This window comes from Nyctibius grandis, chromosome 6, assembly GCF_013368605.1.
Source record: "Nyctibius grandis isolate bNycGra1 chromosome 6, bNycGra1.pri, whole genome shotgun sequence".
NCBI classification, from domain to species: domain Eukaryota; kingdom Metazoa; phylum Chordata; class Aves; order Nyctibiiformes; family Nyctibiidae; genus Nyctibius; species Nyctibius grandis.
Window position 1 is genome coordinate 20,358,172 of NC_090663.1, and position 144,179 is coordinate 20,502,350.

The window sequence follows — 144,179 nt, forward strand, 5'->3', positions numbered from 1 at the left end:
TTTCTCTGGCTACCCGCTCTGCCTCCTGTCTGCATGTCACGGTGAAGTGCTGCACGGGGACGTCCCGAGCAGCTGGAGCTCGGGAGGTAACCCTGATCGCACCAGCTCACTGCAGCCGTGCCCGCGCATCCTGCTGCCAAGATACCGTGACCTGTTTCTCAAAGTGGAGCACCACACTAACAGTCTTCCAGTACTTGATAGAGCCTGTTTATACCTAATAATATAGTAGAGATGTACTCTGATCCTTACGTTTTAGGAAGGCTCTAGGTACAGATGCTCAATCTATCTTTTCCATAGTACTAGCCAATATCCTCTGCTGGTGTATTGTGAAATAGATCCAGTGACTTAATTTAATTCTCTCTTTACACCACACCGATGCAGGCTTTTTTTTCCCTTCAGCTTCCCTATAATCCCCTGCTTAGCAGTTCTGCAGCTCCCTTCACCCCTCACTGAGCTCGCTCTTCTGCTCACACAGCCCGTCCAGCTATCGCCCTCTCCTCCCTGTGCTACACTGCAGACCTTGATATTCTCAAATCACCTCTTTGCTAGAGCTTCACCACTCATACCATTGGCAAAATAGTTTACTCTGTTTTGTGCAAGTGCAGCTTATCCCAGTAGCGACACGTTTAAATCCCAGGACAGCTAAACCCTTCAATACTGTGGTCATGTGTGACATGTAACTAGATAGATGTATTACCCAGCAAGCATTTCTCCTGCTCCAGGATTCAGAGAGGAAAGCTTTTGCCAGCTTCCAGCATCATTGCTGTTCTTCTTCATCACCATCTTTTTTCCCCTTCTCTTTTTTAGCAGCGTCCATTTGTTCCCTGTACCACTATTTTCACCATCACTCTGCCAGTTGTGGTAGTTACTAGCTTCTTAATAAAAGAGAAGAGCTGCAAATTAGGGCTGCCATCTGGCTTTTATTATAAAAGAATGAGGCTTTTCCTATCCCTTATTTTTCTTGCTGAATTGCTGAAAGAAAGAAACAATATGGTTTGGGGTTTTTTTTGTCGCAAAGTCCCAGAAAGGGCCACCCCACTTCACAGCTGAAAGAAATTATTTAGTCTCCATGCTAAATCAGTCTTCGACTTCTCCTGAGCAGAGACAGCCAATTGTGCCTAATTGTGTGTGGTAGTTCGACGATATGGACTACTGTTCATTGGGGATTGAGCTGCTTATTTTAGTTAGGACCACAAATTGAACTCAAACCAAGGTCCCGAAGAATAAAGCATGCTCTTTTATACATTAAGTCATTCCTCCTTTCTTACTTGGCCCATGAAATGAATCAGGGAAAGATTATTTTCTGAGTAAATTGGTAGTAAAAACCCTGGTGCAGACAGTTCCATGATTTGATTGCTGCCTGACTTCCACTTATCGAATATCACATCAAGCAGTGGTTCAAGGGTTTCATATGACAGCTTTAAAACCCACAAAGTTTTCAAAGGTACTTACTTCATTGTGATCAGGTCACAGATCTAAATGTCAGTACTGTATGCCCGATTTGCACATTTCAAAACGATTTAGTAATTTTTTCATTTTATCTGCATGCATGAAGTGATTTGGAATACAGAAACAATTTGGAATCATATTTAGTTTGTAACAGTTCAATTAACTTAAGTGCTGAAACATGCTTCTTTCTTAGTAAGTAGTTTAATTGGTTACTATTGCAAGAACAGGTTTTGAAAGAATGCCTAAAAGGCCAGGGGCAAACTAAAGCCCACTCTAGAGAATCCATGCTCCTGCATAGGCATGTGTGCAAAAGAAATAGCAAACAGCCTTTGGGGTCACAGTGTAGTGTATGATTGCCAGTGGGAAAAGGACACGTAGCCTGAGCATGAAATGGACTGCGCAGCAACTGTTTTTCTCTGATATAGTTACTAGTATAACCTCCAGTTCCCTTTGGCTAATTTTATTACTGTTCAATAAGCAAGAAAGGCAGAGCACAATAAGGTTAGAAAATCTTAATGGTTCGTTATCTATGTGTATATATATTTAAATGTACTTGATCTGAGTGGCAAGTACAAAGATAATGTAAAATAATACAGGAGTGTGATTTATAGGATGTTAACATGTGCCAATGGTAGAAAGTGTTTGCCTAATCAGTTTAAGGAAACATCTGCTTTTCTTTTGAAAGTCTGACTTTTATTTTGCTAGAGCCAGAAATCTATTTGTTTTTTAAGGATTTGCACTTTGAAGCTTTTTTGCTTAGGTTTAAAAATAAAAAGGACATGTCTCTTCAGAGATAGTAAATCATCATGTACATTAATTCTGTTCTGTCACAGATGAATGAGGGAAAAAATTGCATGGATTCTCGCACCTCTATATGATTGCAAAGAAGTGCCTGGGATTTTGGTGAGATTTTAAAATTTTATTAAGCTTTCTTTTGCAAGTCTGCATCATAGCCCAGTGCAATGAAAAAAATAAAGCCCATGCTGGATCCTGGGCTGAAGAGAGGACTTGGGACTGCATTTATGTATTTCAAACTCTTTCAGCCACAAGATCTTTTGCTGCAGTAATCCAGCTGCAATATGCTCAGAGCACTGACTCTGCGTCTACATGGCTGAATGCTGAAGGTACAAGGAAGAAGTGATGTCCTTCCTCTCTGAGATACTGGGAAGGAAATTTGAGGAGAAAGAGTATTGCCTTCACTGGGTCTCTACTTATAAAAAATAAACTTCCTTTTCTTCTTTAAGAACGTGCAAGCTATTGAGTGTAATTTATTCAGCACATAGAGGGCTCATACACATGTGTTCTTCACTTCAGGTGATGACAAACACACCTACTGCTAGGGTGTGAAGGCCTGAGATGTGGTACACCCCAAGAGCGGGTCTCATTACATCTGATCTCATCCATTCAAATTTTAGGTCTCTAAATCAGTCTCTGTGCTTCTTATATAGTTAATGAAGAGAAATCAGCACCTCAAGGGGCAACCATTCCCTCCTAACCACTGTACAAGCTGCATGGGTTACAAGGGTCGGGAAATGGCACAAGAAGTCCACTGACTGGGGGCAAGTCTAGGTACCCAACTAGGCTAAATCTTGTACAGCTAAGGACAGGTGAAATAAAGCCACTGTACAGGCTATACACTCTGGAAGTGTGTTGCCATCCATTCCTTCAAATGAGAAAGTATATTTTGATTAAAAAGGAACCAATATTGTTACCATAATCAAAAGTTCTGTATACCCTACGCTTTCAGATAGTATGTTAATAGATGACAATGATAGGCAATATATAATAATAAATGATGCAGGGTAAACTCAGATTTCTAGAAAATAAGCTTGGAAAAATCAGGATTATATCATATACATCCTTAATTCACTGCCAAGACCAATAAATTTGATATATGGGTATTACAGTTGCTTAATTTAAGAAACTGAATTAAGCAACTTCATTGTGAATAGGTATTAGCTGTAGGTTGCATTTTGATGAACTTAACTGTAATAGCAGCAACATAATTTTAAATATTGCTTTAGAGATTATTTAACTTCTCATTCATTAAAGAAAAATATTTCATTGAGATAATAGCTGATTTTCAATTTGTCTTCACCAGATTTCCAGTTTTACCACATCAAGCACTCAAAAAAAATAGAGGAAAAAAACTGGTCTTTTACATTAAAGTTTCCATTTTTTTTTACTGGGAAGAGGCAGATTCAAGAAATCAGTTGATGATTGCCTTTAGGCGTCCATTTTGACCATGAGACAGAGCGAAGTGGGACTTGTGGTAACTGGTGCTGCGGGGCTGGGGAGGAGCAGAGCCCTACGGGTCCATCAGCGATGGCGGGGGCTTCTCTTGGGGAGACGTTTGCATAACTGTCAACACAGATATACCCAAATGCACAAGCTCACAGTGGAATTTTTTACCTGTTGGTGGTATAAGCCTTAAGGTACAAAACGAATCCAGGAGTCTGATCCAGGAGAAGAGACCTAAGTTGGAGCAGATTGTGAAATCTGCCCATTCTTCAGAAGAAATAACCCCACCTGCTTCATCAGGGGCTGTGTTAAAAGAGGGTTCAAATGAGGAGCATTAGGTGAGAGCAGCAAAGTGCCTGTAGGCAGATCTAGGCCAATACCAGGGTGAATAAGAAGCTCTTAGGATCCCAAAGATGGAGATTGTTGTCATACGGGAAACAGCAGAAACAAGGAGAAAGTGAGGGAGAAACAAGCAGAGGGAGCAGTGCAGGGTTTTTGAGCCTGTGGTCCAGGAACCCCTCGGGGTACTTTGAACGGATCTATGAAGGACAATTAAGGAAAGTAAGTACACATGTACTGGGTTAAGCTTAATGACAGAGGTGTCCACACCTCCTCTGGAAAATGCTTAGGGAGTGAAAGGTGGCAAAAGCTGACAAAGCTGGTTTTAGTGACCTGTGTTCTCAGCAGCCTGTTTTCCCCCATAACTGAACCCAAGTTTCGATTGTGCTCCTTGGCCTAATATTTGGCCTTTGTTTGCTTATGTAAATCAGGATATTTAGTGCAAATTAACATTATTGAAAAACAATTGCCATCCAAATTAGCATTCTGCCTTCCATTTTATACCAAACCTGCTGGGCTTTTTTAGATAAACCCTGAATCAACTTAGCTGTATCATTTATGACTAAATGGATTCATTTTTTGGCAAAGTAGCCCTGTTTCTCCAATAGCATAATGCCCATAGCAATTAATATCTATCAGACCATCCTCAAGGGTCAGCTGGGGTTGTTCCTGTGAAAGTTATTATGCAGCTCCTTCCAGAATATGTTCTCCCTGTTCAAGCTGGGAATATTTTCAGTGTACAGATATACACACATATGCACACATATGCATGTGTTTAAATATACATATGCTTATATATATATACACCACTAGTATATACCACGAGACACCAGTAATTTTATTTTTAATTACTTTGTTAATTGCTTCCATTTGGATATCTGCATCTTATCTACATATTGTTGGAAGGGAGCACAGCATAATAAGGAGAAGTGCAAAGAGAGGGAAAGTAAAATAATGTGTGGCTGTGAAAGGATGCCAAAAATTAATCCACAAGAGGTTTTTAATTTCAGATGTCCGAATGGGCTGGCTGGAGGTTCTACTCTGTCCCATTACGTGATTGCTACAAAGTTCAACGAGGAGGCAGGAAAAGCCCTTTGTTACATATGCCCTAGGAAAATAGGTAAAAAAAATATATATATAAATTATATATTTTCAAAGTAATATGATGAAAATGATGATATTGTAACTCTGAAGACTTCTGATGAACATTTAATCCTCAAAGAGCACTTAATTCACAAAGGAACATCTCTCTAGCAAAGTAACTCAAAGCCTGGAGAAACAATATGAGCATTTGTAAAGACTTTGTCGTATCATCAGAGAGGTCTAAATATGAAGACTGTAAAGCATGAACATCTTTGGAATGAACTTGTCTTTGGTATCTCAGATAAAGCACTTTCCCAGAGCCTGTTTTTTCCAGTGATTTCATCAAGGAAGTGATTTCAAAGGAAAGCTAGTGCAGTGCTGAGTGGTAAAAACACAAGGAAGAGATTGTAAAGCCATTGAAGGGTGCAGCAGGGGTATCTTCAAATCTTTAAATACTTTTTCCCTTAATAATAGACATATTCAGTAGAACTGAACAATTATTTCCCTTTACAGATCTGAATAGAAAGATTTCTTAAATGGGAGTAGATAGATCTTATTAAAAAAATAGGTTAGTGCCACGTGTTGTAAATACCAAGTCCAATATAATCAAAAGACATTATATTTGCTACTCTACCCCTGAAGAGCCATGGCAGTAACACTCAAAAATAGAGTGGGATTTTTGAATGCTGAGCCTGTATATGACACAGGGGAAAACTCAGACTTTAGAGTAACTGTTGGCGTGGGTGTCCTGGGCACTCCTGCAGAAGCCAGCGTGCTCCCATCATTTTCTGCAAAGCCGTAGCAATTTGGGGTGATCTCGGAAGGCTGTGCTGAGAAGCCACCTGGTGTTGTTGCATCTAACATGCTATGGAAAAGTACCAAAGTGTGCTATAATAAATAAATAAACAAACAAATAAATGTGTTCTTAAATATAGGAGCTGGAACAAATCCTTACAGTGTCATCACTGTGAACGGAATGTGTTGAAGGAGGCTGTTTCCTGGTTTATGTCCAGGGATTGGAAATGTCATTTAAAATACTGCAGCCGGCTATGAATTTAATCATAGAACGAATGTATGGAAACAGGGAAAAAAAAATCAAACCCCTGTTCAGTTGCCAGATATGGCCCTGTATAAATGGAGGAAGGGGTTCATAGGAGTTTATTAGCTAAAAGTATCTATTACCAGGTCACACGTCTTGGACTGGCTGATGCATCATCCCAGATCTAAGGAAATGACAATTCCCTTCAAGCTGCAGTGGTCCCTGATGGCACCTGCACAGTGCCAAGCCTGGGACGCTTTCGATCCCCAGGCCAGTTTCCACTCCCGGGAAGAAGCCAAGGTGATGTGGAAGCACTTTGGGCCCTACAGTCCTGGGCACACAGGGTACCTGCAGAGTATTTTCAATAGATGCTAGTTCAGTGTAAGTGAAAAACAGGTACTGCTGCTTTCCATCTTTTAACTTTCGTGGACTTATTGGGTTAAACTCAGAGGGTCTGAGTCTGCCCATTACCAACAGCTTATAGAGCACACAAATCTGTTTCTAAATAACAGCTTAAAGAACACTTATTTCTTTTTTAGGCAGCCCTGAATTCAGTTACTGTGACTGTAAATATATAGAAAACAGGTTTCAGATGAATGATTAGAAACGCTCAAGTTACCACGAGTTAAGCAGGCACTTCTTACCTCCTGAGCAGTTTACAGACAACGCTGTGAATGACCAACAGAGCAGAAGGCATCCCCTTAGACTCCTTTCGTGATGGTGACCCAGGCAGGAAGGCTCTTTGCAATAGCATCAGCCGGGGTGCAAGTGGAATCAGAGCTTCTTGCTGCCCTGCTGCCCTCTTCCACAACATAAGGATGTAGATGCAGCCTACAGCCTTGTTTGGAGAGAAAATTATTATTGGAGTTTACATTTTATTGTAACAGATGAGTTTCTCAGTGACAAATCCCAGATAAGGAGTCTACATGCACATACATATTTTATATATTGGGGTATTGATATATCAATATGCAGATATATAGAAACATAGAATCATACAATCACTTTGATTGGAAAGGACCTTTAAGATCATCAGGTCCAACCATAAACCTCACACTGCCAAGTCCACCACTAAACCACATCCCTAAGGACCACATCTACACGTCTTTTAAATACCTCCAGGGATGGTGACATGCATATATGCAGGTATGTGCATATGTTGGCTGAAGAACACGCATGCCAGCAGGCTACTGAAGATTAAACATACCTTAAAAGGTTAAATATTAAACAAGTCTTACAGTTCTGGTAAAGGAACCAAAGATCTGTATAACTTTCATTTTGACCAAAGGAATAGTTTCCCTGGCATTACCTGAACCTGTGTGAGAAAAATGGAGAAAAAAAATATTGCATAATGTTTCTATCTGCACACAAGAAATAAATAGTTCCAAGGGCCAGATACTGCCCTCGGCAGTATAAAGTAATAAAGGCAGACATAACCAGGAGAAAGAGAAAACATTTCCTGTTCATCCAAGAAGAGCCACTCTAATAGGACTTGACAATCTACTTTCCCATATTCAGAGGTACTTGAATTGACAATATTAGCCCTGGAGCAAAGGACATAAACTCTGGAGCTGAGCATACCACCACTTCACTGTGTTCTCATTATCATCAAAAGCTATGACTGATTCTTCTAGAGATTCACAACTAACCAGCATAATATCAAACCGATGTCCATGCTCTCTATTACTCTGGATTTTGCACAGATCTTCAGATTGTTGTGCTGTCCAGTTGAACCTGTTTTTCTTTTTCTCTATCATCTTTAACATTTTGGAGTGCTGAACATCTTCATTTCGTGTCATGTAGAACTATACCATGCACATTGTGGCGCAGAAAAAAACAATCCTAAATTTAAACACAAATAATGAAATCCCATAATTAACTTTTCTATTAGAGAGTGAGAATAGCATCTGTGTGTTAGATGCAACAAACACAAATAAGTCAGAATAATCTCCAGTCTCATATTAAGATGCGAATCATCTATTTATTACTTTGAGTATAAATGTTCCATTGCTATTTACACAATGATTAAGAGTAGTTTTCAGAAAATAAATCTGTTTCTTAATAGTGCAAAGAATAAGAAGGATGGAGAATAAATGGGAGTTTAAGGGGATGCTAAAGTTCTCCCATGAGCTTGGATGAGATTTATGTGCAATGTGAATAAAAAATGTATATGACAGCGCAGGATTCACTTTGTTATTGGTTCCTATTCCATTTGTCTAGCCTAACTGTATTCTTTGCCTCCCAGACATATAGTGAATCTGGCATTGTTGAGCAAGCAAGGGAATAAACTGCCAGTTAGCAGCTATTCGTGGCAGCTTAACCTCATCCAATCTCATCAGACCCAACATTGTAGAGCAAGACCACTGCCATGAGATTCGGAGTAAAAGCATAAATAGCTACCTGCAAAGCTGCTTCTGCTAGGAAGAGGCTTCTAGGAGGCTCACTACAGAGCAGTCTTGCTATTGCTATGCCTTTTCCGTTGTTAAATGAATACATATGTTCTTCAATTATATATCAGCTTTCATAAAATGTCAACAGTTTAGTAACAGCACAAGCAAGAGCTGGTGGGATTGTGATACATGTCTGATAAGCCTCTCTGTGCAGCTTCAGAGCTATGAAGATTCATGCTCGGTGCTTCATGTCCATTCCCTGTCCACTCTCATTACGGTTTCCACAAAAATCTCACTACAGCTGCCCAGCTGTAAATATGCAAAGGTCCGAATCTGAAACTACTGACACCTTATTAGTTAGATGGACAACATCTGGGTGGCTAGGAAATAATACCAGCACTATTGATCATCAAAGCGGAGGATACCACTGGGTTTTTTTTTTCTCCTCATTTCCTGAGGGGATGAGACTCAGGCACTTCTACCTCCTGCCCGTGTTGTTTCCACCACGCTCCCATTGCCTGCATAGTCCTCCTGCCTCTGTTGTTTCCTCCTGGCTCCCGTTCCCCAGTAACTTCTGACCATGTTGGTCCATTTCAGCAGAATTTGGTAGCAGGGTAGAAGCCTTCAGCATACTGCAATCTAGCATACCACGTTTTATTTCATGAAACCAGGGGGAGAGGCGGAGGCAGAGACACTCTGTTATCTCTGCTGCAGAGGGAAAGGCTGCAGAGCCGCCTCGGCGAGATTATTACAAATCAGAGAATCCGCACGGGAGAGTGCTGCAGTAAATCAGCCCGCGCATGATCTACCGCTCGAGGAACTATTTGTGGAAGAAAAATTATATTTGTTAGCTGCAGAATTACACCAGCTGTTGGCTCAGTGTACGACAGCCGTTACACAAACGGCATCCTCCCCACGGTGCTATGGCCACCCTCCTGCTGGGGTGCCGGCGTGCTCCGCCGGGCCCCTGGCACCCCACAACATGTCTCATGGTCGCCTTGTGCTCACTGAAAGGGCACATAGCACTCTGTCGTGATTTGCATAACTGTCATGTATCGGAGGGCAGAGCGGTGGCTGAAGCCATGACATTGCTAGTGGGCAAAGCTGAGGGCTGTGACAAATGCCAGGAGAAATATCTGCCATCTTGGTTGTAGCACAGTGCCATTTGCTGGTTGCACCCCCAACAACCTTCTCTAGGTCTATATAAATACATACTACTCTCTAGATGCATTAGAGATTGATGATGATCTGGTCATAGGAGGCAGTTTATTCATTGCTGCTTACCTGGAGTAGAAACACATACCATGTAAGCAAAGTCCACCTCCTTTAGAGGAAAACAGTAAGTTTTACATCAAGTCATGCTGATGTATAAACAATACTGTAACATGTTGTCCTTAGTGAGACAACAATGGACAAAATGAGCAGCTTGACTAAAAGATGCCAAGGAGTTCCTGAATGCTGAGACACACCACAGTAGCGTAGGAGTGTCCAGTGTGGTTCTCAAACCACACACCTCCATACCCGTTCAAATGCGGCTGCTGTGTCCAAACCATCCTACCTGACCAGAGCAGGACAGTGCTTTTGTGGGGCTGCTGGGCAATCCAGGTCACTGCATAAGTAGAGAAGGTGCCTCGGGCTGCTGCAGCCAGCTTTCTCGTGTTGTTCTGGGATACAGATGTGCATCCAGCCCTTCCCGTCCTCTCCAGACAAGAGAAGGCCCATCACCTACCAAGCCCCATGACACATCTCTAACAGCTCAAACTTCTGCAGCTTGATCAAAGAGCTTGACCAACAGGGCCTTAGTGGCACACAGACAACTTCAAAATAGCATACAGATCCTGCCTGGAAAGACAAATGCCTCCTGCTGAGACCAGGCAGGACTAGACATCACTGCTCTGCCATTGGTTCTGCCAGCAGTGGTCCCAGCAACCCTGTGACAGCCCTGGCCAAGCACTTCTTGTTTTCCAGAGAGCAGGAGTCGAGAACCACCAGACCCTTTTCCCCGTCTGGTTCAGAAAAGCTGTGGCTCTAGGTTTTAGAGAGGTACTTCTGAATGCCCTTCTTCCTTTGACCACACAATGAAGTACAATATATTGCAAAACGTGTATCCTCTGCTCACCCTTCCCGGGTCAGACGGCTATGAGCATATGTGGGTATGCTCAGCCCATACTGCAAGTGAACCCCTCAACTTGCAGTGAGGAATTGCATCCAAGCTTCTCAACAAGAGTTTGGACAGGCGTCAGCAAAGCATCCCACTCAAAGGCAGTGGGAGCCGAGTCCCTCACAGAGTTTGCCAGCAGGCTGTCACGGGGCAATTCCATGAAGCCATGGCTGGAGGTTCCTGAAGAAGCCATCACACTGTTTTCACTCAAAATGTCAGCATTGCAGAAGGAGCAATGGCAGCACTGCAGGAATGCAGTGGAGTTTTGTACCCTCTGGCAAACAGGATACGTAAATAGATGGGTTTCTATCTAAATTCCATTGTGTGCAGATTTGTACCAAGGAATTGTTGTGATGTGCATCATTATGTCTCATTATGTGATTGCAAGTAACCTTTTGTGTAGCAGACACAATCCACGTAACACACTGTGTGACCAGTTTACAAAACCAGGCTCCTTCAGAAGGGCGAGTAATTAATCATTATTCAGCAACGGCACTCACCACTCTACTACCTGCTGGCAGGAGTGTATAACCGAGGGCATGCCGAGCTACCACAATACATTATTCATGCAACAAAAAACTACAGTTAGCTGTGGTATTGCTGCAATAAATGGTTAAAAAAAGCAAGCACTCAGTTAGTTTTCAAGTGTGTGGCTGTTTTTTTTTTTTCTTCATAAATTTACTGCCAACACATTGCATGAATAAGCATAGGCCCGAGTTGCAAATGCAGTAGGAAAGAATTAGTATAAGGCACCAATGTGCGTTTTTCATAATGCCAAAGCCAATAATCCAAGGACAACGAGAGGATCTCTCAAATGCCTTGCCTTGAAGGTATAGCACAGTAACTTTACAGCTGTAATAATTTTATTACTTCATCAAGCACTAATTTAATAGAGAATGGAATGCACATTGTCAAAAATAAATTGTAGCAAATATTTTATTTGATTGAGTCCTAATAGTAATTTACATATTATGCTCTTTAGGACATGGTTTTCTTCATACTTAGCTTTGGCTTTCATTTACACTACATCTGGCTGACAATCTATCATGACGCAAATAAGGCACATGAGATTATTTACATTTGATCACTCTCCACTATTTACACAAGCCGGGGTTAATGCAAAAGTCTGACGAGGGTTGGAGTTTCGTCACTGATTTTGGAAAGGCTGGAATTGTACCTGTTTTCTGTCCAGCTGCCTTTGTCACAGAGCAGCTCAGTTCCTCTCTACTAGCAAATAGCAGAAGAAAATAGTCAGTATGCAAGTGCAAACCCTTCTATCATCATGTAGTTCACCATGCATGCATTCCAAAAAGGTACTTTTCATCTCAGATCTCACTGTTTACCACAGCTGTGTGTATAACTTTTCCAACTGAAGCCATTAGCAAATTTTATTTTTAATTGTTTTCCTTCTTACGGGCATTTTTTGTCCCCCCATTAATTCCATTCGAGTTTGCAAGAGCTTAATTCACCAGGTCCAGTCAGGTCATTAAGGTTATAGTTTTTTTTTTATAAAAGAGAATCAGAAATGCCTTTGTAAAACTATGATTTCAGAAGCATGTTGGAAGGAAGCTGCAATAGTTCAAAGGAACCTCAAAAGCTAAACATGTTTTGAGGAATATGTTTCCAGCTGCAGAATAAATATTTGTAACTTCACCAAAATTTGTCACTGAAAAAAACCAACCTTTCATTTTGGTTTGGGTTCACAGACTGCTAAGATTTTGGGTTGAGGTGGTTTGACTAAAAAAGCATCAGCCGAGGAATGAACACTGATCAAGTGCAACACTTACGATTTATATATGTATTCCATCCAGCTGCAGTTTCCATAATTGTATTGCACAGACACCGGCCATTCAGCAGAGCTCATCGTGTAGCAAAAGATGAGTTGGCTTTCTCCTTTTTTTCAGCAGAGTGGTGTAAGGAGAGCACAGCGGCAGGAAGCACAGAGGATAGATTCCCTTCCTCTCATGGAGGATTTCATTTACTTCTTTGCTGAGAAGACTAGTCTCCTTTGTCCCAAAGTATTAACAAATATATCAGCTGCCAATGAAGACAGGCTGCCCTATGTCTATCATCAATAGAATCTATATAGAATCTTTTCCCTTAGGGATTAATTCAACTTTTGATTCAATCTTTCTGAGCTTTAAATTATGATGTTACAAACCTCCAAGGAACTACCGTACTATTTGTGACCTTCTTTATTACTTTCTGCTGTTTGATAAAGTAGAGAAAATTGATTTATAGTCTAGTTTGCTTGTGAACATGGAATATCAATGGTGAGAGTGTGATTCGCAGAAAAGCAGGGGAAGTTGGCATTGATTAAAGTTTAATATAGCAGTTTATTAATTAATGGTGAAGGACAATAGAATAACTGCACGTTAATCTTGAATGAGATTCTGGAAGTGTAATGTGAAATAACACCAACGAACCAAGGCATCTTGCAAGGGTTGGATTTAAAAGTTTTCAAAACATTTTCCACGAGGAGGAATTTTGTCCATCGCTTCCACTTCTCTTCCCTAAACCTCTCCCTCTTCCCCATATGACCTGATGGGTGTTTTTGTGTTTTCTGTAAGCATTAAAGGTTAAAGGTAGTAGGCAAGGCCAAAGTTTTCCAAATGGAGCCTAAAATTAGGTGTTGGTGTCTGTATTTGGATTCTTAGGCCCCAATCCAGGAGTCTATTTTTATTCAAAGTAGCCGAGCACTTGACTTCAATGGATCTAAAAACCACTCGCGCTTAAGTGCTTTGCTGAATCAGGAGGGACTTAAGCACAAATGTAAATGCTGTGCTGAATTGGGGCTCTAAATATGTGGCTTGATTTTAAAAGTGCTGAGAGCCGGGAGGTCTAATTGAAGTCAATGGGAGCTGCAAGATGCTCAGCGTTTCTGAAAATCAGGCCATGCGTTGAGGCACCTGAATCTGATTTCAGGTGCTCAGCTTGCAGCATTCACCATGGGAGAAAATGGTAACCCAGGAGAATATGCAATGGAAGGGGCGATTTCTTAATAAACGAGATCTTGATTTTATGCAATAAACCTTAATAACATAAAATGAGAGGACGGGAGGCAAAAAGCAATACTTTCCTGGAAATCTAATAGAGCACTTTTTTGTAAGCATCAAAGAGCTATGCAAAAATATGAAATGAATAAACAAATCAAATTAAAAAGCCTAGTTAACTGCAGAAATATTGGGCTAAATTCATGCCTTGTGGAACAGCAGCAACACTGATGAAGTACTTCAGGGACAGATTTGGCCCACTACATTTTGAGCATTTATTTGATCAGGAGCAGTGAGTCAACAACACAAATCCCACGCAGCAAAGAGCTTTGCTCTACCACCATGGCGAGCACCACGCACATCATTTTGGAGTAGTAAATGGTAAAAATGCAAAAACTAAATATTTTTGCAAGTAAAAAAACCATCCTGATAGAGCATAAAATAAACAGCGATGTTACGAACAGAGATGAGGTGGAGGCTAGTCATCTTGATAAAGGCAATTTTTTCAAGGGAATTCAGTAGTCCTCTCTACCAAAAGACCACAACCAGCCTGCCCACCAGCTGCATAGGCTGCCCTGCACTGCTCCTCGCATCATGCCTCTGGTACCTTCTGAGGCACACATCAAGGCAAGACGACTCACTCATACAGTGTTGTGCTGTTAACCCCCAGAGAAGGCTGCTGACAGAATGGGATAGGCCTACAGTGGTACGTTGGCTACCCGTGAATGACCCCTGGGCAAGCCAAAGAAAAGCAATTCCTTCTCCTTTTTATGTGCATGCAGAGGGTTGTGAATACCCTTTGCCATACCCTTTGCAGCAGTCTAGCTGCTGCCTACCCAGTGACAATGCTGGTGTGGAAGCTCACCATGCTGCACCTGGTACTGTCCAGGAAGGATGTAGAAAACCCATGCTTGGCCAGCCACCTACCTGTCTGATCTTCCCAGCCTGTCTGCTGAGACAGAGCCTGGTGAAGGACTCTCATGATGGTGCTTTTTCCTAGTACAGGTTATTTATCATTTCAGGATGGACGATACCAACCACTTTGGATTTGTTAGTCCCTACTACCTTCACAACTTTGATCCAAGCATGGCCACACAGAAAAGCCCTAACGTTCCCCACCCCCTCCTAACTCGAGCCAGCAACTCTTAAAACTCCACTGAGCATTTTTCAAAAGTCTTCCTACAAGGTTTATGTCTGCCCTTCAACAGCCTTGGGTACTCACAGCAGAAAGGGAAGATAGCACCTTTCTGCCATTAAATATATTAATACTAGTGGTTCTGTCCCCTGCCCAAAGTGCAGCGACGCAGGCGTGATCTGGACCACTATGTGAAATCAATTACAACCATTAGAGTAATAGAAAACCCAGTACAGGACCAGCTGGGGGGTAAAATCCTGTCACTTGTGATAAAAAAGAGAAACAGAAATGGATTTGAAACATTCGTTTCCCTTTATTTGCTCAGTGAGGCTGACGTGTACTGCACATTAAAAAAAAAAAAAAATCACAGGAATTTTCATACAATGAATTAAACCACAAAAGTACATGTAGAATTGGCAGGTGGAAAATAGCCCAGCTTGAGCTTAACTAGTATTTCTCTTTCCCTGTTCAGCATAGTCGAATCAATAGCTTTACACATTCACCTACTGTACAAATCTTACAGGAGCTCCATCAGGTCAGTGGTTCACATTATTGAAAATGTCTGTCACAGAGGTACAAATTTAGAATCATCATGTTATATTACATGGCTATTCTAGGTCACTTATAGATCAGATCTTATACTACAGTGAGTGAAGTTCTCATTACAGCCATCAAAAAGGACACATAATCATCACCTACTGTAAGCTTACACCTAAAGGGATGAGAATAAGGTGTGTTTGCTTTTTTTTTTCAACTGACCCAAGTATTACACCCCAGAGGCACAAACTTTCCTCTCAGTGCTGCTCTTGGTGATGGCAGCCCAACGGCTTTTCAGAGTAGTTTAGCACAGGTATTTTTCTTCAGTTTTAGGCTCCCTCTGTTTGGATTTGGATCATTTTACGTTCCGTAGGAATTTGTTACAGCTCTAGGAAAGACCATAGTTTCTAAGTACCAGTTCTGTTACCTGGATTGCGGATGTGGTACTTACCACAGCATGAAAGCAACAGTACAATCTTCATCTAAAAGACACACAGAGCTATGCTGTAATTTGCCTCTGGTGACAATGTGGTACATGTGCTAATTTGAAATATTCTTGGGGGAGAAAAAAAGAAAAGGAAACACTGAGTTCATATTTTCACGGGTTACCTACTACAGTGTCTACAAAGGATACAAATAGCTTTATTCAGCAATCCTAGCTCTATTAATTTCATATGTAATTTGTAAATCCACAGAGGAAAGCCATCTTCAAGATGAGAATGTTTGCCAGGCCAGTGAAAAAAAAAAAACCTGACTCATGTCATTATGCCTGCTTGGTGAAAAATAAATAATCCCCCCCGCCAAACCCCACACCAATTTATTCATGTCAGCAATCTAGGGCAAAAGAGAATGTATTTAAAATTTAATCAAAGAAATTTAAAGGCAAAATAGGTAATGCATCTGGTCCTTGAACACATAATATGATATACTAAATATTGATTTCTTAAAAATAATTTATTGCTTTTAATATTTTTCTTTACAACAGAAGATACTCAAAATCCAGAAAGGAAAATTGTAAACTTTTAGTTTGGCATTCACACAAAGTTAAAATACCTGCATTTTTAACCTACAGAGCAACGACAAGAATTATGCAGATTAAAGAATGTTACAGTCGTAACACAGAACCTCTGAAAAAGTTATTTTCTTTTTTTTTTTTATTGCTATCTATCTACTAAGAAATAAGAAGCCAAAAAATCAAGCAAGCATCCGACAGGACAGACAGTGGAATCTCTCAGAACACAATATGCTGGTGATAAAATGAATGCAGCCATCAAAATCAACTGCACTGGGTGGGGGTGGAATCGGTCTTCTACGACTGGGCGTGGGAAAGGAGATTAAATAGTTAGGTGTGCCATACCTTTAAGAGGAGTCATGAATGCCAAACAGAAATAGAATACCAAATCTATACATTCGCAAGCAAATTCCAAACTTTGCTGATTCAGTCTAGAGACTCTGAGTTCAGATGAAATTCTGATGCTCAGAATAGCCATAGTTTACTCCTGTGTTTTTTTCTTTCCTGAAGTTTCTATTTAATTTAACAGAAGCAATGTCATCAGCAACAATGTCATGGGCACATCTGAGGCCATGCTAGTGCACAGTAAAAAAAGAGAAAAAAAAAAAACAAACAACCCACTGCTTCTGCAAAAGCTGCATTTCCAAATGAAGCACTTACTCCGAACTGACAACCATCATGCATCCTAGGTATAAAATTTCCACTGGCCTTTTTATTGTTTTAGTCATCTCATAATTTATAATAAATAGGATAATTGTAACTGATAAATATGTCTCTTTAGTAAACAAAGGAATGAAGGATCGGTATTTATACAGGATGCATAACTGTAAAAAATATAGATAAATACCATCATTAAACTCTGCCAATGAAAAGATTACTGGCTTCAAGAACAGTGTTTAGACAGAGAATTACTGTAAAAATCATACTGTACTTAGTACCTTGCGTATTTTTATCAAATTAAAAACACAAAACAAAATAGCATTTTAAAAAGATTTTTGACCTCTAGTTCCAAAACTACTGTTGATACATAAAATAAAAACATTTCTTAATGATTACCCATTTGAGAGACTTTACATAAAATTATGATATCTCCTAGAAAAATTTAGATGAGAAAAATTTCATTCCCCTAACAAATTCAGTGTATAAAACCGCAAAAGAAAATCAAGCAATGAGAAAACCGTGGAAAAATACTGCAGAAGTGGTTAATACCTTTTGGGCTAGGATAATTCTTGACAAAACTCTTATATAAGCTCACCAAAGAAGGGATGAATGTGTGTAAAGCGTTTCTGCACCCAGACACATGCGCGCCCATGTATACACACGCACACCCTCACCCACACGCTTTTCTCTTTTTTTTTACAATCAAATATATATAAGCGTAACTTCAGCTTTCTACATATTTTAGTGTACAATAATTGTTTCACCTCATATAATTACATTTGAGTATTCTTGATTAAGAAAAATTCAGCAGTTTTTGTAAAGAAGGCTGCATTTACAGTGCATAGCTGTAACAAAAAAGAACATCGTCATACAGTATGTACATAAATAAAAATACTCCATTTAACATTTGTAAATACTCAACTACTTTAGAGAATGTAGCAAATAAACTATCTGTGCACACACCCAGATAGTTATATCCAACTCTCATTAATAATGTAACACCACGTCCGCTCATTAGAATAAATCGCTGAACAAGCTGCACATTTGACCATTAACAAGGCTTTGAAAACTTTGCAGTGGAAGATCAACGTAGTAGACATTTACATGGTGTCAGAATTAAAAGATGAAACTTCAAAATGTTAGGGAAGCTTGAGCCTTTCATTTTCTCTTTTGCAAGGACTAAAAAAAATCCACAAAAAAAAAAAAAAAAAGAAAACTCTTAAAACAAAGCTAAAACAGATTGTAGGCTTCTGGGACCTGTGGTTTCTTCTGGATTGTCATTGTTATCACTGTGTTGTGAGAAGAAGCTTCATTTAAAAAAAAAATAATAATGCAGTGTCTGATTCCCAGACATCAGCAGCCATAGTTCTCAAATTCATTTTTTTTTTGTTTGTTTTTGTTCTTTTTTTGTTAAAATGCAATATGTACAGGTTTTGCAGTTCATCATTGTATGTGTATCTCTGTGGAACTGCTGCCATGTCTTGTGGTTCGCATTGAACTCGCAAGGAACGCCCAGCTCCCCCGCCATTGATCACCTGTGAAAGCAAAGCTGACACCCATGGCCACGTGTGTGCTTTTACTGGACAGCCATCCTGCCTCTCCACTCGTCGAGCAGCTGTGTTCATGTAAACCATGGTTTTGAACAGAGCATGTAAAGTAGGAGAAATTCCTAAGTATGACTTTTTAATTGTCCATTATTGAAGGACGTGATGTCCGTGAGGTATTCGCCATCCCTCCATTTTCCTCAGGTGTGATGCATGTTACCTACGCAGGCTCCGCTGTGCCTCTTTAAGTAAACTATCAAAATCCATGGAGTCATACTTGCTTTTAGTGGAAGCAGGATCAAAATCATCTGAGTTTGAATCTGAAACCCAAAGGATGCAAGTTTAGATAAGAGGCAAGAACCACTAGCGAGTACTTATTTCTCTATACAACCATATGAACAAGACACTGCAGAAACAATCCGCTTACATACAACCACAACTTTATGGGCTGATAAAAGCCCAGCAACGGTCATCAGAGAAGTTTTAGGTATGGACATAGCTTCCTGGTAAGAAGCAGGACTTAACAAAAGCAGTACATGTTGTCAGCAGTGGGGGAGAACCATAAATTGCATGTACATATAGAGCAGGTAAACTCAAAACAGTTTCTCCAAGGACTTGAGCACCCACACGCTGCTACGTATAGGTCTCAAAGTAGTCCAGATAACCTTGACAGATGCCTTACCCACAACTCCACCATTGTTTTGCAACTCTTGTTTTGCAACATGCAATATACAAGAGTTACTTCTCCTGAGAAAGGTAACAGGGGGATGGTTCTGCAGAAAGCCAGGGCAGCCTGCGGGTAGCGTGCAGGGGACACTGCTGCTTCTGCCTGCCCTGCCTCAGGGTCTTGTACAAGCCACTACACCTCCCTGAATCTCTGATTTTGCTTCAAGACTGATTTTTTGGGGGTTTGCTTGTTTCAAGTGCAAGCAATTCAGGGCAGGGCCTCTGCACCACCATACAAGCAATCTCCAGTGGGCTCCTCAGCTCTTTGCAGCATACGTGATAAGTCATAGAAGCAATAACGGTCCAGCTCCCGTGACCTGCGCCAGCTTTGCTAGTTGCTCAGACACAGACATCAGTCTGTTCCTGGCGCAGAGGAGGGATTGTACGTTTGTGGCCATACAGCTCCAGTACGGCAATTATCGATGTGGCTGCAAGCACTGCATTCCCTTTTGGAGTCATCCCTGATTAACACTGATTCTCCCCAGTTCCTGTGTCACAGCTCCTTTATGAGAGTGCCCTTTTCTTGCCATTTCTTGTGTTGAATTAATCAGAACTCCCCATCTACCACTACAAGACACACTGTGCATTAAATGTTCATTACAAGTTTTGTTAAGACAATATCTTCTCACAGAGGAGAGGTGTTAAACTTCTGACTACTATTTCCAAGTGTTTTCTTTCTTCTGTACTCAACCCAAGGCTGATTAATTCTCTCTGTCCTTGTACTAGCTCATGAATTTTAAAGTTCATCCTGCCATTTCCTTATGTAGCTCTATCAGATACTCTGCAAAATACAGGGAATGCAGTCTGAAGCACAGAAGCTCAAGCTGTCAGCAGCAAAGTGAAAATACTCTGCTCAGAGATACTCTGGGAATTCCACTCAGTATGGAGAGACCTGCCAGGGAATACTCCCAGTGATGAATAATGTTCAAGAGGGTTCCCTTCAGACAACTTATTTTAAACCCCAGATCTTCTGAGATACAGAGACGACCCTGGCTTCCACTGCTGAAGATAAGTCAAATCAAGCCAAGACTTCAATCTGTTTTATTGTTTTTATCACCCTACATTTTGACAAATGCCGTGCTACCTTTTATATTTTCAACATCAACCCTATATCTCTTCAGCAGTCAATTGCCTTTTCTTAGCTTTACATTATCTGTTTAGCCACTGAAGTGAATTACAGCATATTCATTGTGAACAATGCGTATCATCTTTATAATTTATTCTGCAAAGACATCAATTGGTTAGAAAAAACAGATCTGTATTCACTTCCTGCATTGTACAAAGCCAAGGGCAGCACATACAAGATTTCATTAGCACTGTGTTACAGGGTTATGAGAGATTTTAATGACTGTGGTCATTTATTCATAAAACCCCACAATATCTGATTAATACAGATTCAATGGCAAAATGTCCCTTGCTATGTTATTCACAAAGAGTATCTCCCATACGTTTAGTCTATTTATACAGGTATTAGGAAAGGTTTAACATTAAATGAATACTTTATATTTTAAAAGGTAATTAAATAAGAGGTGAGTTTATAATACATTATAATATTAGAGAGGATGTTTTGGTAGTCTGCATGGTCTCTTTATGCATATACTTAACATCAGTATTCCTGCTGTAAGACTTTGAACATCTCCAAACACCCCTGGCAAGGGGAAGCATCACACCCTGACCCAGAGCACAGGACAGAACCATACATTTTTGCCCAGACAGGACTAGGACAGACCCAGATGTCTTACGGGAGCCAGTATGCACACTTGGGACTGGAGTTATGACAGCATACTGGAGTCTGGAGACTGGTATGCATACTGCCCCGCATCAGTGGGACAGCAAACACCAAGAGATTTGCTAAACTGTCCACAGGCTGGAGCCTCTTACATCATGACTGGAAGTACCTGCAAGGATACACCTTCATACATAGATGCTTATGCACGATTTAAGAACCACCAGTTGAGCTCCATGGCCTTTGCTACACTAAGGGTCAGATTTGGTCACATGCCTTTCTAGCTTTCAAACCCGAGAAACTATGAATTGTATTTAAGGAGTGTCTCTGGCAAGTTCTACACATCTACAGCACAACTCATGACAAAGTAAGAGGCATAATGAATTTTTGGGGGTGAGGCATCTACTTTGTTTATCACTCATATAAATAAATCAGGTATTAGAACCAAGCAGTCATAGCATAGCAATGAATAGTAAAGCGTGCAGGAGGTTTCTGTGGTGCTATCATTTCAATATGGAAATGTATTATTGAATATCGGGCACTTATTTTTGATAATGATGGAAATGGGCTTTGAAAGAATTTTCACAGTCTGAAATATCTGAAAAAAAACCAGCTCAGATTAGAGCTCAGATCAGTAGAGCTTTAAACTTCTTGCAGCAAGAGAAAACCACTTCCTTTAACTTCCTCCAATAATTTAAATAATACAAGCAGCAAACAAAAAAGAGGCAAACCCTAAATTCTCTTGAGTTACAAGGTTCCACTTATGTACTTTAACTCACATAGAGCAAAATACCTACCTAGGTCTGCATAGTTAGACTTGCAAAATTGCTTGCGTCCACAGAAGTACAGCTCAAAGTCAGGTTCATTTGACCTGCGTAAAGTGTATCCATTTTCAAGAGCAGCAAAGGCGTCACAAGTATAGCGGTAGGTGATGAAACCATAGCTGTCTCTGCAATTGAAAAATACAGTTGTGAACAAAAGCTGAAAAGCGTTAAGGCACATTAGTGTAACCCCTTCCTGAAAGCAAGAACTTGCAGGAGATCGAGCAGTGGAAATGCCAGAAGTAGTGCATCCATTTATCAGCATGATTGTCCTGTCATGCAGCTAAATACTTATTTCTGGGACAGGAAATCTCAACTAGCAAGATTAATAAATAAGGATGAAAGAAAATAAATAAGGTTTTGAACTCAGTACGTCATCTGTCACAGCACTTACACTGGTAACTCCCATACCAGTAATCTTACTGCCATAATTTTTTACATATGGCAGCTCCCAAACAAGAAGTAGTGTCAAAAGTTCTTACCCATCATCCTGCAAATTTACTGTGCACTCCTCAATTTCACCAAAAACTTCAAACCGGTCCCTCAGTTCTGTTCGGGTTGTGTCAGGTCTGATTTTACCCAGATAAATCACACGACGTTCTTCCTGTTGAGAAACAGCAACAGGGAAAGCATATTTTTAACAAATGTGTAATAGAGACGAATCTATACATATATGCATGCAAATACACACACACGGATGTGCAGAGGACACATAATTATAGTAATCGTCTCTGGTGGAAGACCTACTGCATCTTGCTAACAAGTGAAATAGTTCTCTCCTGGAAAGCATCTAAGGTATTTAAACGACACTACATTTGTCAGGTGATGTGTTCCTGGAAGGTTTCACTGCTTGTTGCCACCATCCTGCTATACACTGACAGACAGTTCCCTTTGTATCCTACTGCACCTTTTTCCATTCCACCCTTTCTACCACTTCCCCTCCAAGACTGAACTCTTCCAAACCAGGAGCTCCCTTTCTCTTGCCATCTATACAATACTGGGCAAAACCCATCTCAGTTGTGGAGTAGTATAAAGTGACACAATAATTGCATGAATGTACCATAGACATAACAAAATGTAACATAACAAAACATAACATTATAAACTCAGATGACTCAACAGCAGATTAATCCTGCAATCAGCTGTTCCACCATAATCCATACCTTAAAACAGAGGGAAAACTTAGGGTCCAGAAGATGACTTCTATTAAAATAAATATTTCTGGGGGGAAGGCAGGACAATAACATATATCGTGTGGTCACCACTACCTTTTGGTTTCTTTGGAAAACAAACCTGACTGAAGTCCCTGACTTTTACAGGCTAGGGTGTCATTTGCCATGTTCCTTTGACACTTGGAGCAAAGCATCAAAGAGACTTTTAAAACAATGGAGTCACGGTCATATCCCTCCTTCCCAAGTGGAAATGCTCAGCAGAACAACAGAAGGAGTAGGAAACCCTGGGAGAGTCACTTTATTAATTTTTGGATGAACACTTTACTGAGGATAGAGCCATTCAGTGAGCTGCAAGCAAAGTAGAAGGCAAAAAGAGATCTTCAAAAGACTGACCTTAAGGTAATCAGGGCAAAGAACCACCAGCCACACATGGCTTGGGTGCTCAGCCTTCTTGTCTCAGACTGCGTCTGGCCTGAAGAACCCTGGCACTATCAGCTCTACACAACCACACATTTGTCCTATAAACTGAACCACCACCACTACCACATTCTCAACTGGTGTAAATCTGTCAGCCAGTGGAGCAATGTCAGTTTAAACCATCAGCTTTGGCACCTGACACTTGCGCAGAATTTAGGCACCGAATGCCGAAGGAGCTATACTGACTGCTAAGAATTCGTGACTATCGTAACCTGGAGGTGCCTAAAGGCTAATGGCACCTCAACTGTGCGACGCAAAAGGCTCTAGGGACCTAAATATAGACTTGCATTCCTGCTCAGAAACATCCTAGCCTGAAGAGACAGGTAGCTTACAGTGTTACAATTCAGATATAGCATGAAATGTATCTTTTCCATGAGTCCCCACAGAGGCATAAGGCACTAGTCATTCTTGGACCATGGACGATAGGATTAAGATCAGACCAAAACACATGAGAAACAGAAATGATCCTGATGCCTCCTCTTTATTTGTTTGAGCACTCATTTGAGATAAAGGGACTATCAGAACTCTCAGTTATAGGGCCCCAAAATCTTGGCTCCCTGTTCTCAGGAGGGCACTCTGCTCCCAGGAACTGTTTAATGCAAAATAAATAAACAATTCCTGCAGCAGGAAGCTGAAACTAATATATCTGCCTCCCAACAGAAACTCCTTCTCACTAGCACACTCAGTCAACTATTTTTGCTTACTCTTTTCCTGGCCTCACAAATCTCAGGCTCAGATCCAGTTAATCTAAGCTCCTGAGAAATGAAAGTGAGTTTAAAGCTCCAGAAAACAGAGATCCAAGAATCAAACACTCCCACCCAAAATCCCTACCCACTAAGGCATGGCACAAGAAGTGATCACTGGAACCACCTGGGTCCTTTATAGCTCCCTGGTCAGCCCAGTTGAGTCCCTGGTTGCTCTACCAAAGTATGTGTATGCTCTCCTTAATCAATGGGATCAGGCAAGTATCTCATTCAGACACTTGAAACTGTTGCCACTTATGATTATATAAGGAACCATGGTGACTGCCTTGGTAGTCCTCTCTAACCCTGCTGGGACAGACACTTTCATGTTTAAATATTATGCCTTCTAAAGTGTGTGGTCCAAAAGCTGCCCTTGTTCTCTGCCATAGCAGTGCAGTTTGGAGAAGTCAGCATGACTAAAAGAAGGACAAGTGTTCTCATGGATGGCCATAAATTTAGGAAGAGGGGTACTTTACAGACAGCTGCTGCTTTTTATCTCTGTCTCTACTGTGTCCCTGTCCAGAGCCCTGACCCTCCTGACAGAGGAGTCTGTGTAGGGCTTCTGCAAACTAGGGACTGTAGAGCACAAGCGACAGAAATCTGCATTTCTTCCATTTTCCCCATTCTAATTCTGCTTACTTTCAGAATGGTTGGGTGCCATAAAATTCAAAACCAGGAAAATCTGCATATGCACAGTAATTACTTTTTCAGACTGTTTTACAAAATCAAGGATTTAACCGCACTGAAACACTTGATAAGAAACAATTCCATTGATACTTGCTATTGAACCTAAATGACTGACCAGATGGAGCAGAACATAACATAGCAGACTGTCTAATATACTTTAGCTGAGATAATACATCTCTACTGAAAAAACATGTTTCACTCACTGACATGGAGATTGTTATATTACAGTGTGACGGAAATAACTATTGCACACTCTTCCCTACGTCTGTGTGCATGTCTGTGCAATTTTTCCTTCTTCTATCCCTCTAATAACCTTTATATCTCTAATATCCCTTTAAGACAACTGTAATAAAACAAAACTGAACAATTAAAAAAAAAAGCCTGTTAAACTATCATTAAGGGAATAAGTTAAATCTGCAAAATTAAGGAAATTCAAATTTAAAGCTGAAATGCACCATATGTCCTCCAGTGTGCGCACATGAGGAGATATGTGTTCGAGTATTTTTTTTAAGCAGAGTGCCATGATGGTATAAGATACTGGAGAATACAGGATTCATACAGCGTTGTCTTTGTCTCGGTTAACTTTGGTTTATTTAAAGCAACTATGAAGAATGTATTTGTATTCACAGAGACACCTGCCTTTTATTCCCATTAATAATAAGAGCTGTAAGAGCTATACAAGCCTAACAAGATTACAACAAACCTCTAAATGTTAAAGACCTTTATTTTATAATAAGTTACATGCGTAAGTCCATATGTGCATATTAAGTATGCTTTTTACTGCACTTGTTAGAGGAGATGATATATGACTTGGAAACCTAGTGAATGGTGGAGAAAAGCTTTTGTTTTCAATTTAATGTGGGCAGAGGGAACCTGCAGGAAACTCCAGAAGACACTGTACATATTTCCCTTCCAAAAGTGCAGACCATTTATTTTGTTTCATAAGCTTTAAGCATAGTTCATTGCCTTTCCAGGTAAAAAAAATTAAGAAAGAAGAGTCCAGCCAACTCCCTCAGGCCCAACATGCCTGTCTTCTTTTAGTTTATCTACAGCACCTTCTTCATAAACTTGCTCTTTCCTCCTTGCAGTAAAAACATATGAATAGGCAGATGCGGCAGAAAAAATCTCAGATTGAAAAGCAGTATTTCAAGTCTCACATAAAAATACTAAAGCATTAGAATGCCAAAACTTGAGAAAATAGGACCAGGATATAGCTTACACATCTAAGAGTCAATAAAGGGACCACTCATCCTGCAAAACATTCACTGATGCTACGGATCTTTTTGTCTTGCAAAGGTTTCCTCCAAAACTTTATTTTGTTTTCCCTTCCTCATTCTTAATCCTTTATTTCAAAAGGAACTAAAGCACACACCATTAGATGTATTGGTTTTCACACTTTTTTTGTACTAGGCTTCTTCACGCAACACTTGTTTGCTTTGCCTGCCCGTGGTGCTGCTAAGCAGGGTCTGTGGGAACTGAAGGCAGCTGCTCAAGAGGTAACACCACATAGTGCTGCTGTTCCCATTTTTCCCTACCGCTTTTTGTCTGCACATCTGTGGTGCTTACCTAGTTCTCCAAGAACCAGGTAATGCTTTATGTGAAGTTGAGAGAAGAAATCCAGAGGCATTTTAAAGCTGGGGTCTGCCATGGGCTTGTCAAAGGCTCTGCTGCTTCCTCCAGCACAGGCAGCTGGCTGGGTGCAAGCCACGTGCCTGTGTTGCCTTCCACGCCAAGTGACTTCTCTCCTCTTCCAGTAGAAAGCCATGAAGACTTTTATCCTTAGAGCTGGAGGCCAAATACCATTTCAAAAGTGCAATGGCAATGGCTGGACAGAGTTTAAAAAATAGAAATGCTATGGACGGAAAAAGCCATTAAAGCTTAAGATTCTGATCTAATAATAAGAAGAAAAATGTTCTTTAGATTCTGTATTAAAGAAGAATAAGTATGACCTGCGGGCAAATATGAATGGCAAAAGGAAGAATCATGAGAACTGGTAAAAAAAAAAAAGAACATTGCAAAAAATTGTCAAGTGCTGCTGTGTGGCTGAGGACTGAAACAGTTCAGCCACACTCCATGGTGACTGACAGAAAAATAACGATGGAGCAGCAAACCTCAAGATTTAGATAATCCATTTGATACATTTTCAGCAACTCATATAGCAAAGTTAGAGTGCCTGGGATCAAGGCCATCAAGATGAGCAACGAGAGAAAAATCCAAACTAAATATACAATGTACATTGGATCCTTCATTAGTGGAAATGCACTCCATTATAGGCTGACTCTGGTTTTAGACTTTAGAGAAGCCAAGCACTCATTTATGAAACCACCTTTCTCCTGCCTTCCTGTTGTAGAGCAATTTATTTTCTTTGAAACCGTGTGTTTCTTTCCGCTGCAGTGGCCTCACAGTGCATTTATCTTTACATCTGTAAGTTCTCTGGCACAGGGACTCTTGATACTGGCCTCATGGAGGCTGTCAGCACTTAGAAATGAAAAGTAGTAGTGTTAATAGTAATTTTCTACTCAGGTATAAAAGCTGATTTTGTTATACCTCCTGGCAGCAGCCAGTGCACGCAGTAAACGAGCTGCAGGGAGGATGTGACCGTAAGTCCGTATCATGGCCAGAGCAACAGAGTAGTAGAAATCCAGAACACAAGTCGGCTCATTAGACAGTTTAACCTCCCAGCCCTGGTGCACCATGTCAATGGGGAACCACAAACTGGTGACTCCAGAACTGAAATGTGCTAACTGTATTTCTGATGCCCCCTTGGAAAGTATACCATGCCTTGGAAAGTATTTGCTGCATGGTCTAATGAGCTGCTGGAGTAAAAGCCCACATAACTCAGAAATTTCCGAGGGTGTATCAGAATAAAAAAGGGGTCCTCAGTCTTTTTGGCAAATCGCTGTGATCTGCCTTGGTTTGGGGTTGGATCCCAGTTTCTACAAAGCCTGAAGTAGTCTGTCCTGTCTACAGCTGCTCCTCAAGTTTCTTGATGAATGTGTCTCCACTATGATCTGGTTAGCATTATAAAGTTAAGTCAGTCTTGGTGGCAGACCATCCTTATGTTCAATGAGGACCCATTTTAAAACAAAATGGGGATCCAGTGAAACAAATCAAGTCAAAACCAAACTAAACTATGCTAACATTTGCTCAGTTAGCAAAGACATCACAACCAAAAGTAAAAATCAATGAATAAATGAATGACAAAAATATTTTTCTTACTCTCTAAGTGGAAAATATCTTGTGGGCTCAGCCCGTATTTTTCAAGTGTGATGGCTCAAAATTGAGACCCCAGTCCACAAAAAAGGCACTGAATCTCCAGTAACTGGAGAGGGGAAAAGAAGAAAAGGAAGAGGAGAAGAATAGCATGGTACCTTTTGTAGTCAAGACACCTGTATATAGCTCTAAGTCTAGATAGGAATCCAGGTAGCCATGCAGGGCAATGACAGCCCAGGCTTCTAGCTGATCTGAAGCTACTGCATCGAAGGTGGTGTGCACAAGACTGAAGGGGCAGCCATTTAAACACGCCTCTGCCACACAGCATGAGCACAGGCTTCTAAAACAAGCCTCAGCATTCTGCCAATATGCCTTCATGTCTGCCAAAATACAAGCTGCCTGCACAATCAGAGGGCATTGCTGCACATATGGTTTTGACAGATTAAAATATGTGAAATTTTTTCTCATGTCTTTTTCCTAGGTTTCCCACTCTTGTTGTCACATAGAGACTAATTACAGAATCACAGAATCACAGAATGTTAGGGATTGGAAGGGACCTCGAAAGATCATCTAGTCCAATCCCCCTGCCGGGGCAGGATTGCCTAGACCATATCACACAGGAACGCGTCCAGGCGGGTTTTGAATGTCTCCAGAGAAGGAGACTCCACAACCTCTCTGGGCAGCCTGTTCCAGTGTTCAGTCACCCTCACCGTAAAGAAGTTTTTCCTCATATTTAAGTGGAACCATGTTCCAGCTTGCACCCATTGCCCCTTGTCCTGTCAAGGGATGTCACTGAGAAGAGCCTGGCTCCATCCTCTTGACACTTGCCCTTTACATATTTATAAACATTAATGAGGTCACCCCTTCAGTCTCCTCCAAGCTAAAGAGACCCAGCTCCCTCAGCCTCTCCTCATAAGGGAGATGTTCCACCCCCTTAATCATCTTCGTGGCTCTGCGCTGGACTCTCTCTAGCAGTTCCCTGTCCTTCTTGAACTGAGGGGCCCAGAACTGGACACAATACTCCAGATGCGGCCTCACCAGGGCAGAGTAGAGGGGGAGGAGAACCTCTCTCGACCTGCTGACCACACCCCTTCTAATACAGCCCAGGATGCCATTGGCCTTCTTGGCCACAAGGGCACACTGCTGGCTCATGGTCATCCTGTTGTCCACTAGGACCCCCAGGTCCCTTTCCCCTACGCTGCTCTCCAACAGCTCTGCCCCCAACTTGTACTGGTACATGGGGTTGTTCTTGCCCAGATGCAGGACTCTACACTTGCCCTTGTTATATTTCATTAAATTTCTTCCCGCCCAACTCTCCAGCCTGTCTAGGTCTCTCTGAATGGCTGCGCAGCCTTCCGTTGTGTCAGCCACTCCTCCCAGTTTTGTGTCATCAGCGAACTTGCTGACAGTGCACTCTATTCCCTCATCCAAGTCATTAATGAATATATTGAATAGAACTCGTCCCAGTACCAACCCTTGAGGGACTCCGCTAGACACAGACCTCCAACTGGACTCTGACCCATTGACCACCACTCTCTGGCTTCTTTCCTTCAGCCAGTTCACAATCCACCTCACTACCCGATCATCCAGACCACACTTCCCCAGTTTTGCTGCGAGGATGCTGTGGGAGACCGTGTCAAACGCTTTACTGAAATCAAGATAGACCACATCCACAGCTTTACCATCATCTATCCACCGGGTAACATCCTCATAAAAGGCTATCAAGTTGGTTGAGCATGACTTCCCGTTGGTGAAGCCATGCTGAGTGCCCCTAATGATCCCCCTATCCTTGATGTGCCTAGAGACAGCACCAAGAACAAGTTGTTCCATCACCTTTCCGGGGATGGAGGTGAGGCTGACCAGTCTATAGTTACCCGGGTCCTCCTTCTTGCCCTTTTTGAATTCAATATCAATTCTAGATATTGAACCAATAACACCTCGTGGCTTTTAGCTCAGTCATAACTTCTGTTCCCTTTCCACTGTGCATCCTTTCTACAACTAACAGCTGAGATCATAGCACAGTGCTTCTCATGAAGAAAAGCCACCTGCCCTGTGTAACACCCGAGGCATTAGTATTGCCCAATCTTTGGGCCACTCTTTTAGCAGTATCTGGAGGTATGTGGCCATGAATCAGTTCTGGCAGCACGAGAATGGGCTAGAAAGAAAATAAAAGATTCCCCAATGCAGAGATCAAAGAAATCGAAATTTATGAGACTGTAGAAAGAGTTTAAGGAAAGAGGAGATTCTTGTGGCTAAACAATAAATGAGTTGAGTCCCTCAAGAAAGGAAAGAGTAACATAGAAAAGACCCATAAGTCAAAAGGAGCAAGAAAAAGAGCAGAGAATGCTAGAAATAATGCACATTTTATTGCTGACTTCATGGGATCAGGGCTTCCCTTTCTCTGCTGTCCCCTAACCCTACTTATTTGCATAGGGAATAAACTGCCATCATTCAATACAGATTTTTAAAGTAAAAGTGCTGATAGACTTTGGATAAAGGAGTTAATAGGATTTCATCTACATCTCCTGCAGCTCTTACACAGGTGACTGGATTTTAAGTTTTTCCCATGTTCTGTTTATTGATAATTATTTTTTAGTTCTGATTTATGTATGTTTATTAATAAATAATTTCATTAATGAAGTTAATTATGACAATGCTCCCTTTAGGAAGAAAATAAATTCAACCTTGGTTTTGAAACGTCTAAAAGTTTTAACATAGGAAGTTACGATGCAGCATATCTGGAGGTTTTTAAGTTTCTTTTCTTTCCTTTTTCCTTTTCTCTTGATTAGCTACTTGCCAAATATTTGTTTCTTTTAAACTAAATCAAATTTTCTACCTCCTCAGCAGGATTCATATTTATTTATACCAGTAAAGTACAGTAATTGAGAAGTAGCAAGATACACCTATGACAGAGGTCTACTTGAATCTCTAATTTGTAGTCAGATCTAAGAGAACAGCCAGTGTAAGTTACGATTGCTGGGAGGCAGTGTTCATCTCTAAGCAGATGGAAGCCAGATATTTTAAAACTAACTGCAACAATTGACTTAAATATAGCCCTGTCTGAAGCCAAGCAAAATCATTCCATTGCCTTCACTGAGTCTCAGATCAGCACAGCAGAGCATGCTACAGCTCTAAATCTCATACTTTACAAAATACACCTATTAGCCACACTTTGTAGATAGGGCACCTGAAGCAGAGAAAAGTGAAATGATTTGATGAAGCTCACTAAGAACATCAGTAGCAGAGACAAAAAAATCAGAAAATAAAGGTCTATTCCCTCCCAGAACTTCTCGTTCCTGGAGACTACACCAGCCTCTGTCAGTCTCCACACACTCCCAGTTCCGTAGGTGTAAGTATTAGGAGAAATGCTGCCGAGTGTGTGACAAATCACCTTTTACTAAAAAGTCCACTAACGGCACTGGATAAAAGACCTATTCATTTTGGTGAGCACGGGACAGAGCACTAAGGGAAAATCTGAGAACGAAGATGAAGTGTCCCAGTCTGCACCAGTTCATGCAAGAGCCAGAGCAGCGCCAGAACAGCAGCGAAGGTACAAATGAATGGAAAGAGCAGAATACAGAAAACCAAGGGGAAAATGTTCAGGTGAGCCACCAAATGGGCTTAGCAACTACAAGAGGAGTCCAGATTTACAGCAGCTCCCAATTTAATTTATCAAAACCATCACGCAGTTGCCAACGGGGAACGAAAAAGGGGCAAAAGCCATCTGTCCGTTTAATAGCCATTCTTCTGTCCTACTGCTACAACAGCCAAGAGAGTTCCTCATCCCCGCATGGGTATTTATTTCCTTCGCCTCAGGTATTTCAGTTGTTTCACACAGAACACTGATGAACAAAATAATTAAATAATACCTATTCATTATGAAAGGGCCAGTGTTAAGTGACATTTTTAAATTGCATCATGTCTTCAGACTATTTATTTTGCTAAAAATAACTTAAAAATTAACCGAGTCATAGACAGGAAAAAAAAATTAAACTCTGCGCCCAGACAATTACAGTGACTATGAAAGTCCAGTGATTGGTATGTAAGCTGACTCCTTATATTACTTATGTAAAAAAAACAGAAATGTAGAAAATAGACATTGATTACTGGCACTCTGGTAGGTGATATATAGTATAAAATGCAAGTTCACTGACAGATCTGTGTAAGAAATAGACTGGTTCACTTTTAATTGTCTGTTGTCTGGAATGAAACCTTTTTCTAGTAAGCCTGTTGTATCTGTTGACTGTGAAGAACTTGGAGAGCTGCAATTTATAGAACCTGAAAAATATAGTATAGTAACATCAAAACACAAATTGTTATAAAAACAGTTATTTCCCTAAAATTTGAAATACTAAGAAATACAGGTAAGCAGAATTTTGTATTTTGTTTTTTCTTTTATAAAAAAGAAAGAAAATAAAGTCTGAGTTCTAGCTTTAGAAATCTATGAAAAGAAACAGAAATCTATTTCAAAATGAAAGTTATCTTCATAGTGCTTACAATTGCTTTCTGCCTCTGTCTCTCCCTTTGTTTGGCCCTTTCAGATTCCCGTTTTTCATACTCTTTGCGGTATTCTTCCCTCTTCAGCCTTTCATGCTGATATTCCTCATAGCTGTCATATCTAGGAAACATAACTTAGTCATTAAATCAAGCACCTGCATTTGTGAATGTAATATTAGTGATATAATTTCTGGAATGCTTCATTAGCTCTTGAGAATCAGCTGCAAAGCAAATCAAATGCACGCAAAATGCACTACCTGGGTCTGCGACTGTACGGCGATCTGGATCGCGATCTTGCACGTAAGGGAGAACTTCTGTATGCTCGGTGTCTACAGTGGCTGGACTCATAATAGCAACAAGATCTGCAAGGAGAAACACATTCACCTCTGTCATTCAGTTTGAATCTATTGACATCATTTTCTACCTGTTCCCTGAACTTACAATTTCTTCTAAGCTACCAGTGAGATTTTCCAATGACAGTTTGTGATCTCCTAGTCAACTAAGGGGCCTCAAGTGATTTCCCCCCCCGCCCTTTTGTAATGTTCCTTATTGAGGCTAACACAGAGCAGAGAGTCAGCCACTGTCAACTTCATCTGATAGCGACTGCAGCTAGACTGGCACCGGGCAGCTCGCAGATAATGGGAAAGGTTAGCTGTGTACATCTCTCACCAGTTGCTCTGCTGCTGACCTGACTGGCTCCACTCAGAAAGTGTAAACTAAGCAAATTTAAAGGATAATGGCAACAAGTGTTTCTGTAGCAACCCCGTAACCTTCAGAGTTAATCAGCTCAGGAGCAAGAGAACGAGTTGCACTGTACTGAGTTATTTCTTGGGGTTTTTTCTTTCTTTCCTTTACATTGCTTTATATTTTTGCTGTTCTCCTTCTTAACTACGATGACAATACATTAATTTGCTGTACCCTACCTTGAAGAGGATCTACTACAGGGCGACCTTGATCTCGATCGGGAATATGGAGAACGGGAACAAGACCTGCGTTGAGGAAAGGACCTTGATCTAGAGCGTGTCCTTTGGGATCTTTGAGAAAATAAGGATTTGGGTGGAGACACTGAATCTCTGCATGGAGAGTTAAAAGAAGAGCAAGAAGGCGATACATCAAATAATGAATAGGCTTGTGTCCCATCCCAAGGGTAGCATAGTTTATCACTTTCATCTTCACTGTCATCAAAGAGACCATCCATTGCTAGTCCTGAATTTATAAACATAGGTAGTTTGGAGAATTGTTCATTACTGTAATCACTGTCCCTTAGTTCTCTGGTCTTATCTGCTTCTTCATCAAAAACAGCTTGGCTGGGGTGACCAAAATGCTTATTCAGTTCAGCCCGAATTTCCTGGTCTTGGAGCTGTTTTCTGTTATTGCCGTGGGATCCCTGCTTACTTGTCTGTAAAGTCTCTTTCTTGAAATACTGGTCTTGTTCTAAAGAAGAACAAATCTGACACTGCCACCCAGGTGAAGAATCTTTAAATTCTAGTTGTCTGGAGTCCTGAAGTTCCTGGGATATTTTAATGTGTATTTCCGATTTTGAATTCACAGATTGACAGTAGTCATGGTCACCAAACAGCCGCAAACTGGGCCGTTTTGTCTTTCTCTCCTCATGTCCACTGGACAGTCCTGTAGTCTTGCTAAGCTGTGCATACAGCTCAGACTGTTCTGGACCCTTCTTGATTGGGTTATTTCCTTGAGAACCAGAAGACTCACTATAGCGGGGCTTTTTTGCAGGTGGTACAACAGTCTTGCATGATGACTTCGGCTTAGGTGAAGTTCTAAAAGGATTATCCTGGTTGGCTTTATGAGGAGGGGTCGTAGGTGGAGTTAGGCCTAAGGGGAAAAAAAGGAGGAAGAGACTATTTTTAAGCACACATACAATGTTTATAAAGGCAGCTCATGTGCTTCTTTAAAACAGATACAAAGCAAGACCCATTCTAGATCACTTTAATTTAACACTACTAATACTGAGAATGAGAGTATTTAGGGTATGAGACACCAAAGGTCTGGTAACAACAATAGCAATAGTATTAATGCATTGCCATTACTCTTCAGCATCATTTCAGCCCCTCCCCTCCCTCCATGACATCCACCTCTCCCTCTGTACATTTTGATAGAAAAGATCAAGAGATAAAAACCAAAAGACTTCTTTGTTAAAAATCAAAAAGATTTTTATATAAATTCAAAAGTCTGGCACTGTCAAAAACCTAAAGAAATTAGCAGACAAAAACCTGAATAAAGGCAACCCCGAGAAAAATAAATGAGTGCTACCAAAGGAACCTTGGTAGAACACAGAACGTGAATCACAGAATCACAGAATGTTAGGGATTAGAAGGGACCTCGAAAGAACATCTAGTCCAATCCCCCTGCCGGAGCAGGATTACCTAGATCATGTCACACAGGAACGCGTCCAGGCGGGTTTTGAATGTCTCCAGAGAAGGAGACTCCACAACCTCTCTGGGCAGCCCGTTCCAGTGTTCAGTTACCCTCACTGTAAAGAAGTTTTTCCTCATATTTATGTGGAACGTCCTGTGTTCCAGCTTGCACCCATTGCCCCTTGTCCTGTCAAGGGATGTCACTGAGAAGAGCCTGGCTCCATCCTCATGACACTTGCCCTTTACATATTTATAAACATTAATGAGGTCACCCCTCAGTCTCCTCCAAGCTAAAGAGACCCAGCTCCCTCAGCCTCTCCTCATAAGGGAGATGTTCCACCCCCTTAATCATCTTCGTGGCTTTGCGCTGGACTCTCTCTAGCAGTTCCCTGTCCTTCTTGAACTGAGGGGCCCAAAACTGGACACAATATTCCAGATGCGGCCTCACCAGGGCAGAGTAGAGGAGGAGGAGAACCTCTCTTGACCTACTAATGCAAGGAAGTACAGTAACTCTACAACTCGACTGCAATGACTCTTTGTGTCCACAGTTCATTAACTTAGTAAACCATTGCTAATGTATGTAAAGTACATTCTTGTAAGCATAACTAATACATTTTGCCGGAAATGTGGTTCTGCAACTGAAACCCAAGTGAACAATAGGACAACTGCAACTGTAATGAACCACTGCATTTAGAACTAAATATCAGTGAGAGTCATGAAGTAGGGAGTCAAAATGAAACACAGGAGTATTCAAAGACTAAAGATACCACTAACTACCAGGGTTGTTCACATAACTGTAATAGATTATATCACTATGGTGAGACAAAATTGCAGGAAAGACTACAGCCGATTCCACTAAAACCTGAGAACCGAAGCAGCATCTTCCAGTTATTTTTATAAGGGTAGAATATATCTCTCAATATTTCTGTAGAAATCACAGAATTTCTTCAGTCTTTACAACAGGATAACCCAGGACACCAGGGCAGAGTAACGGCAAACTGCGGCCACTGTTCTGGAAAGAACTACTCTTCAAGAAGGTACTTATTAACGTTATCTTTGAAAAATGTGCTTCTGTCCAATTGACCCTAGAGTAATTTAGAAGTATATATGATTAAAATTTAACAAATTAGACCGAGATTAGGGAGTTCTCCTAGATAATCCAGACCATCCTTAAGCGCTCCAGAGGCTGATGCTGCCCAAGACTACTTCTAACCCAAGCAATGAGCTTTCCATTACTTCCTTAGCAAGTATGAAAAGAGAGGGCAGACGCACTTACAGGAAATATGTATTTCAAACCTTGCTATAGAGTTTTGTTTTGTATTTTTAACCATGCAACAGAGCTCAGCAGATCAATGCAAATGGAACATGTTTTATAATGTTTTGCTGTAAAGAAGGAAAAGCGTCCATCAATGCACAGTGCTCCCTAAGGAGCATAAATGGAGACTGGGAGTCCCATTGCATTAGCTGCAATGAATTTGTTCCAGAAAAAAACAGAAGACAGGAGTAGCAAGGCATGAATACTTGATGTGAGAGAGAAGCTGGATTTTGTCTGAACGTTTGGAAAAAATGCTTATGAGCTACCCGTGGCTATGTGAAGACTTTGCCTAATGCCACAAAAGTCAGGGAAACTGAGGCAAAAATAATGACACCTAAAACTCTAGTTACCTCACATTTGAATTTAATAGTGAAAAAGTTTTGTACAAAGTCAGCACTGTTGAACTTATTTCCTTTAATTTGAGTCCTCAATTTTTTCTTCCTTCCCAAAAATTCACTTGAGTCAGCAGTATGTATTTCACACCTTATCCACCTCCTCACTAACAATTATTCTTGACTACCAAATGAATTTTTGGTAAAATGAAGACAACAGTCCTTTTCAAATTTCTGCAGTAATAATTTCCGGGTTAAAACTTCAGGCTTCAGGTTCAACAAAAAGTTCAGTAAGCAAAGTTCCCTCAATGAAAAATTTAGAACTGTCACTTTTACTCATAAAATTATGCAGCCCATGAGAAGCTCTGGGGTTCGTTACTGATGTTTTGGATGTAGTTTTAAAGAAAGAATGAAGCAGAAATACAACCACTCCACAATGAATATGCATATTTAAGAATTTCAGGCACAGAAACCCCAGAGATACTCCAATATTCAAAATAAAATATTGTTTCCATTTCCACTTCTTTAAAGCTAGCCCCAGCAGGAAGCAAGCTAAACACAGAGCACAATGATTTCCAGAAGCCCGATAAGGAGTCCAACAATCTTAAGCGGAGAGAAAAAAAAACCCTACCAAACCCTCGCAAAAGTACAGACTGAGCTAAATTTACTGGCGCTTCTCTTACTGGCAGAACTGTGCAGGGGACAGCCTAAGAAAGGGCTTCCTCATGGCATTTTGGCTTTTTTCCTGGTTTTCAGCAGAAGCAGGAAGTGCACAGGCAAGTAGAAACAGATAAAACTTGGAATACGTTCATTTAACTTCTGAACAAACCTCCATCGGGGGATGGAGGAGGGAGTGAAGTTTTGAATTCATGTCACCGCTATGGAGCCCGCCTTCAGCGTGGCCCATGACCAATCTCCAAACCATGAACTTTGAGAAAACCAGTTGCCTGCACATTTGCTCATCTTCACACTAATCCCTGGTAATCTTCACCGAGGGCCATGATCCCACATCAACAGCGTTACAATATTCTATAACCGCTGGATTATTTCATACGTGCCGATTTCTCCGCCAATGTGTATGTTTTAGCGTTGACAGTACAAGGTATATTCTGTGCTCTCTCTTGAACTTAGCAGGTTTTGACAGATTTATGGAAGGACAGATGGCCATTACGGGCTGAAGGCTGACAAGAGGCAGTTCAGAGCATTGTTAACACACTTGCACAAACTCTCAGCAGTGCAGCGCTGTGCCGAATGTAATTCAGACTATAGCTTTTTTATTGCTGCCTATTTTCTTTTGTCAAAAGAGCCTGCTGTGCACAGCAACAAATGGCTGCCATTACCCAGGATGTAATGGGTGTCAGACAAATCACGTAACACAAACAATCAAGAGTATGTAGGTCATATTTCAACAGAGCACAACCTTAGCAATATTTATGATTACTGCATTGAAATGTGCTCTATAATAAACAAGTACCTCTACATCACTCACACTTATGTACTTCTGCACAGCAAATCTGTTAGAAGTGGTACATGCTCTACAATCATCCCCCTTAAACAGCCTTTTTTCTTTTTAAAGTAAAAGGCAAGTATTTTTTCATGACATGCTATAAAAGCATTTTCTTTGCAGGGACTTTTCTTTAATTGAATGGCTTCAGCAAATGGTATGTTTGCACTTTGCCTTGCTCTGTCTACATACCACGAACTCACTCAGTGATCTTGTGCTTGAAAATAGTGTATATCAATTTGCCAGCACTGCTGCCGAAGCAGCACCGTCCTCCCCTGTTGTGTCTGTGCAACAAAAGGTGTTTGCATGTGTGCCGAGTCTGCACCTTAGCCAAGCGACTTCTTTCAAGAAAGTCTCTGGGAGAGTGAAACTACTCTTCCTACATTCCAAAACTCAGCTAAAAAGCCCCTTAGTAACTCATTTACCTCAGCTAGGTTGATAAGCAGAAATTAGGGGAGTACCTTTGCATAAAACTTGACATCTTGACTTTTTACGACTGATTTGCAATGCTGTTTTACATAGACACCAATCTTTCTAAAACTCTGCTGTAACCGTTAGCATTTAAATGTTTGATGATGTTTGTTGTGCTTTGAAGGGGCTGAGAATTAGTGTCTTTTGGGGAACACAGCCCTGGAACCTTTCCACATGTGCACTGGGCTTTTGAGAGGGATTGAAAATGAATTCTTTTATACCTTTTAAGTTTGAAAATGGATTGTCAAGGGAAACATTACTTAAGGCCACTTAAAACACTGAACAGAAGATAACAGCTCAATTCAGTAAAAGAATCAGAATAGCTTTTGTGTGGCACAAGATTGCAGAAACCAGGAAAATATAATAAAATTAAATAGCTATCATATAATAAAAAACTACATGCTTGTTGAGTATTCAGTTTAATCCTGTTGTCAGTGCTGCAGAGAAGAAATACAGATGCCTGAAAATATCAAATAATTTACTAGATTTTATTCCCTCTGGACAAGTCTCTGCATCTCACATCTCATTTTATCAGAAATCATTCTGAGGTCAACCTAGTTCTTATATGATAGATTTTAAGTATTTGTTCTGACAGCTAAGAAGTAACACAGACCTAGAGGTGGGCAAATAGCAGGGTATAAGTATCCTCAAGGATGGTCATGAATTCCAAATCACTATTCAAGCTGATTGTGTTCATACAGCCTTTTCTGTCATCTTTTTGGAGAAATCAAATTTTGCACCCAAGAAAGACCAATGAGGAGTTTTATGCTCAGGTAAATTACAGGGATCTGTGTGCAAATGAGACTTTTCACCAAGTCACCTGTTGTAGATAAGAGGGTGGAAACAGCCTTCCAGTTACTGATTGAGCCTTAAGTGTGTAAACTCACTTCATGCACTTACATGTGAGTATTTAGGAGTGAAGGTTTAAAAAGACACTGAGAGAACAGAGATGAATTTCAAACATTTAGGAGTGACGCCATCTAACCTCTGGCATTTGCAAGTACAGCAGAAAGCCTAAGACAATCACTGAGGAGCCCTCGACCACCAACAGCAACACAGCCACCTTCATAGGGTGATTCACCCTCCTAGTCCCAGTGCTTGCAGGTGCCCCTCAACCTGACTGGTGACAAAAGAGGAAAGAGGTCTTCCAGTGACACAGAAACGTCCCATGTTCCTGGAAGACATTAGAGAGGTTCAAGCCCATGGCCTCTTAGCAAGGCGCTGGAGAAACAGCTAGCTGTGGAAACAAAGGGAGAAGGACCTCTTGTGAGCCTCTTAATCAGAATGAGACTTGCCTTACACAGAAATTTCATCCACTACATTATGATCACCTAGGACTCCCTCCATATCATGATGTTCTGGTCCATTTTCCTTAGAATAGCACTAGAAATCAGCTGCAGGAGTTGGGATTTTAGATAGCAAGCGACTTATTCTTCTATCATACCCCACTTATTTAAAGTGCATTCAAAGAATTCTTATGTGTGGCTTGAAAAATCTTTAAAAAAAAATTTGTTCCTTGTAATTTGACAAATCAATGTTTTGACAGTTTTAGGGAAGACAAAGTTACATTTATGACTACTAACAAATCCGTTGTAAAGTAAGATATGGCATCGGCAAGAGAACGGTTTCAGTTTGACTTTAGATACATGAATCCAAAATGTGCGTGTGACGAAGATTGATGGCTCATGTGGGAAATGCCTTTATTTATTTATTTTTCTACTCCATAGTTTATTCTTCAGTGAGGGAACCAACGTTGTTTTCAGCAGAGAGATCAAGGGAGATGCTATTTATATTAAAATACTTTGTGCTTCGATAGTGCGAGCAGCACTGCTAATGGTCTTTTCAATTCAGCAGTAAGATCAAGGCAACTCCTATTTAAATTATAATAAATAGTGCTTGTACAGTGCAAGCTGCCCTATATAAGGACAATGAGCAATGCGGTTATCTGGATATAATTTGGAGTTGCCAGGGTCTCACTGACGAACTCCAAGGTATTATTAATCACCACTGCCACTATTTTTTTTCCTTATTTTCTTTTGTTTTTTCTTTTTTAACTGAAGTGGGTCCCAATTCTGCCATGATTTACCTACATATGCTGTAAGTTCTTCAGTTCTTGAGGTTGTTCCTGTTATGTACTTGTCTGCTTCCAGCACAAGCAGACTCATGACAAAAGACTACTGCAATACAAAGGAGTTAAAAAGTAAGACACACCCAACCACTCGTATTTTTATAGATTTATATACATACATGAATATAAAAATAAAATCTACGTGTATGCAAAGTCAGAGATTAATACTGCTACCAAGTGATGAAATACAATCTCCTGAAGTCTCCTCACCAGGCATTGTGAAGACCAGAGCAAGTGCAACATGAAGTCCAAGAGTCACCATCATGGTGGTAACACTGCCCCAACTCGCTGGCCACACATACTCCATCAACTCTTATTCTTCCTGATCATCATTGGTTTATTTTCTAGCTAGACTCTATTTACTTCTACAGGGAAAAAAAAGATAATGTTTTCATAATACAACATTCCTGTTCACACATTCATCCAGTTGTGCTGTTTCACAGCTTCTGATCCATTTTTTAATGCACTAGTTCTTCTGGTATGGAGGCAATACTAGAGGACTATCCACAGGTCAGACCGACTCCCCATTTCTGTCTAGTCAGCTGATGAGAAGGCTACAATAACAGTGTGGCTGCGACAAAACACTGCTCCCTTCAGTGATTTCAACGGCTGCTTGTACCACTCTGCTGTAGTCACCTAATCTGCCCCTTTCAGTTGACAGCACTAAGAACTGACTTACCAGTGTGCTTACAAATGGGCACCCTCATGCACATTTGCTCTCTAGTAATGATAAAAAAGGCTTCTCCATGCTTCAGGCCTACTGGTACTGAAGGGTATTATCCTGCTGCATACAGTGAATTTTGCCGTGCTTGTGTTGCTTTTGCAAAAATAAGGTGCATTGGAAGGGATGCTTCCTTTTGTCATGAGAGGAATGATTAAGACTGCAGGTTTTCAGGACATGGCAGAGGAAAGTGTGCATGTTTTAACGCTGAACTAAGGAAGAAGTTTCTGAAAAAGTGAAATGATGGTTGTAGGGAGATGAAAGCCCAAAGTACATACACAAATCTAGTGCTTGGGCCTGCTCTTGTGTAAAGCTGCCACTGAATTTAGGGGCATCAAGCTGATTTATGGTAACTGAAGACGTATTTTGCAATGCCCCCCAAAATGCTAGAGATCACATAATTTACAATCCACTGTTATGCTGAGAGAAACACATGCTAAGTACATCTCTTATTTTTCAATATTACACAACTGAGAAAGAAAACAGTCCTGGCACTAGCTCAGGTGGAGCTCAACATGTGCTTTTGTTCTCAGTTCTAGACACTTGAGGAAAACGGAGGCAAAACAGAGTTCAGAGGAAAGCAATAAAACAGATCTGAGTCTGCAGGAATTGACTTTAGCAGAAAGTAGAGCAGATGAATTAAATGAGTGCAACGGGTGATGCATGAACTAAACCAGCACATGATAAAAAAAATCTACAAATCTTCAAAAAGTACAAACACCAGGGATCTGAAAGGAGGAGGAGGATAAAGGGAGGTTGTGTGAAGTGTGCTAACAGAAGAAACAAAGAGAAAGCAAGAATATAAAATGAATACCAATTTAGAAAATCACCTCTAAGCTATGGAATAGTTTTTCAGTAGTAGAAGAGAAAGCTGTTATTTGTGACATATCAATCTAGAATTGACAAAGCACTGAAACATGCAGTCACGTACAGCCCTAGACCGGCCTGGAGACAGACTGGATGACATAACTTTTCCATCTGTAACATCTATTACACTGTGCTGTGGGGTTTGTCTTTGAAAGATGGTGCTCAGCAGTACACAAATCTATAGGGAAATGGGGAAGTATAACAGATAAATCGTTTCATTCATATTTTCCCAGAAATTATGCTCTCTTGTGCAGGTTTGGAGCCATATTTTCAAACACATTCCTCCTCAGGTAACTGGAGAAGAAGTCAATGCTGAACTGCACTGAAGTTAATCTACTGGAGACCTCTGTGAGATCTCAGTGTACATGTGGTATATTAAAATGAACAAACACACACACGAGCCATGCTTAAAGGAAGAGCCAGCAGTCCCCATTTCTTACCTGCAGTTCCAGAGAGTTCCACACTTAAGGTTTGTTCAATAGTCTTGTTCTCAAATGGGGAACCCTTGGGATCACTGGAAGACAGGGCACATTTATAAAAACAAGCTGAAATGGAGTTGCTGTAGCCAAAATCTATTGAACCCCCCTCCCTTTTATAAATGTTTGCACTTTTTAGTACTTACTTTGGTGACTCGGGCGTCAATGGAAGTGATAAACTTGTAGGTTTGGCTAAAGGGAAAAAGAAAAAGATTATGGAATATTTAAACACTCCATAACGTATACTAAAATGATTTCTTTTTATTTTGGTGCTGGAATCCCATGTTAGTCAGTTAGGGCTCTGCTCTGATCATTCAATAGCCATTTCAGTGTATCTTAGACAGATAAATAAGTAGACTCATCCTGATTCCTTATTACTGGTACCAAAAGGGCACCTAAATTTCAACAATGATTTGCATCAAGTACTGTACCTCTGAAATACAGTATACAACCCAATGCCAAGAACTTTTCAGAAGAGGAGTGGTACATGTTAAAAATCAATGAAGAACTCCACAGGATACACTGTGAAAATGTTATTTCTCTTAGAGTTAATTTAGACTACAGTTCACGTTTTATTTGGAAACAGGAGCAGCAGAATAACTATGAAGTAACAGAACGTTATGAATATTCAGTTAATTTTACTTCTACAATATACAATTTTATACATAGCACTGAGAATAGGTTGCTTCTATGAGGCCAGAGTCCAACCAGTTATAGTCCAAATTTCTGCAAATTATCCTGCAAACTATGACAAGCCATGGACACAGATGGTTAAAAATGGGGTTGAAGCTCTCAGCACTACAATCCAAACATACGCAAAAAACAAAGCTCTAGCTATAAAAATACAAGTCTTTGTAGCTTTTATTCATGCAAACTCATATTTTCCCAAAGCAAGCCAAGAACTAGGATACTGTAATATAACTAAGATTCTTTTAATGCCAGTAAAATGTTTAAAAATTGAAAATAATATTACTTGCAAATTTTACTTTTCAGAAGTTAGATTGATGTTAAAACACAGAGAGCATTGTACCAGGAACAACAGCAGGGGATCTCTTCTGCAAATTAATTACTTAAGACAAAATGTTCCCCTTGAACACTCCTGCACTGCAGATCTTTTGTCCAGAGTGTCACTACTGCATATTTCGTATTCATTCCAGGCTTGGCGCTTCCATCAACATTAAAGGATTTTATATGCAAATTGATTACTTTTACAAGCTCTAGAGCATTCCTGAAGTAATATTACTTTTTTTTTTTTTAAATTAACTCAGTTCTCACGAGCTGCATATTGTTTCTCCTCCTCCCCATATGAAACTTAGAAATGGAAGCTCAGGTGTTCACCTCAGGTTCACCTTCCTCAGAAGTCACCGCCAGAGCGAGGAGATGCACCTCAACGAGGTTTTTGTTGGATCCAGCACTGCAGCTGATTTGTGCATAAAACCAGGTGTGCTAAGACTGAATGTAACCTGACACTTTTTTGTGTGTATTTTATATACATCTAGGGATATTAATGTTTGCCAGTGGCTAGCTAGAGGTAAAACTGGGCTAAAAAAACCAGACCTAACAGTAAGGCTCTGGAATAAAGTTTTATACAAAGGCTTCCACTTTTTTTAAGAGGATAAAAATTTACACACTTTTACCCAGTTTAGGCTTTCTAAGGAAGCTGAATGTGTAAGAGCTATTTTAGCCTCTAAAAAGTCTTGTTCTAGCTCTCATTAGTCCCACAGAATAGTCCCACATCAGAATATATAGATAAAATTCTGAAGCACTGAGGCACAGTGCAAATCTGCCAGAGGTGGGCACAGAACCAAGGCATTATCTCATACTCGTGTGTATTCATTTTAGGCAGTTATCACTGAGCTCTCCCACTGAGAAACTCGCATACCAAAACACCCATCAGTTTTCTTATTGCTAGGCAAGGGCTTGACCAAACAGTATTCCTGCAAAGGATTTGTCCTCACATACAGCTATTGATAGTGTAAATATTTAGCCAAGACACTATCATTTTCCATGGTGCCTGTTTGTTAGTGTTTCATGGTCTACTGTGGTGTGGTTTTTTTCTTATTAAAAAGGGTTCACGTGAAGTTGCTTGTCCCTGTAAATTGAAAACATTCAGGTTCAAAAGAACTGTTTCCTCATGGGCAAATTTCAATGCAAAACCACAGATGATCTTTGGCTTGAATGGGTTTGTAGACATTCCCGTGGGTTTGCAATATGTTTGCAACAGTAACCCTCAAGGAAAATACCGTTTGACTTACCCTTTGTGAGCTTTCCCTAAATTTGAAAGAAAATATCAGACTGAATATTTTTTAAAACACCAGGAGTCAATTCTCTCGTACTTTCGATTAAATGTATGAACAAATGACTGTAGGTCTGCGAATACCAGTTAAATTTGCAAGGTTGATTCTGCATGAATTGACTGTCCAAGCTGAAAGTGTTATCTTCTTGTATTTGTATTATATGCAAATCCATTGATATTGAAGTCATATATTGGTGTATGAGGCAAATTCGATGAAAAAACATCATTTTGGAAGCCTGTAAATTAAACTGGAGGGATTAAAGAAGATAGTAATTTCTCTCTGCCTGCAATTTCACCTGCAATAGCACCAAAGTCACAGTCATCTGTTAAACACTGGTAAGTTAGCTGTATGTCCCTTTGGACCTTCCTAACCTCTCCGTCCGCAGCTTCCACAACCCAATGTGCCTTGCTTCTGTGCACTGAATCTACAAAATGCCTCAGCTGGGGAAAAAACGCAGCTCTGATCTGAATAGGAAGATTTTTAAAAAGGCATTTATGTGTATGTGCGCATAATCTATGTATGTGTATAATATACATGTGCATATGGCATGTTACACATGATATACCTTATCACCTATCACCTTAACACACAACAATGTTAATAAAGCCCCCTGTAACTTCTGCCAGGTCTATGTTTCAGTACCATTGCAGTTAAGAGACACAGGTTTTACACGTACAGTTCAGTCTGGATTTTGCTGCGGAGCAGACCGCTGAAGCCATCCAGAAGGTGTGGCAGTTGGCATCCAAGAAGCTCTAGGGGCAGGCAGATTTATTTCTTACAAGAAACATTGTTCAGAGAATTTGAGACCATCATGGAGAAAACTATACTTAGGATGTCAGAATGTACAGCTGCGAAAAGGGTATTTAGTGGTGGGAAGGGAAGATTAGTTTTATTAAGTTTGCTTATTCTTCCTAATGAAGAGTGAAAAATTAGATTGGATGGGGCTGAAAAAACAGGAAGAGGGGAGGGGAAAAGAAGAAAAAACGTATACAGTTTACAATTGCTGCTTTAAAAATACCAGAACACCGCATTTAGGGTCATATCCTGATCTCTGTTGCAGCCAGATAACTTCCATTGACTTTAGTGGAGTCATCTAGGATTTGCACTGATGTGACTGAGACAGGCACCAGGCCTTCTAGATGCCAGGCGAATATATATAGATAGATGTATTTTAAAGTAACAGTAACTTTTAAAAAAGCTCCCTTTGGGCTCATAAACTTTTACAGCTTTTCTTCATCTTGGGAAAACAGGCAGGGGAAGAGGGGGAGAGAAAGCGAGAGAGAGGGCTTTAAGTTCTTGCATCTCTGTCATAGAATTACTTGTAATATAGACCAGTTCTTTATGCATCGGGGGATACTAAAAGTCAACACAAGTGTTTAGTTATGGCCATAAAGAATCTAAAAAGAGAGAGAATAATCAGGATGGCAGCTAAACTTTCAACTATTTACAAAATAAAATTACAAACTGCATTCCAGCTTTAACAGGAATGACACATTTATTGCTTTCTCTGTAGCAGTGAGAGTACTATTTATTGTCTCTTAAGGACTATGTGGCAGGTTAACAATGCCTTCAGTTTTACGCTAGCAAAAAAGAAAGAAGCTCACTAATGAACCAGCCTGCCCAGCTTGTTTAGGGGTATAATGATTTCTTAGTGGTACAGTAGTCTGTGAATAAATATCTCCAGTTAGCTTGATATATAAACATGTGGTATTTGTTAAAACTCCTTCTTCCCTGAGATTCCTTTTATGAAGTTAGGGGTGATAGAGACAGGATTAAAACTGTTTAAAAGCTAAATCTAGCTAACTAATTCTAACTTCATTATACTGTTTTAAAATTCTCCCTACGCAGAAGAGACGCAGGATTTACAATACTAATCCGAAGAACAGAAGAGGTATTGAGGGTATTCACAACCCTGGTATTTCAGCTTCCCTGCATTACTGCTGGTACCAAACCCGTCTTCTGTGGTCCCACACCTACCTTGCAGATGATTTGTCTGAGACTGCAGATGGGGCTTCCTTTTGGAGGTGCATTTCTCTTTGCTGCTGTTCCTGTTCTCTGCTGGTTTGGTCTGAGGAGGGTCATCATTCGTAGTCAGATATTTGAGAAGTTCAGAGCAGGGACGCCTTTGAGGCTTTTGCTGTTGACAAACGCTCTTTGCTTTATTGCTCCATGAATTCTCAGTCTTAAAACCAGAGCATAATAAAACAAAATAAAATAAAATAAAGGTAAAATTAGTGAGTTGAACCTTATCAGAACAGATATAGGTTTTCTGAAGAGACGAGATTTTCAATGAAGTGTTCAGTCTAAGTGCACTAGATCTATGAGCTGTGAATAATTGTTTGCAGAACAAGGAAAGAAAATTACATTTAAAATTCCTAAATTACATTTATGCAGCTTTTTATTTCATTTCTCCTACATTTCAATGTTCCTACTCAGCAACATGTAACTAACAAGACCCTACAGCGCCTTTACTGTGAACAAAATATAAGCTGGTTTAAACCTTAATTTGCTGCTGATTGCTTGAGCCCAGTATTCACAACTCTCTTAAGTACCCCTAAACGCTCCATTTTCAGTTACAGTGAACGGCAAGACAAACATTGTTTAATACTGCCTGCTAACAGAATTATGTCAGAGCCCCCATTCCATCCCATTAATGGCTGATATATATCTTTTGCCAAGAATCCAGTGTCATTTTTCTTATCTCAGACAGCTGGTAAAATGGTAGTCCCACATCCTGGAGTCACTCATAAACAACATCAGTCCATCAGCAAATTTTATCATATCCCCTACTACTCCGTGTATCCATAAAATAGGCTAGAGCAACAGACGGTGGGACTACAACTGAACTCTGCCAAGAGAAAAAAGCATAAATGAAATATTCAGAGCATAAAGGAGCTCAGGTGATTTTCTGGAACCCAGTCTATAATCTGTTCATGGTTTTTTTAAAGCAACTGCAAGATAGTAGGCAGATTAATACAATACATATAGATCTACGGCTTGCTCGGTTGCTGAAAGCATAAAAGAACTTGTTAGACTTTTTCTTTCCTTTTTTTTTCATTTTTTCCTTTTTTTTTTTCTTATTAAAAAGATTAAGTTTGTACCTTAACAACCACAGGGCTTGTTCTGATCCTGTGATTAGTGTTTGCATGGTTTTGTGTGCTGAGGCCACTGCATTCATTGTAATTTAGCTGAGTGTTGGCTGGAGCCAGCAAGAGCTTCTTAAGCTACAAACACATCAGGGAAAGGGAGGTGGAAGGAAAAGAGCAAAGTTATGCATCTTTATGGATTAAAATGACTTATCTACATTTTTGCATAGTTACTTAAATTAGCTGTATCAATTTCAGCAAGCAAAGTACACTAAAACAGAAAGAAGGGCTTGCTACTCCCCAGAGCAAACAAATTTCATTTTCTTCTGGCTTGGCGGCATATTTCTGCTCCCTTTACTTCAGTATACTGCAGGGCAAGCAGAAATGACAGGGGTCTTGGATTTCTGAATCCACGGCCAAATGAAATTCTTGGCGATCTGTTTGACAAGAAGAGGCCTCTGATCTAAACAGAGACGTTAACTTTAACAGACTAATGGATATGGTGTCAAGATGCAGGTATCTGGCTCTGCTTCTGCAGAAGCCAGCGATAAGTGGCTTTCAGCAGAAAGAGAATCATGTCTCAAACTGGTTTTACTGAGCAAAATGCGTATAAGGTTTCACCCACATGCTCACTCAAGGTTTGGGTTTGCCCTGATTAGCACTAAGCTGGTGCTTACTGGTCAAATCAATGTTAAAGGCACAAAATTAGCCCCACATCCTGCCAGACTCAATGGGCCTTCCTTTACAGATCACCATAAGTGACGCCTAAACATATATATAAAAAGAGCCCCAAGAAATGAAATATGAATTAAAAACCATTGCACTGACTTATTTGAACAGAATGATAAGCAAAAGTATCAGCCATTAGCACAGCAATCTCAAAAACAATCTCTTCAGCACACTTTTTAATAGATTCCCTTATTAGTCATCTTACATCTATTTGTTGGGGTTCTTTCCCCACTTAATTTTCAGTTCTTTACTTGATTTTCCTTTTCAGTCTAAATGAAAAGTCCAGACCTTACTGTGACTACATCATACCCATGCAGCGGGTAGCCAGAGGCACATCCAATTCCTGTTAAACAGTAGGAAGGGTTCTTACTAGAGACGGCTCTTCTGCCTCCTGAGTTGGAGGGGTGCCGTCGGGCACTGGGGAAGGGCTAGCGGCATTTTCGTTGGTCACATCTCCATCTGTCAGTGCATCAAATGAAGGCAATCCATCCTCATCCACAGGGATGCTGTCCAGTGTTTCAGTGAGAACGGCTAGCAAGTTTGCCTCGCTCTCTTCATCTATCTTCTGTGGGAGGGGACAAAGCAAAAAGCAGAACCAAGTGAGAATAGCAAAGGAACAAAACGATGCCTCTGTATGTGAAAAAGCAGTCAAAACATAGTTAAACCAGCCCTTGAAACAGTAACCTGCAACAGAATCTCAGAAGATGTAATTAAGCGCAATAAAATGATCCATCTCTGCGTTCAAGAGACATCTCTTTGCACTTGCAGAGTACTGCTCTAGTTTACTTTTCTTCCACAATTCTTTTTTTTTTTTTTTTTATCCAGTGTTAACAACAGTAAGTGATCACCCAGGGATTGTATTACAGAACGTGCCTAAACTGCTGACACCTAATGATGGTGTCAGCCCAGGCTGTCTCTTTCTTCCTCTTTTCAACACTGTACACCAGCTAATTGACCTGACAAAATTAGAAGAATCAGAGAATAAGACAGCTAATAGAATATCAAAACGAATCACCAGTGAAATTTGGAAAACCTTGTTCACACACGCGGCCCGGTGTAAGCGAGAAAGGGTTTCCCTTCCATACTTGTGGAAATCCTCGCTCCAAACCCAAATGAACAACTTCTCATTCCTGAGCATTTTGGCATATGACTGCCCGTCAGGACTCATATCGTAAATGGCAGGCTCTTTGGGTTTCTTTTAAAGAAATGTATTAGGCAGGTTGCTTTTGAAGTTGTCTTTTTGAGTTATGTCTTTTGAGTGCTCAATGCGACTATTGTATGCATTTATCTAATTCAAACTGCAATTATAAAAAGTAGATTAATTCCTAATCAGATACGGCTGTAATGTTAATTTATATTAGATATCTTATTTCAGCAACAAGACTTCTTTTTGTCAAATTGAGTAAATTTAAATGCCTTCCGATTTTTTAATGAAATTAGTCCCTACTGTATATTAAGGTACAGATTTTTTGGAGTACTGAGGGTTCTGAGGAATAGAATTGTGCAAAAATCATTATATTTATTTTTCAGAAAGACTGGAAATTGATCTTGACAGATCAATTATGTAGGATTCCTAGACTGACCCTAGTGCTATTAAAGTAAATGAAAAGATTTTCACTGAATCTAGGGATATCAAATTGCGAGTTTTTCCACCAGCTTCAGAGTGGCTCATCACGCTCCAGATTCACACTGTGAAGAGATTTCAACTAAGTTCACATTTGGCTTCCCTGCCAAATCACACCTCACAGCTTCTTACAGAAAAACTCTGTCTTCGAGCTAGAGAGCTATAGCAGAGCACAAACTGTTCTGGTGCTTACAGCATCATCCCCAAGAAACAAATAAACACTCAGGCAAAGCTAATGCTAAGGAGATGCATTTACTTAAAAGGCCAAAAGGGGCTTGACCACTGAGAAAAAGAGTCTACATTCTGGTATCTGGTGATTTCCACCACACCAAGCAGACACATGCACAGTGCTGTGATAATTCAGTGTGCAGCGGATGGAAATAAGCAGAAGGGAGCCAGCTTGCGAATAAAGCCACACTCCAAATCCAGCTTTTCGCAGCCACTTTTGAGAGGAAAAGAAGAAAATTACGGTGTCACTTGTAGACAAACACAAAAAGGCATTACTGGGCAAAAAAGTGCTTTGCAATGTAACAAAGTGCTGACTTTTTTTCGAATGGCATTTCAAGCCCGTCGCAGGCGGTGAGATGAATGGTGGCGAGAGCCACCCCTTAGCCCCGGGGTGGCCGTGGCGGGGTCTGGCTGCCTGACCCCCAGCCCCGCACCAGGAACTTCTCCAGCAAGTCTAGCCAGTGGGGCACACCATTGAGCCTTGCAGCTTATGAAGCTGACAACAAAGCTGGAAGTGTTCCTATTTCTAACGGGGAATGCCTTCTTTAATAATAGCATGCCAGAAGAAACCCTGATATTTGCTGTTAGCTGCTCAGCTCTCGTGCTTTAAACAGACATTCAAGTGTGCTGACATTCAAGAACAGAAAGTTGAGTGGACACTGGTCCTCATCACAGCAATTTCAATTAGTTTTGTACAAGTTTCAACATTCAAACACCCCAGAGAAAGCACAGGATGTGACAAAGAGGACTCTGTTAAACAATTAATGTCACTTTCCATTATTGCTTCAGTCCCAATTTACAGAGCAAATAAATCAAAGTCACCACAGATGAAGCACACGAGCTGGCTAACACATGTCTATTCACAAACGACATGGCAGCAGGAACACATTAGTCAAGAAAATGACATTGCGAGATAACCTTTTAAAGGTTTAACTATGCTATTGCTCCAAATCATCCTAAATTGCTGTTTATAAAGAAACACAATTATTAGATACAGCAGAAATGGTGCTGAGGGGAGATGCGGAGGGAGAGATGGTTGGGTACATCAATGTCTGAGCAATAATCACTGAAGCAGCAGCTTTCTGCTTTGCTATCGCAACCTGAGTCTTGGTGTTGACAGCACTGGGGAGAGGCAATGCCATGGCCAAATGCAGGCTCTTTCACAGTTTCAGCACTGTCATTGCAGAAGTTCATGTTTCAGACTGGCACCCAACCCGCACATCGCACAGGCTCGGTGAATCAGGAGGAGCCGAGCACCTTCGATCTCTGCCGAGGTCAGAGGAAGTGCTGGGTGCTCTCAGGAGCTCACTCCATCGTGTTCCTAACTTCCAAGCAGGGTCACACTGAAAGAGTTTGCTTCCATCTAAAGGAGGAGCTCCTAAGTATTTACATCACCTACATAAACTACAGTGTGTAAGAAAAAGGGGTGGAGGATAATCTCGAACGTAAAGCCGCTTGGCAAATACATGCAATTATTAAACACTAAACCAATTCATAATGGCTGCATCTTGCTAACTAATGGGTCTTTTTAAGGCAGAAGCAGTTATGCATCACTTCCCAGCCACACCGTATGAACTTCCTAACATCCTCGGCTGTTAGTTTAACATAAAGACATCGGGGCCAGAGGTTTTTTGACCCCTGTAAATTTTCACCCAGCTGAAGGAGGAAAGGAACCAGAGTATGTCATTGAACACACGCGCTTCCACGTTTTTGATGATAGCAGAAGTTTCTAGCATATCCAGAATGGCATTAGCTCTGGAAAGAAATAACATTTGGCAGTGGTGTCACTGTGCATGGGCGAACGCATCGGGGAAAGCTGGCTAGCGCTGTAAACTGCCAGAACACCAACCAATCCTCAAAAATGAGTGATCGAGGTGCCTAAAGACCATGACAAGTTTCTAACTGTGCTTTTCTCTGCTTTTACATGTTTTGCTCTAATGCTTTAATATTTCTACAGCACTAAAAATAATTCTGTCTGAAAACACTTTATTAGTTGTGTAACAATCTTATTCTAATTGGGTTTCTGCCTTCAGTAAAATGTCTCCAGAGATATTCTCTCTTTGGCCAGTGAAAAGCTATATGAAATGAGTTGATAATTTACCCACACAAAGGTATTTAAATCCTCTACCCCTGATAATTCTTTCTCTTTTGCTCATTCTGCCTATTGATGGAGCTGGGTTCACCTCGTGGTTAGCATTTTATGTCTGTAATACCTGTTACTTGTCAGCAATCCCATTACAGAGGCCAAAGACTGAGCTTTATCGGAGACTCGGCCACCTTGTCTTTCACATGCATCCCTTTAGGGTGCCTGGAGTGACCAATGTTGTGATTTTTCCTTAGAATTTTCTTCCTTTAAAAATCATGCAAAATTTTAAAACCACCACAATTGCCATCAACAATCCCTTCTTGAGAACTTCAAAGCCAGTGTGCGGATGTCCTGACTCAGGACTCTCCTGTAGCTCTCCCGCAGTAAGCACAGGTACGCTGATTCATTCCCAAAAAGGGTCAAGCTCACCATTTAGAAAATCTTTTCCAAATGTTAATATTATCTCCAACGTCTTCCCTCTGGTTGATTCTCCTCTGCCTTTCATTTGCAATTATTACATGCACAGCTTTTGCTTACTGCATCTCAAGGACCAAAATCAGCTAATGAATGATGATGCTCTAAAGTTTCTTTACTGATAATTTGAACAGTGCAGAGGCCCATTGTGATTCATACTGAAAGATCAGGGTCTTAACTGCGGTATTAATCCACAGCCCTGAGGAGCTGGGAGCAGTGGCAGCTTGCCACATCTTCGTAAAAAGCCCAGGCAACTTTGGGACAGATCCGCAGCTGGTAGAAGCTGTCACCACTCCAGCAGCCCAGCTCGGTAAGCAATTCAGAGCAGCCAGGTGTACACCTGAACTCACGAGGGATCACCATTTCAACATATCGACTCATTTCTCCTCAGCAGCCTAAGATCTATTCATAGCACAATTAACAAAGAAAATAAAAAGATTTTCCTCCAGCTGAAACTATCCGAGTGATCTAAAAATACTAATACATTATGGCACTGCTTTCAAAAGCACAAAAATTACTTGTGAGCACATCTGGGACTTCCAACAGGATTTAATTCCTTAATGACACATTTTGGAATAAGAACGTCCTTAAGATTCATACCAGTAGGAGAAATGAGGGATACAGTTTAGCCCCTTTTTGCATGTAGGGATGCAGAGGCACCGAAAAGCTCACCAGCACCACCCCAGCCCTGAGCACCTCCCATCAGCAAACATGCAGGAGTAGAGACAGATGGCATCTCAGCCCTGGCCCCATAAACCAAGCTTTGCCACCCAAGGATAAGGAGCCGCAGGCTGGGCAAAAGCACAGGGAAGGTAAGAGGAGGGAAGGGATTAGGATGCAGGCTGCTCTTCCTGCTCCTGCCAGTGAAAAATGAAAGCTGAGGTCAGGGATGGTGAAAGCGAGAAATTACAGCCCAAGTTTTCCCTCTTCTGGAGCAGAAGGAGCCAACCTGCCATGGCACTGGCACAGACAGTGCTGTTGTGGTGATTTTGCTGCCTTCTCAATCTGCTGTTCAAGGCGAGTGCCTCCTTCTCCTCAATTTAGAGCTGAGCATACCTGGCAGGTTTTTTTCTCAGGGCCAAAGAAGAAACAGTGGTCCAAGTGGCAAACCACTTGTTCCACCCTACCTGCTCACAACCAGTCCCATGCCATTATATATTTTGAGAAGTTATTTCAGCTTTTATTTTACTGTTCAACTGCTCTACAAATCCTTAGGCTTCCTGTGCTGTCTTACAGTAAAAATCCACATGATGCATTTGCATTAGAACGTTTTTCCAAGGTCTGTTAGTCTGGTCCCCAAGAGACACTCCCGTAATTGAAATGCTTAAGTCCAGAGCTATCAATTATCTTTAAAAACAAAATGGAGTCCCACTAGGAGAAAATTACAGCCAGCTTTCTTTATATGTAGTAGAAATGTGGGGATTAATTATCACCACCCCTGTGCAAATGCCTTTAGGGTATGGGAAGGAAACAAGAGATCTTCTCTTCTTGAAGGAGATAGCTATACTCATACTCCTCACATGCACCTGTAGGCAAAGACCTCTAGAATCCAGAACTTAACTTACCTTCTGATTTCGGCAGTCCCATTGCCCAACATACGGACTGTATAGGTATCTCATCTGTATGACCAACCACATCCCCCTATTTATGTAAAAACTTCACTCTGGTTGGATTTCTGGAGATATTGTACAGACCTGAAACAACATGCTCTGCCATTCCATTCTCCCTCAAAACAATGTTAAATAAATAGTGTAATTACACACAATGCAGGTACTGCAATGCTTAACTTCCAGAGCCACGTCCCTGGAGTGGAACAAACTCCCAGCATCACTCCCAGGGACATTATAGCACCGCAGGAAGGACCTGCGCAACGTCTGCAGGCTGAAGGAGACAGGAGGACCTGCAGCATCCATTTCCTCCCTCCCTTCTCCAGGGTATAACAACACAAAAGTAACAACATTTATTATTATTCATATACTCAACATGGTGTATATTTCTAGTCTCAAAAAGTTCTCGTGTTTATTCTTGATATCTGAACTCAGGTTACATTCTCTCTTAAAAAGAGACACACTCACCTGACTTCATAAAACTTCTGTCAAGTATCTGGGATTAAAGCATCACAACGCAAAACCATGGCACAGGCCATTTGCAAACAGAGTTTTCTTTAAGATTGTGCCCTTGATCACCTGCAGTAATGCTGCCATAGCTCCTGTAGGATGGACTATCTTTCCAGGTAAAAAAATTTAACCTTTCTGCTGTAAGCCAAACATGTCAGTTTAAAAGAGCCTACTAAATATTCTTCTACCACAAAATCACTTTTTTTATTGCTTCTAACGAGTTGTTGCAGTTCAGAAGTTTCCATTACAGCCTGGCAATTAAGTTTCTAATAAACTGAAGAGCTACTAATTGACTTATTCATCTCACAAACTGAGGATCCAGGTAGCAACCTTTAACCAATTTTACATCTTCTGACCAAAATTCATTCACGTTTTGCAAACCATTTCAATTTCATTAGTGTAAACTGCATCCTTCTCCTCTATGATAGTCATCTTTGATTCTGGGGAAAAGACAAAACAAAAAAATCACCTGAGAACAAGCTATCATGTCATTGACTGTGTTAAGGGGACCAATGATAAGACACCGCTGTGCTAGAATCGGTGCACTGGTGGTAGATCCAATACCAAAAATTTATGGTAATTGAAACTACAGAATCTTTGGAAATGCAGTCAGTTTGACTCAGTATCAAAAGGTCACTCTGTTCAATTTATACTTGAGGCTGAGTACAATAATGAGAAAACACCTGAAAGCAAATCATTTTACCAGCAGTTTGGGCCTCAGCATTTACTGACTACCTAGGCTAATCTGCTGATTACTAAATAAATGCATTACCTATGTTTTGGACTGGGTTAGCTCACCAGAGGGGCTTTCTAACTTGTACAGGACTTGACACTGTAGAAGCATTACCAAAACTCTTACCAGGAACCACCTGTCCGTAATGCTGAGGCACGCCATGGACATACTATCGTGCTGTCTTGCCCAGTGCCAGGGAGGACCACCTGGTCTTCACGGGTGGGGACTGCAGCAGAAGACCTGGCATGGCTTGTCCAGCCTGTGGTAGGCTAGGTTTGGGCAGAGCTCTGCACGACTGAAGCACAAAAACTCTACCTATGGCTCCAGAGCAGAAAAGCAAGAGCAGGGCAAGTGCAGAAGTGTGAAGGGAAGGAAGAGTCTGATGAGGATTCACAGAAAAAAGAAAGGCTGGGAGTTTTCCTTCACTGCGCAGGACACTTGGAGCAGCACAGGGGCAGGTGAAGTTTGCTGGCTGCCAGCACTGGTGGGGAAGAAGGGCTGAGCTGAGGGGTGGGCAAGCTGCTAACGGGGAGGGGGGAGACAGGACAGGCAGCCCAACCCGCATGAGTAGCTAACCGCCCAGGCTGCGAGAGGGTACGCAGGCTGCCCTCCGAGCCCACCACACATCAGCTTCCCCCCTGGAGCAGCACACAGAGCCTCTCGCTCATGCTCCCTTCCCCTTTTATAGGCAATCTGTGATAAGGCCCTGAGCAACAACCCAGACAGACATTTTTAATTATTATTATGCACCTAAAATATACAGGAGGGTAGCGAGTATCAGCTCCTGATGAAGGGTCCCAATCCAGACAAGCTCTAACGGGGAATGAGTACTGCAGAAAAAGGGAATCAGGGGGCGGAAGGCTCCAGGCTACAGCAGGGACTGTAGGGGTAGGGAAGATGTTTGGGACTTTCCCCGTTGCAGAGCTTTCAGTGACCGTGTCAGCAGTATTTCAGTCCAAATATTCAAACACTGCTTGCTCAGATTTATTTATTTACTTGATTTATGGTGCATGCCTACACTAATCTCTTTATGCACTGCCATAAAATTTTTTCAACCTTCATATACCTTTGTTAGGCAGCACGGCATGTTCTGGGAAAAAAAAGAGCTATATATATTGTGCAGTGACTATTCCACACATGTAATTGACGTAAAAACTTCTTTTTCCTCTTGATAATGACAGACATCTCTAAAAAATGCACTTGAGTGGTAGTATAGACCCTTCCTTTGCAAACTATGAAGCATAATCTTGTCGCTTTTGTTCATTCTCTATTTCAGTGTTGCATTTGCTTTTGTTTTAATTATACTGGATGTGTCAGGACGTCTGTCATAATCTCCTTTCTAGAGATTTATGACTGTACACAAATATAAATTTCAGAGTAAAATTATATACAATATAGCAGAGAAGAGTTTACACATATTTTTAAATTTTGTTCAATTATGTGGAGACTGGTTTTTGTGCGACCAGAACACACGCCCAAAAATTCCTTTTTAAACAGCAAAATAAGACACTTCTATCTTGTGCTTTTACTGTTAGAGAATTGGAATATAATTTGACCAGGAGATTAGCACTTGTAAAGTTCAACTTCATTAAATACTTTTTTATGATGTTTTACTTTTTCAGCATGTTCAGCTTCATCAAACCTACCACCCTGCCTGTTGAACAGGTATGACATACACAAGTCATGACTCATAGGAAGAAAAACACCAGTTTTCCTTAGACCTGCAGCATGAATGGATCAGTACATCATTAATATATCTGGGCTTCCCATCAGTTTTTACTGTGATCTAACTGGATGGCTGCCATCTGATCTGAGCTGGCTAGAACAGTTTAGTCAGACACGACACAAAAACTTGTTTACAAGGCTAAAGATGCATTTACTCTGTATGTTTTACCTATGTAGCTATATTCCTGTCTTTAAGTGCCACAGCAATGGCTCCAATATCCTCACGGTATGTACCAGCAGACGTGTTGAGTGACACACATACCATTTAGAGAGGCGGTTTAGCTAGATAAAATAAACAAAGATAGTAGACATTAGCCCTAAAAAACCTGAGGAAATCAGCACGAAGAGTCAAAAAACTATATCTTTAGATATACGTGCTCTACTCTTACCAGGCTAAAAAAGTTTCAAAAAACCTCAGTGGCGTTCCCGTATCTAAGGAGATGTTTAGCTGAGAGAATACCTCAGGTACCCATACTGTGAGCATCCTAGGCTGAAAGCAACAAAAGGCTCCTTTATAATGAAGCACCAAGTGAGATCGTGGAGATGCCACAGTAAGGAAGGTGCTAACAGGTATAGGGTTTAACACAGCACAGATCATAGGTGCGTTTTGCCAGGTCTTCCAGTTTGCTTTTACAAGCAAATGTAAAAGCATTTAAACAAATGTAAGCTTGTCCCAGCAGGCAAATAAGCCCTCGCCTCAAAAAGCAGAGATTGAGCAGTGCATCCTGGTAAACTCCTACAACCACTGAGGACACTCTTCAGGATGAGGAAATATGTCTGAATTTTCCACCAGTTAAGCATTTGGATTCATTCAGATGTCTCATAATATCCTTAACTATGTATTTCCTTGATTTGTCACTAGGTGCTAAGACTTTAATGTTCTCTCAATGCAATTTTGAGTATGCGAATAGAATTGTAAACTAGAGATAGTGATTTTAAAACAGAAAACATTAAAAAAAATAAAGATCACAGAAGAGCTATCTGTTGCAAAGCCTCCTCTAGAGCACATCCATTGTTGGCTTGTTTCTAAGTTTCCTGGAACTCACTAGTCTTCACAGATAATGTTGATAAAATGGGGTTGACATTAAAATGTAAAACTAATTTGCTAGTTTACACTAAAGCTATCTTGTTCATTTACCCGCAACCAGCCTAGCAGAGTTACGTAGTGCATACGTATTGTGGTGCACACTACAGTTCCTACTGCAGTTGCCTCTCTCCTATTTTTTTCTTAGTCAAAACTGAATATATTGCTCATTCTCCGATAGTCTTTTAAAAGTGCATGTTCCTGATCACCCGCCCTCTATGTGCACAATGTGAAAGATCGTATTTTTCTTTGTGAGGCACATGTTAACCAGTCTCTTTTTTATCAAAAAGAGTGAAAAACAACCTGAGCACTTTTTTGCCTTCTTTAAAAATTACCTATAACAGGCAGTCAAGTCCAGCCTTACTTATCAATGCACTAAATATCATTATTAATTAGGCCATAAGTTCCTTTAGGCAGGGACTATCTTTTTGTTATGTGTTCACACAACCTCTTTCACAATGGTGTCCTGATTTACAATTGGGCTTTGAGATGCTGCCACAGCACCCATAATAAATAATTTTATGTACTTCTATTTAATTCTGATAGTAATCAAAAGAAAAAAGAACTTGGGCCCAGATGTTCAGCTGCTGTAAATTAGGGCCTCTCCACAGGTTTTAACAGAGCTATGCAGATTTACACTAGCTGGAGACCTGGTCCTCTGCTCTTCGGGTATGTTGATGCCGAAGCCGAGAGCAGCAGCTCCTGCTTACTGTATCTGTATCAACCTATCCCAGGACTAACAGCAGTCCAGCCAGAGGCCAGTAAGGGCTAATTTGTCCTTATCAAGTGAGTTTTGCAGCTGAGCAGTACATTGCTACGACTAAGAAGATGAGTTTAAAAGTGGCTTGGGTTCATCTTGCCTACAATGTGGTAGATGCTGTGTTCAACATTTCCTACTGGGAATGCACTGATGTATTTGTTCAAGTCAAGTGTATCTTCAATTTAAAAGTTATCCCCACTGAAGTCAACACAAGTTATAATTTGAGCCTATGTAGCTGCTAAATGCACAGCCAAAACCCCACGGGATGTGCCTAATCCCAGGAATAATAAGTAAATTGCAGCCATTTGAATACTAAACCAGAGGTGGGACCCTGCAAATCACGGGCTTCAACACAGCCTACATTTTCCTGGCTCAGGTTGCCTCCCTTTGTATCGAGACATTTTGCCCTACTCTATCAGCACCCAAAATGAGGGGGGAAGAAAGAGGGGAAGGGGGCTGTGGACTGGAAACAGCACAAGATGAATGAGCTGCACTCCTGATGCAGTGTCCTGGGAAGGGAAAACCTGTTCAAGTGACACTTCTGGGGGCAGAAGGCTGGAGCTACTACCATTACCCTGGCAGCACGACCTCTCCTTCTACCTGTTTCAGACAGAGGACAGGATACTGCACCCAAGTCTTGCTCAGCTGGCTGAGAGGAGCAGGTGGGACCACTTGTGTTTAGGTAGCAATAAAATCCTGTTTTGTAAACATACGTAAGGATAACACACACACCACCAGAGAGAAGGGAGGGGCAGCAAATGGAGAGAGACAAAGGGGAAGCGGGGAGAGAGAGGAAAGTAGACATGGTTACACTTCATTCTATGCATTGGGGGCAGAACCATATAGTATTTCCAGTAAACAAGAGCTATCTGTAATTGATTAATATTGCAAAGTTTTATCCACCTGAAGCACCAAGCCACCAGTATGCAATGAGCACCGCAGTGTTTTGCAGCTGCACGTGGCCTTGCCCCCTGTTTCGACAGCAAAGGCTGCCCCAAACGCGAGTGCTGGCGGCACAGGGAGCGTAACACGGACCCCAGCTTGACTTCCCTTGGATTAGAGCAGCACAAACCAAGCGTCACCCAGCAAAGTCAGTGGAGTTAAACCAGGACAGATTAAGTGTAAGCGAGAAGCAAATCAGGCCCTTCACGTCTGCCCTTTCTTCCCCAAAAAACACTAAATACTTTCCTTTTTCCTCAGACGCATCGACAGCAATAGCCTAAAACGCCCTGACCGGGTTTCACCGGTCGCAATGCAGAAATGTTTATTTCCATTAGGCTGGGTCTATAAAATTCTCCTTTCATTCCTCCACTTCTATGATTTCCAAACAGCAAAGCCTGATGTTTTGGTCTCTGAAGAGCAACACTTAATAGTGGGACGTTTGAGAAAACAATCTATATGAAGAAAGCTCTTAAGACAAGATAGTCTGAGGGTTTTCACCACAAATGGTTTGTTTTAGCTGTCTCTCTGCCTCCTGTAAGACGGAAATCAGACAGCTTACTGGCTTAGCTTGTTAGGCCAGGTTAAAGGGATGCAACGCTGAAAGGCTCTTACAGAAGCTTACCCTTGGACTAAAAATAGCAGGCACTAGAGAATTATCTTAAATACTACCAAACTTGTTCTGCACTGTGAATGCAGATAACTGTAATATGTTTCCATTTTTGGTAGTTTTAGAGCTTTTGAAAGTTATGCTCGCTTTAGCTGACTATTTAATTAGTTTCTGATTCTATTTGCCACTTTTTCTCTCAGAGATATAGTCTGAGGGGTACTTTGCCTACGAATCCTTTGTATTTAGCAGCATTGCTATTGTTAACATCTAATGAGCTGTTGGATTTGCCAAACACTCAGTATAGGTACAAACGTTTCTTTGAAATATAAATGTTTAATACAGAGCAAATAGCAAATCAAAAAAGGTACTCTAACACGGTGTCCTCACTGTCTCATTGTGCGTCTCATCAAAAGAGAGTAAAAATAAAAATCCGCTTTACTACATTTAATTCTGAAATTCCAAAATGCGTATCTGAGTGAGACACTTTTAGCTCACTGCCCGTGACTTTAGAAGAAAACAAACTGATTTCTGGTACCGTAAGAGGACTTGTACATATGGGCAAGGCTCCATGGTCTGACAAGGTTTCCTGCCAGCTGAACTGTGGAGCTATCAGGGTTTTCTTCGGGGCAAAACTCTAAGACCCTACAGTCTTTAATGAAGCTACCTCATCTTTAAAATATAAAATGAGCTTTATTTTTTTTCCCCCAGGCTACAAGCAGTTCTCTTTACGTCATGTTAAGCAGGATACCTGTTCACCTGCTCCTCACTGAAAACCATTACAACATATCAAGCCAAAGAAACTCCAAAGCAAAGCACAAACGTTCTCAGTCCTTACATACATTTCACCTGTGCTACAGCCTATCTGAAAGACATCGCCGCAGAAATCAGTCACGTGGTGTAACATCCCTGCTGCTGTTGTTGCCGCAACTCTCCGTGCTTCTGCAGATAACACCGTTGTGGGTACTCGCTGTACGAGCTCAGATTGGGAACTTAATTGGATTCAAGCCGCAAGTGCCCCCACACACTGATTCCTGCCTATTGCCTTCCACACAATGTCCCAGGTACTACACCAGTCTCGGCACCTGGACAACTGCCATAACAAGAGTACCAAATGGAAACTGATTCAGGCATGTATTTTAGCATGTTTTCCAGTATTTTTTCCTTCCCTGTTTTTACTGCAACTTTTTAGTATGAGTCACTTTTAATATAATTTAAAACCCTCACCTTGAGTAAGGCCAACTTCTAGAGGCAAATGCTGGGCAACGTCAAGCTAAAACCCAACCATGCAGCTGAATAGAATTTCCTTCCCTTATTGGTCAGGCATCGCATCCGACTGCCATGGAGCTGGCAGAGCCTGTCCTCTCAGACACAATTTTTCTCTGACTCTCTTTTCAGGGTGAGGATTTTTTTCACTCTTAAATAGTGGTGTAATTCATAGATTCCCTCACCAGATATATACCCAGTGCCTTTATAAGCTCATGCATAGAGGCATAACGCAGCCACATGTCTTGCAACTGCCATTAAAACCCTCCATATGTCTTCATTTGGGAAACAAGTTTTCTTTTTGAGTCGGGAGTTAAGTTCACAGCCTCTCTGTCAAATAAACAACATGTCTGTTGTCACCTGGCTGCTAAGCAAGCCCTGTCTTTGAAAATATGCACTCAGTGATTTTAGCCGTCTATTTCTCAGCCTCTCCTTCCACAGTCATGCAGCAAAAATAATGCTCCATCTTCATTATGACGATTAACATTACTATCCATCTCCTGCAATTTAAATTTCTCCTGGTTAGGTGTTACTCTAGTACTACCAAGACAACAGCCCTATTGTACTGAACGATCTCCAATCACATTGTAAGGGAAAATATCTGCAGAAAGTACTCACAGTTCAAACAGACAAGACTAAGAAAGAAGGATTATCGTCCTTGCTTTATAGCACGGGATTTGATGCGCAGAGATTAATCAACTTCTCCAGGCCAGAGAGTGTCCACAGGCACGTGAAGGGCAGGGCTCCAACCAGCAACACCGACAACATTTCACCAACACCAACAGTGCACACAGTCCCTGTCCCAAGGCACTTGCAGCCGAGCTTCCAGTTGACAGAAGAGGACTGAACAACTGTTGTCAAGAGCGTTGGGGTCACAGCAACATAACTAATGGGAGGCTCATTTCATGCATTCATGGAACTTAGTGATTCTGCCATTTTTTTGACAGAAGAAGTCCCCATCATATTTGCTCACTTACTCCTGGCATTCCAGAATGCAGTTTTCCAGAGAAAGTTAACACAGAGACAGTAGTGAATGGCCACAACAGAACAAGGATACTGTGTCAGATGTACCTCCACACAAGAAAGCCACGGGATACCCGTATGATGCAGCAGATGTTGGGGAGAACATCAGTGTGCTACAGCAAAAGAGACAAGTTTGGACCAGTGGGAAAGGACATGGTCATGACTGAGTTCAAAAGTGAGCACGGAGACCATCTAGCTTAACATGAAAAGCTGGGCCAACCCTCCAAAACACAGGAGGAAGAGGCTATAATATAGCAGCAACCCAGCAAGCATCTTGGAAAAACAAAGGGTCCACAAAACACATTGTTTGAGTGGGGCCCTCTCTTTGTGTAACTGACTTTGGGAAGATAAAAACCAGAAAACATACAAAGCCGGCTGGGTAATTCACTACCTGTACAGATCGTTACACAGACAGGTCTGCCCCAAGGAAAGATAAGCAGGAGAAAGTGAACTGAGGGTTCAGCAGAGCTTCATCTCAAAGATTCCCAAATTACTATAAGCCAAGCAGGAAAATATTTTACTTTAGAATTTGGATGGTACTTAGCAACAAAAATATTCACAAAAGCAATCCCTGTTTGACCCCATCAGGCTGCTGTGACGGCAGCTTTATTGCACGTGGGCCCCAAGGAGCAGAGCCTACACAAGGACAGTGCATGGGGTGTCTGCAATGTCTGACCACCTGCCAGACAGAAAAAGAGAGAAAAAAACCTGCTGTGTTGCTACCCCAGTTTTTACTGTATACTTTTTCCATTCTTTTGTTTGCTAGTGAAGAGACTACACTTTCTGGCTATAGTAATAGCTCAAGATCAGGGATCTGCTGTTAGGGTCCTTGTGAGCTGACATGACAGCCTGAGATGTGGCACTTGTTTGCGGAGTTTCGTATGTAAGACTGTGTCATCCACCACAGCCTGCACAGGTTGTTACAAAGTCTGTAGGAAGTCAGCCAGCAGTGATGGAGGAAGAAAGTGTCTTTGGCACAGGATCAGGGATAAAATACTTTCTCAAAGGCATTTGTGGGATATCAGGCAGAGTGAACTGGAATTTGGATATGGAATCGTGCCATTAACGCCAGCAACAGATTAAGTCCTGATGATTTTCCTTGTGCATAAGGTGAGAGAAGACAGGCTAGATACTGTGTGTTTATTGAAGCAAGAAGGTTAGACATAAGATATAATCTAACCAAATCATGGAATGCAATTTGGGAAGATACTCAAGAGTTTCAGAGTCTGAATTAGCAGGTTTGTCTAACGCCTACAGGTACAATTACATCCTGATGCAAAACAATTATTGGATTCCAGAGAGAGAGAACATTAGCCAAAGTGGCCCTGATCCTTCATTAGCTGAGTAGCATTCAGGACCAGGAAGGACAATTGCACATATCCAAAGGTACAAGTATTTAAGAAGGAGGAGGTAGACATCTCCAGGAATTTTGGAGTGTACAAATTTGGCACCGGGAGATGCATTTTCTTTGCACAGAAACAACTCAGATGGAGTCAAACATTTAAATAGCAGTCAGCAATATTTTTTAGGTTTTCATTCCAAGTCTACGAGCATTTTGACTCCTTTGCTATTCAAAACATGTTATTACACCACACTACTGTCCTGCCATCTTCCTCACACACACAGTTACTTTGCGAAGGCCTCTCCCATGAGAAAGGGCTGGCTTACCAGTTACCAGTTTCAAAGTTAAAAAATTTATCGTTTTAGAACTGAACAGAGCACTTACAATGAAAACTGAAGCCATGCAAAATTTGACAAATTTCTTGTCTTAAAGCCTCTCAAGAGAAACTCAGCTAACTTGTGTGTGGTTCCTGCGTGAAATACAGAAGTTTGCAATGAAATCTGCTTTTCTTTTTTGAGGTCATCCACACTCAACTCTTAAGATTTGACTCTCTAGGGGCAACAGAGGTGAGGACTAATGTGGACTATCTCCAAATCCCGGCAACTTTGATTTTCATAAAGATTTGAATTCTTTTTTAAATTGGGAATATATCAGTATGGTTAGGGAGGGATTCTAAAGAAATAACAGCACATGATGAGTCTTGATCGGAAATGACTAGATAATATAATGCAGTTCTGGACAACACATTTTAGGGATATCTTTATAAGAGCTCATTTAAAGACTGATTTTGGGGAGGAATTGGGAAAACCTAGCCACTCTGGTAAAAGGGACAGAAGGGCAATGAGTTCTACTGTAGGATCTCTTCTTTTGCTGACTCAGTGAAGACACATTTGTCATTCAAAGACAAATTAGAAAAGGGCATGGATCGTGCTACATAGATGCTCAGTCTCAGTTATCAGCCAGGTACAGGCAGCTTCCAATGCATCTACCTCCACGTGCATCTGAAAAAAAAGGCAATCTCTTTGGTGGATGTGGACAGAACGTCTTTGTCAAAATTTCAGTTCAAGCAAATACTGCAAAGCGGTTTAGCGCAGGGAGGATTTGTCCCCGCAGAAATTGACACAAATTCCTTTAGGACAGGGGCAGCCACCCCAACCACATAGCTGGGATTGCCAGCAGATAGAATTAGGAAAACTGGAAGATAACACTGTGGCCTAATGTAAACTCTTAAATCTGCTGTAAACAGAGTGGTAACATTGGCACACAATAAAACTGGTATCTGTCATTGCACTCCCAGAAGCAGGTGTAGGGAAGGACAAGAGACATGGTGGATTTTTGTTTATCGCTATGAATCCTGATCGGGAAAAAAGCAAGCTGACAGAAGCTGTGGCAAATAGCTAATGTTAGAGCGATGGAGGGCAAGCTGGAATGACGGTGTAGGAGGCAATAATGGGAGATCAAGCGGAAGGGTCTGGTTTGAGGTTCCTGCTAAACGCATAGTGCAACTTGGAGGAACAGGTTGGAGAAGACAGCGCTCCTGGATGCTTCCAGCTTGACAGACAGAAGCCCACAAAAGCCATTTTCTAAAAAGTTTCTGACATGCCTGTTGGGCCAAGGCACATCTTTAAGAATATATATACACACTATTTTGAAAAACACAGTTTAGGAAATAGGAACTATTATAGGTTGAAGTTTAAGGACAGGTCTTTTTCCTATTTTAGCTTTGGGTCTAAAAATCAAAGTTTCACAAGTCTAATTTTGTGAGAGATCCAGAAAGAGAGCAACCTCCTACGTACAGCATGGGGATGCCCCTAGCAAGCCCTCTTGGGTCCAGATGGGGTCCACAGAGAGGCAGTTCAAGTGCATCTGGACTGTGTTCACAGAGGTGCAAGTGCCGGGAGCAGGGTGTAATGCGAAGGTGATGCTCCAGCAGAGAATTAGCCCTCCATGGCCTATTAGCTCTGGCCCTATTGGACTTGAACCGACTCAGTGTGGAGACCCTGACATAATTCCTGCTCCCTGTCACTCTGGGGAAGCTCACTGTGCAGTTGAAGCAGAGTGCAGCATCTTGGACACCATTTAGATCTGTACTGGACACAGCCAAGTAACCCTTCCCAACCCAGATCCGAAAACACAATACAGAGACACCAATTAACTCTGCAGGAACCTGCTTGGTACATCATGGTCAGCTCTAGCCAGACCACATAACCTGGCAGGATCCCAACTGACTCTTCCAGATTTACTCCAGTGTCCCTCATCATTTTCGCTGTGTTCCTGCAGGAGGGGTTTGACCCCTCTCAGAACAAAGCCTAGGAGAAGCATCAATATTGAGCAAAAGCTAATAAATCCACCCACAGCACCCGTCAAGCACTCCGCAGAGACATATGTACGGCCTTACAAGAGGTAGTCCTGATCTGGTTGTAAGAGCACTGTATCAGAGCTAACAAGTCCTGTCTGACTAGTTAAAAAGGGAGCAGAGCATCTTCCAAAGGACAGTATTTCTCAGCTTCCTAGTCTTTTGGGGGGGTTTTGTTTGTTTGTTTTTTATTTTTTTTTAATTTAATTCTTCTTGTTCTTAGGTCTGGAGATAAACAAGTCTCCATGTTGGGATGTACTATTTAAGGCATTTCTCCCCAGGTTGCTAGTCCCAAATCATGTTGACACAACTGCAACTTCAAGCTAGCATCTCCTAAATGTGTTGTGGGTTAGAACCTTATCCCCTGGGTTGGGCAAGATCAGCTGTCTGTTAACTGCCTCCAGCTGGCTGGGAGGAAGAGGAGCCCAGTTAGACAGCAGTGCTCCCAGACCTCTAAAGGAAGAATAACTTGAGTTTACCTTCACTCACAAGCCCCAACGACCAGCTCTTTTCTTCTTTCACTACCTTTGCTCCTTCCAAGGACTTCAAAGTGCACACCATAAAACAGGGATGGGCTGTTCACTAGCACATACAAAGAGACTATCCCCCGACTGCAGGGTTTTTAGGCATTACCACAAGACAAGGAAATGAAGACTGTGTTTAGTAACTGTCAAAAAAAAAAAAAAAAAAAGAGTATGGCCTGGCATCACAGCCAAGGAACCTGGTATGCCAGCTACTAAAAGGCCACATGGAAGTACTACAATTAACCTTAACTCATGGGATGAGATTTTCAGGCGGGTTAGGTATCCACTGACAACGTTTAAAAAGTAAATGCACAAAGAAGTAATGTGCCGACAGAACTGTAGCAAAAAGATTGGATAGAAAGTTATGCCTTATGGATGATTTAGCAATACCATAGACACCACAGGCTCCAGCAAAAAGAGTGAAATCATCCCTATCTTCCCATTTGTCGGCAGAATTTTAACAAGGGGCTCCTGGGAGCTCTTGGGGGCTCCTCCATGGCTCAACAGACAAATTAACTCATCAAAGGGAAGGCAGGGATGATTAACTAACAAGAGCCCCCTCCAGCCCATCACCGGCACATGGTTATTTCACCCAGATGGTGTTCACCTACCTGAAACTGGTAATGACAGTCTTGGATCAGATTTACAGAAAAACATAGATAATAAGGTGCTGCAAGAGTGACATGATAGGAATTATTGGTTTGTGATGCTGTAGACTGTGCCAGAGGCAGCAGAGCTGTTTTGTAATGTTAGCCTCTGTTTTGTAACGTTATCCTCTCTGCCCGAGAGATTTCCTGCTGCAAATGGGAGACTTGGTCTCCGGAGAGGCATTTGACCTGACCCTTCCTATACGAGAGTAGGATCAACAGCAAAGAAAATGACAAGAGATGGCAACACTCCCATCACATACAAGCAGAAGCAGTTTGACACCCTTTCACTGGAAATGGATGAATGTCTCTGTAGCGTTAAGGACCGTGAGATATTTTCTTAGGCCCTAGGAAAAAAAAACACAAGTCTTTTCTGGCTTTTCTCCAGAGGCAGTTAAGGTGACAATTGGTAACGTTTTGCCTGATATCTTCATACTATTGTGAAGAGTGCTTGTTGGGCTTTTAAGGACAGTCAATACAGCCAAGAAAATCCACACCAGTCCTTGGCGGGGGTGGGGCGGGGAGTAAAGCAAACACAAAACCAGAAAAAGAGTTTCAAGAATGCATTAATTTCCCCCAGACAGGTAGAAATAAAAGCCTATTGCTCCTTTTGTGCATGCCTGGAGGGTGAAATGCCTTACACGACACATTCAACCAGATGTTGATAAGCATGGACTTAGGTTTTTGTTTATTAAAATAGTATTAAAATAATTGCATATGCATCCTTTTTTACCTGACAACTTTAAGATTTTACTAGTCCGACAACAAGTCTGTGAAAATAGACAAACTAAGGACCTGTGGAAGCTAAGACTAGCCCAAGAGGTAGGCTTCCTTACATGAAAACATGACATGAAAACTGAGGCCACAGACTGAGAACACTCTTGCCTGCCACCCATCTTCCTCTGAAAACTAGGATTTGGCCGTGATGGGCTTCTTGCTATATACAGACATGCCTCCTGGAGAATCCATAGTTGCTTAAGACTAGTGTAAGATTCTCCAAATAGGATCAGGAACTCATTACCAGTCCTAATAAAGTATCATTTTAAGGGGGCAGAAGCAGCAGCAGATGAATACAGAAATAATTCCTCAACTTCCTGCTCTAGGTGGCCCTGCCTGAGCAGGCAGGGTTGGATCAAATGACCTCCCAAGGTCCCTTCCCACTTCAACCATTCTGTGATTCTCAAAGCCTTCCCCTGCTCCAAGTCCGTTCTTCACCCTTTACCAGCCACACTGTCACCTGCACTACCTGGCTGCCCACACCTCACCAACAAGCCCTCCTGAAGCGGAGACGATAGACCCAAGGTCCCCTTCACTCAGTTTGAACCCACAGGGCCTGGCAGAGTGGAGCACATTATAAACAGATGCAGATGGTCGACTGATGCATATTAAAAAAAAAAATCCTGAATACTAGACAACTTTTAAAACTCTCATCATACCGGCTTTTCACTTAGGGCCACTGACTGCTCTGTGGAAACATGCAAGCCCACAGCGTTCTCATCAAAATCAAAATCCCAATGAGAAGTCTCACTTCCATAACATGTATTACATGCACTGTCCAATGCAGTTCCTGAACCATTATGTCACTGTTTAAACAGCAACTTGGGAGAACAATAATTGTTTTTTTCACAAAAGTTTAGGAGTACTTTCATAAATAATTTTGAGTTCCCTCCAGGAGAAACTACCATTCCAGAAGAAAACTCCCATTGTTTCTTCTAGCAGCTCACGGGGAAGCAGAACGTTCCTCTGACCAAACCAATCCTCCAGATAACCGTTATCATTACCTCTTTGCAAGTAATCTCTTCGGTGAGAAACAAGTTTTCCACCCAATTTCTCTATATTCAGGCAAGCGTATCTCCTGTAGGAGAGATTTGCAGTCCATCAGATCACTTGATGGACTGCCTCTCCAAATCCCTATAAAGATTTAATATCGATGAGCCCTCAAGGAGCAGATGTGGCAGCAAACAGAAGTGTAGAGGTGTAGGAAGTTCTCTCTGCCCGTTTGACACCTCTAACCCTGTAACGTGCTTGGAAGGGCTGATCCTCCTGAACTTCATGCAATGAGCTAGATGGCTGTGAGCAGTTCAGGCAACTCAAAGCTGTCACAAATCAACAAGTCAACAACACCTGCCCAAGGATGCCACCATGGCTCCTCACAGAAAATACTCTGTTCTTCCGATTATTGTCTTAGTGATTAGACGTACCCATTATGGACCAGCACCCCATTGTGTTACTCACAGTAACGCACAAAAGCACAGACGTGTGAGGAAATGGAAGTATTATTCCAGTGCATCACACAGCCCAGGCTTCATGACAACACCAAAATCTCAATAGGTTTTGGTTTTGTGCTTTCATAAACAAAACCCAGTGATAACTGCATGTGGTAAAAAGCAAACTCCAACCGTGGCCCTTCAGACTCATCACCGCCACAAAGTGCTAATCATTACGAAGCAAGGCTGTTGCTCCATTGGGTCAGAATGGAAAACTCAGCCAAAGCCACAAACTACAGGCTGCAAAGGGGCTGATTTCCACCCAGACCTGAAACCAGCCTCCATGGCTGAGCGTGCATGAGCACACAGTCAGATCCCTGTGTGTGCCAGTGCTCTAGTCCATCACTTCCAAACACAGGCATTAGGATCCTGTATGCACCTGTACAAAGCTACTGAAATAAAAACCAGACACTGGAGAAAAAAAGGCCCAAAAACCTGGCAGGGGGCACTCCTCCAGAAAGGCTGCAAATTTCTGGTGCATCAGAGCATTAACCACCGTAATATAACAAGAGCTACAAGTGGGTAAGTTTTCACAGACACACATGAACACACGCACTCTTCCTTGTATTTTTCTGCTCATGGAGAAAAAAAAAGTTGGACATGATTCAATACCAAAACTTTCTCCCTGCAATAAATTTGCTCCGTGCGATTTCCTCCTCCTGACCTACACATGCACAATAGGTTAGCGGCACTAAGAAAAAAAAAAAATTCCTAAATTAAGCTTTGCTATGATTTTATCCTTCTGTAATGGCATGGGACTGACTTAATGTTAAGTGGGATGGGGCAGCAGGGAAAGAGCATGCCAGGGTTAAGATGGAGCATTTAGTAGCAGTTAGCAATGATGCACGGTGCAAAAATAGCAACAATAAAAAAAAAAAAGAGGTTACACTAGAAATAAAACCATTAAGGGAAATAAATTTAACAGTTTAGCCAATTAGCATTTGTCTAAGAATGGCAAACTTTCTCTTGCTGTTGTTAAGCAAACAGGGAAGAAGAAAACAGAGAAATCTTATCAGAAATATTTACTTCACACTAGCAATGCCTCTGTGAGTGTTCTTCTAGCAAAAGACAGAACCACTGTCCCACTTTTTTGCGACCCTCTCTGCAGTTCTAGGGAGAAAAAATTTAGTTCAACATTATCGTAAGCTAGAATATGGCTCTATTTACGTGACAAGTTGACAACATACAATTTCATGCTTGCTGAACTGATCTGTGTTATATATTCACTGCGAATATTATGAAGCCTCACCATTATAAATATGAAACAGTATACACTTATTCAAAATAACTCCAGCAGTAGCAATTTATAGCTCGCTTGTTTGCGTGCTTATGAAGTCCAAATGCCACCTTAAGAAGCTGCATCTCACTAAAACAGATGTGGAGTGTGACTGTGACCAAAGTGGATTTAAGATGACCTCTGAGAAAGGAGGCTATTACATTTTTGTCTGTATGGCAGCTGACACCAGTTTGTATTTAGATATGTAGGCAGTGGGAACATGGTGTAACACAGTGTCCTCAAGGGCTAGTTTCAGCATTTGCCTAATGACCTGATTAGCTTACTACTGTTCTGGTGAGTGTTAGTCTTCCCTCTTGCAAAAAGCACAGGTTCTCAGCAGAGCTGAGACATGGCAAGTATCTCAAGCCATGGTTGCTCCAGGTGAAATATCTCCTTAATGGGACTGTGAAGGGGATCAGTTGCATTTTCTTGATCGTGCGCCTGGGGAATGGTCTTGGTGGCCTCATACATCAAACAATAAGCTCTCAAAGCAATTGTTTTTTGCTCACTGGTTCTTGCGTTAAAAGAGATGTGTTTAGACAGTTTGTAGTTTGTCCAAGTGGGAAAGAAAAGGGAGCAGCAGCACAAGTTGCTCACACTAGATACGGAGCATTTGTATAAACTCTTCCCAATTACATAGAAGCTGGTTCGAATAAAATAAATTCCACTTACTGCTTGAGCCTTTTTAAATGTCAGCATAGCTAGTCATAGATTATAGTTTACATACATAATCCCCGTAGATGTAATGTTATTGTGCTGGTCTCCTATTTAGTAGATGCAAAAACCTGAATCAGGCCAGAAACACTGGAAAAGGTAACGCATTCGATCACATGAGAAATGTGACATTGCTCCATTAGGAATATAAAAATTCTGGCACTTTTGCCCAGCCTCCGCTATTTTCTTTCCCTGGAACTGAGGGTCTTTCCCCTAGTCTCACAAGTGGTTTTTATTGTTACCTTTTATTGTTCTTATAAAGTCTTCTGTCCCAAATCTGCATCTTTTGCCTTTTATGTTTATTGTTGTATTAAACCTACAATATTGTCTGTTTCCCTACTAAATCTATCCCGTAACCACACACTGTACATTCATCTCTCTAGGACCTCAGTAGCTCTTATGTATTTGCTTTTATGATCTCTTATGAACTGCTAGGAATAGCAATTTGCAGTGCTGTTTGTAAAGTCATCTCAGCCTGAACTCAGCCTTCCCCTTTTTCATCGCGCAGCGATACTCTGCAGTGAAATCCCATTTGCCATAGAAGCATTTCATTACAGGATGCATTTTGGAGGGACACAAGTTCCCAAATACCCCACGTGTGCTTATATGTAAAACATTCAATGTGTATGAATCTGAATTTCAAAAACCCTACTTATTAGAGCAGGAAACTACATGTTGATACGAGATGGTCCTGTGCTACCTTCGGACTCAATGATATGCTGCCCCCTCCACGTTACTGCCCACAGCTATTTAATTTGTGCTCTCCGAGGCCTCAGACATGCTGCTATGCTGTTCACACAATCTCAGTTCTTTTAAGCACTTTGATAAGCTTTATTCTGCCATTATACCATCCAGGACATTAAACACAATGTTTAAGTTCTATGTTAAATCACAATCAGTTCCTATTAACTGTTCCAAGCTCCTCATTTTTATCAACAGTTACTTTATTAAATCCTTAATAATATAGATGGAATAGTTAGTTAATTTGTGTGTTGAGCCATGGATGTTAATTTGTAAACATAATAACATACTGCAATCATTTGCATAATAGCATTTTAATCTTTTTAGTAAAAGCTGTAATTCCCTACAAAGTACGCTGCAGTAGAAACTAAGTGACTATTGGTAATAATAAAAAAGGCCTTAAAATTCTGATCCTATTATAGTGTTGGAACATACCCAAACTGCTACCATAATCTCTGAAATGTTACTGTTCTCTGATTTAGGTGTCTGTGTCAAGAATAAAAATGAAGTATAACTGGTAGCAGAAGACTATTTCCTAAATGTAATTTAGTATTCACTAAGCACCAGCACTTTGCAAATAGCTCTGAGGCTTTCCTTCAAAGTTCAGAGCTCTAGTTATGCATATTGTGTGAGGTACACCATGCAGCTCACCTCCAGCCTCTGTTGTGCTGAATAGATGGCTATGATAAATCATGCTGATTTGGCACTGAAGGGCATCAGCCATCAAGGATTTGACTACGATGTCTTTTTTTCCCTGAGATTATATCTCCTTGAACTGCCTGCCCTGGGCTACTAGTTTGGGAGAAAATTAAAAAGTGGAAAAAATGCTACGGGAGGCCAGTACAGAAAGTCTGTATAGGCTCAGCTCTGTGGAAACCCATTAACACCAGTCACAAGACTGGCAAAGAAAACACTGGTGGTTGTTTAAAAGTCAGGCCAAGTCATTTTACGCAAGATCTGGTAATTCATTAATCAATCTGGCTGCAAACCTTGAATGAATAACCTGAAATAGTGAAAGAGACAGGCAGCACCACAGAACATGAGGGAGTTTATAATATGAACCAATGCAAATTACCCTGGTGATGTTTAAGGCTCCCCTCTACCCTCATCATCTTCCTGACCCAAACCCTTCCAAATAAATAAGAAATCCTTTATCTCCATTAATTTCCCTGCTGCCAGGGGCAAGACAGTATGCATTTCATTGTGCGCCTCTTTTCTCTCCCCACGTTCTCATTGTTTGTAATACAGCATTTTTTGGCAGCCTACAGTAAAACACAGTAGCCTATTTAGGCATTCCAAATACACGGCACATAGCACGGTCTTCAAAAGTAACCTGGGCTACACCTATGTGAAACAATTAAAAATAAAGTCATCAAATACGTTGAACATCCCTCTGGAATACTGACTTATGTAAAGAAATGAAACCCAAGGAAGGGCAAGCAATGTGGGTTTTCTGAAGTCTTTTTAAAGGCTAAAAAAAGTGTTTTGCCAAGTATGAGAATACCACACTTAGAAATTTTTATGATTTTACACAAGTTCATTTACTTTAACAGGTTATTGCCTATCTATGGGCTGCATTTTCTCTTAACATCAGCTGAGTTATTTGTAAGCAAAGCCAACAAAGAGATATATCCACCGTAGATGTCTCCTCTCTCCATAATGCTAGGCATGGGTCATAAATAATTTTAAATATGACTAACCTTACATGATAGGGTATGGTATATTTGAAGAAGCCTCGGGGAAAACAGTTTTCACAAACAAAAAGCCTTCTCACTCATGACACGTTAAGTTGCATGGTTGTTCACATTTTCACGTAGAATTGGCTTTGAGAATGAAAAACTAATCATTCTGATTTTCTAAAAGTAGACAAATCAATTTTTTACAAATACAATTTTTTAAAGTCTAGTTCTTCACAAAAGCAAATAATGAAAGTGAATGATGCAGTGACCCATCTAAATAACTGGTCTTGGGTGACTTGTTAACTATTTACTTGCATGAACTTGTGTCAACAGACAGTGCCCTGAGGGGCAAGAACTCCTTCATTTTATCTTTCCAGTAGTCAGAACAATGGGCAAAGAAAACCAGGTGAAAACCAGAAGTGATCAAGCTGTGAATAGAAAGAAATCAACTAATTCATAATATGCATATGTACATGCTTTGGTAAGAAGAGCCTCCATGCTGGAGCAGATGGTACAGGCTTGACTCGGGACTGGTATCAGTTATACTGGCAGGCGAGTAGAATAACACAGTGATGCGTCAGGCGCATCTACAAGATACTGGTGTGTTTTAATATGAGGGTGAAGGCCAGCATCTCATCACACCTAAGCGGATGAGAGTAGGGATTTATACTCAACAGTTACATACTATCTAGACTAATTAGACCCTTATCTCACTTGGCTCCTGGTTGCTACCATAACTATCAATAATTTCCAGTCTGTGAGACTCCCTGCGCCACTGCTTGTGGGTGCTCAGCGGAAGCGAGCTTCCAGGAACATGATTTGCAGAAAGCCTGAAAATTCACTTTCTGAAATACAAACCTTTCTTCAAAAAAGTGCACCAGCTCGAGACATCCAGGAACTTTGTAAAGGGCTTTTGAACACTGGCCCTCACCTAGACAATGCCACATGTACTGCATTAATACCTCAAAGGAGAGCGTGCTTCATTCAAGGTTAGGTTTGGCAATTGACACTGTACAGCCTGTGCAATTAACACTGCTCTTGTACTTCCTAACATTTGTTTGCCATTCTGGGTCTTTCCCTTCCACCTCAAACACACTGCATTTCTATTTTTCTATGACAAGGCACTCATCCTGAAGCTTAAGTTAGACAAAACACATACTCCTGCGATGATATGAGAGAAAAAAAGAAAAAAAAAAGTAAAAAAAAAAAAAAAGAAGTTATTTTCTTAAAAAAAAAAAAAAAAGCCAGTGCAGATCAATATGGAAAAATCTAGAGATTACCAAATGGGAAACTGCACAAAGTTTCCATTCTCTCAGCTAAAACAAATAGCTCCTCACAGAGTATGAGAGAGAGTCTCTGGAGGAAGAAGACATCTTCTTCTGTTCTTGAGCACCCCCAGTCATCACATTACAGAGCAGCAGAGGCGAGAAATAGTGCCAGGTATCCAGCCAGCTGCATGATGGAGAATGGAGACAGGGTTAATGTATGGGAGGAGAAAGTAACTGTTTCATTCCCATCTTCCTATGCCAAGCAACCAAAAAATGTAAATATAATACACCATGAAGCTGAAAATAGTCTAATTTTGCACTGCAGTATTGCAAAATGCTATTAGAGCACAATTTATCTCTACAGGTAAGTATGGGCCAAGGTGTGCTGTCATAGACAGCGATGCAGCCTGCAACCGAAGCTGACGAGTGCGAGGAAACCCAGGCATTTGCAAAGAGGACACCAGAATTTTCCCGTTAGGAAAGCAGCAGCATATTTCATTTTCAAACTATTATTTCTGACCTATTAGTTGCTGCCTAGATGCATTCCCCCAGCTGCATATCACCTGTTTCTTCACACTGAGGCTGTTCATCCTCAGACGCAAGCAAATGTGCCCATGAGAGGCTGCACATAACGACCAGTACCTCATGGCACCATAGGTGCCACTTAACCTCACAATGAGGTTAAGTACAAGCCTATCTGGTTGTCTTGCTGTTTGCAACATGCTTTGATTTTCAGAACGGGAATTGTCTCATATAGGAAGTGACAATTCCTATATAAGGCGTGTAGGGGAATCATCACTACCTATTGGAGACAATTTTGTACTCGGCACCTGTGGCCACCAGCGCAGCCAGGCAGTTACACACAGGGTAAGCAATGGGCCTGTGGTCAAGTTCCACTGGTTTTACTGGAATAATCTGGGTGCTTGGAGCTGGTAAATGCTTAATTATATTACTAATCTGGAACTTACACTTCGAAAGTCTGCATCTTCAACTGTTTTTTCCAAAAGGAAAATGCCTCTGCATTTGGCTTTTGATGAATGAGGAAAAATACATCTCCTCTGTTACAAAAAAGGCAAAGCCACTCTCCCCCACACTAGTTGCAAATTGTGTCCCCTGCCTCCCTACTACCAACTATCCAAACCTACACACTAACACGCCGTACCCTGCCCAAGGCAGTACAACTGCAATTCAAGAACAAGACAGGGTTTGGAAACTTTGTAAAACAAGGCACCGAACATCATACAACTAAATAAAAAAGAGGGCCTAAGCACGGGGCTTTGCAGGGCTAATTTCATTTTGATTTGAATAAAAATTCCAAGTTACTTGGGTGTAAATAATAGAAATTGAATAGAGAGGACTGGTTTCTGCTATCAGTTACACTGGTATAAATCCAGAGTAACTTCATCTGCACCAGGGAGATCACCATGGGTTTAGAGCTGTATACAAAAAAGAAGAATTTCATTCAGGACATCTTAGGTAAGCATTTTACTATACTGTTTCTGTTAATCTTTTCCAGCCTTTAAACTCCACTGTGATAATTTGGGGCTTCCCCGAGCCAGAAGGCCAGCCGTACTTCCTGGAGCTGCAGTACCTGTCATGTGAGAGGCAGCACCCACAGCTTGCTGTTGCACAAGGTCTTCCTGCCAGCTAATCAATTTATTGTCCAATCAGTGGACAATCTATGGCATCTCCTATCATCAAGGAGGGAAGGAGGTTAGGGTTCAGGAGCAGCATGGCTGCCCCATAACCACAGGGTGGAGAATCATGAAGGCTTTACACAACAAAAGAAAGAAGACCAGACACAGAGGCAAAGAGACCGTAACCTTCCTCTCATACACCCTGATCCTCAAGGCAGTATTTTGAAGAAAACATTTGAATCTCTCCTACCACTCTTCAACTTTTATTTTAAGACTGCTCTCCGTTGAGAGATACATGAAACATCCCAAACAATGCGCTGGCTCCTGAGCTACTGACAGCCCTTGCTGCCTTCTCTGCCACATCCACCCTTTTTCTTCCCTATACATCAACTATGAGGACCTCCCAGTTTGTGTGCAGAGTGCCTTGCACAGTAATGCTCTGAGTGGTAAAAACCTTCACTAGAAATGCCCCAGCTCCAGCTACCCATCAGCTAGCTGCTGTGCTGCGCTCCGCTTCTTGCTGGGGAATGCAAGTGGAAGACAACAAACACGTTTCGACTTTCATTTTTCTTTGTAGCTGACAACTGTGCAACTCCTCGCCATGACACCACAAGGCAGTGCGCTCTAGGCTCTCCTTAGTTGTTTCCTTTAAAAAAATCAAAAGTTCTATTTAATTTCTTCCAAGACTTTCCCTCCCCTCTCTCCACACTGCAGGTGTGGGTTTGTTCACAAGGATTAAAGACACCAGTCAGAACCTGTACCACATATCACCTCTTAATGGGGAAAACCAGTAAAACCATTGTCCACCAGGCCAAAAAAAAAAAAAAAAAAAAAGGGAAGCAAGAAGGAAGCAAGGCCTTTGAAACGTGCACTTGCATCGCCTTGACTTACCTCGAATATATTGGTGGGTTCATTGCTGTACTGATTAGAGATGATCTCTGACTGGTCGCTGTACCACTTGAGTCCCCCCAGAAAGCTGTCCGCATCTAGGTCGTTCACATCTAGTTCAGAGAGGTCAAGTTCTGGGAGATCTGGGCAAAGAGGCTGGTCTTCGCCAACCAGAGCAGCACACTGCAGGAAACAGCAACATAGAAACAGTTTCATTAATTACGAGGAATCTATTAACTTTAATATCACGTTACAAGAATTAAGCCTCGATTGAGCTATGGCACAGGGTCACTAGAATTGACTTTGTTTTCTGGAAAAAAAACCACTAAGCATTGCATCATTGTTAGGTCTACACAGGTATGTAAAGCACAGGGGGAAACAGGTGGGCAAAAGCTGCCTTCTCTATCTCATCTCTGACCAGGGGCAACGACTTTCCTTCTCCCTATACCCTTTGATAACAATCGTGTTCAAAGCTTTATTAAATCCAACAGCAGAGGCCAAAGCATGGCCTTATTCTCCTGCTTCAGAGCGAACCAGTGCAGGTAGAAGTTACAGCTGAATACCTCTGGGCAAGGTCTGTCACGCATTTCCTGATGCATTCAGGTTAAAGAGGCACAGCCTGTTACAGCCTTCAGCCCTGGAGGCTAGCTCAAGCTGGAGATAGTCACACTTTCACTTCTACAGATCCTCACAGTAATCCTGGAGGTCAGTCATGATGGCGGCTACCACACGGGCATAGAAAAGTACTGGTCAGTGATGCTGCTCTGTTCTTTCCCTGATGCACTCAATGAACAGACCACAGCCACCCAGTTACACGTCAGGGTCCTGGCAACTGAAGTGCATCCTGAAATATCCTTATATTCACCTTTGGGTGATGGGCATAGTTAGTTCACGCAGCCTTTCACCTGCTTCGTGTGAACATGTATAGTGTCCCACTCAGCTTCCTAAGTGCCCCCAGACAGCGACTGCAGTGAGGGAACCAAATGGGTTTTCTTTCTCTGGCAGCCTCTGATTTAGTAATCCTCATGTAGAGGCTCTGTGAAACATTTTGGTTGAGGTACTAAAACAAAGTCTAGTCTGCATGGATCCTCTTCAGCAGCGCAAAATGTTTCTGTCTCCATGACTTACAAAGAGAGCAGTGATAAATACAAATAAACTGGGAATAACTGTCCTTTTATATGCTAGTATGAAGCTAGACAAACCTACTAAGCAAGAAAAAATTAGTCACACACATCCACTTTAGCATGGCAATGGAAATGTTAGAGTATCCAGCAAAACCATTTCCCAATTATGGAAAATGTGTAGTAACAGCTTGGCAAATAGCTGAGTCCCATACGTCAATGATGCTCGAATGAAGCAATTCCTCCTGCGCTGTACCACGTACCCTTGTAACTCATCTCCAAACACCTACGTTGATATGGGTATACTGCAAAACACATGTAAAGCTGCAGAAGCACCAGGCGCTGAATGGTTAAACACCAGTTAAAGTTAACTGAGTCTAAGGGCTTCCACCCTGAGTATTTCAAGTGTTGCGCTATGGATGGCCAACAGCAGGTCCTCCTCGACTCCTGTCAGTTGACTGGGTGGTTTGAACAATTTCCCAACTTCTATTTGGACTAAAGTCAACCCATAAAGTGCTGCTTTCTGAAGAGAGATGTCTGTAGGGCACTAACACAGTGCCCATGGAAGTGAATTGCTCAATACCAGTTATGTCACTCTCTCAAGGACCGCCTTTTACAACAACGCAAGCGTGAGCTGCTGAAGGTGCATTTCATTGAGGTTTTTGTTCCTCGGAATCTCAGTGTGGCTGCAGTGCGCGGGCTGGATGCAGCAGCGCAGCCACGAGCAAAGATTTTGTCTGTTGGCACAAAGACTCAGTGCAGCGGGTGCAAGCTATAATTTACCAGACAACTTCTATGTCTACCAGGACACTACGAGATAATCACAGAATAGGCCAAGAGGCAGGGGAGCTGCAAGGCTGCAAAACGAGGCTCTGAAATAGCAGTTGCTTTCCTTCCTATTATTTAAGGGGCGGCAGAACTTTAAGAAGTCAATTTTCACCGCACACAATTTTTAATCACTATTTTGGTCATAGGAAAAAAAAAAACAACCCAAAGAAATAAATTAAAGAGTTCCCTCTTCTTTAGTGCGAGACACAACCTTCCAGCAGCAATCTTATAACGCAGAGATGACCTTTTTTGATGCTTGGCTGAAATCTCTGATCTCATTAAAGGATAATCTAGTTTTTGACTGAAAAGGTAGATTCTCAGCATCATTCTCGGGTTTGCGTTGTGGAGGTCAGTAGCTTATAACTGATGCCGTAGACTTCTAAAGTATCCTGCTGATCTGTTACTGCTTTCATTTGTAAAAATAGCTTCACTCTGTGAACCACCTGCTTAAACATGTTTACTCTTGGTAATCTGCATTTTTAAGTTCCTACAGTGGGCTTTTGAAGCAATATAAACAATTGTATTAAAAAAAAATCCTGCTCATCGCAGCTTTCGTTTGCCTATAGTGACTGCAATGTCACCTAAAAAAATATAATTGCTGAAATGAAGTATATATGCTCTTGCCAATGTTGACATGATAATAAAATCAATGTTTCTGAATATGACATTATGCTTCTAATCTGAGACACATTAGTAGCAAGTGTTCCTGTTATTAATTTATATTTGGCCTTTGGATGATGCCAGATTTAACACTGCAAGTCCTAAAACTGTCCTCATCTGACACGCTGATATTTACTGTTTGCCTATACATCTGTAACAGGTGCACCTGCATTGCTAGCACACATTTTACTGTCTTCCCACTGTTATTTGATATGATAGTTATTCCATAACTATAGCCTTAATTTTATAGTAACATCTAGGAGGATAAAGCAGTCACTAAACACAAAAGGCTAATTACTGTGCATTATTTCACTCCAACAGACTTTTTTTCTCTTAATTCAGGCGCAAACAAAAAATGAGCTTAACTGCACTGACAATAATGAATCATTATAATTAAGTATAATTCTCCACTAACGTTTTGGACATTTTTGTGCCTTTGAAGGTAAACTAAAAAAAAAAAAGAAGACTGGACTTGTGCCATATTAATTATATTAATGAAAAAATAATCTGTGTTTTACTTTTAACAAGTTTTTCAAACAGCCAAGAGGATGAACCCAGGAAAGAAATACAGACTTGACAGAACGTGTGTCATGTGGATTCTCTCTATCAATCTTCACAACCTTACTGTACATCACCTTCATTAAGCTGTGAAGCACTGGGGACGCTGATCAGCTACAGTGATGCAGGCCTTTATTAAGCAACGTGCCATCCTGTCATTATGTGAGCGAGAATATAATACATTTTATGTTGACAGCAAACCTTAATGATTCAAAAAATGAAAGCTGCCTCTAGTACCTGCCGCCTGCGATATTTTAGATCAGTAAAGGTGATCCCCTGAGCCAAAGCAGCACGTAGATTCTACCGTATTGCTATAGGGAGTGCAATGCAGAAGCACGCTGGTAAAATCCTACCCACAGTTAATCCATCTACCACACAATTAATATTAAGATCAAACCTTTTTTTTTCTTTTTTTTTTTTTTTTCTCCACACTATGAAAAAGTCATTGACATAAATTATCTATTCTGTTACTAGCTTGAAATTACTGCAGGAACTCTAGTGATTAAAATAAATCTTCAGTATTTCCATATAAGCTGGTTCCTCAATCAGCTCCTAGCAGCATTAGGAATAATACATGATGGAAAAATGAAGCGACGGCAGCTGAGACCCATGCTACAAGCCAGACAACAACCCACAGGATACTCCAGCTACTCAGAAACAATTAGGACTTTGGAGCCAGAAAGTCATCCACTTACAGCCTTGACTCATAATAGCTACAGGACATATGAATTATCCATATCTATTCCACTTTACCAAGAAATCAAAACAAGATAAGAGCAATTACAATATGCAAACAGAAATCAGCGGATACAATGGCAAGCTGCAAATATTTAAAAGATGACAAAAAGACTTGAGAATCCGCACACATGCTCTGCCAGATAGGAAAAATATACTGGAGAACACGGTAATGTTTTTACTTTAGCTGAGTAGCTCTCTATGGCATGAACATCTTATTTAAAAGGCATCGCCTGTAACCTGTTTTTCCCTCTCCCGTTGCCCGAGGGGAGCATTTTAAGCACTTATTCCAAGCTCGCAGCCAGAGGGTTAGTTCCTGTGAGCAGGTCTGTATTTGGGATTCCTCTCCATGGGGTCCAAAGAAAGTTTGCCTTGCTTCCCAAGTTGCCCGAACTTTCAGGTAACGCTCCATTTTGCTGAATGCAAACATGCAGAAATCCTCAAACCTCACTTTATACTCCAGAGATTACCAGGGAGCTGCTCGCCTTTTTTTTTCCCCCTTTATGAATTGTAGCCAGCAGAAGCTGTGGATTTGATGTATTGCCGTCTATTTTTACACAAGCAGCAGCGTCGGCAGCAGCGGCAGCAGCAGTTCACACAGTCCTGCATAAACTCTATTCTCATGGTTCATCCTGTTGTCTCTGTTGTACAGTGGGATTTAACCATTTGTTGGACTACTCGGATTGACTGAGAGCCCTGCTCTACGGGACATTAGCTACAGCGTCATTATTCCAATACCACAAGAAGCAGGGAAACGTTTCCTTCCAGAAATCTCTTTTAAAAGCATCTAAAGCCAAACAACAGGGTATTCATTCTTGCGTGCGTGTTTGAATTCTGCAGCTGATAAACATGGAAAAAACCTTCGACAGAGCACAGTGAAACAAGCAATTAAAATTCGAAGCCATTGGTTAATTTTAACTTCTTTTTTTTTTTTTGAAAAAGAAATGTTAATCTTATTCTAAATAAACATGGCATTTTTCCAACCAGGCCACTAAACACCACTGGAAAGACTTCAGACACCGATTCATATCAATATCTTAGCGCATAAATATTGCATATGACAGGAAAGCGAGCCAGAGGCACATGAAAATAGTTTCCAACAGCAGGAGATACTGATGACAGGAGCTCAGCTTTGATTTGCTCAAGGCATCACAGAGTAACCTTAAAATAGCAAACTTAACTGGAGTTAAGATAAGATTCGGACTTGTTTGCAAAGTCCGCTGCCTCGGCGGTCCTGCCGGTTCCCTGACGAGCCCCCCGGCCCCGCCGGCCGCCCGCGCCCCACGCGCTGCCCACGCCACGCACCCCTCACCTCGAGGTCACTCCATACACAGTCCTGGTTGCACATGTCCCACGCCATCCAGCTGCGGAGCGACGGCAGGAAAGCTGGCAAACTATGGCCCAGAGGCAGGTAAGCCGGCAGCAGACACTCATGCAGGCAACGAGACCCTCTCTGAGAGTGAACCGAAGGCACCTGTCTTACTACTGCTCCCCGTCACATGACAAAGCTATTAAAAAGTAGGCTGGGCTGTCACTCATCCAGCCTTCTGGTGCCGCTGCTCCAGCCCGTGACGTCACCCAGGGGCAGACCCAGCCTGAAGTGAAGTAAATCTTTGCGAAAACCCGCTCAGACCTCGGCGGCCGCGGCACCACGCTGTGACTCAAAGCAGATTGCCACGCCACACCCCCGAAACTCTGCTCCTGCTGTACAACAGCTCCCATCCCTCCCCGTTTTTTTACGTTTCTTGGCTTGCTTGCTTTTTCTCATCCCCCCCTTCCACCAAAGCAAACAACAGGCAGGGCTGTGCTTATTATAAAGAAAAAGTGAAGCAACTCTAAGCTGAGCGACAGCCTGCGTGCTCTGAATAGCCTGAGCCCAACCTTTGCAGCGCCTGCACGGGCTCCGCCGCGCTGTTCCCTTTGGAGAGGCTATCCCAGAGTTCGGCAAAAGTAATACAACACCTTCCAACATTTTTTTTCACAGAGGGGATTTTGCACCTTGCCAAGTATTTCGGTTAGCTTAACGGTTTCTCGTTGATAACTGCAACTGAAGTTAGTTTTTCCACACTAAATGCATCAGCAAAATCCAACCCCCCCCCCCCCAGCATTTCCCAGGAATGGAGTAAGCATCTATAAAAAACATTCATACAGTTATCTCACCTGCTACAAGGAGGGAACCTGATCCTGTTCCTAGCTAGACTACAGTATTTCTCAGCTGCTCTTTAATCACTTCTCTGTCTCAGTGTACTCCCCGTAGAAACCAGGATTGTTACAAGCAACTACCATGGTCCTGCCCGTAACTGCTCAGACCACCCCTGCCTGCTTTTTACTATAAGCACCACTGCCTCAGGGTGCATTTCTGTATAAACACCGTGCACCAACCCCTCTGACGTGGACCCAGCTGTTAACAGAAGTGTCTCCTGCTCGAAGCCTTTCCCAGACAACAGAGGCTGTTGCAGGTGCAACTGGTTTACGATGCCTCTCTGCACTGCATACACAACAAACTCCAGGTACCAAACTGAACTGCAGAACATTGCTCACAACAGGGAAAAAAAACCCAACCCAAATACAAGTCTTGTTTAACTATCCCCACCTGCCTGCTTATTGTCTTAAGTTGCAGGGTTTTTAATTAGCTGGGTGCAAAAAGTCTTGTGAAGTGTAAGCGCTGGCTCCGTAGCGCTGGGCTAGCAGTCAGTCATGAAACTATAATTGATCATCCTTCTTGTCATGAAATATTCATTTTTGTTGTTATTTGCAAACTTGAGTATTCTAAAGGCTAAATGAATTCAATTATTATACAAGGCTATGGCGATTTTGCTGAGAGAAAAAATAAATAAAAAGAAGCACAATTCTCAAAATAGCCTTTTTCCCGCAGATGTTGGAAACTTCAGAAATGGTAGGAGGCCTCAGATACATTCTTAGCTCATTCGTGTTCCCTTGTAATTCATTATTGCCAGTCCTGATAAAACGTAGAGTTTTCTCAGCTCATGCTTAAGTTGCAAATCACATCACACTGTCATATTTTCACCAAGCACAGATGACAAAAATGGCATTGTTTTTACTTTACTTAATTAAAAAAAAACACAGCAAAATACCGAACGACTACAGAAAGCCTTTCCTACGAATGATTAAATTAATGGTATTGCTTTGCTCTCACGATGAAAAAAACCTCATTTCCTTCCCAATTATATGCTGATTTAATGATAAAACTGCAGTAAATTATTAAGATCTGGGGCAAAGGTGAGTACCTCTACCCCCCGAACAGTCAACTGTGAAATAACGCGAGGCACCTGCCTGCCTGGAGTGGAGTCAGTTCATATTAATTATTATCTGTGGATCCATGGTTGGTGGAATATTCTCCTTCACTACCTACTTATAATTGTGTTCATTGACTGTGCCGAATCCATCATCTGGGTTTTTTTTGAAGTTTCATTCACACCTTTTATAGAAATGTATTTACACTGGAACATTTCATATTGCTGTTTTGGATATTTTGACCTGCTCATGTTGTTTCTATTTTCTGCATTTCCACTTCACTGCTTTCCCTTCAAATTAGCAAGTTAACTGATAAATATAAACTGTGACCTTAGTGGTGCTCTCACCACACAAGCTTTAGAGACTGGAGAACTTTCTTAGTCCACTGTAGACAGTGCAAGCAATAGGTAATAATAACAGAGTCCCCCAGAGCTTTTCTATGGCCCTGTCCACATCATGGCTTGAACTTTGCTGGCCATTCCAGCATTACCTGGAAGGGATGTCAAGCACGATTCCAACGACAAAAGACTGCAAAGTTTCAACAAGGGTTCCCCATTGCTTGGGAAGAATTTTATTTTTAAAAACTAAAGTGTCTAACCCCAGCCATAATATAAATTTACTCACTAGGACCTTTTTTTTCACCTTTTAATGTGTTTTTTTGAGCGTAGTGCCCGTAAGAGGAGAAAAGCGAGGAAGGCAGTTGCAGTGGTGGTGTCGTTTGGCAACGGCGCAGCCTCAGCATATGTAAATGAAGCCTGTGAAACCCAGCCAGCACCTAAGCTGCTCTCCTCAAAGGAAACCTTGTCTTCTGAACGTTCCCTAGTAGCTTCAGCAATGCTCTCCCCTCCTGTTTTGACAACACGAAAGAATTGCACAAACATCTTTCCTGGTGCAATATCTGAGCATGCACACGTTATTTAGTCCCATAACAAACACAGACAAAGAAAACCCCCTTTCAGCTGGCAAAGTCTGCAGGTCCGTTTGACCCAACCTGCCCTGTTGAAATGTTCATCACCAGACCACCTCCTCAATCATGACACTTCCCCTGTTTTCAGGTTAGTCTGTACCCAGCCTCAGCAATTCCCAAATTTTGCCCTTTCTTTTTCAAGGGCCATAATTCATGAAAGTTCTGGCGAGCCTTCCAACAGCATTTAGGCACAAATTCCCAAATCCTGATACGTTTTTTAACAGGATTGGAAGGTATGGCTGCCTGCAACAAGAGGGAACAGAATTCAAAGACCAAAGTCTTCAAGCCCTCTGTCCTTGACTTTTTCCTGGATTTAGCATTTATTTTATCTCTCCCTCCTCTTCTTTCACCCACATTTTCTAACTATGGTCACATTTTTATTCCCTGTAATTTAATTTTCTCAAAGAAGCTACTGATTTTGGAGCCCCCATGATTTTGAAATCCAAAACTTAGTCCCTTCATCATGGCACTGAGGAAACAAGAATTTATTTCCTTGCCCCCTAGACTATGGTACTTGCTGATTTTCAGCAAAGTTTGCTAGTTTTCCAGTGGAGTAAGGACAACCAAACTTCTATATAAAAATATTGCTGTAGTTTGAGCAAGCTGAGGTCTGTAAACCAGGTCCCACACCAGTTTAACCCCTTCCACTCGACCCTCCAAGAGTGAATGGCCTTACAGCAGAAGATCAGACAATGCTGTATATAAAAAAGCAAACTGCACTGCCAGGGTGTGTTAGCGTGAATGGTGTTCTATATAAAGTATATGTACCCTATTAATTTTTTATTAGAAATCTTCCTTCTGTATTCCTTCCTTCTTATTTTTTGCACAGTCCTGTATTTGTTTTCCAATCCATTCTCTCTGTTCCACTTCTATCATATTTGTTTGCTGATTCTTTCTCCTTCTCAGCTTCTTTCCCTTATTTATCCAGTTCATTCTACCCAGAATACATCCACAATAGCATATGCCAGTGAGTCAAACTCCTTGAACTTCTGGGTTCATTGGTGCAGTGATTCTACAACAGAATAAAGCAGTGTGCCCTCTCCAATTTTGCTAGGGCAGTTATGAACTGAGGTTTTGGGTTTTTTACCAGAGGAAAACCATGATGGCGCTCTGCACCAGCTCTCTGGAAAACTCAAGAGATCTGGGCCAAATTAACTCCTGGCCCAGCTCAGGGCCACAGGCTGCTGTCTGAGGAGCTCTGTATTAGAGAGTCCAAAATAACTTTCTCCAAACAGCAATGCTTACTGACATTACTGACACCAGGCTGAATTTTGCCACATCTGCCTCCACGACTGAGGACTCAAATAAACAGCACTGAATGCCAGGGGAAATCACTTGCTTGTTCACATGCAAATAGCCCCGACTGTGAATATTCACTATTAGCGCAGGTTAGCTGTATTATCAGTGTTAACCAGGCTTGCAGGCATGCAACTCTGTAACTCCACGCTGGTAGTAAAGCCTTCCAGGAGTGCCTAAGTGAAGCAGGAGCACAGGTACCCACTACAAGAAATCTTCCTAAACTTTTTCATACCTCCCTGAACATCTCCCTCTTCACAAGCATATTTCACTTTCTCATTATTAAAACAAGAAAAGCAAAGTCACTCCAGATGATTACATAAAAAATATATTTGTCACTTCTTTCCCCCCAACATTTGGAGCATATGGTCTCCAGGACCCACATATTTCCTGTGATTTGCAGGAAAATCCAGCCTGTCAGGCCTGTTAAAAGCAGCATGAAGAATGTCTTTCACTCGGGTGTTACTGTTTCGCAGAGAGACTAATCTGTAAAAGAGCATCTACATTTAAATGTATTGCCCCTATATGTTTGAGAAACTGAGCCATGTAAACGCATTAGTTTCCTGAGAAGACTTTGGTACTGTTTGAACGCAGACACCCAGGCAAGCCAAGGAGACATATTCCCATATTCCTGTTTTGCAGCTTCTTGCACATTGGCAGAGCCGGCAGGACCACATCAAAATCGCAGACCGTTGCAGATCTTCATCACCTCTCCTTTACTCACCTCACTGCTGATATTTCCTTGGAACAAAAGAAATCATAAAGTTCTTTTTTTTCTCCTTATCCTTCCATGCATTCAAGTCCCTGGGAAGAGACCAAAACCTTCTCACATCTGATATTATCAGACCCAGGGAACCAGCTTCTGGCATTCCTGTTCAGCGGCTGGGGGCAACCCCCCTCATTCAGAAGCTGTGCCCTTCCTCTCCCCCTCCCAGCCTCACCGGGGTGCTCACACTCCTTCTGGGGGTGGGCACTTGTCTTCTCCAGCTTCAGCCACAAATGGTAGAACCTGGGGAAGCTTCAGGGATACACCTTGTATTTGTAACTCTCTGCAGGGCCCTGGAAAACCCCACCTAGATCCTTCTCATTACCTTTATTACCATCCACCTTGCACCATCTTCCCTGGGGCGCCTACAGTATTACCCCAGAACCCTTGTTTTCCAACTCATCATTAATACCAAACTAGTTTTTACTGACTTTTTCTGAGAGGGATCTGAAGAGCATGATCCCAGGAACAACCACCATGGATTTGATATCTTAGGGTACAGAAAAGATTCCCTGATGCAACCGTAAGCAATGTGGTGGGAGCCAAGGCTGTTCCAAAGCTTCCACCCCTCGCTGAGGCTGCCGCCCAGCCATCACACTGTGTTTGGGGCTTGCTTTGCGACCTGCCCGTTTAGCCACTGAGCCAGGACCTCCCAGCTCGGAGGGAAGCTGTGGTGCCCGGGCTGCCACAGCAGCGCAGGAGAGCACGCTCCCTGCCAGATCCACGCCAAGGCTCACAGTAGCTAGTGGAAGAAAAAAATCCCGTATTTCCATAACATAGCCTACTTGTTCCCTAAAATGGCTGGGAAGGCGATTGCAGTGGAGCACACGCAAGTCTGCAGCGCGGCACTGGAGAGAACAGTAACATTTAAATACTCTGAAATCAAATCTCGTTTTACACAAAACCACTACAGTAAAGTCAAAGTGAACGAAGCACCTTTGAGTGAAGGAACAGAGGGAAAGGCAGTGGACAGCTTTAGTGCCTCCTAGCAATTTTTTTTAATAAACTGGAGATGACAGACAGCCTTACCAAAACATCTCTCATCTTCAAATAAGACTTTCTTTAGACAGAGCTCAGTGGAACTGAGTCAGCCTTTTTTCTTGGGCCTAGCTCTTGGCATTTTTCATATTAAAACAAAGTATAATGTGGAAATAATCCTGAACTGTAGTCATCTGATCGGATTTTAGTAACACAGGCCATAGATCTGCTCTGCTACAATTTCAGGCACACGAAATGAAAATATCACACAAAAGAACTTGAGTTGTTGTTTTTTTAAAAAAAAATCTGCTTATGCACCAAGTCACCCGTTATAGGGTTATATGTGGCTGTGGAGGAGGGCGAGCTCCTGCGGAGACTGCTGTTGGTGGGCAGCAGAGCTTCACGCATGCAGCAGCCAGCACTCACTGCGTGGCCTCTGACAGCCCCGGACCGCAGCAAATGTCCCCTTCCCCAGCTGCCCCCAGCCCCTGCACCCCGTTTTCCTGAGTCAGCCAAGGACAGGCCACGAGGAGACGAGGCCACCTCACCGCAACAGCCAACGCAGTCTCACACAGACAAGGCTCCTGAAGGATCAGCTTCCCCTGACCTCTTAACTAGTAGTTTCTGCCAGCCAAAATTGAGCCCTGGAGTTATTTTTAGCCTGAACCCTTCATGAATTGCAGTTAACTCACAATATGCAAACTAGTGACTAGTGCTAGAGGAATCCCTATGGGTTTTGTGGTTCCACTCTCTGCTCAAAAGTCCAATTATTCATTTTTCTTGGAGCTGCAATATTAATCTAAAAAAGTTGCACAAATGGCAAGAGATGTCATCCTCCCTCCATCCCCAATTCAGATAACTGAAACAAAGGAAGATAAGCACTTAGCCCAGGGGTTATTAGCTGTACCACGTGCAGCCGCAAACCTTTGGAGGCGGACCCTCCTCCAGCAATGCTTTTGACCAGAAATTTGTCAGTACTTCCACCTTTGACTCAGGGCCAAACAAACTAGTACAGAGATGGGATAGGAGAACTGCTAGCCATAGAAATGTTTGGGTTTAGTAACTTTTATTTTAATTTTATTTTATTTCATTCTATCCAAATTACTTGCCTGCATACCTGCAAAAGAAAATGCAGTAAAGTAAAAGAGGGGTTAAAGTGGCTGGAAGGGGTGACTGCTCTAAATCCTTTGGAAGGGAATGGGAATTTTCAAATGGATTTAGGCAGACTTTGAATCAGACCTTATCACAGAAGATGGGACCTAGACAGTTCAAAGAGGAAACTCCTCCACACATTTCCACCTTCTTTTCATTTTCATACTACTCAGGCTTCCCCAGCTTTCCCCTGTGAAGGGAACAGGGATAAAGTGCTGCGATTGCATTGGCTATCACCATTTTAGATATCTTTGTTCCCGAGAAATTTAGTATTTGCTGAACATCTTTTGCCCTGGCGCACTAGTTAGTTAGTCTCATAATTACTTTGTAAGTGGGTACCAGCGAAGATTCATAACTCCTCCCAAAAAGAGGTATGACTGTACTTTCATTAGTTCATGACAATCAACAGATAAGACGTTTGCTGCTTTCATGTTTGTCCCTAATGGATCTCTACCATCATAAAATTCCCCGACAATCTGACACAATTAAACATTATTTGTTGTCTCTGCACTGTCGAACTCCACATGCAGAACAGCAAGCCAGGGCAATGCGTTTCACCAAAAGCATTGAAAGAACCATGTAGGATTCACACTGAAACAGAGACTTCACTGGAGTGCACCTTTCCATTTTGCCCATTGCAGGCTCTCCCTTCCTCTCTGAGGAACAAAGAACCAAGCAGAAATAGGAAACTGTCTGAACGGAAGATTATTTTAATTTATGTTGCGAGTTGCTATGCAAAAAAAACCCTCTGAAAAAACAGCAAACCAACACCAAAGAGCACTTCATCATAATATTATTACCAATTTATTAAACCGAGATTGCATAGACTGGAGAATTGAGTTTGACACATTCCCAGGGGTTTTCTGGAGGTAGACCTCCAGCTGTTTCATTCTCACAGGCTCTCCTGTTTACAAAGACACAGAAAAACGTTTGCGCTTCAGTTCAATGCAACACAATTTTATACTATTTGCAGGTTTTCTTTAAGGCAAGGTAGGAGTGTGCACAGCAAGATGGAGACACACACTTTGGGGAGACAGGGCTACCATCTTCCAGGGAGAGTGGGGGAAACACATGGTGGTTGTTCATTTGTATCCTGGACAATGTTGTAAATCAAAGCATCGCTGACAATTCCTGCCCAGTAAACATGCTCAATTTCATCTCCTGTAAAAAGGCGAGCAGGCACTAAATAGCAACACATTTTGATTTTCATTTAGCCACTTTAATGATAGGTGATGTTAGTGGAAAAGATCATTTATCTTCAGATTTATTTTATACGAGATAAAAGGCCTTGCCAATTTTTTAAAATTCATTTACACAAGTGAATAAATCTTCCGAAACAATAAATGGGAAAGTCATATTTCTTTAACTTTGCTAAAATCTGAAAATGCTGATCTTGGAGTGAAATAGACAGCACTGGCATTTTAATCAAGAATATAAAGACTCCTCTTCTAAATAAGCAGCACAGCTTTACTTCAGAAAAAAATCTCTCCAATTCAGAGAACAGCCTTTTTTATGCATTTTTTCAAAAATCTCTGACAAACCAGGAGAGACACGTGCAATTTTTATATCACCTTCGTTTTTAGATCAGTCCCAATGTGAAGGCTACCTAAAAATAGATCGAACCTAACCTTTCAAATATCTATACTGCTGCATACCAGAAACACAAGCTTTCAGTGCCTCTCATGGCTTTCAGAGCCTTGTGCTGTGCCTATCTTCTCCTCTAGCACATTATCCCATGTTGCATATCACGCCCAGGCAGGAGACGAGCTGCAAGCTGCAATGTGCAACACATTGCAATAAGTGATACGTGTTCATTCAGGACACAGAATCACAGAATCACAGAATCAACCAGGTTGGAAGAGACCTCAGGGATCATCGAGTCCAACCGCTGCCCTGACACCACCCTGTCAACTAGACCATGGCACTAAGTGCCATGTCCAGACATGCAGCAAGATCATCAAAACCAGCCTTCCCTTTTGGCTGTTTGAGTTTGCCACTAAAAGGACACCAGTAACATTGAACCTAGTAGGTGAGGATGTGAAAATGAAGCTGTGCTAGCTGACCCAGCAGCTCTGCTCAGAAAAAGCAACGTACCACTTTTATAAAATATGAAGGGGAAGAATAACCTCTTTTGTCTTATTGTTTGCTACAGAGGTTGTAGACACACTTCCCCCGTTTAAAGATGAGACTTTCCAACAGTACTGGACTCTGAGTGACTGGGGTAGAATTACAAGACAGCAGAATATGTGGTAACTATTTCTTTGCCTTGCACTTTCTAAATTGTGATTCTCCTTGGCTTTAACAACACAGGTCAAATTCGTCCCAAGCACAATCCCAGCAACTCCAGGTCAGTGGTACCTGAAAAATCAATAGCATTTAAGTCGATGAAGTTATAACAAGGGTGATTTTGGCCCAGGCTGTACAAACACACTTTTATTGTATATATTCTTCACTGGGTATTATGCTTCAGTGAATATATTTCCATGTTCTCTACTGCAAAACACTCTGCTTAGCAGTTCCTGAAGCCACACCAGGAGCTGGAACAGGAGAAATCTGTCCTAAACCAGGTTGTGGGGCTGCCCTAGAGGCTTTGAGTGACTGTGACTTTTGCTTACATGAAATAGAAAATCACCCTTGTACCAGTTGTTAGCCAGTTACTCCTAGCAGGAACGAGCTTGAAAGGGCTTGCTTTTCTTTGTTTACTGTCATGCTCTGCTCCGACAGAGTCAAAAGTCTATCAAGGCATTTTACTCTGTCAAAAAATGAACAAAATAACTTACACTCATCAAACAATGAAACAAAGCAGCAACAGTGAGTTCTTCCAAAGAATTTTGGATGGAAAATGTTTTACTTGCTGACAGGGGGGCAAGAATAGCAAACAAAGGCATAGGAATAAAAACTATTCAATAAAATATCGATTTCATTATCACCACCTATTCAACTTAATTTTCTTGGCATCCATATCCCTAATGCAGGTTTGTGATAGATCGTACAATCACTTTTTAATTAAGCCCTACTGTGCTTTGTATTAAGAACAAGGCAGTAGACATTATGGCACAATATATCTACCAAAATATTTAATGCTTATCCTTATCATTTTGGTATTTAAAAGTTGTTCTCTTAGGAGGTGGTATCAGTATTTAACAACATTCTTGACAGCAAGTATAAAAAACAAAAAGCTTCATACTTAATCTAGCCATGTCAAAACTGAGACCCCTTAGAATAATTCCTTTCTGAATATATGGTACTTCCATGGCATTATTTTATTATTACCCAGCTTTCAACATCTTAAGGTGCAAAACTTGCTCCCTCTCCTACACGCTGATGAGATACGAAGCGGCACAAGGTTAGAAAACTGACGCCTGACCAATACAGTTGAATGATACATGAAACAATGTTATCGTGTTACAAGAGATATTTAAGGAGAAGCTGTAGAAGGCTGGAAGCTTCCTGGGGTGGTAGTATTTTCTCTGGTTTTTAGGTCACTTTTGGTATATCGTGGCTCTGCTGCTTGTAATGGGGCAGATCCTGTTAAAGAATAGCAGCTCTTCTTCCAGTAGAGTACTGGCACTTTTCAGAGGGCAACATTCACTTTAATTACTAAAATGTACCCACCTTCTTCTTCCAAGGAAGAAAAGACTGTTGTTGCATATATAATGTGGTTTTAGTTTTTAATGCCAGAAATGAATCAGTAAACATAGTTACATTATGGTATACTATTTCTTATTCTGTACCCATAGTAACCAAATTAATCTCAAGGCGCTGCTGGCATTAATTCAATCTGAAGCTCATACTTTGGATTTCACATAGGTGCCTTCATCCTATTCTTCTTCTCAACTAATAAAATGTTAATATATGGCAATATATTTATTTCTGGTTCAGTTCAAGTTGAGGAGTGCAGTACTTTGCAGAAACCTAATTAATATCAATCATATATTACAACACTGTGTGGTTTAGTACACAAAAAAAAAATGATGCCAGCACACGGCGATGAAACAGATGACCCAAGAATTCATTCCCAGCTGTAACTTCTCTGTCTCTAGGACAGAGATGGCCACTTTTTCCTTACCCTTCAATCTCCATTTAAAAAAAAAATCCACAACATACGGCCAAGAACTACACTAAATATATCAAATATCCTAAAAACCCGAGAGGAAGTAGATCTTGGAGCATGAGACACTGACAGCTCCCTCTGTACTACCGTGAACTGGGCGCGCACTGGCCATAAGCTAGATCCCACAGTGACCCAGCAGTGCTGTCTTCAGCAACACCCACTGGTACGGTTTTTCCACTGGGACCTACCAGCCTCCAGCCAAAAAAAAAAAAATCCAGTTGTTAGTGAAAACGCATCTCCACAGCCCAGGAATTGCACTTGAACTGCGCAGGAGACGTAAGCAGCTCGACAGCTGTGGTGTGGCCATCCTACTCTAGATGATGGCAGAAAGAAATGCAGTTCTTTTCTCAGGGCTTAATTTAGGCCACCTGAGACCCCAGACACGATACTAACCCCAAGTCTCAAAATCTGCTCTCCCCCCCATAGAGAGGTTTTGCAGCCAGGTTCAGGGGCAGTTAACATTTCTTGGAGCCTTTTTTTTCCCAGCTGCTTTCAGTCCAGTCCCACTGATTCCCAGGAGCACTAGTGTCCCCAAATATTTTGGTACTTTCAAAATGCTCACCTATGAGAAATTATTACACTCAACCACATCCAGCTTGATCCAACCACTGCCAGAGCAATAGGGCCATATTCTGTCATCCTTGTTCACCCCGTGCAACTAGCAGTCCCATCAAAAGGGTGAGCTGGCATGAGGAGTTAAGGCGATGCTTCTGGATGAGTAGAGGGAGTGTAGGTGAGCTGTGGCTTGCTCTGAAAAGAAGCACAGTTATGCCAGCGCTGCTCTGCATGGAAGCTCAGGCCTCAAGCTGTACATATAGCAAAGCTTGACTTTGGCTTACAAAGATCCCATGTTCTGGCAAAAGTCTCAGGGACGTTTGAGCAAGCCCACAGCCTGGTTGCACTGGGACCCCCACGCCCATCACTGCAGGACTCCAAAGACTCAGCAGGTCCCTCCAGCAGGCACATTACTCAAGGCTGTATGGAGAGATGCACAAGCCCAGGAGTTTGCAAAAGGACCCTGACCCACCTCAAACATGCCTGTACACCCCAGGACCAGCTGGGGTTCACAGGGCCCTGCTGATCATTTCAGGTTCTGCCTCGATAACAGAGCAGTAAAGCTCTCAGGGGCCCAGTGTGTCCCTGGGCATTCACATAGGGCTCCCACTGGCCTTGACCACTGGTGTATACTGCATCCAAGGGCACAATACAATCCTTCACTTTTACCAACTGCTACAGAATAAGAATTCCTAGAACAGCACATACCAATTCAAATCTGGGTACTTTCAGACTTCTTCTTTTCTATTCCAAATTATGTGCTTTGCCAGCTTCAAAAAAAGAGATGGAAAATACGTCCCTAAATGTGCACCCTTGTGATCATTCCAAAAGGAAAGCAGCACCAAGTAGCTTAAAACGTTTGCTAGAAAAAGTCTTTTCCATATCATGCAAATAGCAGACAAAAATAACTGCTAGGCAATTGATATACATACAAATATTGGTTATTTTAAACAGTAATTTGTTATTGAGGACATCTCACTGAAATATTATAATATTCAATTTCCTCTGCATTTGCATGGAAAAGGAGCTGGAGAGCACATGATCATTCATTTAACTATTATATAAACACGTCTATCATAAGATCACACAGCTTTCAAGCCAGAGTTCAAACACATGTTTAATGCATGAGAGTATGATGAAGAAACTTGTGAACTCACGGGTCTCGTAGCCCAATCTCAATCAGATACGGGCTTGGTGTAAATATGTACAGTATCATGTGCTTTCCAATAGCACCGTGTCTCCAGGGAGCAGTCTGACATCAGCAAAGGAGACAGGTGGTTCCCTTTCCAACCCAGGAAGGGGGAAAAAAAAAGGAGTTAAGACACTGTGTAAATATAGCAATATTTTTCCCTGGGTGTTTTGCTACGGTTTTCATCCCTTAATGAAACTTCAGTGCATGAACAATTCTTATAACATCTTTGCTACAAATCAGTGAGTGGATGTCATGTCCTGAGATATTTATAACCCTAAAGGTAGTGGCAAGTGATACTGTTTGGCAGCCTTGGTTTAGAAGTGCTGAAGATTTTTGCCTTTTGGTTTGCTAAGAAAGGAGTTCCAAGAAGCCGCAAAACCCCGTTTCCTTGCTCTAAATGTATCCTTTTCCTACAGCAGGTTGCTAATAATGCCTGTAAGAATGACAAACAACAGTCAATCATAGGCACAGAGCAGGTCACAACTGCTTTTAGCTAGCTCAACTTTGTAAACTCCAACAGTGTGAGATATGCTAAACCCTGCACAATCCACAGTTGTTTGATTTTGAATCTCACATTACAAGAATTCACACATACACTAACCTGCGTATAGAATAACCCAATTCGCCCTTTCTTTCCTATCTGTACACAGATACTTTTTTTTTACACAGTGACAGCCACTGCCTCTTAAACCATTTTCTTTTGTTGCTTTTCCTTAGAAACACAAATCTTGTTCCTTGGCAGCAGTTGCTGTAAGTGCTGTACCACATGCCCAAACTAGTTCTCACTCACAGCTTTAATTCACAGTAAGTGGCACGAAAGGAGGTCAACACTTCTCAGAAACCACTTTCATTCTTTGCTGCTTCAGTATCTGTTCTATAAAGCCATCCGCCCTAACAGAAAGGAAGTTGTTTCTCATATTGTGTCCCTTGCTTTTTTATTATTGTCACCTTTATGGGCTGCAGAATATACGACACAAAAAAAAGATTATTCCTGGAATCAAATTCCTGTTCTCCTTTTTGCAAGATCCTAAAAATATAAGTAAAAAAAAAATAAAATAAATTAATACTTTCCCCAACAACAAAAAAAAAGCCTTTTTTTTTTCCCATGCAAAAAGACTGTATATAAATGGCATCTTGCAACTCAGTGTCAATCGCTATATCTTGCTTTCGGTTCAATTTGCTTGCTTACAGAAAGATTATTTTTTTTATCAACCCAACCAACACATCATGGAAGTTGAAAATCAAACAGCCTTCTTTTTGCCGTGATGCACCACTGGCAAGAGGAATGGCCTCGCTGACAATATTTTGCTGTCACATTTGCCTCTACAGCTTCACTGCCTTCTCTGTGATCAATGAAAACAGATTCTGACCTCATCTATTTCATTTCAGACCATATTCTGCCCTGAGACACACGAGTACAACCTATCATAGTTATAGCGACAATTGGGGCAGAATTTGTTCCTTTCCTGACAATTCAATATGTGATTCATGAACCAGAATTGAATCCAGCTCTCCTTTCCTACAGCTCCTCTGGTTCTTTGGCATCAGCATTGGTAAAAAAGCAGCAAAGATGAATTTATGTTGGTCATATAGGCAGAACTGGCTGGGCAGTCAATAATCAGGCTGCTCAGCAAGACTCTACCAGACCACAAGTTAGTTATTGTCTTTTATTTACACAATGTATTCTCTAGTCTGTTTTCTTTCTTCACTTATCCCTCTGTTGTTTAACTAATGGGGTCATAAGACCTAGAAAAACACCTCCTAGTCTTAAACATTTCTAATTGGCTTAAAACAGAAAAAAAGATAATCCTCTCCACAACCATCACCTTAAAAAACACAAACCCATACCACTAAACATGGAATACTTGGTGTATTCATTGGGTATGTAGTTGCAGCCAGTAACCGGATGATCAAGTTTCCCATTAATCCCCAAGACAATGGACCACTTTTGAAAATACAGACTCTGTTTATATTCACACATCCCTCCGTGGGCCAACACCTGCATGCATTCTTTCATACAACTCACTGCACCGCAGAGGCGAGAACACTTCAGCACACAAGGTACGAAATGGACACATACAAATGTCATCTGAAATGTGCAGCGCATGTTGTGGGGCACTCTCTACGTACAACGTACAGAAGGAGGTGAGTCTGTTTGAGATCACCCAGGGAGCTTTGGCACTTCAGAGCCAACACCAGGAGCTCATGTTTTGAACCCTGGAGGTCCCCAGTGTCTCACCCGAGATGACAGACATTGCAAGCGTATATTGTATCGTGATTTTCTGCAGGACTGAGTTCCCAAGTAGAGGCAAGGTTGTCATCACTTTGAAAACCTCATCCAAGACATCTGATGAACTGCATACAGGAGACTAATCTACAGTAGATTTGGTGTACGGTAAAAATAAACTCCTTAATATAACAAAAGCACTAATCAACATATTGCATATTAGGCCTGCAAAGAGCCACTTATCTGATGAAGAGGAGTAATACTAGATGGTTCCAGCTCCCTCGGTTATTTAACTATTTACAGCAATGGAAGTTAAGGAAAACAATCATCACAGAACCATACATGAAAACACACACGAAGGATCTGAGCCAAGATTTGAGTTCAGATTTGAAGGTAAGAGGAGAAAAAACTATTCAATGATAACACAACGACGATACAGCTCAGGACCTCCGAATCCTGCTGCATATTGCTACTGTACTGGTTATGAGAAAATATTTTTTGGAAGCAAATTACTTTCATTTCCTTTACCACTTAAGAAAAATGCATTCAAAGCAGAACACAGAGCCTGATCCTGCCCTTCTGCAGCCCCATCAACAGCCGCCTTGCCACAGATTCCAACAAAGCAGGATTTATCCTTTCCCGTGGGCTGTGCTCTGAACCTTTAATTCAATAACACCTTATTCACCAACTAGCTCGGTGAACTTAGCTGTGGTTTCAAGTCTTATTAATTCCAAGCAAAGGGTTTACAAACACCCTCTTGCTCTGTATTGCCAGACCAAAGAAGATATGAATAATTTGCGGAACATTTCCAAAGGCCCAGAGAGAAACTGAGTATCTTCTTGCAGCTTCTACCTGGAGTGAGAGACCCTCCTGGGTTTAAAAATCTTCCTTGTAATGAAATAAGTACAAGAATCCCCTTCTCTTTCTTTCTTTTGTAGGTAGCATGACCTAAAAAAGAATTTGCAAACAAGCTTGGAGAGGGGAGGGAGCTCATGTGTTTACTGGATTTTTGTTTTGTTTTTTTTTCCTGCAGTTATTTCAGAGAGTTTCTCAAAATTTCCAAAGATCTGTGAATCTTACAAGGTCCATCTCTTCCAAGTGCAATGTATCTAGTTTCAATTTCTTTTACTTGTTAGTATATTTACTACACTTACTACAAACTATCCAAATGCCCACACAGTGCCTTAAACGAGGCTGCAAGTATCCACTGGATCACCATCAGCAAAAATCTCCTTCTCCTAAAAGGAAGTAAAAGCCAGCATGACTTTTTGATCTACTATTTGCTGTTTTGTAGAACTGCAAGAAAACTTCCGCCTTAAGGGCCGAGCCCTTCTCCTTCGGCGGCGAACGAGACCAAGAGGGGTCTGTGCGCTGCACCAGCGTCATGCTCAGAGGCAGCGCGCGGGAGGGACGAGCCTGCCAGAAGTGCTGATTCACTGCAGCGACTGAAGAGGTTGCTTAGTAGCTAAGCTGGGGGGGAGAGAGACAGCACAGAGAGTGGGGCATCTGGATCCATGCAAATAAATAAACGAGAGGGAATGCCAAAGTTGTGGCAGAGACAGGATCTCTGAGATCTCAGCCTAATGCATGCATGTGAGTTCGTTTAGTGGAACAAAATCTGTTAATACAGCTCTAGCCATAGGGGGAAAAATACTTGCAAATGCACAGAAGTCATGTAAATCAGAACTGCTGCTCTGTTTTACAAGAAATTTTCTCCATTCATTAATTTCATGACTTAGAGCAAATGTGCATGGTTGGAAACAGGGGACCCTGCTGATACCAATCTCACGGCACAGGATACTTTTGTTTTTCTCTCTGAGATATATAGCAGATGTACTCCCTGGCTCAAATCCAGGTGCAGACTAGGTGCTTTTGTGACTAAAGCACTGCCTGCTAACCTGGTTAAGTCTACTCGTAACTTTTTCTGGTTTGGAATTGCAACATATCACATGAAAAAACTCAGGAATTTAAAATCCAAATTTTCAAAGCTGTCACATTTATAATTAGAACTATCTAATTAGAACTATCTGATACGACTGGCATTAGTGTGAGGTAGGAACATATCACAGAGGGCCAAGCAGACAAACTAAACTATTTCTCACCCTTAAAAAGGGGATTCTTTCAAGTAGAAATGTCAGCAGAGTCACAAGGGCTCTGTGCAAAAGTAGCACCTCTTCATCCTCATACCCCCTCTTAGAAAGTCCTGCCTAACTTAGCCCCACAGACCACACCACCCACCGAAGCCCTGACAACAGCCCCAGCTCCAGATCTTCCTCCAAGTGGAGAATGAATCTTCTGGACATGCAGGTTATTTTGGAGCTACCTGTAACACCCCAAATCCATACATAAAGCGAGCATCTCTGTTGGTATTACCAGATGCCCCTACACTGAAAAAAATGAGGTTTGATCAAACAGTTTGTCACAGAATCACTAGATGCAGAGCTGGTTGCAAGTGTAACCTTTTTATGTGCTGACAAAAGTATTTTTCAGGTTGTCTGCGCCCATATTGGAGAAAGAGCAGAAGGAAGGAGAGAAGGAAGGGAAAGAAGGAGGGAGGGAGGAAAGGAGTGAGGGTAGACTATTGTAGCTACTGAATCAGCACACAAACCAGCAGCAGACAAAATGAGAATGGCTGTAAGGAACCTGGCAGCACCAGCATGTTCAGTGAAACAACAAAAAAGCCTGGAAGACACGAGAAACCCAGAATGCAGATACTAACATTTTTTTTTTCCTGAAAGAGGATTTATGATGCCAGATTTTGGTTGTCTCTTAATACCCACACCTGGCTAAATACAAATGAAATTAATTTTACAGCTGTAATCTTTCCACATTTTGCACATGGTGATTTGTGAAAAGAAACCCTATCATGAGGCATCAAAAAGGATCATAAAACATAACATGCAATATTTTTTGAGAGACATCAACCATAATTATGTGAAACCTAACAAAGCTGCTCCAGGGAGAGGTGGATGGAGCTGCACAGCAGAGTGCCTGCCCCTCCCCATGCAGAAGGCAAAGCTCAGTCCAGGCAAGTACAGTGGGAAGGCCACAGAGGCTCATACATACCAAGTAGTAATGGTAATGTGTCTCTTCCTTCTGCCATCCAGTCACTGGAATCAGTGTGAAAGCAGCATGGAGATGAAAATGCTATGGTCATGGATTAGGCTAGAGCTTCCTACATGACCTGAAATGGCAGCCATTGCCCATCATCCCTCTCACTTCCACAAGACAACCCTCGTCCCACTTATGTCCTCAACTAAATTACTGGTCTTGATTTACTAGCATAGTATGGCCAGTCCTCATTCCAATGCATTTACTTTTTCTTGAAAATCAGTAGAAACTGTGTCCATAAAGTAGAGCTAGTATTAATGCACACCAGTGGCTAGCACTGTGTCAGTGCTGAAAAGAAGAAATGGTGATACTCCTCCAATGAAACAGGAAAATTTTCAGAAGACTATGTCTGAGAAACAAGGTGTGATACTTACTTCAGAGTTAGGGTACGACTAGTTTACCTGCTCACAGTCATTACCCTCCTTACCTCATGCTGAGACTCCAGCAAAGTTTCCTGTTTTACTGCTTTGGAGAATGAAAAATGGTGCTGTCCTTTAGTCTCCGTACTACACCTACCACAGAATCCCAGAATCAGAATCACAGAATCACAGAATTAGAATCACAGAATCACAGAATCAACCAGGTTGGAAGAGACCTCAGGGATCATCGAGTCCAACCGTTGCCCTGACACCACCCTGTCAACTAGATCATGGCACTAAGTGCCATGTCCAGTCTTTTCTTAAGACTATAATCTCCAGGAAAGTAGTATTTTCCCCATTGCTTTCTGCTGGTGAGGGTCATATTATTAATGTATTTGGCTCACTTTCCTGGGGCCAGGCATGCACAAGAGGAGGGGAGCCCTCCAAACTGGTCGCAGTTCTGCATCACGTCTTTTACAACACAGAATCCACAATTTCATAAAACAGGTCACTGCTGAAGACAAATCCCTTCTCTTGGTATTAAAAGGGCAATTTGCTTTCTGGTATTTTACCTGGCCCCATATTATCACAAGCATGATAAATTAATGTCTATAACTACATTATAGCACCAAAAGGTCCCAATTTTTTAGATTTTGCCCTTCTTTGAAACTACTAGGCTGTACACCGGCATTAACACTTGGAAAGATATTGCCGCTTTGAGAAAGCAAAATAGTGTATCAGCTTTCCTGGGTAAACTAGGGGTAAACTATGAAATGTGAACAGATGTCTTCCAAAGTATGAAGAATGACGAACAATTTTTTCAAATACACTGAAGAAAATTATTTGTAAGTTTTTTTTTTTTTGCTTTGGTTTTCAGTATTAACACTTGGGCTTGCACCTGATATTAATCCCTCCCATATTTCTCAGCTCTCGCGCAGAACACACAGCAGTCCTACAGCTGCGGCATTTTGAAGCCTGCACAACATGCTGTACATGCCATTGCTTGACATTTTGTTGACAACAAAGGCCCGCAGCATGGCAGCATTTTTAGAGATGGGATTAACATAATGAACTCCATCTCCATGGGTTTTTGATGGCATTTCTTTATATATAAGAACGAAAAAAGACCCAAACCAGAAACAAACATTTTTTCTCCTCCTTTAGGATGCAATCCCCTCTGAAATAATGGGATTGTACAGTCCTAAAGGAGAGAAAAGTCTGAAAGTAAAGGAGCACATTTGTACTTGGAAGGACAATGTAACTGCTGAAGAACTAGGAAAAAAAAAAAGATACTGACATTTCTACAAGGCAAGAACAGCCCAAGTGTGGGGCCTGCACTAGTATGACATTATAGCTGATAGCGTAAGCTCCATCATGAGTTAGTAACATGAACACAGTATACTGAGTCTTCTACATGGGATCTCCTACCACCCAGAGACAGGCTGAAACTGTCCATTTGCAGCAACGCAAAACATCAAGGTTTCAAAACTCCTAAAAATACATGAAGAAAATCCAGCAGATTTGCTTAATCTCAGTCCCAAGTCAAATGGTCCTCTTGTCTGGGCAGCACTCACAGCCACTGAACTCAGCCTAGGTTTGCCAGATGCCCAGCCCATGTTTGCAGGATGGTCCTAAGCGCAGGGAAGAGAGTAGGATCCTGAGCAGGAATCAGTAATTTTGTCTGCAGTGCTCTGATCTTCCCCTCTTAAAGCTTCAAGAAAACTCTTCAATGAAAAAGGGCTTGGCAGAGCTTCCATCTGTTCTCGGCTAGACTCGCTAGCCAAGTCTGAAGCACACAGAGCTCTCCTTTATTTTTTTTCCTGGTACATAAGTAAAACTCCACAATATTCATGTTTTTTGCTCATTGAAATGGAGCAATCATACAGCCATCAGTCCAGCCTAAATGTAGCTGCGACAAAATGAAGTTTAGACAATTAGGAATTGCAGTTGCTACTTATTGTGAATCTTCTCTCTTTCCTTCTGGTCTGTCCCCTTCTAAAGTCCTGCATCCCAGTCTGCCTTTTTGTAGCCTTCTACAATCACTTAACAAACTAGCTTGGTATCTACTTCAATAGTTTATTCAAACCCTTTTGAGGATGCCAATAGAAGAAAATGGCAATTTGGTATGACCCCAAACAACAATTTAATGAAACTAATGTTGCAAAGGTCCCTTAGTAAGAGATCGAAGAAGAACCAAGCAGTAAAAAAGTCACAATGTCCACCAATTGCAGCAATAACCTGTCTGCAACTGAACTCTTGGTTTAAGTTAACACATTATATCCACTGAGAAATTAAAGGTGCAAACTCAACATGCCAACTGCTTCCCAAAATGGGGGAAATATCCCTGGTCACTGTGGAAGTACAGGATATTCAGCACCTTTCCTAGAAGTCCTGGCAACTTGCAGAATCATACTCAATTTCTCTGGGAAGCTCTGAGGTGCTTTCTGAAAACCAAATGCATTTGTAGCCCATGCCCAATCCCTCCACCCCTGTTCACAACCTTTGCTTAAGGAAGACAAGTAATCCACATTGTGGAAGGAGGCTGCGCTCATTTTCCTGCCATACTTCTCTGTGACCCGAACCCGCAGTTATATAAGAGTGGGAAGCATGGACAATTCATTCTTACTGCTAGCTCAGTCCTGGCCTCTCCTGGGCACTGGCTGAAAACAATACTAAACGATGCTGAATCATTTACAGTAGCTTTATGATGTGGATTATCATTGAGAGAGGACTGACCTGACCCCATCACACTTGTTCCACGCAGCAACACAGACTGGACTCCAACCTGAGCCTCAAGAATGCCACCCACATTGGCACCAACACAAATCATGCCTTCATGTAGGAGGCTCATACGCAGAATAAAGTTGCTTTAAATTTATCCTTGTATTAAACCTTCAGTAATTGCCATGTCCTTGCCTCTTATGTCGGCACAGGCAGTGCTTTAAAACTATAAGCTGCCCAGACATACATGCAGTTTTTTATTTCAAGCAGCTTCCCCACTCGTTTTTTCAGAAGGATGCTAACCATTATGAGAAAATATTTTGTTAATTAATGCTTCCAGCAGTCGCACAGATTTCTAATGCCTTTGCTAAAATAATGGTCCTTTATTCTGCTTCTTCCTCCAGACACAGATTCTGGTCACAAGGCATGGGAACAATTTACCTCCTCTTGGACACGTGAGATCCTGTGCCACAGCACAATGCAAAAACGGGAGCTTCTCAGTCACGCAGGACCTGGTCATATGGCTGCCCACTGAATTCCTTCTCTTTCCACCATCATAAAAGGGAGTACAAGATGCTGTTGCCATTTATATTCCACTGATTACACAAGCTATTTTCATGGCAGGACTCTGCTGCTGCATTCCATCTCACAGGCTGAACAGATTGAGCTTTTTTAGTGGATTCTGTTAAAATGGATGTTGGTTCCAATAGGGCAAATTCATCAGGCAGGGAGCTTTTACAATGAGTCATTTTAAGGTAATCTTTGTACACATCCTTTTCAAATAGCTTGAACTCTTTGAACTAAAAAGAGTGCAAAACCAATAGCGGCTGTGAGTGGAGAAGAAATGTTTAAAAAGCTGGGTTTGTTAAATGTTAACTCAGAAAACTAAACTCTGTCTGATTTTAGATTGAATTTTTCTACATGTATTCCCATCCTTACTGATTTCTTTCTACAGATGTGCTTTTAAACTAAGGGAAACAAAGGTTTTAACTGCGGGACACTTTCATTTTTACTCGTGAACTGTCATTATCAATCATTTCTATTTTCTAGTGAACTCCTAACACTAAATAAAAATAGAATATAAGAAAAAATCTTTTAAAAGGAATCAATTTGCTGCACATCAATCCCTGCAGGCCATGTGCTCGTAACTCAATAGTTTAAAATGAAAACATCTGATCAAGGTAATACACCTGTTAAAGGAGCATAAAATTCCAAACCCAATGGTAAAATATAAAGATTATGAAGCCTCTTAAAGGACCCATCAAAGTAAACTATTACACAGATACATCTGCTTTACACCAGCACCCGTTCCATCAGTGCCACTCACTATAAATGAGCATTAGGACAAACACTTCATAGAGCCTCTGCAGAAAATAGGTTTTTCTGAATGTGAGTAATTCAGCCCAAGAAAAGAAGAAAGTAATGGTTTAGCCTTCTGTGCACTTTCTAATCAAGGATCTCCAAGAAACGCAAAATATTAATGATCTGAGCTCATCACAAATCTGCACGTTAGCAATTTATCAGTCACGTTTTACAGATGGAGCAACTCTGAAACACATAGGCAGGGTGACTGACCAGCATGCCTGAGTGCATTGAGAGCTGGGCTCAAGTACCGACCAAAGCTCACAGGGAATTAGTACTATCGTTGTTACTACAACTATTACTATTACACAGTTCAATCAGTTGTTTTCTTGTTTCCCACCCTACTGGCTCTACCTTTCGCAGTTTTGCTGGAGGAGGAAGCAAAGCCCCACACCACCACAGACATCCTTGCGCTTTTGCAGTTCCCCCCCGCCCTGAAGCAATACAAATCCCACATGGATGCTCTCTGCCAACATACTCACTTGTGCACGTGCTGTCGGTAGAACCAAGGGTTTTTTTGTTTCTGTTTTGTTTCCCTCTTTCTTTTTTTTTTTTAATTTAAACAAAGAGTGCTCAGGGCCCCACCTCAGGGATTTTTGAACCCCTTCCCAACAGCTTCTGAGCCTTTCGAGTCTCACTTGTCATTAGTCTCAACCATGTTTTCTAGTCCTTACTCCTTGTGATTGCAGTTGGGTTTGGCCTGGCGTTTAAAATGGAGGGAAGGGTTGGTACCAACTGTGTGTTCTTGCTCCAGACTTGCTCAGCCTTTCTCCCTCATCGTTTTTTTTCCCGAGGCTCAGGATTTGCAGACATGAGAGGAAGAGAAATATGGCCCTGTGTATAGGGCCAGGGGAGGGGCATGATTTCTCCTTCACACAACACCTTTCTGTTGGGCTTCCTCCCTGTTCCTGACCAAGCCAGCGGCCAAAGCTCCTCTGGCTTCACAGCTGCAGGAAAGGCTTTCACAGCCCAGATAATGCTGATTTCACACTCCTGCATCTTCCCTTGCATCTTCCCCCATGCCTAAACTCCCTGTTGCCCTGCTCCCTGCCCACGGACGCTGCCGGGGGGGCACAGGGCAGGCTGCAGGCAGCCCCCGAGGGCAGACAGCCAGCGGGCAGGCCCGCGTGAGGAGACAAGCCATGGACCCCAGCCCACCCCAGTTTCACTTCTCGCTCTAGTGGTCGCCGGTGTAAGGTTACCCTCCAGGTTACCACACGAGTAACGCCACTCGTGACCAGAGTTTCCAGGCATGGAATTTAAATTCTTTGCACCTTTGACGTTACCTCGTGAGGGAGAAACACCGTGGCCCCAGCCACCTCAGCCTGCCTGAGGCCGCAGCCCTGGGGCCGGCACACCGCACTTCACTGGGAGCCCGAGCCTTTTCGCCCAGTATCCTCACACACGGCACTTAACACATCTGCCAAAGTGCTTTAACAGTCAGGGCCGCTGTCACGCTTTATATAATGCTGCATTTTTGGCATTGTTTTCGAAATGCCCCGCGCAGGTGTCAGCCCGTTTAAAGGGTACAATATGTGTGTGCTCGCCTCTCCTTCCCCGCCAGCGTGTGAACCATTACCTCTCGGAAAGTATCGCCTTGGCGCTGCTGACATTTATGTAGAACAGTGAGGTCTATTTTGCCAGCTATGACTTCAGCGCCGTTCTCAATAACTTTAAAGATCAACCATAAGAAAACAAAAAGGCTGCTGAATTTTATTGGCACGTGCTGCCACAAGAAATATGAAATACAGGCACCTGTCACAACTGATCCTTTATTTTTTTTAAAAAAAAGGAGAAAAAATTAAACATAATAAAAAAAGCAATCGTAGCTTGCAGAACTGCTCTGAACTGTAAGGCCACATTAAAAGAGAGGAATGATTAAAAAATGGTCTTGTCTGAAACATGGCAGCCAAGGTAAGCTCGGTGACAGAGCGCTCCCGGGCAGGGCAGGGAGCTGCTGCGGGTCTCGCTCACAGAGACAGAGCTGCCCTGGAAAGAATGGGTTAATATTAGCTGCGTGTTATACTCAGCGATGCCTTAAATAATCATCACATGGCTCCTGTAATCTGTTCCATGCTGTCAGCACTGGGTTAGTCATAATAATATCAGATAAGAGCTGTTCAAAGTGACATACTAACCAACATGAGAGCCACATGACTTTCTGGCTACATGGCTGCCCTTCACCTGAACTTTGGCTTAGATAGATAGTTTTACACCAGCACAAGGTGTGCGGGTGTTACAGGCGCATCCCTGTACCTGCGGTGGAAAACCTCCTGTCCCCCCGCCCCTGCCCAGTACCCTGTGGGCTGTCCTCTGCAGAGGGGAGGTTTGGCTGCTGGGGGCACCCCCTGGACAGCCCCCTCCATTTTCTAGGAGCAGGCTGCAGGGTGAGGGAAGCACTTCTGGCAGGGGGCACGCGGGGTGACTTTTCCTTTTTTGTCCAGTGCTTCCTGCCTCTCCCCTGCCTCTGGCGCTGCAGGACGGTGTGAGAAACCCTGGGCCAAACGGGGGAGCGGAGAGGCAGGGGAGAGGCAAAGCAGGAGGAGGGACCCTGGCTGGGGCGCAGGGCAAGGGCAGGGGAGAGGTGCGTGGAGGGGAGCAGGTGCCATGAGGAAAGGCGGCAAGGCTGTGAGGATCTGTGGCAGGGAGGGCAAAAAGGGGCAAATTGCGGTGGTCAGAAGAAGAAAAGGAAATAAATACTAGAAACAGAGAAACTGGTGTGAGAAAGTGAGCTTAAAAAAAATTAGACCTGGTTGTTGCAGGCCTTGAGAGACACCCAAAATAAAGAAAAGGTACGAAAATTCAAGAGCTTCAGCTGAAAATGCCTCGGCTGTTCTGAACCCACTCACAAGGTGCCCATGGCCAGCCCCACAGACAGGGAACAACCTCCTCTGTACCCTATGAACCACAACTTGTACACACCACTTAGAGGCCAGGTCAGCTCAGGGGGAATTCATGTTATCACCCTATACAGCTGTCTGCTGTTTTATACTGCTTTTTTTTTTTAGGTGAGGGAGCTGCCTTTTTTGTTTGTGGGTGTAAAGTCTCCTGCACAATGGTGCCTTGCTATTCCAGGATGCTAAATAAATACAAATAATTAATAACACCAAGCCCAATCCACCAGCAGGCTATGAGCTGGTGCTGAGCAAACCAGGGAAGTGGTACAAATACACTGTTTAAACAAGAGGTGAAGGGAAATCTGTTGCAGAGCTACAAGAGATGTGAAGACATCTTTCTTGACAAGTATCATGTTATCCTGCCAGAGTTCCAGTGGTACAAGACTGCTCATGTCCTACGGCTCCGCTCGCGGGCTCTACTAGGGTGAGCCTCAGCAATATGGCAAAGCTCTGGCAGCTGCCAGCCTGGCTGCAGCTTCTCTCTCTGGAGAAGGCAAGGGGAACAGTTGGACCACCAAGAAATGAGAAGAGCTGTGCAAGGCTAGTGCAGACTATCAGGTTGGAGAGAGGGCAAGGGGAGGATAAGGAAATGCAGAAAGGGGCCACTGTGTGATGCAAGGGAATTCAAGAGAAAAAAAGGAAAATGACTGAAACAAAGGCAAAAAAAATGAAATGGAAACATAGCATTAGAGAGAAGTTACAAGAAAATGAAAAAATAGCGACAAAATTTATTTTGCTTTATTTTCCTGAATTATCTCTGTCCTTATAAACTGCAGCACACTCCATCCGCACCTCCTAAAACAGCAAGTTCTGCCCCCTAAGGAAGAGATCTCGAGTTTGAATCTTACTGCTAAGTGTCCAGTGAACGTCAACCTCTGTAACATTAAACTGCCACCGGGCACCTAACATATCCCCATATTAGCCCCCCATTAAGCCATAAAGGATGGGGTCGAACAAGCTCGGTAAAACCAGGGCATTCAAAACGAAAGGGAGAAAAGGGCAAGTGTCTGGTACCCGTCTGCCAGCAGTAAGCTCGGGCCGGCTGCGGAAGCTGCTCACCCAGACCTTGTCCTGAACACAACGGAAAGGGGTGGGTTGACCAGGCCTCATCTTGCCAGGAATGATGCTCTGTCTCTCACTCACTCAGCAAGACGCCCTCAGCAAAGAGAAAAACTGCACAGCAGACAGACGTTCCTTCCCTGGCACTTGCGGGTCTCTTGGGTATTACGTTAATACCTGCCCTCTTGGGTATTACACTGAAGGAAGAGAGGAAAGGGGTGCTCACAGTAAGACTTACAGACAGAGGCTGCATCGCCTACAGTCAGTGGATGTAACCAGGCACCTGTAGGCTCAATTAAAACCTGAATCACTTTATGGACATAGCTGTCTCGTTCTCTTCACTGCACAGCGAACTAAAAACAACCATGCTTTTAAGTCCTTATATTAAGTGGGATAAATCTAGGAGCATAAATTTATTTCCTAAAATAAGGTGGCCCCAGTTCCTGCATTGTTCTTGTGAAGAATCACCTCTAGTATATAGTCTGGATACTGTGGGGAGACTACCTGGTATCGCCTCAGGAGCCAGCACCCTTTTTTCCTACCCAGCTGCAGCCTGAGCGTGTGTTCTCTTCTACTGACACATGTCAAAAGTGGTGTTACACAACAGTGAAATGGCTGGAAACTGCTCCCTGCTTTTTCAAGACTTCTAACCCTAGGCAGGGCTCTGGGATGCCCTCGCATCTCCCTTCACGAGAGGCGGAAGGTATGCTAGCCATCTTCTCTTACTGAGCCGTGCAGAATTTTTTTCCAAACTACACCATTTATTATTAATTATTATTTAATGGGACCTAAGAATGCAATATGTGTAACCAAGAAATACGCCAAGTAATGTTCTTTCCTTTAATGGCTCGATCAAAGGGAAGTTCACGAGGCCGGTGCTGCCTCAGTCAGTAGTGGCATTTGCCCCAGATCCTCTGCAGTGCACCTTGCTCAAGCCCACTGTTTTAAAATCTTTAAAATCAGGGACCAAAAGGTGTGCTAGGCATCTGAAGTTCGCTTGCCTTCGTGAGTTTTTTTTCCCCTTTGCAAATAAATGGTTTTGGAAGACATTTCTCTAAGCCAATTTGCAGTAAGTGCTTAACATAGCATCTTGGGTACTCAAAAAGCAAACAGTCCTTGGAGAACACTCTTCCTTCTCTCGCTGTAAATGCATGCAGTGGGTGATGGAAAGGCTCTTAGACCTGCCAGAAAAGGGATGATTTTCTGATTTTTCACCTTTCTCCTTTAGTCACCAGCTGCTTTATCAACAACCAGATATCCACCTCCCTCCCCTCCCCACCTCGCCCCCAGTAAGATTTGTACATGTCTCTGGAAAAGTTGTAAAACTAGCTGTAGCAGGATATGCATTCACACTAATGCTGAAGACTCGCAACTGTGATAATTTAGCAGATCATTAATCCCACTCTCTAAAGGAGGCTGTAAAGCAGAACTAAATATGCAAATCCTCTTGTGCTTTAAACTTGCATCTGTCTGTCCGTCCATCCAACTATTATCTATTGTAGTGGAATTCTCCTAAGATCGCGCTGTATTCTAATCCATTAATGTAGCTCAACTGGAGCATACAAGATTAAATAAAAAAAAAAAAAAAGATGTAAAAATAACGTGGAGACCTCAGTACAGCGGGCAATCTTGCAGGCTTTATGATCTCCACCACACGTGCAGAAAGGGGGTGCGCACAGCACTGGGGGTTAGTAAATGAGCCTTTTATCACCACCCACTGACATTCAAGCACCGATTACTGGAAGGCAGAAGTGCAAATGAGGTAGGTGGCCTCTTTCTAGTCCACTTCACTGCACTGCAATGCAATCTGGCATGACCTCCAATTCCTATCCTGGACAGCGAACACTGTGGTATCAGGGGGGTTTGGGTATTCTGGCATGGCTGCAGGTGGCATGCTTGTGCAGTAACTACCCACACAGTGCCCGGGGCTAGACATTTTGCTCACATGAGCAATAAACTCTCTCAATCAAATGTAACTAAGTGTATGATTTACCATTTGCAGCTATTCTAGCACGGAGCTATTCCTGCTTTAACTTAGATTCTTTCAGTTTTTCTTCTGGCTTTAAATCAGAATCCTAAATGAACATTTAAAAATGTAATGATCTTTGCTCCTTAAAAATTGCAGTATCAACGTCTATGGGGCACCTTCACAGCGAGCACTGCAGTGATTTTTAAGATGCAGCACAAATGATAGAGCGCTAACAAATGCGAAGTAACATTGCGGGTGAAAACTCAACAAGCAGTCCTGGACCCTACTATATGTATGCAAAGTCCAAGTGGAAAGAATGTCCCCCATCTCCTGAGCAGTTCTGCAGAGCAAAATACGGTAAAAAGAATATGTGAAGCTCACAGAACCTAACCCAGTGGAAAATACCAGTTCCTGCTTGAACCATAGGAGCTGTGGAAGGCAAGAGATGCCTTATTTCTGTTCAGGGGAAAAAGGGGCACTGTGCAGATGGGGAAGACCCAGCTTCAGCAGTTTGTGTCAGGGAATAACAGATTTATTCTTGGTTGGAAAGCCCTGTGGGGAGTTTCAGCAATCTTAAGGCTGGAACTAACACTATCTCTCCAGCAGCCACAGGACTCCACTCCTGTCTGGAAGTGCAGCTGATGCTTCCATATGGGATTTAGCTGCTGGCAGAGAAACTCTCTGATTTGCTACGGAAATCTCCACTCTCCTCCCTCAGTCATTTCAGTGTACCGCGAGGAGAGCTACTCATCTAGGGAGACCTAATGGACTGTGTCTGCCTCTTATACATTTAAAATCTTCCTATTCCCTCATTGAAAAGCACACGCCCAGAATATTCCTCCGAGAGGCTTGTGGTCAAAGGGACTACTTGGACTTACAGAAGGTTCCTTTCTAAGGACCATTTCTGGCTTCCCATTGTCCCAGTAAAAACTGGCACGGTCCTACACGGAGCTCGCCACTGGACTTCACACATCAGAATCCAACAGGATAATGGCTGAGACCTGTGGATATACTCCAGTGTCTTGAACACGGTGGAAATTACCTACACATGCCATAGGACATTTGTACGCGTGTGTAGGCACACGAGAACTTGTATATTTTCTTGTATATACTCAGAAACCTGCGAGCACTCCAGAAACCAAGAAACATAATCTGAAATCTCATCTAGATTTTTTCCTTCTCTCCAGCCTGCTACAGGCAATTTCCTCTTCTCACTGTCCACACCAAGATCTCCCAGGCCCAGCTCAGTTATTTGGGCTAGACCAGGAGCACGATTTCTTGTGCCCACTGGATGGTCCAGTGACCACTGGGTGATGGGAGTAGAGCAATACTTGAATCATTTCATGTCAAACATACAAGACAACACAAGCAACTGCTTTACAGTGGCCTATAAAGGTACACAAACAAATGTGGATGGCTATTGTTTTTGCTGCTGAAACTAGAGATGAACGTAATACACCAGTACTGGCCTTTGGTATACTGACACTTCCATCTAGTGCAGGGGGACTTGGCTTTTGGTGGAGGTATTTGATGGGACAGGAGAAGAAAAAATGTGTATATAAATTTATACATTATCTATAAACACACAGAAGAGATGCAGCTAGATTCAAGAGTAAAAGCAAGCACTATAATTAGTTTTGAAATTAATTTCCAGATAAAGCACGACAATAATGCTAAACCAGCTCCTCAGCCTCTGCTCCTAACAATGTGGCTATTCTCTTCTGGTAATCCCGTGTCTCACAGGTCAGGAAGCACTGGGTTTTGTCACACAGCACTGATGTGTTAACTCACACCGAGTTATACATCTTTACACTTTGTATCTACATACATACAAAGAAAAAAAGGGTATTTGTTCACTAAATACTTTGTACCTCAAACACTCCAAACCCAAGGAGGGGAGGGAGAGAGAGAGATGGAGAGAAAGGGAGATGGAGAGACAGAGAGGGAAGGGAAAGGAAGGGAAGGGAAGGGAAGGGAAGGGAAGGGAAGGGAAGGGAAGGGAAGGGAAGAAGGAAGGAAGGAAAAGAAAAAAAGAAAAAGAAAAAGAAAAAGAAAAAGAAAAAGAAAAAGAAAAAGAAAAAGAAAAAGAAAAAGAAAAAGAAAAAGAAAAAGAGATAAAGAAAAAGAAAAAGAAAAGAAAAAGAAAAAGAAAAAGGAAAATAAGAAAGAAAAAGAAAAAGAAAAAGGAAAAGGAAAATAAGAAAGAAAAAGAAAAAGAAAAAGAAAAAAGAAAAAGAAAAAGAAAAAGAAAAAGAAAAAGAAAAAGAAAAAGAAAAAGAAAAAGAAAAAGAAAAAGAAAAAGAAAAAGGAAAAGGAAAAGGAAAAGGAAAAGGAAAAGGAAAAGGAAAAGGAAAAGGAAAAGGAAAAGGAAAAGGAAAAGGAAAAGGAAAAGAAAAAGAAAAAGAAAAAGAAAAAGAAAAAGAAAAAGAAAAAGAAAAAATCTGCTACTTACTGTATGTATATCTTTTCTTCTGCCAACTGAAATGAACTGGCAATAGAAATTAAACCAAAGTTGCAAATATTCAATGCCTAAATATTATTACAGTATCCCATGTGCCTGGGTCTATTCCAATACAAAACACTCAGAAATTAAAAACTGGAACAATAGGGACTTTAAAAAATGAAATCCTCACTCACAATGCATTCAGAGACGTTAAGCTATTTATTTTTGTTATATGTGTCAGCTCTACATCAAGAGACTTTCACAAATACTCTGAATGTGTCCCATGCTCTATTACATGCACTGGGTATTCAGAAGAACAAGAGTTTGCTAACCAGAAACCATTATAACCACAAGAAATTATAGGGCTTTTTTTTTCTCTGCGATAGTTTAACATGATTTTAATTATATATGAAGAAAAATTTGAATAATTAGTTTTATAAAAAACTGCCATTTGCTTCAGTAAGTGTTTAGCTCTTTTCCTCAGTAAATGAATCACATCCATCCAAATTTCAGGCTCACAACAATGAGCTGCTCAAGAATACAATGCAACCTATTCTGAAAGCATCTTCTCATTGCTGAAGACAAGGAGTTTACAAAGGGGACAGCAGACGTAGCCAAGCAGTCTCACTCTGTCTGCTGTTTAAAGGATCACCCCCAAATCCAGCTTCTTGCCGTTTGCGAGCCACAAGCATTGTTTTGAGGAGGCATTTTACAGACTACAACATACTGCAGAATGCTGCATGCAGTATGGCTGAGAGCAAAGTAGAAGAGCTAATAATTCCGCTCTTACAACACCAGCATAAAATGTACCCCTGCAAAGGGAAAGATTAGCATTAATTGCCTGTTGTCAAATTAATCATTTTCCCCAATTTATTAGAAGTTTTGTGCATTGCAGCACCACCAGAATAAGTTTGTGAGTACTGCAATACGCCGATCTTTATTCTCCCTTTGGCAAATTAATGCAGATGTTTTGCCTTATGATAATTCCTAATTAATAAGAGGTTTAGGAAAAAGTCCCACTCGTTTCGAACTCCAGTGCTACTATTATTCATTTGAAATTCAACTCTTACATTTTTTTTTTTTTAAAGAAAAAAAAAAAGATACCCAGCGCTCTCTTTACCACATCCCATTTATTGCAAGAATGCTTAATATTAGCAAATTGGTCCCTTTGGGAATCTAAATGTAGGCACATATAATAATACACATTGAAAACCATAATTCTATCATAACCACTTCTCATTTCAGGTTGTTGGTTTTAGGGTTTTTTATTTTTTTTTGAGGGGGGAGGTGTTAATTCAAAAAGGAGGCTTCCTCACTGAAGATTTACAGTAAGACTTGGGTATTTACATAAACAATTTATGTTTGGAGTGCAAGCTCATTCATGCACAAATAACTGTTTCATATATGAAATTTTTACGTGTAAAGCTGAAGAGTTAAATAAACTTCTTCACTACAGACTCACTTCAGGTAATCTGTACAATTTTCTGCATAGAAGACCAGCAGGTCAGCCTGAAAACCACTTACGAACGATTTAAAACATAGGAAAAATAAAACAAGCCTGTACATCAAAGCCCAGGGCTGTATTTTCAAAGGGTACTTAGTGTAGGTGACTCATGTGCACAGTGTGTTCTTACATCTTCCAGGTTTCTTGAACAGTGGTAGTGACAGGCAATTTTAACTCATTCTGAGTCTATAACTTTAATAAGTGGGAAAAAAATGACGAGGCGGACTCCACAGTCAGCAAAAGCTTCCCACATAGCACACTCCAGTGAGCAGGAAAGAAGAGTATGCGCAGGGGAACGACAACCGAGAAGAGGCTTAACCTGATTTCCTAGTTTGTATTTCCAGCCCTGCTGACGCACACCTGAGAAAGTCGCTCGCATGCGATCTGCCGAGGTGCCGCTGCAGGGACCTCGGCGCCGGCAGTCCCCCACCGCCCCACTCCCACACCCTTCCCGGGAGGCAGAATCTCAATCCCGTGGCCACCAACAGGGTCCACAAAGCACTATGGAAGCCAGAGTGGAGGGGCAGCATCTGGCCTGCCGCGACTCTTCTAGAGGCACTTTGCATTCACATTTTGAAATAGGCAGGTCTTCCACAAGAGAGAAGAAGGAGAAGGGAGAGTATTGTCTTTCTTTAAAAGGATAGTACATTAGTGACGATATTTTTTTGTTAGATCCTGGTTTGCCTAGTTGGGGGATTTATGGACTTTTAAAAATAGATTTTGCCAAACAATTGTGTGGGCAACTGCTGACTTGCAGTCTGCAAGATATCTTTCCGTCAGCCTCAGGAAGATTAAAGCAGGTTCTATTTTCATCATGAGGGAGCTAAGGATGTAGGTACAAAGGAGAAATTCACTTTTTGTCCACATCAAGCTGAGCCTCTTGCCAGATGATGCAGTGTTCGCTGCAACAATTGCCAACATAATGTGTTGCCTTCTATAGCCCCTTCAGGTTGAAGAATAGCCTTGTTCTGCTACACGTAGAGAGCAGAGTATTTCCCAGTCCCTGGCTCTCTAGTTTAATGCTGGGACAATTTCTTTCCTAATTTTGCATGCCAAAAAGCTGACATAAAAATAACATTGGTGTACAAAGGAGCAAAATCTCCCTGCACCATACACATGTGAGGAAGGAAATAAAGATGAAAATAAAACATCCTCTGAAAGATCACAGTGTTACTTATTCTTGTATCTTCTTTGAAGTCCTGATTCTAATCTCAGCAGCATGATGCTCAGAGAGAAAAGCAAGTCACAGCCTGGTATCTTTACCTCTTAGATGGAAGAGGGGGAAAGAAGCCCTGCCAGCGTTATCTGTACAAGGCAAACCTTGCACTAAATAGGGCTAGGGGAACTCGGGAATGGAAATGATCTTCTCAGTCGCCAAACCCAGGCCCCTGGTGTCACAGGCTACAATGCTGTGCAGCTCCTCTTGGAAAGCGATCACCAGGCCCCGTAAGGGATCTCCCCTGCTGCCCTCAGCAGCAGGCTCTTCCAGAACCTCACCCTGTTCAAGGTCTGAACTTCCTCCTCTAATTTTCAGCCTACCTTTACTCATGGCTAGTTTATACCCATTTATTCTTGTGGCAACATTGTCTTGTAACTTCAACAGTCCTTTCCCTCCCTGGTGTTTATCCCTCTGAAGTATTTCTGGTAAGCAACCAGATCCTCTCTCTGCCTTTGTTTTGCCAGGCTACACAAGCCAAGCTCTTTAAGTCTCCTCTCACAAGACAGGCTCTCCACTCCTCTGATCTTCTCGGTACCCATCCTAAACTGAATTTATCATTTGTGCACACAGACGACCTGAATGGTACATAGTATTTTTGATAGGGTCACATCACTAAATATGCCATGGAATAGCATAAGCGGAAGAGATATGGGACATAATCTATAGGATGCTCCTGTTATTCTTGGATACATAGAATCATAAGTGTACTTGGCACTTACTGACTCAAACTAAAGACGTAAATATATTAAAATGTAAGTATTTAGACAAACAAAGACAGGAAGCTTTTCCTTCGCCTAGCAAAGAAAAAAATCATTTTACCCTGAACCTAAATGTAACTTCAGAGGAACAAGTTTACTATGCAACCTACTGAACTCAAAGCACAGCTGTGCTCCCATGAAATACCACCCTCCTGTTTATAACAAAGGAAGGGCCCTGTGCCGCAGTTCCTCTTTCAGGCCATGACAAATATCTGCATGAAGTGCAAAATGTAAAGGCAAACTTGGGGAGAAGACCAGCATGTCCACATTAGCTGCCATATCTTTTTCAGTTTTCTGACCTGTTCTGCTGCTGCCGGAGAAGCAGACACAGAGACCAGAAGCAGAGCAGCTCACTAATTTTCTGATGAGGCAACTGAACCTCCCCACTTGCAAGCAGACGCAGGGACCCATAGGAAATGGGTAAATGTAACGGCCCATTGCTAAGGGCCCCCAGCACAGAACTGAGTTAAACTAAACTAAACCAAGCAGCACCGTACAGGTAGCGATTGTACCGAGGTATGCCAACAGTCAGCCTGCTTTCAGCAATATCCCACATACGGCTGCAAACACTTGTGCCAGTTAATTAGCAGTGGCATTAAACGAGAAAAGGGACACTGACCAGGACATTGGGGTTAACCTTAGCCTATGTGAGCTGTGCCCTGTGATCTTTTATTCCATCTGTTATCAACATACTTCCAAGAGATTAATCCAATACTCACTACTTTGAACGATCAGATACCATTTTGTTACTCCTTATTATACTTCACAAGTCTCAAATGTTCAGCATCTGATTGACAGCTTGAAGAGCTGCCACAAGGTTAAATGACAGCCTATCAATTTTGCAAGGGCAAGAAATCCTTTAAGAGACATTCAGAGGTTCTTCCTTTTAGCATTTTTCCATTGTTTGCCTAACCTAAATCTCAAGCATATACCAGGGTTTAAGGACATGCTGCTGTAACAGGAACCATCAGTCAGCAACTAGAAAAATCTGAGAGAGATGTACCATATGCCCATCCTGAAAACACACACAAATTACGGTACTCGTACACGATATCATTGCAGGATCTGTTTCTACGGCAGAGCCGCTGCCATCAGTTACACCACACCCAGTGTTCGCACCCGCTCACGAACTCAAGCAATAGCTCTCCCATCAGTACTAGAAGGTACCCTCACCACAAAGGCACCTTGCTTCTCTAACCCTGATAGAAAGCTTTATACCAGATCAAGGACAGCATGAGAAACCCAACAGCTTTACTAGCCACAGCTATGCAGGAGGAAGATGAAGCTGTGAAAAGCCTCACACTCAAGAAGCAGCTCTACTGGACAGTGTGCAAGGGCAGCCAGACAGAAACACACACCCAGGCACATGCAGAGCTGCTTTTCTTTATAGGAGGAGACAAGCGATTTCCTGGCATGTGTGTAAACGCCTGGCAAAGCACCGGTAGGCACATATGAACATGGCCTGGTAGCTGGCAAAGCATGGGAGCCTCGCTGGAAGGGAAGCTGGATGGTGCCCCTTGCCCATCCCGGTGAGAGTCACTGCTCCTCGCCTCATCCTGCCCAGCACCCAGATTGCATAGGGTAGGGCTGGACAAACACCAATAGCAGCTTTTTATCGGCCACTGGAAATAGGGCCAGTTAGTATCAGCTAGTCATTAATCTGGTGTTATGCTGTAGGTCAAAATGTCCTTCTGTTTAGACCTTATTGTCAATGTCTTCTGCTTCCTCAGCATCATAATTTACTGTTTGGAGCCATGTAACTTCATGTCACTGTCACTTCCGCTGCATGTGTTCTGCTCTTTGCCTCTGAGACATCTTTACACCTTGATATACAAACCAGAGACTCAAAGATGGTTGCAAATACTGCACTGGGATCCATTCCTACAAAGCTGAAGAGAATCTAACACAACTAATTGCACACGTACAAGGAAGAGATTTGACTTGAGAAATTCATAAAGAAAAAATATTGCATTAATAAATTAAGATCTGCAACCTGTCTAAGGTTCAGCCGTATCGACTGCTACAACATCTGAAGGATTGCTATAATTACTGTAGATACCAGTACCAGTTTACAATATGGCCTTCTGTGCTCATATTGTCTTTCCCATCTTTGCAGCAGTATTATAGCTCCAAATGCAACTGTTGCTGAATTTAAGCCGGAGTGCCTCGAAGGCAAGTGCCATATTTTATACCTCTATGCTTTTGGTGCTTAATTGGGTCCTAAACTAAATATGCTGAATATATACTTAATTAAATGTGCTAAAGAAATATTCTAGGTGCATTTAGAAAAGATTTGTTTGGTCAACTAAGATGTTTTGCAACTGTAATTGCATTATTGTTATTGGCATTTCTAAATCACTCTCTGCATTTCCTTCGGAATAAACGTCTCAGTAGCTCACCAGTATAATGTATTACTATGCTACAAAACTGGAGGAACACATTATATATTCATGTACACTTGGCTTTAACCACTTACAGTGTAACAATGAAGTAAGGACTATTATGCAGTAAGTTTGCTGAATCATCATTCTTTTAAACCATAAATATACTCAGCATATACCACAATATCCACCCAGTGAGAAATTGGGTAAACAGAACTCACTTATATTTTGAAATTGAATGGAAAGTTAAAACTGAATTAACCAGTCAAATAAGAGCCTTTAAAAATATAAACTATAGTTCATACTGTGGTATAACACAGCCTATTTCTCTTGCAGTACAGGGAAGAGAGAGGAGGAGTTACTATCATGCATGTTTCTAACACCTATACATTCATTCAAAACCATGTTTTGACAGTGGTCTTAAATATCTAAAATGATAAAAAGATAGAAAGTCCCTTTATATTAGATTTTCTGAAGCATCATCAACACTGCAGCAGAGCAAGGGAAACCCGAATCCATTTTATCAGCTTCTAAATGTGACATACATTATCTATGCGATAATACCTTCTGCCAAACTGTACCCAGGACATTGACTTTCTCAAAAATCACAATCAAAAACAAAACCAAGGAACACAGGACACTAGAACAAAAAAAAAGGATGGTCTTTAGAACAAACTGACTATACTGAATGTGGACAAAAAAAAAAAGGCAAGTTTAATTTTTCCACTTTAGCAGTTTAGTAATGTACAGGGATTTTCACTGTTTCTGTGTATTGCAGTTTTGTTAATAGGCAAGTCCCAGGCATATGCTTGTATAACACAAAACATATTTGGTTTTAGCATTAATAATTTCTTTAATTACTTTTTTAGCAATTGTGTCATATTTGCAATTTTCACTTGCTATGTCTTTCACATTTTATTTTTTTTTAAGCTCTTGAGAACCTTCTCTTTGATATTTTGCGGTATTTCGTGCAGCAGGAAATACCAGTAGCTACAGTATAAATTAGCTGATGAAATTCAAGTTCAGAAGACACGGGAGGCAATCCTGCTTGATGCAGTAGATCTCTTGGTCATAGATCTGATTTTGTGTGGTGCCTGGGGGAGGGGGAGGCAGGCCATGCAAAGCTTTTAAGCACACACTTAACTTTAAGCATATGATTACTTTAAATTACTTCGGTAGAATTATTCACGCACTTGAATTAAATGCTTTCTGGATTTGAGCCCTTATGCACAGCACACAGTCTATCTCTGCAGGGGCTCCCAAACTGCAGAGGGTATGTGGGAGAGGAGGGTGAGGCACCTGTAGGTGTTTCCAGGACCTCATACAGCACCCAGGTGAGATATAAAGAAAAGATCTCTTTTCACATCCGTTGGAAACCGCAGCTGCTTTCCAATGCTGAAATGGGTGCCTCTCAGAGAACCAGGGTGGGGTATTTTTAAAGGCTGTTAAAAAAATGTATTGATAGAAAGTCATCCTCTTTTAGAAATAGACTAATTGATCAGAAATCTCTCTTTTCAACTCACATTTTCTCCAGACAAAAAACATTCTTCTCCAAAAGCTCCTCACTTCATTGGTTGGTACCTGATGCTTTTCAATAATTTTGGGATGGGCAGGTGGTGCTTTGCCAAGGAAAGGCAAAAAAAGCCCATCTGCTGTTAAGAGTCAAACCTTACCCACGCTCTGATTTTCAGGACCCGGGAGTACTAAAAAAAAAAACACCTTTTTTTTTTTTTTAAGACAGAGTAACAACTCTCAACTATTTCCTGACCAGCTTTTGTTTCCTGATCCCACACAGCAGCTCCATTACACAGCTCCACCTATGCAGACCTCAGCAGTCCAGGCAGGCTGGATGGAGCCAGGGAGAGGAGCTGCCCTTTAAATAAGACAGCACAGCTGCACATAGGTTGTTTGGGGATTTAAGTGTCAGCCCCTCTAACTATATTAATGGGAATTTAAGGTGTAAAGAGATTCCACTGATACAAAGAAAAAAGCATTTTTGACCCAACATTTCTTCAGCATCAGAACCAACGCACAACAACAGCATGTACTTTGTAGCTTTCCCAGGTAAAATGCAATGTAAAAACCCTTTATCTTAATACACTTCATCTTTTGTAATGAGAATTATGTTGAAAATTGTCCTGAAAAACGAAGAAAGACATGATGCCAGTGCTACTCAAGGTTGTTTAAAATCAGGCCTTATTTATCTGTGTTAACATTTTAAAGCAGAATGTACAAAGGGTTTTGTCATTTTTGTACTAATGACAACCCCAGAAGCCTGCAAGGATCCGTACGCTACTTCAGCATTTAGGGAGTGTGCCAAAAGACCATGTGTCATATTCCCAAAAACGAGACAGAAGCATATAGTTTTCCTGCAGTCTTGGTACCTTCACTATGTGTCACTGTGCATCAGCGTTAGCTGAAGAAACCAAGAGCATGGCTAACGAGAGAGAGAGAGAAAAGTAACAACGGTGACATATGATTTTTCCTGAAACATCACATCTCTCTTTTCCATGTATTAGGAAAAGGTTATGCTCCTTTTGCTCATAATGCTAAAACAAGAATGTTAATACCACAAAGGTTCAGCATAAATCAATTTCCAACTGCTAAGTTTATTAGGGAATGCTTATAAGGTATTATCTGAAATGGGAAACAAATCCAAGGGTAGGATTTTTTTGCTGATACTTTCTAAAGATATTGAAAACACTAGATAACATTTTCATTTCTACTAAGATTTGCTAATTTATTTTCACTTGAAAACCTTTGGAAATACATTATCTGCAGCGAATACTAAACAAAACTGGTTTATACAACTAGAAATGCGTTTACAATGAATAAAAATCAGTTATGATGGCATAAAAATATCAAACTAAATTATACTTAGCATTCTGAGGTATTTTGAAGCATATCCTAGATTAACAGTTTTTATTACTACTGTTGTTATAGTTACTAGTATTCTTATTATTATTACATTAAAAGTGGTGCAAAAGAAGCAGAAATCCTTGAAGTTGCCTCATTTAGGGTCTTGAACCAATGCCTACTGAAGTTAAAGGGGTCTCAAAAAATATTTCAGATACACCATTAAGAATGAACCAAAACATCAAGGTGATTTAGTTTCCATTCTATAATAGCATTTTTAAGAGTACTGATATATTTCTATCATATGAAAATATATGTTTCTAGTTCAGAGTTAAATCTTGAATGCACCAGTCTAAACATAATCCCTATAATTAACAGATAGTCCAGCATGCTGGCTAGGCTTTCCCCTCTGAAGCAGATAAAGTCATTTATAAGAGAGAGAGAAAGAGAAGGAGGAAGAAAACACATATTTCTATCTGATGTAATGTTTTACGGCAACACTTTCATTCATACGTGGATATTTAAAAATATGTTTTAAAAGATAGCTGACATTTCTGTTGAAACACAAAACTAAAGCTATTTTTATCTCGACGCACAGGGGTTGTGCAGAAATCTCAGGAGCTCTAATGAGAAGATACCTAACCAGTCTGTCGCAGGGATTTGTCCAAAACCCAAAACTGCTGTACCACATGGGCCAACGTTGGCAGTATCTGTTGGGCAGAGCGACTGGAAGAAAAAATCAGGATCCTTTGCAATATGAATAAGTCCTCCTTCACTGTCTGATCGGAGGGGAAATGTAAATGCCATCGCATTGACTGAAGTGGAGGTATCACACATCATGCAGTCACTCAGAACGATCTCCGCAGCGAGCGAGAAGCTCCTTTTTTTGACATCGAACAAGGCAGGCAAGTGAGTGGACACCTGGTCATTTAAAATGCACCAGGATTTGAATGGTGGGCCTGTTCGCCAAATTGCTGCTGCTGTTCTGAGCCAGAAGAAGTAAAATGTGCTTCCCTTACACATTTCAGCTGTTGTGCTGTATCAGAAGGCACTCTGGGCTGGAATGTGAAAACAAGCCCAAATCATCGTCCTAGGTTGTTTCCCCACAGTTCCTACCAGCTTTCACACTGCAAAAACCCATCTGACAAATACTGCCATTAGTGTATTACCTCTAAATTAGGACTAATAAAGTCCTGTTCCAGCCTGACATAAAATAACAAGTATTTTTTTTTTAATTCCATAAAGCACAGTGTTAATTCCGGCAACTGCACGGTCAGTGCCATGGGCAGATGACAGACTTGGTGGGTATGATAAGCACTTCCAACCTGTAACTAAAGCCCAGCATGTATCAATATCAGAGAAGAGCTTGCAGTTTTTCTTTGTCTGCCCCAACTCACACCAACAATATACATCACCCACACAAGTCACTTTCTGCCTTTTTTTATCAATTCTCTGGATTATTCCTAAAGCTGACTACACAAGGAGTGCCTGATAGAGAACTCCCCCTTGCCACTGCACATACAACCTTCTTGTTACTCTCTCCTTATCCTCCCAGTCAGAACCACAGCGTGACATTTTGGTGCCCTCAGCATGTTCCACCCAACACTTGGTCTCTCTGGGCTGCTCCAATCTCCGGCAGCACCTCTCACCAGGCCCTATGGCATCGCCTTGTGTGCTCTTGGTGCCCCACTCAACCCTCGCTTGATGTGGTTCTGCCTCTGCTTACCACCAGCTGGTCTCAGGAAAGCCCAGAAAGTCCTGGTTAAGCCTTTTTCCATTCACAGACACTGCTCACACACCCTATGTAGAGAAAAACTCTTTATTATTCAGCTTCATGTCCTACAAGTGAATATCCAAATGCAGTGGCATTCATCAGAGGGAGTTACTGGAAACATTTACGCTAATTATGCTCCTGTCTAAATTGGTTACTAATCTTGTGTTGTAGTTAAACTACCAGAAGGATTTCTAAAACAATAGATTTTTTTGCTAGTTAGTGGTTTTTATCAGACAGATAATGGGAGAAAAGAAACAAATAAACTCAAGGAGCTACAATTACATCATCTTACTATTTCAGCATGATAAACACAATGGTATTCACTTCCCTCCCCAGAGTGCTATGAGGCTTATGTCAAGAGCTTGGACGGAAGGCCCTGTAAGTGCATGGTGTTATTAGTAAATATTAAATAGAAAACTAGATTCTAATGATCAGGATAAACAGGCTGAGTTCTGCCTGGCTAAATGCACTTGGGAAAGGAGCCCAAAACCACCAGCGTGCCGTAGCGTTGTGCATCCTTAACAGATCTGACACCTCTTAGCCTCCAAAAGATCAGGTTCGCTAAGGTTCAAACCTACCAGAGCTAAAATTCATCATCCCTATCCCTTCCCCAACCCTGAATAAAAATTTTACTCCCACTTTAATGTGTATTACATATAGTAGACTGAAGCAATTTATTTTCCAGACATCCCCAAACCTGCTCATCATCCCGTACAGCTGGGACAGAAACATAGCACATAGGTACCGCACACAGAGCCCTGCTCCCACGCCCAGCAAAGGTCCCTGCCCCTCCAAGCACAGGGTGCACAGTCCCCTCTGTCACCGGGCTTGTGACTGCCTTGCCCCCTACATCCCAGCACCAGAAGGAAACTCCTGTTTCATGGCCTTTCTGCCTTTCGCCACAATGGAGAGAGAAAAAAAAATAAATCACCCTATTAATGTTTTACCAGAGATAAAAGAGACATATAAAGCATTTGTGTAACACTGTGCTGATCAATCAGAATTAGAGATAAAACTGCCCTTAATATCACCTGTGAGCAAAGGTCTAAAATATTTTTGCATTGATCATTCATGATTAGAACTAATGTCATCTGGTAGCTTTGGTGTTTGTTTTTTTTTTTTTTTACCTTTGCTGTCAAGTCAAGCCTGTGCTGGGCACAGCCATCTGGGGCTTTACATCTTCCTGAGCACGCTGTGCAGTCTGATGGCATCTCTTGCGGAAAAGGCATAGACTGACAGGGATTCAAAGGAGACACAATCACTGCAGTGAAGAAGCTCCTTCCACATCAGTGAAAAAGGTGGGGATGGGTAAAGCTGTGTAAAGTAGCATTTCTGGTGGGTAGAATAGGCACCCTAGTGAAGACAGAGGGCCCTTCACAAACAGGGTCTTCTGTTTTTGGGGATCAATCATTTTGCCAGCTTTAAATGTCCTTTAAAAGGGGGCACGCAACCCATGCCTACAGAACTGCTCCCAAAGACTGCGCACAATGCAGAGCCCCCAGAGTGTAGCTAAGGCGTATCTGCTAGTTCCTGCTCATGTATTTTGTTTGAAAGGAAAACTACCTTCACCGTGCTCAGCATTAACAACCCGACCGCTGCAAAGGCAATGAGCTTTTCCCACCAGGGGTAAGTTCGGAGACGTTTTGAAAACGAGAATTTTGAATTACAGTGGCCTCTTGCCAGTGGGGACTACTTACTGAAAAGCAACATTTGCGAGACTGATGGTTTGGGCTTTCATACAAAAATCCCCCACTAAAAAACAGGTCTTGATACACCAGCAAAACAACTGTAAGGAAGAACATTAAGCATGAGGGTTTGCAACCTTCCTGCCTCTCTCCCCCAACCCATAACAACAGGCTGAATTAAAGCAAACAAAGAAACAAACAAACAGAAGAGAGTCTATGGAGACTTAACATCGGTCTCCTTCAGTAATCCCCATCGAGTGATTCTCAGAAGGGATGGCTTTCAGCCACACCACTTCCCAACGGAGACGGAGGGAGGCTGGGCTGGAGCCGCCCTAGCAGGGCAGCCTGCTTCACGAACACCCGGGCTGGGTTGTTGGTAACTCAGTAAGGCGTGCGCTTCCCATTAGGTTTATGCACGGACCAGCACCAACCTTACCAGCATGCCAAGCTACTTGGATAGATTGGTTTTAGGAGAGAAATCACCATATACGCCCATTTATTGTGTTCTCTGTTCATATAACAGCTATAGACTCACTACAGCCTGCGAGCAAGCCCTTATTCTGCCGCTACGACGTGGTGAGGCAAGCCCTGAGGATGGGCTGAGGCATCCTGCAATGGTGGCACCGTCTCCTGCTTCTCAGAAACTGCCTTCCAGCGCTAAGCAGCCTGAATTGGGACTATGGACTGAATTGGAACCGTGCAATTTTTAATGCGTCTACTTATTGAATTTTTAATTTGCAGATTATTGACTGTATGGACTGTAATGGCTTTGAACAACAGGGTGAGTGTATATGCCAGACATCTGAAGTAATTCTATGTGAAAAGAGATGGCAAATTGCTGGAGCCTTTAATTACCCTATTATTTAATAGTATTAAGGAAGGGCCTGAAAAAACAGAATACTCTCCCCTTGCACATTTATCTACATCTCAATAAAATGAAATGCCATTTGTGTGAGGGGAAGGGAGGAGTGGCTCTGAATATATATGTACATAACATCTCTGAATGGGGTTGGCATGAAAGGGCAGACCAAAAAGAAGTGATGGTTTTGGTCCATGGGATTTTAACACTTTCTGCTTCTATGATCCTATAAGCCCCTGACATAAAGAAACCATTAAATGAAAAGTAATTAGTTTTCTGCCCTGCCTTTTTCTATGCATATGAAGACTGTAAAAAGAACGATGCTGTCACCGATCCCTACATCTGTCTGTGTATTGCAGGTTTTATAGATATAGGGCCTGTGGCCACAGAAATGGGGACTCCCAGTTTTTTTTTCGGCAGGCTCTTGCCAGCATGTTCAGCATAAAAATCCATTCTCAGCAAAGAAGCAGCAGCCATGGGTTGGCCTCTTCGCCGTAGCCAGCCCGGGTCACGCCAGGCGCTCCCTCCCTCTCTGGCAGTAGGGTACCGCTCTTCTTTTCTTTTCCTCATGATTTTATTTGGAAACAAAAAGAAACAACATCCCGTCATCAAACATCAGTAAGGCATAATTATCATAGCTACGTTTTACCTACCACAGTGTACGTTATTACTATGTGAAGATCACAAATATCAAGCCTCCAGGAATGTCACACGAGAATGTCATAACTAAGCCTACGTCTAAAATAAACGCTGGGGAAAACCCTTTTCAAAATCACTCTATCTACTTATATGCAAATGCATGTCGTTAAGGGCTGTTCTTTAGAAGATCTGAGAAATAATAACTTGTGCAAGAACAAGGCTGGATTGTTGGAGGAAAAAGCAGCAACTATGCCTAGAGCTCATATTTTGCCATGACTTCTCTCAGACGGGTGCTGTTGGAAAGAGCCCTGAGTACCGGCAGGTCGCAGCTCGGCTGAAACACGCTGCAGCTGCTCAGGACGTGCTGCCACCAGAAACAAGTCCGAGGCCTGGCTCTTCTCACTTTCGTGCCACCAACTATGTGCCTAACTTGTATTTCTGCTGCCCCTTGCCAAAAGCCGCGTCTCAGGCAGGGAACTCAAAGCTCCGTGATCAAAAGCACCTTTGCTAAAATTTAAATACACTGTGCCTGACAAATGAATTTAAGATGAGTAGGTGTTAGTGGCTACTTTAGATAGATACATTTTTACTCACTGCTGACCAGCTTGTGCATTGAGGTCCAGCAGTGCTGAAAAAGAAGAGACAGCGAATACAGACCCCACTGGAACCTGAAATGGCAAGCGGCAGGAGAGAGCTTGTCAGTGGAGGGATGAGCCAGGGAAAGGAATTTCACAAATTCCTTTCAATGTCAGGTCCTTAACTTTGCAGCACAGTTCTGTATACTGAAGTTTTGCTTCATTCCCTATATATATTCCCCTTTCATGGAGAGAAGGCTGGGGACTGTGCTTACTATTCTTGGAGTGCTGTCGAGGATGGGTGGAATACTAAGAGAACCACATATGAAAATGTACACTCACGTCGTCTTATCAGTATTGGACATACATAATTTTTTCTTGCAAAGTTTTTGCTATGAAATTGGTTGTCACACAAATTCGCATACTTCTCCCTGCGTTTTTTTTTTAAACCCGCTACATTACTATATTTTTTGATGTCTATTTTAATGTTCCTTAAAGATAAAGCCAACCCTCTATACTAAAATTTCATGCACCCTTTTCTGTGGTTGAACAGAACTGCATTCTCACTACAAAGTAAAATTTCACATACATTGCAATAACTCAGTAAACTCCACCCAGATGAAAATATCCACCTGTAAGCATGAAACATTTCTGCCTTAATTGAATGCAAACACGACCTTCCCCAACACACCTTCTCTCTGGCAAAAAGAAGTGCGTGCTCCATCGATGTAAAGCATCACCGTTCAATTTGCTACTGTGGGAAGTAAGGGTGGTTTAGTTGAATAACTGGAACACTGGCCCTCACTTCGGTCTACCCTTGGAAAACTGAAATCTAAGGTTGGAAAAGGTTTCTCTCAGCCAAAGTTTTTAACAAATTATAATTTATCAAAATGATAAAATCGGCACCCTATCTACTCGATACAGAGACTTCAGGGAATGCTTTACAGGAACAGAATACATGGAAGTTTGAAGTGTTCGTGGCTAAACACAAGCTGGCAACTAGCACTGACAGTGCACCAAGCACACGGTCCTTTCAATAATCTCCGTTTTTCAGCTGAGGTGTAATTCACTACAGATTTTCTGCAGACCACTATAAATGAGACAATGGTGTTACTTTTCAGTTTTGTTTGAAAACAAGCACTATTATTGATTGCAAGTGGAAATGCTGAACAATGAACCAATACTTTCCATCGATAGCATTTTACTCTCTTGAGTAAGGTGCTCAGCCAAGCCTTTACGGGCCCTTCCAAGGCTTATGTTGAAGCATTCGGAGCACAGCGCAGAGAACTGCAGCGCTCGGAGCAGAGATCTAGAGGAAGTGACGCCAAAGAAACAACTAAAAAATTCCCTATTTAGCATGCTGAGGGGCTGAAAATGAGCATTGTTTCGAACACTGTGTGTATGAAAGCTCTGCGTGGAGGCTGGCTGGGATTACGCCAGCTTTGATAAAGACGAAGCACGGCTTAGAAAAGATGTACAGGCTTCAGCCGCAGAAGAGCAAAATACAGATGCCTTCCAGAAAAGCTCCAAGGTAAAGGGCTTGCAGTACAGCTGGCCACCACCAGGTCCCAGGATGATGATGATGATGATTATAATAATAATGATAATAATAACAACAACAGCACCAGCACCACCGACTTAATTCTTTAACACAGAATAGACACTAAAGTAACCAAAGCCATCTAACGTGTAAGTGGGAGAGTTATTTTCTTTTTAAGCGAAGAAGGGGAGAGCTACTTCTGCATCAAGAGACAGCTACTCTGATTTCAGAAAATAGGTACATTGGACACAGCAGTTGGCAAAGTAACCGAGAAAAAACAAAGAATTAAGACAGCTGAAGCACAATGGAAAGACAGAGTGCTCTATTAATAATGCTCACCTTTAAAGAAGCATGATAGGACTGTGGCATTTAATATCAGCGCTTATCAAAAGCATCTCAAGAGATTTCAGCTTTTTTAATGTATGTCTCACAAAAGAAACACCACTGAAGAGTGCCGACTTCAATGTTTTCCTACCGCTAACAGCTGCCTTTCAGGGAAGATCCCGTGAAGCTTTCCTCTTCCATATTTAACTGACTGTGGATTTCCACATTTAATTGAATGGGATTCAATAGCAGGAGCAGAGAGAGTTCAAATTGTCCCTTTGGGGATTCGCTCACCAGAAATTACTCATTCATGCCATGACATCTTGAGGGAATATCATAATGTCGTTTTGGACACAATGTCATAACTTAGAGGAACAGAAGAGTAAGATGGAAACATCAATTATGATAAAAGAAATGGTGTAAAAATCACGGTTTGCCCTGTGCCTTTCCTTTCAACGGGGAAGTCCCAGTTCGCAAAAGGCTGCTCTGTATCTGCAGTCACTACGCACATTCCTGATTGGGTCAGTACCTGCGACAGGTTCACCTGCGGGCTCTATCTTAACTACTGGAGAGAGTCCAGCAAAGGGCTACAAAGATGATCAGAGCACTGGAGCATTTCTCTTATGAGGAGAGGCTGAGGGAGCTGAGTCTGTTTAGCCTGGAGAAGAGAAGACTGAGAGGGGATCTTATCAATACTTCAAATACCTTAGGGGCGGGTGTCAAGAGGATGGGGCCAGACTCTTCTCAGTGGTGCCCAGCGACAGGACAAGGGGCAACGGGCACAAACTGAAACATGGGAAGTTCACTATGAGGAAAAACTTCTCTCCTTTGAGGGTGATAGAGCACTGGAACAGGCTGCCCAGGGAGGTTGTAGAGTCTCCTTCTCTGGAGATATTCAAAACCTGCCTGGACACGACCCCATGCAACATGCTCTAGGTGAACCTGCTTTGGCAGGGGGTTGGACGAGATGATCTTCAGAGGTCCCTTCCAACCCCAACCATTCTGTGATTCTGTCATTCGGTGATCCCCGTGACCCGCATTCAGCCCAGCCAGCCTCAAATCCTCCGTGGCAGGACAGGAGAGCAGTGCTATGGAGACCAGTGTATCGGCAGGATCCGGCCCTTTCTCACAGCACAACCAGGCAAAAAAGGATTGGCGTGGGTATGGTGGGTACGCTTGTCTGGTGGTACTACAGTGCGAGAGCAGAATGCAAAACCTTTATATACACATGAATGTACACGAGTATGGATATGTACATGTGTACGCATATATGTGTATACACATAAAGGGGCCAGACAGTTATTCTGGTGATTCTACGTCATGTGCTGACACTGAATTACATTAGCAATACCACTCTACAGCATAATGTTATTTTTTTAAAAAAAAAAAGTGTGAAAAATAAGGCAGATGCAGAACTGTCGTGGGAAGGCTGGGTGTTTTGAGGCGTTTCATATGGGGATACAGCATCTCACAGACAACCCACCAGGTCATGTATGTCCTGCGTGAGAACAATGACTTGAAATCCCTTCCAAAAATACCCCTTGCACGGCTGATGAGACACGAGCTGGGAGGTAAAAGGGGGGGAAATGTCCTAGCGGGTTACGGCTCGAGGAGAAAGTTGATCCGACCCTAGCCTGAGGGCATTAAAAGCCTGTACCATAATCCTCTCTCTCTGTCTTCAACCTGCTATCTGATTTATATTAATTAAATATAAATGCAAATAAGAATGAGTTACTTTCATCACGATTAAATATGTTAAAATGAATCCATCTGGTTTTGTGGTAATCAAACTTCAAGGAACAAGACTCTAAGTTTGTAAAAATATAAACCAGTGCTAAATGACACCTTTATGTTCGATGCCTGATTTTAAATTACTTATTACTCTTTATATATTATTTAACCTACCGTGTAAATTTTCACTTTTTGTGTATTACAGTTGCTACGCCAACATTTAGAAGGCACTAAACGTTTTACAACAGTGCACTGAATGGCATCAGAGTTACCACATTTTCAGTAAATATTTGTAGAAAGGCTCTTTCCAGGTCGGATGGGCTGCACAGACCCACTGCCACTTGCCCCACTGGCAAGTTGAGCGGTGGGGATGGCCAGAGGACAACGTGCTCCCGACCTCCGTGAGCAGCTCTTAGCTGGGAAAGTAAACTTCCACATTAGGGTTTTGTCACCATGATATTATAATTATTCAGTTTTTCAGTTACTGCTGCAACTTCAATTCATTTAGCAGTAGGCTTTTTAGATTACAGTCCATTTATTATCAAGATTTTTTTTTGCACAGAAGGTTATGACGGTTTATTAATCCATCAACAGACTCCCTAAAAATATGATCAATGATGCTGCATGAAATGTCATTCTTTATACACTTTAGGAGGTTTGGCAATTAGCACTTCAAAACATTATGACTGTATTGAAGGTTTAAAAAATACTTGTAAAAAAAATACAGAACCATATCCCTGAAGAGTTCTGCTGAATTAGAACAAAACGCTGTAAATCTTACCACCTGACAACACTGCTTTTATGAAATTATTCAAAAATGCATGTTATTTGCAAAAGTTTTTTTTTAAAAAAAGTGTTGGAGCCAGCACTTGATTAATGAGACAGTGTCTAGAGCAACTCCACACTGCTGCGGATCCTCAGAGTCACATTTCAGGCGTACCTGAAAGCCTGGGAAGGATTGCTATTTTCCAAAGCATCTTATTAAAAGAAAACAATCTGACAGGGCTGCTTGCTCAATACAGTGTGGCTATGAACTGGGAGAAGCTATGAAACGCATTACAGTTCACTTTTCTTGGATGAAGAGAGGCTCTTCAATTATAAAAGTGTAAACGGGTGAAGACTGAATCACGGCGGTGAAAATACCATAAATACACGTCTCATCACTCACCGCACGCAGTGCGCGGCCACAGCAGCCAGCAACACCTTGCTACCAGCTGAGAGAGACTTAATGCCATACACCCTCTCGCACTGCATTCCCGTTACATTCAAAGGACGGCACGCTATTCTGAGCCTTGTTTTAAGAGTACCGCTTACTGCAGCAGTGTGCCAAATATTTTGGTTAATATTTAAATAATTCAAGAATGCTAAACTCATCTCTTTTTTTAATAGAAGAATAAAACTGTCACATTCAGAAGCTGACCTTTTTACTCTGCTATATAAACCCATTAACAATACAGAAAAACATACCTCAAACATAAAAAGCTTTGAAATATCAATTTAAAGGCTACTTTCTTCTATATCATTTATTGTAAATGTTACCAAGAAAAAGGCAGAAACCAAAAATCAATTTTTAATATATTTCTTCCTACCACAGGGCATCAGAAACATTAATGGTTTCTACATCTACATGGCTACTCTTACAAGCTTTGCTCTTCCCACATTCATCTTTAAAACGTGATTAATGTATGTTTGCATATACATTTAAAGTACTTCTGGATGTAAATTAATTAACAATAATACAGTCCACACAAACAACTTTCCCATTGTTTGATTACCCAGAATAACAGTTTGCTATTTACATGCCTCTGTTAACTTCGTCAAGAGAAAATGTTGCACATTTTTTATTAGGTAACTGGATTCCCAGCAAACCGTGAATCCAGGCAGGAACCAGACTTTTGGAGTTAAGTTTTGAAGTCACTGCTGTTCAGTTAGCTCTAGTATAGACATTTTTTGAGAGAGTTTTATGCCTTTAAACTTCCAATGGTCCAGTAACACTGATTAGATCTTAAAAGTTCCACTGAAAATAGGCATCACAATAAAATTATCACGCAGTAGCTGCACTGAAGTGAGCGCTGTGTGAGTGATGGTCATGAACAGCCTCGTGCAATCCGAGTGTGGAAATGCTCCCTTTCTTTTTCTTCTTTCTGCTGCTTCCAAAACGTCTCCCCTTTCCATCATAAATCCATACACACATATTTCTGCCTAATTTCAATGCTCCATATTTTAAATCACATTTCATCCTATTGCTCTCAGTCACTCCAGTTTCCAGGCTTTCCTCCACGCTATTGCTCAACCTACTCTGTCATGCTTATGGAGATGAGGGTGGAAATTTCCTCTGTAATCAACAAAGAGAAGTAGGTGCCTTAGAAAGCGTGCAGAGAGCGAGTTCTGGATTAGGAATCTAATTAATTACGGATTAGGAACCTAAATTACGTGGACCTCTCCCTATTCACAATGTAGATATTTACTTCAGGAGGACTGGTTCACTATGTGCCTAAATCAGGAGGGTGATATAATCTAGATATTTTCCTTAGGTTCACACAACATACTCTATCAAAGGTTTCATGAAGAATTTTTCTTCCTCTCTTTCCAGATCAGGGTTCTGCTCAGCAATATAATATATATGTGTATGTTATTATTCTACTAATAAAATGATACCATATGCAAATCAGTAGTATCTACTTCAGCCTAGAAGTAGCACACTAGATTAGGAAGCAGAAAAAAGACAACCAGAAAATACTGAGAGACTGTGAAACCACTACAGAAAATCATTAAACCATGTTTGCTGGGGCTTCACATTTTTCTTACGCTCTTTTATCTACTTTTAAATACCACCAACCTTTTCAGATTGTCCCACGCTTAGAAGTGTTAGCCAGTCTACTGGATTTCTTGTGGGGAAGACTAACCCTGGTATTATTGGAATCATCTGTGTGAAAATATCAGTATTTCAGAAATATACAGTAGTACTGTTACAGTAATACTGCAATATTACACAAAATTCTCCCTCTGCCTGTAAACACATCATTTAAACTACACAGTGCTGCACATCCAAAGCCTCTTTAACAGACTTGGCTCCACAAATGCAAACTGGGTAAGTACTACTCTTAACATATTAAAAGGAATCTATGATAAAACCAACTTTTCATATCACATAAATGCAATTAATGCATGTCATGTCATTTTAAAGTGATCTTTTAAGTGTTAAGCAGCAGAAACCTAAAAGGCCATGAAAAGGTTTTTTGTTTCCTTTTAGAGAAGGAAGGGAGCAATCCAAGAGATTTACAGTTACTTGTACAGTTTCAGCACAGAATAATTGCAATAAGTAAAAATCTATTTAAACTATCTTAACCCAGAGCTTTATGTCTGTCAGCTGCAAACTCCACTCGCAGGGCATCACAGCCGCTTTCTGAATACCTCTGCACATCATAAACATTACTGCAACATCTTGGTGCACCAGGATGAGCTAAGAACAGTCTCGTCCCCCATTTTAATGAAAATCATGATGTCATTAAAATGTAGATTTCATTTTGGGCACGACCACTGTCCGGCTAGAGGCACGGTAATACTCCTGTGGGAAACCTGTTGAGCCCCCATAAGAGAGACCTATCTCTGCCAATAAGGAGGGAGCACAGCCTTCCTAAAACAACGTGGAAAATGTGAGGTCTCTCAAGAGAAGAAGATTTAATTCACTTTTTCATGTTAGTCGTTGCTACCTATTGATGTCCTAAACCTGCTGCTGAATACTAGGGAATTCAGAGTAAACAACCATAAGGTAAAGCTTTTGCAAGCATGTATCTGAGCATTAATTGAAATGCCTTAAGGCAGAGTAAAAAAGCTTCTGAAAGATTTACATGAGATGAACAGAACTTGAATAAGGAAAAAATAGGGGTATTCACAGTAGTTTTCCTTATAGCTACCCACATCAATTAGTCTTTAAATACAATGACTTTTTGACTTAAGTTCTCAGAATTAAAGCCCATTGCAAAGAACCCCAAGGTCTGAGAAAACACGGCTCAATGAAATACCCCAGAACTATTTTTAACAAAAGAGCACTTATAGGATTGTTCTTTTAATGGCAGGTTTACAAGACACTAGGTTTGGGGTTGTTTTTTTTTTCCCTCTTGAAGGCTCTCATGGAGTATTTGTTAGGGAGACTGGGGATACATAATTTAGGTAGATCATCCTTCTGCATACAGCACACACAACACCAAACACTCAATTATGACCGAATCTTAATCCTCCTTCAACAAGCTGTGTCATTACAGAAAATCCTTTTTTACTGCAAATGAGGTCGCATGCCAGGATAACTGCCCCTCATCCCATTCCCGCTGCCGTGCTGGTGAGCCTTGTCACGTCCCAGATAACATGGGAGAAACCGCGTGGGGAGCCCAGCCCTCACATCCCTGCTGGGGAAGCATGCTTCTCAGCAGGGAACGATGGTGAGGGTCTGGATGGAAAGCACTAACCCTACAAGCAAGCTTTGGGGAGGAAATTCTGATTTCTTTCTTGCAGAAGCAACGTGTCACTCACCAAAGCTGCTGTCTGCTGGCCCCTGATAACTCTACAAGAGGCAGTTGTTGGGACCATCAAGCTTTTGGCAGCCTAGGATAGGTTGGTATCACCCATACACTTTTTAAGTTTGATTTTCTGGCCCCTCCCTGTCACTTCTCTTGTCACTAGCACGTGCGACACGTAACCCACACATCCATGGCGCAGCTGGTGGGAACAGCACTGCCTGGGTGAGGCTTGGCGGGGCTGTAAGCTGCAAGTCCAAAGCTGATAAAACTCCTTAGGAGAAAACTTGTGATTGCACTTAGTGCAAAGGAAAGGGAAACTTTCCACAGGTCCTGGCACCAGGGGTCCCAGCAGGGTGCTCCACCCCCCAGGGCAAAGAGGGCTCTGAAGTTGTAATCTGACTTAACAGCTCCTAGGGGGGAATGCATCCCGCTCCCAAGCAACTCGCCATAGAAGCTGGTGATCTGACTCCTGAGGAAGGGTGGCCAATTTCTCCTCTGAATTTTGTTGGGATCATCTTTTAATCCTGGCATCTCAGCTCGCCTTTTTTTTTTTGCGTAGATTAAGGAGCTATCTGCTATCGAAGGTATCGTCTTCAGGTAATACCTTGTAGACCGTCATCCCATCATCTCACATCCTCCTCTTGGACAAAGTAAGTAGACTGAGCTTCTTAAGTCTGTAATTGTAGGGCCTATTTTGCAGAGATGATTGAGTGAATTTGCTATTGACTTTAATGCTGCCAGGATTTACTCTCAGAGCCTCAGCTGGGGTAACTCCTGTGCTCAGAGGTCAGAAGAAAATGGAACTAAACTATTGCTGAGATGTTCTGATTCCAAATACCTCCCGCAAATCTCTCACTGTACACTTAATATTTTGCAATCTGTTTTAATTAAGGCTTAGCAATCAGAAGAAAAAAATCTTTGAAGTTTAGCATTTCAATAGCATGTGAAAATGTTAAATGCCAAGTCCTTTTGCATAAGACCTATTCTGTTCGTTAACAAATTTCCAATATATGAAACAGCTTGTTCAAAGCAGATAAAGAAAAAAAAGGTTGGTGTGGATAATACCTTGTGGCTAGCACACTCCTTGAATTCAGTTATTTACCAAATGTTATGCTGGTGACAGTGGAGTCCTTGGTAAAAGCCAGACAGTAAATCATATAAAATTATACTCCCATGCAACCTTAAATTTTGCATTTTAATTGTCTTTAAACAGATCCTGCAAGTGTTATAGCCTAAAATATGCAATATAGTTCTAGATAACAGAAAAATAAACTGAGAGATCAGAAAATAGCGATAAGAATTATGGATGGATTTGTTTCCTCCCAGTGCAGTTCATTTTATGCCCCTGAAATTGCGAGTCAGCAAAATGGAGACCACCCCATATTGCTGGCTGGACCATTTCTCCAGCACCGCTCGTACCTGGAGTGGCTGCTAGCAGGGAAGGACCCACAGGACTCTGTGTAAGGAGTATCTTCATGGCTGAAGAACTGGAAATCAAAGACTTACAGGCACATGACAAATCAAGCCAAAGATCCTAACATTCAAGAGGCCTGGGACTGCTTTATTTCCCCAACAGCTGGGCAGACAGCTGTAGCAACATACTATACCTACAGTATACGGAAGTACAAGGCACTAACCATGGGTTGTTTTTATAATGGTATTTTTGGACATAACTTAAAAGGGCTATTTTCTTTCATGTTTTGATCTATTTTTGTTGGCAACAAGGTAGTTCTGCAATCCTGCCTGGGTCCTCGTGAAACGTATGCTGCCCAGTCGAGCTCTGAGCATCTGAATGCTCTCACAACCGACTGCACCTGATACCTGTGAAGAAGTAAGGGGTCAGAAGCCTCTATACAAATGCTATAATATGTATCCTAATAGCTTTACTGCTGAGATACTGGTGTTTGTTTTTATTGTTCATAAAATTTGTCATATGACTTTCCTAATCATCTATAACAAGCCATGAAATCTACTACTTGTGGCAGGACCCACCCATGAAATCAGGCAACTTTGTCCATAATTTTGAAAGTAATACTATTGTAAATACTGCAGTAGAGTGTGCTATAACTGCAAGTGTACCGTAACAGCCACAGTGTATGTATTAATGCAACCATTAAATCAAATAGTACTGCCACAATATTAATACAATTTAGATTATAGTAAACAGAACTAATACACATTAGGTTACATCATTTTCCTACAGTAATTACTGGAATACTACATTATCCATAAGAAACTGCCATCTGCCTTCAAGAACCTCATTTATCTGCCATTCCAGAGCAGCAGGAGCACAGCTGGCCTCTCTGGAGACAGGTTCCTGCTGAGGAGTAGCACGAGGCATTTCAGGAACAGCGGAGCTTCTCGGGACAGTGCTTTGGGGATGCTGACTCCTTGGAGCTGTGTAGGTACCCCCTGACACAGGAAGCTCTTTGGGAAATGTTTGCTGCAGGAGCAGTCCCACCTGGCAGCTGTGGATGCCTGGCACTTCTGGGTTCTCTAACTCTTTTTCTCAGCCAAAAAAAAAATCCAACAAAAGTGCTGGGGGACAGGACAATAGGAGCTTTGTTTTGTGATGGTGAGATGCAATGGCTTTTTCTGATTCATTTACCTGATTAATACTGATCCTGATCAATCAAAATGATGAAAGGCCATAAACTCCTCCTGAGATACTCAGGGCTTTTCAGCATACAGAAAAAGCCAAAAATATTCATTTGGCTTAGAATGTAAACTGAAAATCCTCCTTTGACTGGTTTTGAGGGCTGTCCCAACTACTGGCCAGAGGCAACCCTTATTCCCTCAGAATTCCTGTTCTCAGGAGAAATGCAATGGCAGACCGTTGTGTGACGGGCCAGCCCTCGCGGGACTGAATTCAGCATCTTCAGCCGCCAAATGGACAGTCTTCATTTCTCACTGCATTAAGTGGAGAATCTCGATCCCACAGGGAGCACATCCACAATGCTATCGGCCCGCTAATTAAGTGCATTTCCGAAGTTTCCCCAATTGGAAATGTAGCAACTATTTTTCATGAAATTTCAAAGGAAAAAATATTCTGCTCAACACAAAAGATTTTCTCCCTGCAGAAAATGTGCAAAATGTGAAGAGACACTGGGATGAGCCACACAGAAATCTACGAAGGTAATACTTAGGAAGGTAATACTTATCTCTTGGTCCAGAGAGCCAGGTTCTCCATCACAGCCTCTCACATTCCCACATATGAATCCTGTTATTTTTTATGTCCCTCATTTGCAAGACGTCCGAATCAGTAGCGCAGGACTTGCCAGTGCATGCAAAACCTTGCATGATATTAAAACACTAGATATGTGCAAATACCATTAATTACTTACTAAAGTAATTTTTCTTCTGGGCCTCACAGAAAATCTTTCTCCTTCCATTTTCTAGATGAGCACTTCTTAAATGGGCACTGCATCCCCCCAGCAGGAACACGCTGGGGCTGGGGCCAACTCAGATACAGGCTGGGATGAAGAGAAAGGCTTATGACGGAGGACAAAGCTTTGCTGCACTCATGCTTCACTCCCTGCACTGAAATGCCCTTCTTCCCTTCCAGCAGGACCCTGAAACGCATCTTGTTCCTTCCTCCTCCAAGGAGGCAGCCAGCAAAAGCAGCTGAGTTGAGGACAGGGCTGAGCATGTCGTGGAGCTAGTTTGCCCATTCCTTCTCTTCTCAGTGCTCCCTGCTAACTACCATTCAGTACTTACTGCATCCCAGCCACATCCTAAGGATGCCACCAGGCAAGTTAAGTCCCTCTGGACTCAGGCAGCATCCCTCCACTCCATCCCTGCTCTATCCCCCACTGTAAAACTGGTTCTCAAAGCAAAGAGGAGAGTAGCAGAGACAGACACTATGGCAGGAGAGAGAAAGACAGTCACGTAAAGCAACTCTGAGCAGTATCTGCTCCAAGAGAGTTTTGTCCCTATAACTAACATGGGCAAGCTTGTAAAGCATAGGTAAGTCCCAGGATGCAGACTGTGTCCTTTACACCAAGGAACAATTCACTGGCTGGTACCTGGTTGACAGCAACACATCCCGATATTCAGGGACAGCCAATGATGTCCCCAAATAAAAGGTGTGCTTGAACTAGAGCAGCTCCCTACCAAGGCACAGGAAAGCTCAGGACACTAAAAACCATACAGGACACACACCACTCTCCATTCCAGGCAACCGATGGGGAAAGCCCGCATCCCTCGTGCTGCAGAGCACTGCAAGGATGCCCACGGAGAGCATCCCTGTGCTGACCAAGCCTCCGCCTGCTGTATCTGCCCTCGGGATGCGGGGTGAGGCACTCACCTGTACCCTGTACAGCAAGCTCCAGCTCACCATCTTTTCTCTCAACTGTGTGTAAGTGCTCCTCTGAGGATGAGAAACCCCCAGGCACCCTACGCCACACCACATCCACAGCACACAAAGACCCTGCTTCTCCAGGTCCCCCTGAAGAGAGAAAAAATCAGAGGAGAAAGAAGGTGTGCCCCTTTAACAGAGAGATAGAATTAATCATTCCAACAATTTATCGAGGTTTCCCAGGCATTTCCAATCACAGCAATTTTAAATCAAGGTTGGATGCTTTATTTCTGAAAGAAATGCTCTTGTTCAAACAAGAATTATTTCAGGGAAGCTTGATAGTATATATTATAAGACGAGGTCAGACTAGATTATCACAGTATTCCCTTCTGGCATTATAATCTATGAATCTATAAAAGAGAAGGGATTTAATTGATGAAGTTTAGCCCCATTAGCCCCTCATTACCAGATGACACTGTCATCGTTAATCTCTGACTCTGAATGATTATAGATTCACATTCAACCTTTTCTCTCTAATTTTATATACATTTTATATCTATGATATACACACATGGTTCCAAGGGATTATAAAATCCACCTTTTACCTTTCCCCTGCATTAACTACATGGAAAACATTACAGATTTCAGAATTATCCTATTTGCAGGGCATTGACACTTTTTTTTTCTCAAAAGGAGCTTTTTTCACTAGATTTTCAAAGCAAAGGAAAGGAAAATTGATTCAGACTGGACAAAGACATCCAAGGATTGCTATGATGAAGATTTGGAGCTGTGTGGAAAATGATGTGCAAAAGCCATACCCAGGTAGATGACATAAATGTACTTTCTTTTTAGCTCAGTGACAACCTTAAACAGATGCCCGCATCCGCATAGAGAGATGATCGTAACACTGTTACCAAGCAATAATGATTTACAAAGCATCTTGTTGAAGCCTGGTTTCGGATATTAAATAAATTCTGAGCAGCAATTTTCTTACATCCATTTATAACCCCCGCAAAAGTTTGCAAAAGAAAATGGGAATCATTGAAAGCCTTCAGACAGTCCATTAATTTTATACCCCCTTGTATCAAGTCATTCCAATTAATTTCTCAGGCATTTACTTCACTTTTTAACTATTCCTCTTCTCCAAATTTTGTCCTCAGACAAGAAATAGCACTCAAGAAACTGGGCTGCAGTGGAGAGGGTATTTCAACTAGTTTCATTACAGGCAACAAAGGAAAACAATCTGTTGAGTTCACTTCTGTTTGGAGTGGCCTGCTGCTGAAGAACAACTGTGATTTAAGGGTATCTGAGACATGTGGAGTACATAAATAGAGAAAATGCAGATGAAATATTGAGTTGACAGAAGTCGATGGCAAACCAATTTTATTTCATTCCAAGCACACAGTCTCTCCCCACCCCATCCCTCCATTTCATAGTGCGATTTTTATTTTTAGCATATAAGAATGAATAAGCAGGAATGCAATGACGTATTTTTAAAATGTTAAAACCAAGGTTTATGGAGACAGTTAATCAGGTACAGATGCACCTGTCCTAAACCCTTGAAAACAAGAGGTTGAACCTTCCTGATGCTCGGCAGCACTCAGCACTGGGTGCCCCGTGCCAATGGCTGCCCAGGGGTTAATAAAGCAACAAGGCAGCTCTGCAACATGGTTCGCTCCCAAGTGCATTCACCAAACGGAGAACACACACCAAAGCCCAGTGTCTGTTTTACTCTTTTCTAAATTAGAAATGGCCTTTCTCTCTTTCCTGAACAGGCAGCTGAAGAATGAATCCGTGCCCCATTTTCAACAGTTCACTTCTCAGAAGAACGAAGTAAAGAAAGATATTTATAGCTCAAATCTAAAGCAAACCATACCTGAGAAGCCGGATTAGACAAAAGTCCTTTTTTATCTGAGGTTTTTGCTACAGATTAGGGAGGATTAAGAAAGCATCCTGCTCTTACTGTCATGTGAATGACTGCGGCGAAGAGGAAGTTTTAGCAGGCTCCCCACTAACATGAAAGGCCACCAATGTTTACAGGTAGGCACAAAAGTTGTGTTTTCTACCAGCCTGTGTCACTTCCCAAGAGCTGACAACAGAGAAAGTTCAAAACAAGTAGTTCGGGTTAATAGTGTACTTGCATGTAAATACATAAAAGTTTCAGTGCCGTAAAGCTAATTTAAAAAAGGACATTTCTCTTTATAGTTCCCCTGAGTGTAATAGAAGCTATGATATTCTTTC

General features: G+C 41.7%; 1 protein-coding gene and 1 long non-coding RNA gene across 4 annotated transcripts; one reads left to right on the forward strand and one right to left on the reverse strand.

The window, feature by feature from the left end:
• The first annotated feature begins 1,906 nt into the window (after window positions 1–1,906).
• On the forward strand, window positions 1,907–2,634 carry LOC137664492 (uncharacterized). The gene is made up of 3 exons (XR_011048336.1): window positions 1,907–1,950; window positions 2,283–2,352; window positions 2,493–2,634. It is a non-coding gene; the product is annotated as an uncharacterized lncRNA (long non-coding RNA).
• Window positions 2,635–15,123: 12,489 nt separating this feature from the next.
• On the reverse strand, window positions 15,124–84,349 carry PPARGC1A (PPARG coactivator 1 alpha). 3 transcript variants are annotated; one of them, XM_068404187.1, is made up of 13 exons: window positions 84,169–84,349; window positions 78,958–79,137; window positions 49,320–49,514; window positions 48,236–48,358; window positions 47,112–47,316; window positions 42,984–43,029; window positions 42,802–42,875; window positions 33,569–34,481; window positions 32,903–33,007; window positions 32,646–32,766; window positions 22,339–22,460; window positions 21,833–21,984; window positions 15,124–18,903 (listed from the first exon to the last, which is right to left on the reverse strand). In XM_068404187.1, the coding sequence occupies exons 1-13, from the start codon at window positions 84,214–84,216 to the stop codon at window positions 18,800–18,802; spliced, it is 2,388 nt and encodes a 795-aa protein (XP_068260288.1). In that variant the 5' UTR covers window positions 84,217–84,349; the 3' UTR covers window positions 15,124–18,799. The 3 variants fall into 3 exon arrangements, with proteins under 3 accessions (XP_068260288.1, XP_068260289.1, XP_068260290.1); XM_068404188.1 differs by lacking the exon at window positions 48,236–48,358; XM_068404189.1 differs by lacking the exons at window positions 78,958–79,137; window positions 84,169–84,349 and having other exon boundaries at window positions 49,259–49,343.
• Window positions 84,350–144,179: the final 59,830 nt, after the last annotated feature.

What these genes read in the sequence shown, in the direction of transcription:
- PPARGC1A (XM_068404187.1), bottom strand. Translation starts at nt 84,216, where the DNA reads ATGGCGTGGGACATGTGCAACCAGGACTGTGTATGGAGTGACCTCGAG. An exon ending in AACCCACCAATATATTCGAG is followed by an intron (nt 49,515 to 78,957) that starts GTAAGTCAAGGC and finishes CCCCTCCCACAG; the next exon opens with AAGATAGATGAAGAGAGCGA. An exon ending in CAAGCCCTGTGGTTGTTAAG is followed by an intron (nt 47,317 to 48,235) that starts GTACAAACTTAA and finishes TCTGGTTTTAAG; the next exon opens with ACTGAGAATTCATGGAGCAA.